Source organism: Lupinus angustifolius, chromosome LG01, assembly GCF_001865875.1.
Source record: "Lupinus angustifolius cultivar Tanjil chromosome LG01, LupAngTanjil_v1.0, whole genome shotgun sequence".
NCBI classification, from domain to species: Eukaryota; Viridiplantae; Streptophyta; class Magnoliopsida; order Fabales; family Fabaceae; genus Lupinus; species Lupinus angustifolius.
In genome coordinates, this window is record NC_032009.1 from 913,677 (window position 1) to 1,053,609 (window position 139,933).

The window sequence follows — 139,933 nt, forward strand, 5'->3', positions numbered from 1 at the left end:
CCCATAATTTTTTTATCCACATATTTCGAATCAATCAAATTTTACAAAATAATATTAAAATATTAATTTTTAGGTTTATAACTTTTATTTTTAAATAAATAAAGTTCATACAACAAATGAAATATAACTCAATTCACCATTTCTACTTTAACCATAGAGTAGAAGTAGCTACTAACTAGAGAGTAGGAAAAAGCAGTAAGAAGGTGACAGCAATTAACGTTTACAACTTTATTATATTCCATCAATCTTCTACTTTCCTCTCTCTATCTTATGTTATATTTTTTGTCCTCATTTCTTTACTCCATTTTTCATCTCTTCTCTCTCAATCTTTCTATCTACCTGTGTTCCATTTTCCATCTGCCACATTCCCTAACATGGCTGCTTTTCCTCTTTCACTCCTTCTTTTGGCCTTAATAACACCCTATACAAGTGTGCTTTTCTTCAAACTCTTTTACTTTAATGTCTTTTATGTTTAAACATGGTGTGAGATCTTCCTTTTTTCTTTTTTATGCTTCATTAATGCATACCCTTTTTCTTTTTAAACACACCAAATCTTCTAAGATAACATGATGATATGTTTATGCTAGCTATAAGGAATATGGATATATTGTGTTATGTAGTAACCACACATTAGTAATAGTCTAATACTATGTTTAAAAAGGCTTTGTTTTTTCTCTTAAAAGTTGAAACACTTCAAAACCCTTGTTCTATTTTTCATAAACTTGGCTTTGTTATTTGTTGTGAAAGGTGGATCTTGGTGTGTTTGCAAGGATGGGAGTGACACAACACTGCAGAAGACGTTGGATTATGCTTGTGGAGCAGGTGCTGATTGCAACCCTCTTCATCAAAATGGACCTTGTTTCCAACCCAATACTGTGAAGTCTCATTGCAGCTATGCAGTGAATAGTTATTACCAAAAAAAGGGTCAAGCTCCTTTGTCTTGTGACTTTGCTGGAACAGCCACTGTTACTGCATCTGACCCTAGTAAATAAATCTTTTACCCTTTCTTTCTCACACTTTTTAACATATATTTCTCTCACAATATTAGCCATCATGCTTGTGTTAATCCCTTCATTTATTATTCATGTTGAGCAGGCTCTTCTGGTTGTGCATACCCTTCAAGTGCCAGGTATGTAGTCAATTAATCTCTCCATGTTCTTAGTTTTTGGTGCCTGATTTTGCTTAGTTTAATGTGTACTTTTTCTTTCTTTTTTTTACTGTAAATTTTAAAATGGTTGCTTTTATATATATATATATGGAAAACAGGATAATGACCTTATAAAGCAAAAAAAATTGTATTTTATAAATAAATTCACCCCATAAGCTAATTTGGCTTTCTGTACCCAAAAAAGCTAACTTGGCTCTCTACACTTTTATTTTACATTATTCTATGATTCTTTAATCAGAGGGCTATTAAATATATACAATTTTCTATAAATATTTAAGAATTTTTTTTTGGCTGCAGAGATTAAACGTGCTTATAGTATTTATTTGTCTGTACTATTTGTTAGGCCATTGAAATGTGGTCCAATGCAATGAACCACCTTTCTTTCATTTCATTTGAACAATATTGTAACTTCATAGTGATGTTTAAATAGCCGTTGGAATTAGATAAGGAGCTTTAATTTGATGAAAGATAGTGCAATAATTGGTATTCAATGCCTTTAGTAAAGTTTGAAATCTCTTCCAAATACAAAAAAATAGAGATTTGGAAAAGACAAATTTGTCCCAATTGAACCTAGTCATGCATGCACTTATTGTATAGTCAAAAAGTGTGGACAGCATCGTTTTGAGGACTGTGGGAATCTTAAACAGTACCATCCCTCGTGAGTCAGTAATTTTCAATTTTTATCTTTCACCATAAATTACTAACAAAATGTTCTATTAGTGTAAGGTTTCTTTCCACCCTTATGATCAAATCATTTATTCATCGATAATAGTTGAACCAAACTTCGAAAGAGACTAGTTCATAGCTATATAGATAAATAGACACTTGCTTTGAGATCTGGGCCTACATCTTTTGAAAAGTGAAGATTTTCTTGATGCTTGTGTATGACCAATCTTGGCTACTCTTCACTTTCTGTAATTTCTCTAATTTATCTCTTGTTTGTACTGTGTAACCCATGATATTTTACAAAACCAATTAACTTTTCTCTCATACATGGTTGGTGGTGTGTCATATAACAAAAGATTAAAAATAATCGACTAATTTTGAATCCTAGTACATACTTCCATTATCAATATGGAAGTACTACATCAGTGTAGTTTATTTATATAGGCATTAATATTGATGTCTAAACTTTATAATAGATCAATCTTCATTATAGTGTCATAGTAGATGATGGTATAGCATGTTTTTGCATGCCATAATGTTTCAGTTTCAATCATGTTGAGAGAGCTTTTTACATGAAATGAGTAATGGTTCCTTTTCATAATCAGCACTGCAGGCACTAGCACAACTCCAGTATCAACTACACCAACCATGGGAACCAAACCAACCACTGGAACCCCATCAACAACTACTGGCTCTACCACCACCATTGGAACCACCCCATATGGTGCTACCCCTGGTGTATTAGGAGGCATTGGAACTGGCATGGGTCCTTCAGGATCAGGCATGAACACTGATGAAAGTGATGGTGGAGTTACACTTGTTCACACTAGTTTCCTCTCTCTATTTTCTATTGCTATCTTTTCTGGCTTCATCATGGTTTGGTGGGGTTGAAAATATAATGTGGCCATGATTGTGACTTGTATGTATTATGGAAAAAATGTTGTAATGTTGTCACATTGCATAAGAAGATGCATGTGAGTGTTATTTTCTAGGTGTTGAACCTGAGATGTTAGTTTCCTTTTCTTTTTAACTATTTTTCTCCACCCTATGCCTCCTCTTGGGTAAAAAAAAAAAGGGCTTTTGATTCATTCCATGTAGTTCTTATGATGTTGCTATGGGACTCTTCTCTTTTTTGTTCTTTTCTTTAGATTAAATGATTTGATAAAAAAAATGGCTTCAGTAGTGCCAAAAACATATTAAAGAATATATATATGAGGTTGAAGTAGTAGTGCCAAAAATATATTAAAGAATCTTGGCTAGCTTATCAGACTCCACTTATATTATCAACGGGTGTTGGGTTCAAGTAGTATATGTTTGATTCCTTTTAAGCAAGGTCTCGGGTTTAAGTCTTGTTAATGAAAAAAATATCCACTAGAAGAGTTAACCTTGCATATTGGTGGATGTTTCCGGTTCAGACATGATTGCTTCCAATGAGATAATGTTGTTACAAATGTCTGTATCTAAATAACAATTATACCACTTATGGTGATTTTATTTAGATTTGTCCTAATTTATTTACCTTGTTAACAATGTAAACGACATAAACAGCAGAAAAAAACAGTGTTCGTGCAGGGAATCACATGGTAGCACGAAGAGCCATATGTTATAGGAAGAATCTGTCTTTGGAGTGTGTGTGGCTGTCGTGGATTCACAGTTTATGTCTTTTTTAACAGCATCCCGTCATTTTCAACAAAGCTTCATTATATAAAAAGGTACAAATGTTTAAGATTGGAAAATCCATGGAGTTCAGAACTTCACATGTTACACTATTTTGATTTTGTTTGTTTTTAATTCCATAAATAATTTCAATGCGTTTCCAATAATATTATAAGATATGATTGTAGTAAATTTTATGCGACAGAATCATTGATGCTTGTTCTGCTGAATGGGCTGGTTTACAACACATGTTTTTGTCTGTTTGCTTCTCTTGTATTCCCCCACATGGGGGGTGCTAATTCAATTGTACCTTTTCCTCTTTGCAATTTCAATCACATTGTCCAATCTTCCCTATCGGTAAGTTCTTTTTCTTGCATGAAATTAAGATTGGTTCAGATAAGTTAAAAGTCACACTTCTTCTCTAATGGTAGATTTCTAACCAATGAGTTTTAAAAAATTAGATTTCAAATGCTTTTTATTACCAAAATTTAGTATTTACTGCAGCAGTACCAGTGTCGCAATGCATCTATATTTTGAAGGGGATATTAAAGTCAAATATTTACTACATATTTTTTCATTTCTCATTTTTTTTACTAAAACTCATTTTTCACTCAATCTGAAACTCGTAATATACTTACTTTTCTCTCTCAAAGAACATACCATTGCTGCTTCCTTAATGGAATGATGTCCATTTCACATGCCAGTATTTGTTATATCTTAATTCAAATAAAGAAACAAAAATATTCTTTCTTGGGTAGATGGAATTGATCAGAATGTTCAACATGGAATAGGTTATTTCCGCAAATGGAAATCCCTTTATCCATTTCTTTCTCAAGTGCGATATAAATTACAACATAATTTATGCCGAAAGCTAAAATGAAATTCATTGGAACTACAGTAAAAATTAAAGAATGAACCAATAATTGAAGCTGGTCAATATCTTGAATTGTAAAAATACTCGAGGGGATTGTATACGTTTGAATCTAATAATCTTTATCGTCTTTTTATTGTGGCATGCCCAGTTTCTCCAAGATGCATATGTAATTTATTCCTGTGAATCAAACCAAACGCAGTTATATAACATTCTATAATGATAACAAAATATATATTTTTTATAATAACTTGATAACAGAATATTTAACAAGAGAACAACTTAAACTATGATGATAAACAACAGTGACAAAAATTACCTTGACTCAAACTCCTCTCCACATGCGTCACAACTATTGCCAAGATTCTTTGAAGTTGTCATATTTAAGAAACAAAAACAGACATCAGAAACCATCATAATACAGAGTAAAAAGATAACAGGGTAAGACTTAGCTAGAATACATAATCATTGTTATCTTGCTACAGCTACATAGAAACTGCTAAAGTATCTGTAAATAAGAACTTCATTCACTGCTACACAAGCTCAATAAACTATTAAAACAATAGAAAGTATATAACACAGCAGTTACAGGCTAATAGCTAAATATCTCATGATTTCTTACCTTTCCTTTTCTTCCTTTGGATGAACTTTTAGCTTTGGTTTTTGTATCCTTAGCATTTCCTTTTTTATCAGCTAGTTCACTTGACACCTTCTTATGTTTACCTACAGGCTCATTTCCTTTACTATTACCCTCATTTTCGCCATAATGTTGTGAAGTAGACTCCTCTGCATAGGAATTATCATTTCCCTTATTGTCCATATTCCCATGATCCCCATTGGCAGGTGCATTAGATTCTTCCCAGTTTTTCCTACCCCTCTCTTTTTTGGATCCTCGTTTCTTTCTTGTGCCCTTTCGGTTGTCATATTCCATCACGAAAACCTCATCATTCTCATTTTCAATGTGGGTTGTATCTACCGAAGCCTCGGGTTCCTGAGTTGAAGCACTGGGTTTTCGGCTGTTGTGCCCAGCCACCATTGCTTCAAGAACATCAATTTCCTCATCTCCATCCAAATCTACCGACACACCAGCCTCCTCCCCTTCCTTTGAATCAAAAAGTCCACCACTGCCATCATCATCAAGCTCAACTCCATTTCTAGTCTTCTCCTCTGCAACATTGAGACCATCTCTAACTCTCCCCTCCAAATCATCAACCCCATAATCATCATCATCCCCCGACCGAACATCATTCGCCCCAATCCCATTCACCTCACTTTCCAATCCCTCTACTTCTACCTCCACTTCTAAATCTTCTTCAACCTGCTCTTCTATGTCATCATCAAGTGAATCCCTAAACTCGGCAACCTTCTCCTTATGCTTCTTAGACTGCTCATGATTCTTCCATTGCTTCTCACTCTTAAACTTCTTCCCACACAGCACACAATAAAATTCCTTCTCTTCCTTCTTCTCCTCCTCCTCCTCTTCTAACTCCTCAACCCAATCATCCACCTCATCCTCATTCACCTTCGCCCAATCCGGCTCCTCATACTTCATGGCCCTCTCCTTCTTCTCCTTCTCCAACCTCCTCTTCATCTCCCTCTCCTCCTCCTTTTTCTTCTCCATCTCCGCATTCTTCTTCACCTTCATATCGATCACCCTCTTATCCCTCTTCTTCACAAAATCAGCCAACTTCCTCACAGTATCATTATACTCCTTCCTCGCCTTCCTCCTCGCCTTATTATTTTCCTCCTCCATACGGCGCCTTGTTCTCCTGTCCGGACCAGCCATAACATCATACTCATCAACCCAACAGAAATCCATAACCGTCGCAAAACCAATCCAATAACTATAAAACGCTGTAACCTGAGCATACGGACTCTCCAAATTCCCCATAACCGGAGCCTGTCGAACCGAATCAACACCAATCCCCATCTTCTTCGCGAAATTGATCTCATTAGCGTGAATTTTATCAAACACATCAGAATAAACCTTATAAAAACCCTTACCGGAATCGGAGTAACCGTTATAGACGGTGTTAGAGAAAAATGAGAATAGGTCAGGGACAACGGAGCTACCAACGGAGTCAGTGTCAGAAAATAGGATCTGAGAACGGTGAGAGTCATACCAAGCACGTTCCTTAGGATCAGAGAGAACCTCGTAGGCATGCTGAAGCTCCTGAAACTGAGCGGTGGCTTCGGATTGGGAGATACCGGATTGGACGAGCTTGTCAGGGTGGCGCTGAAGGGCGAGGCGGCGGTAGGCTGATCGGATTTCGTCGGGGGAGGAGTCACGGGAGACGGCGAGGACCTCGTAGTGGCACCGCTTCGTAGACGCCGCCATTGATGGTTTTGCGGTGAAGAGATTAGGGTTCGGGTTTTGTTGTGTTGATCCTTCGACCGAACCTCTTGTTCCGTTTACTTACTCAAATATTAATAACTCCAAAACATAATACACTGTTGTAGATCAAAGAAAAATAGAGGATTAAAAAAGATTGTAGATTTAAATGCTCCTCCTTCACAACCACAATAGATTATTTTTTAGATTAAATTTCAATTATTTTTATTTATAAGTCAAATATGATTTTTTGGTTTCTAATAGATATATCGTACCAGAGGCAATTCTGTCAAAGTCTAGAATATCCATATCTATATGGGATAAATTTCTTAGTGGATATTTTTTCATTCACAATACTCGAACCCGAAATATTGCTTAAAGAAAATCAAACATATATCACTTAAACCATCCATTAATAATCAAATATGATTAAAATTGAATAATAAATAATTCAATAACACCATAAAAAATTGTTATATTATTAGTTCATTCATTTTTTTTTACAATATACAGTGAACCTGTCATTAAAAAAAGGTAAATTTTGATCCACAAATACTTAAAAATGTATTTTTAATATATAAATAGTTTAATGATTTTTGTAATACCCAAAATTGAGTGTAAAATAAATATTTGACACTTTTAAAAAATATTGGTAGTTGGAGACCCTTTTTAGTGAAAATTTCATATGAACTCCATAAAATCTTAAAATTATTGTACTACCTTTAAATAAATAATAAATAATTATTTGATTTTTATAGAATGGCAAAAGATATTTAGAATGCAAGAAGAAATTAATAAGTGAACTTTTAAAAATGAATTTCCCTCTATAAAAAGATCAATAAGTAATCTTTAATTCACTTAAAATCCATTTCAAATTTTATTTAAATACAAAAATGAAATTTGGGTTGATTATAAGTTATCATGGGGTCAATGATTACCATTAAATCCTTTTCTATTAATGTAAAAAACAAAATTTTCAGAAACTAAATTGTCCTAAAAAAACTATTTAGGAACTATGCAAGAATCAAATTATCCAAGAGCAAAATCTTCAAAGGCTTTGTATAATTTCATTTTTTTTCAAAAAATGAATTGAGTGGATTATTTTTCTCAATGACCATATTGAATGATTCCTATCAAAAATAATAATTTGAATGGAAAACGTGTAGAACACAGTTACAGCATAGAAATAGACATAATATGAAACCATCACAAAAATAAAGTAAAGTTTAAAAATTACAGAATATGACAAGATATGGTACAATATATTAAACATGTATAATAAACTTAAATTAAGATCACCAATATTAAACTAAACAGAGAAAATAAATTTCAATAATTAACGAGTAATTATAAACATGATAAAATCATTTATCTCATTATTGCAACATTTTCATCTATATTGATGTACAAAAGGTGCATGAAAGTAAAAAAATTGTATAAGTATCCAAAACTGAACATAGTGAGTTCTTCCTGCATATACCATTACTTGAACAAGTTGCTCTCTAAAGATCTATTGTTCAAAATTGTGTCATAAACCAGATTTTTGACCAATGAAAACATGACATGTCAATTAACAGAATTAAATATTCAATATTTTTTTCATTTTTGCTTCAATATCATTAGCCCGGGACATGGTTTAGGATATAGTTTATGACAACATATCATTTTTCCTCCATTTTGATAAGGATTTGGTACACCAAACAAACATGTTTAGTAATTTTCTTTATGGAAAGAAAATCTAGTTGTGGTTGTGGTGGAAAATTTGGTGCACAACTTCATCAATTCTCTTGCTAAATTAGATGGTCCACAATAGAAAACCCCTGTAAGAGAAAATCCACATTCCTTAATCAGGATTCAAGGAAAAGCAATTTAACTTCTTATTTTCATACACATATATAGAATCTTAAACTTAGCATGTAACATAAATTTGCCTACATTTCAATTATTAATATAAGATACAAAGTTGAGAAATGTATTTACAAGGAATAATTTTCTCACCAATCTTGGCTCCTCCATGCTTGCGAGCCAATCTAGAAAATATATTGAACCAGTTTGGTCGAGCAAAATGCGTGTGTATCTGAAAAATTTGTGGCAAAAATAACATCATTGTTTAAATTTCTGAAGTTGTTATGCTTAAAGCTTATAAGATGGACTTAAAGCTTAAAGCTTTTTAGCTATTTCTATATGTTTGCTATATATATTTAAGGTAAAGATGAACTTACTGGAGTCCTGGAAACTATGTCAATGCCATTCTTGGCATGATGCAAGGACTGAATGACACTTAACAAAGCGGAACGCACATCTCCCTCCGGATATACACTTGTCAGAAAATTGTGCATCTCCACGACCGACTTAAAGATTACCAGAAAACTAGAATGGTTAGACCATGCTTGAAAATCTTAATTAGTTTGTATAATAATATTGTCATATTGTAGCTAGAGAAAATGCAATTATGCATACCTGTTTTTCAGCTGAATTTGATATTTCCTTCATTGCATCTCTAAACCAATCAAAGGAGTTTTGATCTCTTGTAATCCAATAGAGATATGCTTTTGATGGACCCTTTGTTAAGCTGCATTCTCTGAGACCACTCTATTTCAAATGCCCAATTATGGTGTTTGTTTAATGCAAAAGGAACATAGTAATAGAAAATCTATAGCACTATAAAGAACAAATCTTACATTATCTCTTTGTGCTATTTGGGCACCTTTAGCTACATCCTTGAGGATGCTAATGAAAGGTGTTGCTCCTATGCCAAGGCCAACTAGTACTAGAATGTCATACTTTACATGGTCTTGAGCTGCAGAACCATAAGGGCCATCTATGTACAGTTTCGGACACTCTTGCAATCCGGATAACACGGCCTGCAGATCCAAGAACAATTTTGAGACTAAGCTTTCGAATAACATAACTCCACGTTAAACATTGCGATGGTTACCTCTTGGAAAAGAGAATATATATGGTAGCTCCAGTCTCCAAGTGTTCTAATATGCACACTGAGGTAGTCATCTTGTGGCCCTGAAGTCAAGGAAAATGGATGCCTGAAAATTTAGACGAAAGAGGCGCAAATAGAATATCAATCTTGATTGACCACATTGGAGTCATAATAATTGCAATAATGGACTTGATTAATGTAAAATGATTTGGTAGAATGTTGAGCCTATGATGAAAAGGTCATATAATATAAATACAAGTACCATTGAAAGGGCGAAAGTTGGGGGCACTGAAGAAATATATACATGCCACTCCGGTAATTAAAACCTTCTGGTTTTTGCATTTTGAGGTGCAAAACTTTTCCTGAATAGAGACTTGCCTGCATGGAAGTATCAAAAGAGGGTAAGCAAGAAAATGGTAACTTTCAGATTTTTGGCTTTATCATACAAAAATATACATGCCACAGAATTCATGAACAGTTGAATATAAAAATGTTGATCGAATACCTTCAAAATATCAACTTCATAAGATCCTGATCTTACGGCTCGAAATATCCTTTCTCCTGTGTACAATAAAACTGGAAAAATAATGTACATCCATGTCTGCACATAGAAAGATTAGTGAAATCAAAATTTGTTTGGTAATTCGTTTAAATTACAGATCATTAGTAACTTCTAGTACAATTTAGGCCTTCAAACTAAAAAATTAAAATGCAGAAACAATGTTATGAATACTGCATCTTATCAAACTGGTTGAGGTACAATACTAATATTGATGTTGAAAAATTAATAAAGGCTTACCGATTTCTCTAACCAATTTTTGGTGAGGAACAAGAAGACAGAGTGGAAAATGAGCAAAGCATAGACAAGGACAAACAAGTGGTGGGAATACCAAAAGGTATCATAACCAGTGACCCTTCGCAAGGACACAGGCAACACTGGCGAGCCACGCCTTGGCCACTTTGATGCTAGTGAAAATGCAATGCCCATTAACACCACCATTACTATCCCACTCCCCACCTCTGGCGTCAACAAAATTTCCACATATGTTGGTTGGTGATACCCGAAATCAGCCGCAATTGTTTGCCTAAAAATTGATCTATCGGACTCACTGATTCTTGGGAAATCACATGCAAGGTGAGTCCCACCATGCAATATCACACCCACCACTATTCCTCCTGCAATAACCTACACATCCCAAAAACAACAAAATTGGTGCAACTATGATCTCATTTTTCGCAGTTTACTTACAAAATATAACATGATCCTCAAATTCTAATTATGTTAGCAAGTACCTTATGAAAGTTAATGCTGTCATTGAAGGGTATGAGATAGCCTATGGAACGGTGGTTGCGGAGCCAGGTTATAGTATTTCTACAAACAGGAAGAAGAATGAGAGCCATGTTGAGTTTTAAGGTTTCGGCTGCACCTTTAGCTGTAGGAAGACAATAACCCATTACTTCAAACCCTGATCTATTCTTGTACTGAACAAATTTCCATGTAAATAATCCAATGCATGCAACCACCCAAAGTAGCACAATCCAACAACGTCTCCAATAGTTTCTAAACATCACTTCAGCCTTTGACATTGGTTCTTCTTCTACTACTTCACAAAACTCGTTGTTGTGAACATTATTTTTGCCTAATGCTGCTGATACTTGTTTTGTTGGTGATAAGAGTGTCTTTGATGATAGGGTTGCTTTCATAAGTGACTCCATTTGAGATATCTACAATGCATGAGTGAATATTTTCATTATTTAGAATATGGTAGAGGATTGGATCATTTTGTATGACAACTAAGGGTTCGTTTGCGATTTGAGTTTTGGAGGGGAAAGATAGACTTAGAGCCACGAAATACACTTGTGAGATGACTGTGATGCCTTCTCTTTCCCCTCCAAAACTCAACTCGTAAACACAGCCTAAGTGTTTGAGGCTAAAATTGGTACCTCAATGTAGCCATTGTTTTTTATGTCCACAGATTTCATTATTAAAGCTGTATAGTCCTCTACTTCTTCATGAGTCAAGGATAGTTTATTGGTAGAAGCAGTTAATAAAATTGTCTGCAATAAAGGCCAAAATGAAAAATAGTTAACATAAATCCAATGTACATGGACATGCTGAAAAACTATTTACAATGAAGATTTATATTCACCAACTACAATTAATTATTGTAGCACATTCTACAGTGTCTGCAGAAGAGCCAAAATCAACAATATGAACATGCAGAACATGACAATAAGTATCAGAAAAATTAAACAGCTTCTTATCTAGTAAATATTAACCTGCTTTATATCTGTCTCGGTAATTTTTCCATCCATGTTTCTGTTACACCTATATAGTAAAAAGCAAAGGATAAATTACAAACAGATTTCAGAATTGTGAATAGGAGAGTTCAGTAGTGGATTTTTACATGTCAAAGAAAATTCTCATTCTTGAGTTAAAAGAATCATCTTTGATTCTAAACCAAAAATATTGGAGCTCAGGTTTTGTGATATCCAATTTCCAATTCCTGCATCTTCTTAGTGTCCTTAACAATTCATTGGCAAACTCTGGTGATGATTGCATCCCTATACAAAAAAAAATGCATAAAGTTTAAGACTTCAAATAAAATGTCTGCCAAATAATTAACTACATTATCAACTTTTCAAGAGCAGGTGGAAAAGTTGATAATGTAGAACTAGACCCACTACAAGAAAATTAAAAATGAGAAAGTCTTATATAAATATTAAACATTTGAATGAAATTAAGTATGAAAAAGAATCAGAAATGATACAACTTGTCCTATATCATTATAGCAACATATATGATATGCTAAGAACATGGCTAAGGTGGCTAAAGGCTATGAAATGCATTATTGTTATCCTGTTTTGTTAGCTGACTAGTGATAGAAGATATAAACAGAACATCCACCGACAACAAAAAGACACCAAAAAAGGTTTTGAAGAATCCTATGAATTATTATTGTTATCATGAAACATAGTGATAATGATATTACATATAAATATATATATATATATATATATATATATATATAGAACTTGTTGACTTTACTATTATTACCAATGCAGAAGTCAAATTCAGACCATTTTATAACCGGTTCAGTATGGTTCCCGGTCCAAGCCAATTGGTCGAACCGGTTCTCCACATCTTTCCACTCCATTATGCTGCCACCACCAATGTCATTCATGAATCCCATGCATTGGATTGAGTCATTTTCTGTTACCTCAGCTTGTTCTGCTTCATGAGAAACCTTAGACCCGGTTTGAACTGGATTGGATGAAAGACGAATGCTTTCAGCATACCAAGAAGATGAAGAGGAAGATAAGGAAGATGATGATGAAGAAGAAGAAGAAGAAGAAGGTGTTGAATTGAATAGAGCAATGAGAGAATGATCATGAGCTTTTTGGGACTTTAGGTGTCTACCCATTGTTGGGTTATGAAGGTTTGATCAAGTTGTATTGGAAAGTGAAGATTTTTGTTACAATCACATTCTAAATAGAAGACTATAGTATTTGGAACATAGAGTAGTTGAGTGAGGAAAATGAGAAAAAGACATGTATTATGAGTTAATGAAAAGAACAATAGTATAGTGTTTATTACATCATGTGTGTTGGGTTTGGTAGAGAAATGTGGACTAGGACATTGAAATCAAGTAATGGAGGTTTTGTTGGAATATATTGATTAGAAGATGATGGAGATTAAGTAAGAGCAGGTGAAGTGGTGAAGGTTGAAAAAATATACAAATGTAAAGGTTGTGATATATACAATGAAAAGAGAACATGTACAGTATCTTTCATTGCATTTATTTACCTAACTACTAGATCAAGAACTCATGGTTTTACAAAGAGGGCTTAAGATAGATCATTAATGTGTGAAGAAACAACAAAGTGTTTGTGGTTTGGAAGTGTTCCAATTTGATCGGATCACATATCGTAAACAGTGTCTTATATTTATGTGAAATCAATTATATATTGAAATATGAATGAAAGAAAAGTTTTAGAACCAAAAAGTAATATTTTGATTGACTTAGGATAAGGAATACAACAGGACATGTCGGTTACAATTACAACTTTTTACATTACTTTTTGAACACTTTCTACATTTCTTTGGGTCCATTAGGGGGCTACCCAAGAATGTTAACAAGGTACTCTCCACCGAATGCCAAAAGTGAAATTTAGATACGCACAAAAAAGAAAACTTTTATGTTTTATCTATCCGGTTGAAATTTGATCTCTTTTTCATATTCATTATTAATGTTAGTTTTTTTAAATTATTGTTTTCCAAAACAAAATTATGGGTCGGCCCAAACAACAATCATTCTCCAATAGGTAAGGATGAGCTATTAAAACATTAGGCCCAAATACAATTGACCCAACTCAAATCATTTAATGCATGATAATGAAAAGGTTGGACATTATGATAACTCAGCTATGTGCAAATAAATATTGGGAAAAAGATATACACCGACAGTGTAAAGGTTTTTTATATTGTCACTATATTATTCATCATTGATTTTTAGTTATCATTGACTTTTAAATAAAAGTATTACAAATAAATGGTGGATGATGCATTGACTATATAAATCTTTACACTGTCAGTACACATATTTTACCCTCGTAAATATTTAATGGTACATATAATGATACTGTCACAACAGATATATATCCTTCTACTTCATGAAGATAATTATTCACTTCATATATCCATCATCCTCATTTTGCCTTAACAACGTTAGAGATAAAGTTATTTTTTTTAACAAAATGATGTTATATTTTTCTGATTTTTACCTAGACAAATTAGTTCATGCTTGACTCTCATTAGCACAATCAACTAAAATTTGAAAAACCTATAATTATAAATGATTTTAAAACTCATAATTTAAATTTTATAAATTATTTTTCTCAACTTGTTAAATCATAATTTATAATTTAAAATATTTATTAGTTTGTTTTTTATTAAATAAGCTTCTTGATATGAATGCAGGGGAATAATTTTTACCATTTTATTTCATTCAATAATTCCTAACAAATTCTATAACATTTTAACAAAAACTTAATATTAAATATTAATCTTAAATAAATGTGATGATGAGGATGATTAGGACATGCTCTAGTCTCCTTGTGAACCTTTCTTTTGTGTCAAAATATCTGACCTTTTCAAGTTCCCAAGGCAATAATCAAACAACAATACTTATAGATAAAAATAAACTTGTAACTTTTTTAAGCAAATAAATATTTAATCATGATAAAAATTAAAAAAATTCCTAAACTAGGTCAAAATCAAACTTTAAAATTAAAAAAAAAAAAAAGCTTTTCATTAAACACGCATGACCCATCCAATATTTATAGTCAGCAACACCAAAAAAATATTAAGGAAAACAAAATGACTTTCACTTTATAGTTTATTCACCAACAAAATATTGATATAGTGATATAAGACTTACTAAATTCTCAAAGTTAAAGGTGTTCGATTTATGGGAGGACAATCACATTCTAAAAAAGATTAGTTTTTTGGAGATAATCTTGTCAAAGCCGGAAACATTCACAGGTATGTGAGGCTAACTCACGTGACGCGAGTATTTTATATCTTCACAAGACTCGAACCCGAAACCTTACTTAAAAAAAATTAATTATGTATCACTTGAACCAACACTCATCGGTTGAAATTAAAAAGCTAAGTGGATACCCTTACCAATTTTTTTTTTATAGTTTCTCTCATAAATTTTAATAAGAATCTTATTATTTCTTTATTTATTTATTTAATATTTTTGGCCTGGGAGTGAAAATATTGTGGAGACAGAGAGAGATAAGGGTTTTTGTGTTGCAGCAGTTGCATTGTTTGTTTGCACCAAAACACAACTTCGATCATCATTCATGCTTTCTTCTCTTCCCACCTTCATCATCTTTTCTTTCTCTCAATAAAGTTCGTTTTTTTCTTCTTTTTCTCCATTGCCCCAATATTTTCATATTCGCACCAACCACCAAATCGAAGCGAAACCCATTTTTATGAATTCTTGCACTCACCAAATCTAGTTTTTACTTTTTTCTTCTTCTTTGGATTATCTGCTTTCAATTTGCATTCTCTTCATTTTGTATTCCCTTTTCATTATTTATTATTATTGGATTCTCCGTCTTTGTCTTAGTTAGTCAATTATTCCCTTTTCATTATTTGCATTCTCTTTCATTCTCCATGTTATAGCTAAGACTTGGGTTTAGTTAGTGAATCATTTTTTAGCTCATTCCTAAATGAACCATTTTTTTCTAGATTGATGGAAAGTTTTTACCTTTTGGTTCTGATAGTAAAAAGAAAGAGGATATTTTGTTTTATTGGCTTTGGGTAGTGGCTCCTTATTGTGTGGTGTGTATGAGAGAGAGATAAGTAAAGAGGGTTAGCTGCAATGGATTTGTGGGTTGTTGCAGCTGCTGTTGGAGCTGGCTACTTGACTAAATATTGGAAAAGGATTTCAAAGATTAGTGGTAGCTCTTCTCATTTGTATTCAGAGGATTCCAATATTGAGAATCCGGACTCCCCGAGGCATCCCTTTCGCCGCAGAGATAAGTTTACGAAAGACGTTGTTTCTTCGGATAGAAGGGCTGCTGATGTGAACTCATGTTTCAGGATTTGCAATGAGAGTGATGTCCTTTGTGTATCGAAATTACCAGTATCGTTCTCTGCAAATGAGAACTTCAATGATATTGAAGATGGAACTCAGCAAAGCTCTAATGTTAGTGCTAATTGTGCCTTCCAGCTTCCTGAATCAGTTGCAGGGGAGATCGGTTCTATCCATAATCCCCCCGGAAATAAAAACTCTCTCAGGAGTAAACATTTGTATGGGAATATAAGTAGACCTTTAAATTCTTTAGAGAGTTGCCTAATGGCTCAGCTATGCACAGAACATGCCAAAATGGAAGAGTATGTCTTTAGTCCTTATCCATCATCATCATCATCAGTGGCTACACGGTCATTTCTTGTAACTGATGGAAACCGAATAATCAGCAGGGAGAATGATGATGCTTCTTTCAGCGCATTAGCCGCAAGTGAAGAATACAAGTTGCATGCAAAAGCCAGTCAATTGAAAGACGGGAATGTATTATATGGGGCTCCTTCTTTACCAAAAATTGGGTCTTTTGATGATTTCAGGAGGGAGTATAATCAAAGCCATGGGCAAAGTAGGAGATTAATCTCTTCAAACGACATGTCCGAACACTTGCTTGCTCAGCGTGGTACGGCTCTTGATTTTAAAAATACTTTTAGCCTTTGTTGTATTGCAAATTTTTGTTTCATGGACTTCCTTTCATGCCTGCTTTTAGAAGAATTCTTTTCTTTTGTATTGGGATTGGTTGACTTGTTTACTGCCTGTGTTACACCAACACGGGTACATCATAAGTTAGCATTAGCAGAGGATGCGAGAGGCTTAGGATGAGAGGTTGAGACCCAAAACTGACTGAAATATGAAGATGAGAGAGTAATTATGTGACTCATATTTAGTATTATGACGGGACTAAGAAGAAAATGGGAAAATTCTACCTTTCGGCCCAAAATGACAGAGTTTTGAATCAATTTACATCAAATGAGTACCCATGCCGTAACCATTACGTAGCAGATATGGGTACCTCACCTTTTTTGAAGTGCCCATGCAACGTAGTTTACTGCTTTCCTCTTGCGGAAAATTATCTATCTTCGCTTTCCTCTGTATTATTTGGTTAGTTAAAGTTTCTTCCTGTATTGCTTATGCATAAGGAACACAAGTTGTAAAGGACTCTTGTTTCATTTTCATGCCCAAGTGTATATTCTATACAACTCATTTGTTCCTGAGAATGAGATTCACATATTATCAGTTATTTGAAAACCAAATGGTATAGACTCGTTACTGACAATTAGACTCATGTATAATCAGTTATTTGAAAATCAATTGGGTTTCGGAGTGGTCTAGCTCTATGTATACTCTAACGATGTTATAGAATCTTAGTTTTTCTTTCCAATGATCAAATTTTAACTATTATTTATATCTTGTACAATTGGCCAATTTAATTTTTTGGGCCAGATGATTAAAGAAATTGCTTCTGGTCCTAAAATGGCATTTTCAGTATTAATTGGAAAAGTGTTTATTATCTGCTCTTAACATGTTGACTACAGCTAACTTTAAAACCCAAACAAATCATCTGTATCAGTAACCACAAATATTGATCTTCTGATAAAATCGGTTGATAATTCATATCCTGGCTCTGGTACTTGATTTCTTATGCAGTGTGTTTTGCTTTGATAACTGCTTTTCTTGACATGTTCGTAATCCTCAGATGCAACATTTATCTTCAGTCTCGGATTTTCTTTTGGCATAATAACTTGCATCATGGCAAATAAAAGAGAAATGGACAAGTTAAGGGAGTTATTGAAGCATAATGAAAACTTGGTTCAAGATTTACAAGAGGAACTTGAAATGAAAGATTCAATGACAGTGAAGGAGTTACATGGTGAAAATTATGGTTCCCAGGATACGTGTGATCATTCCTTTTGTGATAAGGAGCTAAATGGATTCTCCCCTGAAAAGCACACGGATAACTCTCCAGTAATTGATGGTAAAAAATCATATAATCAGAAGGAAGAAGAAAGTTCAGAATCTATGAGCAAAATAGAAGCTGAGCTTGAAGCTGAACTTGAGAGATTGGGGCTGAACATGAATGAGTCTAGCCTGGATAGAAAACTGTCTGAGCTAGTGGAGGTAAACATAAATGAGTATCTTTTCTATGAAATAAATCGTTTTTTATCTTTGAATTTCTAAGCAATGACATGATCTTATAGGCTCATTTAGCTTATCATATATGAAGATCCTAATTAAGTTCCGTGCATGTTAAAGGTGAGAGTAACAAAGAATGTAGTGAAAATACCTCTTTCTGATTTATGTCTTAAAAGAGAAATTATGCTACTCAATTCCTCCATATTTTCACCTTTGAAAAGTATAACCCACATCCATATCATGAAAGGCAAATGCCTCATAATGACTATTTGGAATAGCGGTAATGTGAAAGTGCTCTTTGGGGGATCATGATTTTCTTTCTGACCTTGACAATAATATCTGGTGTCATGGATTGGATTATATGATAAACTTAAAGCCTACTCTGATTTTGCAACAAGTCTCGAAAGAAAAGTGAAATTCAGACAAAATGATTGCTTCATTAACTTTAGTTTATTATAGAAATTATTTCTTGGCTAGCTAGATACCTTCTCTGAATTCTTTAGAAATCACATATAGCTCAAATTTGTAGGTGTAGTTCACTTCTCAAGTTTTTGTCCTTTTTCTCTATTTTCTTTGCCTTGATTTTATGAGTTTGCCTATTTGTTTTTCTCCATGCGTTTTGTATTCAAGTTAACAGTGCTTAAAATAGGCCCACAAGTGTAATGTTGCAAAAAATTCTTGCAGTTTGACCTGGACTTCGTAGCAGATTTTACCGAAGGTGAGTTGCGAACAGACAAGATCATTGGGGAAGATATTGTCCAATCAAAATCAAATGAGGATGCTAATGAAACTACAGATCTCCCTGTAAACTATGCAGTTTCACCTCGTGAACTAAGTTTGCGCTTGCACGAAGTTATCCAATCCAGACTTGAGAAACGCGTGGAGGAGCTTGAGTTTGCCCTCCAAAATAGCCAGAGGAAATTACGGTCTATGGAATTAAAGCACGAGAATTGTTCCCAAATGCATTTCCCAAGTGGTGGACAAGCATCATCTTTTACTAAAGGAAATATATCGACTTCTGATAACTGTGATCCCATGACCGAACCCCTAGTTATCAATTTATCAGGTGAAGCTCTAGGTGCATACAATGAAGCTTATGAAGAATTAATGAAGACAGATGACTCAGATGAAAACTCACCATCAGGTATCCATGATCCTGACCAAAAACTAGGTTCACAATCAAATAGCTGGCTTCAACATGGAGTAGATTATTCCAGAATTCACCCCATGGCCAATGGAGATAGACTGTCAAGGGAACTCTCTTCTATCGAGGCACCGATGTCGGAAGGGCAAAGCTCTAATGTTAATGAATTAAATGATGGCAGTGGAGATGAAAATTGTGACTATGATTATGATTATGAGTTGGAAAGGCAATTGATAATGCAAATTGTTGAAAGGACCAAGAAAGATTCTCCTGTTTTGCAAAGTGCAAGAAAGATATTGTATTCTATGTATGAAGATGAACATTGATACCAAATATGTTAAGTGTAAGAGTAGAATAGATTCTTTTGTTGTACAACAAGAGTGTAATGCTTACTATCATAGCAAAGCTACATTGTTCTTGACATAGAATTTTGCATGCCAGCGATACTGTTAACTACTGGACATGGATATATGAGTGAAATAGTATTATAATTTTGAGCTATACTGTTTACATGTTTATGGCTTTAAACTACAGTTAACTTCCCCTCTTTTCTTCTTCATGCAAAAGTCCAAGTTTAAATTTGAACATTTAAACTATCTAACAGGTGATGTTACTTTAGAATGAACCGTGGAATGCTATCATAATATGGGAAAACAGTAAGGGCCGACAATGAATCAACCAAAACATGACCCAGACACAAAAAAACTGAATAGTTTGTAAACTTTAACTTGATCAAATTCGAGCTAAAAGAATGTCAAATTCGAGCTGAACAAATCCTTATCAAACTAAACTCTAGTTCTATTTAGTTCAACTCGTTTCCAAATTCTAACCCTCACACCAATGGTGCCTTCAATCATTTACCATGGATTCTATAATAAGGGGAACATCACTACAATCAAGATAATGATAAACTTCAGGCGACACTAGTAGAATAAAAAAATGAATCTTGCATAACTAAATCACTTACAATGTCTTATTTTTTGGAAAACGTTATTTTTTATAACTAAAACTTGTTTGTATAACAGCTTAAATTATAACAGAAGCCTTTATTTTAGAGAAAAAACAAGCAGTTTTCACATCTAGCAATATGTAAAGTTATTTTTTTCAGATTATAATCATAAATAATTTATCAAATTATACCAAATACACGCTTAAATAAAGGGCTCATCTTAAAATATCATCAGTCTTAGATTATTGTTGCAACAATAATTGTAAAGATCTCAATTTGGGTCAAATACTAAATCACCAGAAAAGCAACAAAATGAAATGACCTACTCTTGAGATGGGAAGAATGACGCTAAGGATGTGGACTAACATTACTTTCTTCCCAACCAACATACTTGAAATGCTTTGAAGTCCAGAGAGGAGTAGAGAGAAGAACTAGTGCAATAAAAAACTAAAAACTATATATGCTTCCATCAAGCCCTTTTGGCAAAATCATCCGCATCATCCCTGTAATTTCCTCCACTTGAGTCTCCAAAACCTCCCAAATCCTCACCCACATTGCTGCTTTCCTTGCTATCGAACTGGCCAGTGCTACCGTCAAATCCACCAGCAAAGTTGCTGCCACTGGCATAACCATTGTTGCCCCCGAAACCAGGAGAGCTTTCATTTCCTCCAACACCACCGGCAACACCAAAACTCCCACTGTTATCACCATAGCCTCCAACTCCACTGTAACCCCCACCAGCACTTGGGGTACCAAAACTGTCGGGAGCAGCACTTGGAGTTCCAAAACTGTCGGGAGCAGCACCAGGAGCTCCAAAAGTATCGGGAGCGGCACCAGGAGCTCCAAAACTGTCGGGAGCAGCACCAGGAGCTCCAAAACTGTCAGGAGCAGAGTAGTTATTGCCAGAGTCGCCGCTGCCATAATTGCTACCGGATCCATAGCTGCTTCCACCATATCCACCACCACCGTAACCTCCAGCAGAATTGCCACCATAGCCACCAGCACCACCATAACCACCACCACCTGAACCGTACTGAGAGTTGCCATAACCACCTCCATATCCAGCTCCACCACCATATGGTGCGTTGCCATAAGAACCGCCAAAGCCACCGCCGCCGCCGCCACGAGTCCTATCATTAGCATAATTTACCCTGACTTGGCGACCATGAAGATCCTGAAAAGTTTACACAGATAAATAATTGAATACTAATAAGAAAGCTAATAACTTCTAAATGACAGACATAACTCGATACCACGAAAATCTTATAATATGATATGCATATAGAGTGAAGGTACACCAAAGCAGACAGGGTGATAGTCTCCAATTGGTTTTTAATGATTAACTAAATTACAGGTCTGGCCTTTCAATTTAAAATAGCAAGCAATTATTTTTTTATTTCTTTTTGTAGACCCACTCTTTATGGTGAAAATGGTAAGAACCAATAAGATGGTGGGTGAGGATACAGTGTAATGATAGAAGAACATAATAGTGACAGCAAATGCAGCAGTCCCGACAGACATCACCCAAAATTTAGATATGCTAAAATAAGGCTGATAGGCACAAACAAATGATTTTTCAAACTGACAAATAAAGCAAAAAACACTGACATGGCAGCCAAGTAAACAAAACTTGCATTGTATATACAGAATGCATATTCCAAAACAAATCAACAAAACCAATTCTATTCACAAAATAATAATAATACGAAGCACAACAAGTATGTGTTACCTGTCCATCCAAAGCCTGAATGGCACTTGATGCTTCCTCAACTGAACTGTAAGTGATGAAGCCAAATCCTCTGGATCTACCACTTTCACGATCCATAATTATCCTTGCTACAGATAGCATATATTAAAGATCAAGTGTTAGTGAGACAGAGCTCAAGACAAATCATGATAAGAGGATATCAACACAATTTCATTGGTTCCCACAACAAAGAAAAAACTATTGACAAAAGCCAAAAAACAGAAAGAAGGCAGAGAGTAACTATTTACCATCAACAACTTCACCATATTTTGAAAAGGCTTCCCTGAAACTTTGCTCGTCGGTATTAAATGAAATGCCTGTGACAGACAAAATATAGTCACATATGTATAAATCATGATTATTAGTTAAATAAAGAAGAAACAAATAAACAACAATGTGAATGCAATTTATAAGTTAGTTTAAACACACCTCCAACAAAAAGCTTTGAGCTAGGAGCAGATGTCATGCACCGAATAGCCTGAAAAAAAGACGGGGATGAACGGATCTCTGAACTAATCCTTTGGTTTGCTGAAGCTGCATGCCTAAGTATATTCCCAAGTTTACCAAAGAAAGCCATTGCTGTAGACTGAAATAGAGCATAAACTAAACATCATTATACTAAAAAACGGTACAGATACACAAAGTTTTAACATTTAATCAGTGAAACATGTTGAGAAGACAGCTTCAACGATAATAAGAATGAATTATATAAACACAAAACTATTTATCTCAGCTTGGTACCGACATAAAGATCATAATCACTTCCTTGTTTTTGTTCCAAAGAAGATCATAAATTCCAAAGGCAGCTACTTTTTTCCAATTCCATCACCCAATAATAAATATTCAAGAATTAATTTGATACAGCTTATGAATAACTCAAATTTCAAACTTATCAACTAAAAATTAGTGAAAGAGAAAGGTCTTATAATGAACAGCTAAATCAAAATGATCAATTGGAAACGGAAAAAAAGGAATCATTAGTGATAAAATTGCTGATATATGCATGAAAATAAGAAAATCAAAAGGAAAAGAGAAAGAGGAAGATTGAAAAGTGGGCGAGTACCTGAGATTGTTGTCGTCTATTGCTGCTTCTTAAACCCTAAAGAAGATATTTTTATAATTTCTGGAATGGCCGAATAGGGTTTATGTAGATTTAAGAGGGCCACTTCCATCACATATCACTAACCCTACATTTCGATTCGGGGAATTACAGCCGTCCGATTAACACTTTGTTTCTTTTAAAAATCTAACCTAATTGTAATATATTACATGGTAAAGTATAAATATATACGGTTAATATATTATCGATCATTTTCTTTTGTAAAAAACTAACAATGATAAAACTAATAGAATATTAGTACATGTATTTTTTTTTCTCTTTTATTAAAACTATAAAGTTAAAGTATAGTATTCTAGCAGATAATAAAATTAATTTGTGTCACGAATATCACGTTATTTTTCTTAGTGTATAAAAGAGTTTATATATTCATTTTTATGAGGAAATATCATTATTTGTTATACTATATATTCATTTAGTATTTATTTCTAAGTAAATAAATTATGAATTTCAATATTATTGAAATTATTTTTATATAGAAATATATGTGTCTATATCATTATTATTTAGTATTTTTATAAATATATATATATATATATATTAATATATGTATCTATAATTCTATATCATTATTATTTATTATTAAAGAGCAAGTAATTAGATGACATAATTTTATTAACCAATAAATTAAGATCAAGACTTTTTATGTGAAAAGCTATTCATACTTGTAAATGAAAATATATATGTTGTCTCATAAAATATATCATTTTGTGTGTCACACTTGTGATTAAGAGTGGAAACAAATTACGGGTCTATAAAATGCTTACGAGTTTAAATGTTTCTCACACGACATTAAGGTCTATGACACGTTATTTAATGCACTTCAGACATGTTATTTAATGCACATTTGACATGGCATTTAATGTGTCGTTGACTAGTCATCAATGTCAGACCACAGACCACTTGTCACGTCTCTTGAATGTCCTACCTGCCCCTCGGCAAATCGACAATAATAGATCCGCAAGTAAAATAAGGACGACCAGAGTACGTCTCTTGTACCCGTTAGATGTTTATCAACGACCAGATGTCATCTCAGCACTTCCTAAGATCTATAAATAGAATATATCATACAATGAGTATAATTAATTTTCATTCTCTCATTTATTGTTATACTTATTGCTATAACTTCCATATTATTTACTCTCATTCTCTCTCTAAAATACTCTTATTTCCTTCCTTCCCCGACAGGCCCATATGATCATCCGACCAAGTCACGTGTTTTCTTACACTCTACCCGACATACTTTTCCGCCCATCCCTCTTCAGCTTCCAACCATCCATCCTCAACTCTTGATCATCCACTCTTAACATTACCTTTTGTTTTTAATTTATTTATTTATGTTACAACGTTGGATTGGTTTGAGATAGAATGAGATCTTAGTGATATAAAGATTTGATTATTATTATATTCATACTTAATTTCACTTGACATATATATAAATATAAGAAGTGAATGAGGTGAGAAGAGTTCTTACTATGATAAAATAGAAGAGTTAATAGGAATCATTGAATTTTATTTAAACAATCAACGTTAAAATAAATGATCATGTGATCAATAACTAAATTTTAATCTTAACTATCTATGCGTGATTATAAGCCTAGATTTATTGTTCTCGCATTTTTTATATTACAGGTGTTAATTGAGTAACTCCATATATATATATATAAGGGATTTGCTTACACCCAATTTAGTTAAACTAGTTAGAATCAATCTGAGTTATGTGGTGGAGTTGACATGCTTATCATGTGTTTGATAAAATGTTTGGGAGATATGCACCTGCTTCAGTGAACGCGGATAAATGTCTCCTTTCTACGACACTTCAAAAAAGCTGTTGAATGTAATCTTATGTACTACTACCCTCACGCTCGCATAGAAAGCTTCCCAAAAGCGCTCTTAAATGACAATTTTAAACATTGTTGTTTTGTTATTCTGGCGTAGTGTTATTACTAATCATGTTGGACCAGACTGCGACCGATATTCTCCAACCACCGGGGAGTTCCATTGTTACCGGGTATGAGAAGAGTGGAGAAACACAAGTGAGACATCACGTCTCGAACCAAAACCTTAAGAGAATAGTTTTTCCTACTTATAAACTTTTTCACTCATTTTCGCATATTCAAGGTAAAACTTCACACTTGAATAAACTTAACAAATGCATTGTTATCATTATATATATATATATATATATTTTGGACATTCTTTATATGTGAGTATCCATTGGTGTTGTGTTGTCCATATAACTTAGGCAACCTTGTTTATTTCACGCGTGATCCTAAATTGTATAATTGGCAACTATACCTGTCCTTAACACAATATGTCAAGTTTGTTACTTTGGTTGGAAAAGAAATAGGAGAGAATGAAATGCCTAAACTTGTGCAACACCTTATGTTTTATTTGAACATTTTGTTGCACCAATTCATCATTTTTCTTGTCTGTCATGTTCTTCAATTTAACTTTCTCCCTATTTTGTTGATACCCTTTCATCTTTCTTAGTCTGTAGAGGCATTGAGACTGCTGATTTCTTGGCCATATCTCAGGCTTAGATGATTTCAGCAGGAGGTCCTAGTCGGCAGTCTCTTTTCATCTTTTCCTCATATTGGCTTTTTCTGTAAGCACTTTTTTCTAAATTATTTCTTTCAGAATCTATTTTCTTTTTCTGATTTTACTTTCTGCATGAAAAAATGTTATTACATGTGACTTTTCGTGTATTATTATGTGACACTTACCTCTTCATTAATGGAAATGAATGAGTTTCTCTTTCCTTATGGATGTTTTTAGATCAAATGTAGCATTGAATCTCTATGTTGTGTAGATCAGATTAAGAGATGATTAAATATCTTGCAACATTTTTGTTCAAAGAAAATGAAAATCTAGTAATTTTGTTCATCTCTTGTATAACATTTAATTTGAAAGTTAGTGAAACTATTAAGAATATTTCAATATCTATGGTTTTTTGGTAGAACACTGACATAACATAATGAGAAAATGTTTGGTTGTTATTATATATATAAGCACATTTTGCATTCAAAAGAACATGGTTGATAAGATGATATTTTAAGATGAGTTTTACAAGAGGTTGTTGTTTCACAGCTTACAGAATTTGGCATTGGAATATTTGGACCTTGAATCACTCAATCTTGTTGGGTGATGGAAAGTGCACGTGAGAATAGTTCTAGTGGTGATTTGAGAACTAGTCCTGATGCCACAAATTTAGGTGAATTTCAACAAACATCTCCATTGACAGAACAAGCACATGGAAGCACAAATATTAACCATTTGGGCAATAACACAACTCCTCCATTATCATTATCATCACCCCAAAACCCCTTCTTAGATTCACCTAATGATCATGCATATCAACCATCACCAGGAAATCCATTCCAAGATCAAACAAGTACAAACAACAAGGCCAATAATGTTGCTGCAGAATTCAGTGATGATGATATCCCAATCAGTTCTAGTGGATCAAACTTTGAACCTAACACAAACAAAGGACCAGAAATACAAAACCCTCCCATGCAAGTAATGGAGCGTCAAGGGGATTCTAGTACCAACCCATCATACACTTTTCCATCACATGTCTTTGCTAGAAACAACACAAATAATGCACTAGTGGAATGGAGCACTGCATCTAATGAATCATTGTTCAGCATTTACATGGGAAATATGAGCTTCTCAAATGAAATACCTAACTTCAGTGGTGGCAATAATAAATCTACTGAGTTAGATAAGCCATATGAAATGCCTATGCCTGATCAACCACCTAACGTAGAAACTTCACCAAGTCCTCAACCACCTAATGCAGCAACTTCACAAAGTCCTCAACCACCAACAGCACCAGTAATAACAACACCAGTGAATAAGTTTAATGATATAAGCCAAAGAACTGCTGAAATGCACGTAGAATGTTCCAAAGCAAAAGCAACTGAAGCAAAAGCTGCTGAGACAATGAGAGAGGTTATAATGGAAACTAGCAAAACCAATGAGGATGTTGGTAAAGGAGGTGATGATAAAAACTCTAATGCTCGTCGTCAATCAGATGGGAGCACCCAATCCTTTGCTTTTCAATCGTAAGCTTTGAACTTATGTGACCACTTTTTCACATGTATAAATGCATGTTTGTGCTTGTTTAACATCATAATTTATTATGGGTCTATGTTAGTAGTCCTAAGGAAAATAACAAACTAAATGTGTTATTAAGCCATGAGGCTCTACCACATAATAGACTAGTTTTACGAGTTAGATTCTCCTCATGTGCTTAGGTCCTAATAATTGGTGTCTTTCATTGAGAGTTATGTCATGAAAATGACTAACTACATGCTGAATAAGGTATATTACTGAATAATAGTAGACGTGTGAAACCGCCAAAAAAGAAAGGGCTACCATCGGGTTAGTGTCGATGGAGTGAAAGTCGTCGTGGACGTCGGCTCTCAAAGAGGGCAGCAATCTAGGAGTCTCACACCGGGTAAAATAACAAACTCAATGTGGTACTAAAGTCATGAGACTCTACCACCTAATAGATTAGTCTTTTGGGCTAGATTCTCCTCGTAATACTTAAGTCGTAACACTCTATATCAATATTTACATGACTAATCAACTAAAATTAGTATTTTTTATCACTTTGTTAATGGAGGACAATGATTTATGGAAAAGAAAAACTTTTGTCTGACCTTTTTCATATACCATCTTTACATATGCTTTATAATCATTGTTGAAAAGTTTTTTGTTTTAGAAACAAGAATTAGTATACATGAATGGTTATACAAAAGATGAAAAAGGGATATGAAAAAAATGTGAGAATATGATTATGAATTGATAGAAAGAATGGTAAGCAAATAGTTGAACTGATTTGATATTACTTTGAAATGTCATAAAAGTGTTTCATCAAAGGGTGAAGAGAAGCAAAAGCAACAGAAGCAATCATCAGAGCGAAAAGAAACAGCAAATGCAGTTGATGAGCCTTCAAAGTCAAACACAAACCCTCCTTCTAAAGGGTGGCTATCTTGTTTTCCTTGTTGTAGTTGACCATCATTGAATCATAGTGTCTTATGCTTTTTGCAAAAAACCATTTTCTATTTGTAAAATAGATATAGCCACTTAGTTTTAATTCTTCATTTTTATTTTATTTTATTGTCTATGTTTATGGCTCTATGTTGTACAATATATAGTTGGGAAATCAAGCACAATTTTCTCATTAACTTTGTATAAATGGTCTTTAGTTTAATTGTTTATTGACGTGAAGATTAATGCAATAATATTTCATGCTTTGTGTTTGTGACATGAAGGTCATGTCGTGGAAACAATCATTTTAGTTGATTATTAGAATAACTAAGAAAATTATCTCTATTAATAAAAAGACAAGTACATGTTTTTCTTTTTATTTGTAATAGTTGAAACTAGTTTTAGAAGTAATTTACTTGAAAAAAATCCCGTCACAAATAAAGAAACAAGATAACTCTTTTTCTTTTCCTCCTTTCCAAAAAAATGCATATAAGTTAACAATTTTTATCTGTGTGATTGTCCAGTAAAAGGAATTGAAAAAAAGGAATACAAAAAGAATATTAAAGATTTGTGTATACCTATATTGAAATGAAAAAATGGAAGAAACAAAGAAATGAGAATATTAATATTTTCTTTGTTACTAATCAAATGTATTCTCTCACCTTTTTAGATAATGAACTAATTATTTTCAGGATATGTGACTAATAGGGGCCATTGATGTGGGAGTACAACATCTTATATCTCATGTAAAGTGTATTACTTGTATCATATTAGTTAAAAAAATTATATTTAAGTCAACTTTTCTAATAAGTATTTTCTTACTATCATAACAAGTAATACACGACATTGCATATTTTGAGATAAAAGATGTGTCCGAGTCAATGTTGTGAGAACTAGACTTGGGAGAGTTGGACCGCTTTGAATCGGGAAAACTCTGGTCCGACCGTGTTAAACGCGGTTAAACCTGGGAAGTAACCCAGACAATTACTTAAAAATAAAAAAAATTAATACTGCTCTAATATTTTGTTTTACTACGGTTAAAAAAAGGCGAAAACGTATTACTTCAATATAGTTATACATAATTATTAATCATATTTATATATAACTATATATTTATAGATAAAAATTATTAATTACATACGGAATCATTCAATCAAACCGAACGACTTAACCGTTTAAACCTAATACACAATTTCTTCTGATTTGACGTCCGACTCTAGTTTTTCGACATTGGTCGGAGTGATAAGAGAAAACCTAGTTCCACAAATCAATATTATGGAATAATAATATTTGAGAAGCCGCCAACATAACATTTGAAACCACATTTCCCGCCACAACACTCACTCTACAAAAACACTCTCTCTCTCTATCCCTTTCTTCTTCATTCTTCATTCTTCATTCTCCACTATTCAATGGCCAAATCAGTGATCCCAAATGCTATTTCTCTTCTTCTTGCTAACCCTTCACCCGATTCTTCTTCACTTATCCCAGACATTGTTCTTCAAGTCCTTGATCTCAAACCTACTGGCAACAGATTCATGTAAGTTTTTTATTTCATTCTCTTTCGGTTTCTACCATTGTATTATTATCATTATTGCTAGATCTGTAACTTTCACTGTTATTTTTGTAAAAGGTTTAATGCTAATGATGGGAATTTGAAGATGAAGGCGATTCTTCCTTCCAATCTGAACCCTGAGGTACACTCTGGGAATATTCAGAATCTAGGTCTTATTCGCATCATTGATTACACTGTTAATGACATTCCAAACAAACCTGAGAAGTAAGCCCTAATTTTGTTTCTATTACTCCATAAAATTGTACTTAACTCATTTTTTCTGTGATTGCTATCAAGTTATAATCTTTGATTTGTTTTTATGTTGCAGATATCTTATTGTAACCAAATGTGAACCAGTTTCCCCTGCGCTTGAAGCGGAGATAAAGAATGAGGTCAAAACTGCTGGTTCTGCTTCTTCTGCTACTGGCATTATTTTGAAGCCAAAACAAGAAATGGTGGCAAAATCTGCTGCTCAGATTGTTCATGAACAGCATCAAAAGTGAGTCTACTCTTCTGTTATTGTTCCTATTCTGTTTTTTGTGTTGGAGTTTTAGGTTGTTATTGGGTTTTCTGTTTATATGGCTATATTGTTGGTTTTGTTGCTTTATTTATTTATTTAATTTTTGTGTGGTTTCAGTGTGACTCGTACTGAACGTAAGGCCATGTCGCGGAGGGTGAATCCTCTTGTATCATTGAATCCCTATCAGGGTAATTGGACTATCAAGGTTAGTGTTACAAGCAAAGGGAACATGCATACATATAAGAATGCTAGAGGAGAAGGTTGTGTCTTCAATGTGGAGTTGACTGATGAAGATGTAAGAAACACTTACACTCTACTTTGAATAATATACTGTATCCATATAATTTATTGAAGATTATATAGTGGTTTATTACTTTTTCCAGGGTACTCAGATTCAAGCAAAAATGTTTAATGAGGCTGCAAGGAAATTTTATGACAAGTTTGTTCTAGGAAAAGTTTACTACATTTCAAAGGGAACTTTAAAAGTTGCTAATAAACAGTTTAAAACTGTCCAAAATGATTATGAAATGACACTGAATGATTACTCTGAGGTGGAAGAGGTTGCTGAAGAAGCGGGTTTTGTTCCTGCAACAAAGTTCAGTTTTGTTCAGATTGATCAGTTGGGTCCTTATGTCAATAAGAATGAACTTGTTGGTGAGTGTTGTTTGAAGATGTGTTGTTATATCTCTTTTTTATTCTCTTGCTATAATGTCTGTTATGAATTTCAGATATTGTTGGAGTTGTTCAGAATGTGTCCTCAACAATGAGCATTAGAAGGAAGAGTAACAATGAGACTGTTCCAAAGCGTGATATTACTATTGCCGATGACACGTGAGTGTTTGCTATTTTTCTATACAATCGTTACTGTTTTGTTCATTATCATAGTGAAACTTTAAAGAATTTATTCTTATTGCAGAAAGAAGACTGTTGTTTTGTCATTGTGGAATGATCTTGCTACTAATATAGGGCAAGAGTTGCTTGACATTGCTGATCAATCTCCAGTGGTTGTTATCAAATCCCTCAAGGTTGGGGACTTCCATGGTATGCCAAGACATAAACTTTTGCATGAATGGGACAGTGTAAGAGGATTGTATTTTTATCATTTTTGAATCTTTTATATTTCAGGTGTCTCATTGTCGACTGTAAGCAGAAGTGCAGTTCTGATAAATCCAGACATACCTGAAGCGAAGAAACTCAGATGCTGGTATACCAATGATCATAAATCTATTTGCCCTATTGTTATTGTAGTTTTGTGATTATAATTTAACATGCTTCTTTGTTCACCAGGTATGATTCTGAAGGCAAGGAAGCTGCAATGGCTTCCATAGGGGTTGGATCAAGTCCTGCAACCACGTACGGAAACAGATCAGTGTACTCTGACCGTGTTTTGCTTTCTCACATAACTTCAAACCCATCCTTGGGGGATGACAAGGTATTTGTTGTTGAATAGTATATTTTCTGATCTAATTGCAGATTCTAGTTTTAGATTTTCATTTTATTTAATATAGCTTAATTTGTTATTGTTAGATAAGAATGTTAAATGAAACTATTTCTCAATTTTTGCAAATTTCAATGGACCATGTCATCTGAGTTCTCCATGTCTAATAGTAATGACTCTAACATATAGTTTGTTGTGTTGCTTTGGGCAGCCTGCATTTTTCAGCATTAGAGGATATATAAGCTTTATCAAGTCTGACCAGGCAATGTGGTACCGTGCATGTAAAACTTGCAACAAGAAAGTTACTGAAAGCATTGGTGCTGGGTACTGGTGTGAGGCTTGCCAAAAAAATGATGATCAATGCAATTTAAGGTAATGAAAGTTGCAAGTATCAATTTCATTGTGAAGGTTTCCTAGACCTATGGTGTGTTTAAAATATTCGGTCTGTCCCTTTCAGGTATATTATGATTGTAAAAGTTTCTGATGCAAGTGGAGAGGCTTTTCTCTCAATCTTTAATGAGGAGGCTGAGAAAATTATTGGATGCTCTGCTGATGAGCTTGACAACCTTAAATCACAGGTGAGATTAGTTACCGTTTCTTAATTCATGGAACAATTGAGTGGTAGTCTTATCTGATGCTAATATTGAACTTCTTTTGTTAATTTCAGGATGGAGAAGATAGTCCTTATCAACTGAAATTGAAACAAGCTATTTGGGTTCCACATCTTTTCCGAGTTAGTGTTACTCAGAATGAGTATAACAATGAGAAGCGGCAAAGGATTACAGCTCGATCAGTTGTTCCTGTTGACTTCGCTACTGAGTCAAGACTCCTCCTGGAAGATATATCAAAGATGGGAGTTTCTCAATAAGATGATCATGCTGTTGGTTAATGTTACTGGTTGTAATTATGGATTCCTTTGGTGGTTTATACTATAAATTGTTGCTGACTTGAAACATCTCTGGAAACTTCCAAGTTGTACTTTAATATAATACTGCATCTACTTTTTACTACTTTGTTGATTATCCATTATAGTATTACCTTGGTTCATTCGAAATTTGCTTCATTCTGAGTATGAGACTGAACTGAATAGTAGCTCATGCTTGCACTACGTGGTAGACAGATTTCTTGGTATATATATATATGCTTGCACTAAGGGGTGAAGATTACTTTTTTTCTTTTCTGTCAGCGTCTAAAATTCCCACATAAAATAAGTTACTCATTACATACTACAATAATTAATTATCTTATGGTATTTGAACACATTTTTCATGCCATTCTCCTTTTTAATTCTACAGTAGTTAGCTAATGGAATTGGGTTAATGGTGAAGAGTTTGGGCAAATTTGTATGAAGTTTAAGTTTTATTGTTATCATTGTATATATAAAAAATACAAATCCAATTCTATTTTGGACACTCTTTTGGTTCTGTAGAATATTAAAGGGTTGGACAAGGACGCCATGGATGGGGGTTGTTGAGTATTGAAACTCATGTTTAATCTGCCTGGAATATATAATGGTTGGGGAGAGGCAATTAAATCTGCAATAACATTAATTTAAAACTTCTTAGGTAACATATTATGCATATATTCATTTCAAGTAATCACATTCCTCAAGACAAATTCATCTCATTTGATGAGATTGCTAGCATTTGATCCTTGCACTTAGGAAACAAGAAAGTGTTGTTTTCATATTATTAGCATGTTAAGCATTGATGAGACCAAAAGTCAATCAATCTAAGCAATTGTGATATGTTTATGTTATCCACCAAACAATTTTACTAGACCTTTGGCATACAAAATGAGCTAATCCAAATACTACACATTACAACCACATTGTCCCTTCTCAACTTCTCATTACCCTTAATAAGAGGCAACCAAGGAAGCAATTTTATGCAATAGCTTGGATGCAGTCTTGTCATCACTATTGTTGCGACGGTTAGACGAGGTCCATTCCTGATATTTATGAAGGCTGCCTGTGAAGTCTGTAAACAGGCCATCAACTTTTATCTTCTTGACCCAATAATCATACTCTTGATATGGATCTTGATTAAAGTTGAAGCACAAATATTTGTTCTCATTCCGATAGGTATACGGATGCACCTGCATCATTATCAACAATTCATATTGTCATGTATTTAGCACCAAATCAATTCAATGGACTGCAAATTAAATAGAGCAGATGTCAACCAGATTCTCATTACACACATACGACAAAGAAAATGGCGACTTTCCGTACGATTTTCTGAACATTGTCGATGAAGTCATATGAAAGTAAACATGCTTCAAGCAAGAAATATACCTGCAGGTTATGAGCATGTGCCCTTTTAACAATATCAGAAGGAGTTTGCAAATAATTGTTTATCACAGGTACCACTGTTTCCTTCCAAGGTCCAATTCCCACAACATAATGCTTTATGTAGTCAAAGTAGCTATCGGATGTAATTTCCCAATATGACTGCACGTCATCATTTGAGTACTACTTTGTTAGGCTTTGGAATAGACAACTTCACTTACAATTTGACAACAGCATTGTAGAAAATAAAATGCAGATAGTATTACTTTATAAAAAAATAAGGCAGTACATAAAATCTGGGATAACACCAAGGGACAAATAAGGTACAGTCATGTAGGAATGGATGATTTACTTCGGCAGGGCCTTTACCATTTTCAACATTTTATTCAATAAGAATGCTGGCTAACAGGAAAAATCGGTGAAAATGGAAAGGTGAATTTTTTTTAAGAATAACTTATCACAATGAAAGCCATTCCTACATGACTTACAGAGAAGTTCAAAGGAAGCTCAATAATCACAATGAAACTTCAGGGAGGCTATACCGGGGGTTACATTACACACCTGGTTTGTGTCTTGAGTTGGAACAGTAATATCGTCGATTAACAATATCTTGGGCAAGTCTGTTTGGTTTGATGTATACACAAGTGAAGTTGGAGCAAATGACTGAATAAATACAGGTTGTTTCAACCAATCTTTTGACAAGTATGAACCCTTGTATCCATGTTTCTTAAGTGTTTCCACAAACTTGTCCTCAAATCGTTTACCATCTGCCCATTTCACCTGTTGATTGATTCAACTTTATGAATAATTGAATATATGCAGGCACAGCCTCTAAAATGAATTGGCTAAAGATATTAGAACTTAAGAGAAAGTATCAAGCATGAAATTGTAAGATTTTGCAACAAAACTTGCACCCTTCTAGAGTTCTGACAGTTTAATCTCACCTATTATAATAATCGTTAATTCAGTAGCCTTAATTCAAAGTAAAGAGGAGCCTTTATTCATTGATTCTACATGATATAACCATCACTAACCAGCATCTACTAGTTCTGCCTTCTAGGATAACTTAATTTTTTTTCCGTTTGATTTTAACCATTTGTTAGATTCCAGGGAGAAAATACTCACATGCTGATTGATTAGTACAGGGTTCTTTATCTCTGGGTATATTCCAACAACTCTAGGTGCTTCCAATGCAATGGAAATGAACTCTTCGAAAGTGATGATTTGAAATTTTCCTGAAAGAGATTGGAAGTATTAGGTTATAGACATATGTTTAGCAACTTTTGCATGTTCCAAAGTAAATGTAGTTTCATGAAAATAATCACGAGAAAAACGAGTCGTCAGCAGAATGAGCAGATAGCTCCCTCCGAGAAAACTACACATAATAGAATAGGAAGATATAAATTGTAAGGACAGACTAACCATTATACCCTTGATCCCGAAAGCTAAATCTCTGCTTCACCCTCAATGACTTTAGTTCCTTTAAAGTGAAATCAACTGCATATGTACAAATACGTATAACAATTTTAGAAAATTAGAATCTTTCAAAACAAATGAGTATTAGTATTTTAGCAAATTATAATTTGGAACATAAGCAAACTTCAGAGATACACATCCCTTAAAACAATGAAAATTTAGATGCATACCATACCTATGAGTTTATGTAAAAAGTAGTAAACAGCTGCAACGAGATTAATCTCCTAAAAATATTTATGAAGGGAATTTACAAGGAAGCTGAACAAAGAATAGCAACATTACCAGTAAAAAAGCCAGTGACATTTTCTCCTTGGACTTCATATGTTCTTTTACGGTTTGCAAATTCTTCGTAATTTGCAACATCGGTAGTATCATCAAGGGTAACATCATGGAAACATATAAGCACACCATCTTTTGAAGATAGGATATCAGTTTCAATGAAGTCCGCACCTTCTTCAATAGCTCTCTGCAAGAGAGATTCATTTTTAGACAAGTATAAACCAAAGATGAATATGATGCTCATTATGTTATATGCATCATACCTAATACCAGTTTGTGCATAAATAATTGTAACATATTGCATTTGCTAACATTTACCGAAGCTTCGAAAAATCTAATCCCGAAAACGATTTAAAAAAACATTGAGCTAGTGTATGCATGACCAAATGATATACATTTGATACTATTTTTTGTGTGTGTTATAATCTTGGCCAATTTTCAAATAAGGTATAAAGTAATGAGAAAAGGAATGCAATTTTGCCAGAAGAGTTATGGTCCTATTCACCAGGTATGCAGGAGCAGTTTCTTCAGGCAACTCTCCGTTAGAACCCCGATGTGCAATGTTATACGGGCGAAACGTTTGTAGTGGCTTCCTACTTTCGTGATGCTCATGTCGATGAAGTGGATACAAAGGGCTTGCAGTGCAGCCAATAATGAGCAACATAAATACCAGAGGGGCAAAACCTGTTCAGATTATAATTATCAAACCAAGTTAAGAAACAATATGAACAATAATCATATCCAAACAAACATGAGAAAAATACATCACAAACAAGTGAAAGTTAAAAAAACCAAATCAATCAGTAGGGATATTATGGGAAATCAAAGATCAACTCAAATTAGTGATACTAAATAATAATTGTAGCATGACATTTGAAACAAAAAAAACCTTGTCATAAGTTCCTGTTCAAGATCATGACTATTGTTCATATCATTGGAAGACACATTCCAAAATTAATGACACTATAAGTTTAAGATGGTTGAAACACAAATAAGGTAAAAATCCTCAGAAGATGAACAGTAACAAAAAGGGTAAAAATCTGAATGCATGCTAAAAATATTGAAATACAAAAAATAACAAATAAATATAAAAAAAGTTTGAAGGGAAAACAAAGAAGCATATATTATGAAAAGTGAAAAAGAAAGAAAAATCTTACTGTTTGAGGAAGCCATGGAAACAGAGATTGCTCTGTCTCCAATTATGATTGTAAAGTACAGTTTTTGAAAAGCAATATCTTATTTCTAGATATAAATAAATAATGGGCATGTTTTAAATAGTGTATTGGGTCAAAGAATATACCCCGTATTATTTTCTGATGCCGTTGACTTAAGAAGAAGAGTCTTCACTCTTCAACTAAATACCAAATAGACACGACCCTCTTATAGAAATCAAATATCTGGTGGCACTATTATTCATTAATTATCCACTTCATATGATATTTAAAGAAAAACGGTTTTTGTAAACAACACATTTATTTTAAGAGAGAGTTGTATGTGGAACAGTAGGGGGCATAAAACATATAGCAAATTACTATATTTTTATGTTCTGTTTAAGGAAATACTAAACCTTAATTAATGATCTAAAAGTTGATCCCAATCTTATTTTTATATAGTAAATACATATTTTAATCGCATATGTTTTTCAACTTTACCAGTTTGGTCTCTCAAAAATTAAAAAAACTCAAAATAATTTACTAAAATTTTAAACATGGGTTAAATATGTTATAGTTATTATATAAATATACTTTAACATTAATAGAATGAATATAAAACATTATACGTATTAAAATGAATAAATAAAAATGAATATACTTTTAACAAAATGAATATAAAATATTATAAATATATATCTCTCTTTGTATATTTATGATGATTTTTATTGAGTTAATGAGTAATATAAATTTGAATTTATTAACTATGTTACTAAACTTTAACCCTAAGTACGAGCTTATCGTTAAGTTATGCTAAATGATACAAAATTACCGAGCATTTATCTCATTAAGTGAAAATGATTAAATGAATCAAACTACATGAATCTCTTGCCAATAAAGATAATTAAAAGAAGAAAAATGTATAGATTAGGATAGAGAGAACGTGAAAATTGCAAAGTCATTTTAATAAATACATTGTTGAATTAGACAAATTTTGAATACATACTGCTAAGCATTACCCTGTTTTATATTTATTATTACAAGTTTTTGTTTTCGTTTTAGTAGTCTAGTTTACTTGCAAAAAATGGGTTTAATTAAAAAAACTATTTCAAAGTTTTACCTTACATTAATGTTTGAGTAGTGCCAGGGATGAAGATGCTGATGTTTATAGATACCAAGTTTGTGAAGAAAAAAAATTGGATGTACTAAATAGTATAGATAGAAAATAAAATGAATGTATTACAAAATAAGAGAAGACTAACTTCGTTCATTGTATAGTGGTTGAAGGCTTGTAGCTATATTTTCCACTTAAAACAAAAACTTCCCCCAAAACAAGTAAAAGATGAGATTTGAGACTAAGTTAAAACAACACAAGAGTGCAAATAGAGTTATTTCATATCCAAAACATTTAGTACACAGAAATGTGCACAAAGGCTCAAGCCTTTAAAATCAATATAACCAAAGAGGAAAAACATTCTCATCGTTTCATCAAAAGAAGCCTGAAACTAATAAAGGTCACTTCAGACTACCAAAATAGAACCTACACATTACTGTTTAAGCAGATAATAGCATCTCATTACAGAGTATATGCCACTTCTTATTTGTATCCTCAAATTGCCATGAGGTCACCATAGTTTCGCATAAGAACTATGGATCCTGCAAACAATCCCAGAGCGCGCAGCAATTTCTGCAATGGAAAACAGAGAGAAAGAATCAAAATTCATTCTAAACTAAGTCAAGCTCTACTAATATAAACATGAAATAAGCGGAAGAAGTGGCTTTGATGTTTTAGTAAAAAGTGCTAAGAGCATCTCCAGCAGAAAATAAAATTTTCGTTCTTATTTGGGTTTCACACATTATTTTATAATTTATTACAATTCTCCATGAAATAAGAATCACATATACTTCTTTTCTCATAATGACAAACATCATTCATTCTTATTTGTATTGTTCTTATTTCAGAGCAAAAATCAGAAAATAAGAATGACACAGAGTAATAATGTTTTTATTTCATTAAGAACAACCTTAACAACAACCAATGTGGTTGCTCTAAATAACCCATTGCTTCTATCTTATTCCTGCTTTAACTCTCTGTAACAGTTGTTCTTATAAACTAGGCTCATGAGTCAGGAGTGAACATTATTTTCCATGATCTATTTACTACTCCTGAATGAACCATTTCTTGTGTTTTTAAGTATGCAACATCAATACTTCAAATTTCAAAACAATCACTGTATCAGTACCAAATACTTCGTTACTTTTAATTACTTCATCTATACCTAATCTAGTGAGACTAAGATTTGATTGTTGTTGCTGCATATCGTACAATTATATGTTAATTTTTTTGTGATATCACTATATCCATATATATTTCCGTGCACCTAGGTTTTCAACTGTCTATGTTGTAAATTGGACAATAATCACTAATCACAGAAATTGGACTGAGGGTTTCATCGGAAAACAGGAAAGCAAGTATTGCAATTTGTTCTGATAACATAACAATGAAAGGAAAGGAACGGATCTAGAACAAATAAAGATAAAGAAGTGATAACAGGAAAAAGAAAAGGAGTGAAATGAATAGAAGAGAGAGAGGGAGAGATTACAGAATTGAAGGCCCACTTCTCATCGTCATGGATTTGAGAGTTGATGAAGTCTTTCACGTACTGAATGGAAACCACAGAGTCGGCCATTGATGAAAGAAAGGAACACAGAAATCACAGAAATTTGAGTTTGATGTTAGGTTTAGGGTTTTGATCTTTCAATGCTTTTTATTTTGTTGTCTCACACGTGCACACGTACCAAATACAATTACCACCATTTTTTATTTTATAAATTCATTTTTTCTTGTGGAATATTTATTTTCATATTATAAATTACTCGGAAGATGTAGAGAAAATAATTGTTGGAGAGATAATTCATAATTACATATCCTAAAACAAAGATGGATTTCTTACTCATAAAATGATAAGATACTCTTAATCATTAGAAAAAAACCACAAATTTAGAAGATACCTTGCTTTATATCACAAACAAATGTAAGATAATAATAAAACGTTGATTTAGTGGAGTAATATCTTATTCAATAAATTTGATTCTTGAAGTGGCACTTACTGAATAGGACAACCATAAATTACGAAAAAGATTAATTCTTATAAAAAAAGGTGAGATGATATATTTGTAGTATAAAAAATAGAAGACCAATAAGTGTTGGTTCAAGTGGTACAAGCTTAATTTCCCTTAAGCAATGTCTCGAGTTCGAGTCTTGTAGATAAAAAAATATTCGCTAGAAAAGTTAGTCTCATATACCTGTAGATATTCACAGCTCGGAAGGATTGCCTCTAATGTGCGATGATACATCTGAGAAGCAAAAAAAAAAAAATAGAAGAGTACATATGATGTTTTCATTAATTTGGGAAAAATTGAAAACTAACATTTCATGGGGTCCTAAAGGCTTTGTTTTGGTGGGCTTGGACTGAGGCCCAATTAGTGGAGAATATGTAGGGTGGATCACGAGAACAAAAAGGAATCAGATTCAATTTCATTTCATCAATCTTCATTCACCAACCACCACCGAATCAATGGCGAAATCCCTGTTGCAGAACCTGCGGCGTTTCTTCAAGAAGCCATGGGAAATCACCGGTCCCTGCGCCGACCCTGAATACAAGTTGGCTTCCTTCCCCGCCACCGAGTTCCGTCCCTTCTGCCCCGCTACTCCTAAGGTTAAACCTGTTATTCCCTCTTCCGATCCTGAAACTGTATTCGATATCAAGTACTATTCTCGCGATCAACGTCGTAATCGCCCTCCAATTCGCCGCACTATTCTTACCAAAGCTGACGTGGAGAAATCCAGGAAGGAGAAAACGTTCTCTGTCTCTGATTTCCCACCGGTTTATCTCAACACCATCATCGAAGAGGATTTGAATACTAATGGTGGTGGATACCAGAAATAATTTAAAGGTTGTTTCCATTATCCTCTACAATTTCAGTTTTTATTTTATTATTCTCTGTGCTTCATCAGAAATTAGGGTTTTTGTGGTTCAAAGTATATTGTTGTGATGCACATTAGGTCAGGAAATTATATGAGGGTTGGATCGTTTTGGGACTTGGAATATTGGGATATTTAATGGTTAATCTACATAGTTAATTGAAACCATGATTAGGATGATGATCAACTTTGTTTGCATTTAAGAAAATTAAGTGGGTTGGAGGATGAAATGGGGTGGATTGAGAGAATAGTGTGTCAATGTTAGATGGAGAGACTTGATCTTGGATCATATCCGTGAAATTTGTCATAGCATAGTAAATATTCAGCTTTATACATTTTTATGCATCCCAATTACGGGGGAGCATTCAGGTCACCTTCTGATAGCTCATAGCAGGGTAATTTCTACTACCATAGAATTATGGTTCAGAAAAGCTGTTACTTGGAAGAAAATAAAATTGCATAAGGAGAGCCATACAGACGAAAATATCATTGAACAAAATTACCAATCCAACTACGCCCATGTAACTCTCTTCTGGTCCTCGTAGCAGCTCCGCCCACTGCCCATTGATGGTATTTTAAGGGAGAGGAGGACGACTGTGCAGTACAAAGTTGCTTGCAATGAATTTTATCTACAAAGTGCATAAGAGCATTAATTTTATGATTGCAAGAGGTCTTGTATTTTACAGTTTTGCTCCTCTCCCTTGAATGTAGTCTGCCGATAGTAAGACATCTTAGCAGACCCACTTCCTCCTATCTTGGAGCTTAGCCTTCTTGAACTCCTTCAGCAAATTCCTCCACATATCGGGCACATAGTTAGAGATCAATCAAACCCTTTCTCCCTCGTCGTTGCAGAATTCTGATCCAACAAGTGATTGTACGATATGGAAGTGTTGAAGAGAATGCCTGTCTTGTGACGAGGTGAAAATAGAGTGGGTGTTTCGTCTTGCACCAATGTTTTAAGTGTTTTGTTTGGGCTTTGAGTTCGAGCTCTGGGTCCTCAACCCCATTGCTATTACAAAGAATGATGTGATGGTGGATAGTGTTTGTTGGGATGTTTTTGTTGGCGAAGACAACGTCCATGATCATGTCTCGGATGGTGTGGGGTTTTCTTCCTTGTAGAAATAAGTGGGACATGGTTTTTCTGATAAATAATGTTGTATTGTTGTTGTGTTACTTGTCAGGAAAAGAGTGTGAAGGTGTGTGTGTGATGATGAAAGGATAAGGAGAGCGTGATTAGTAAACTTTTGTGTTTGTTTGTGGGGAAAGGGGGGTCAGGTGGACTTGTATCTCACTAACGTGCCATCTCACTTTCTCTTCATTACTCTTGTAATTTTTTATCCGTATAGTAAGATTTTGTGTTTGTTTGTGGAGAAAAGGGGCTGAGGTGGACTTGTATCTCACTAAATGTGTCTGGCTGTCTTCTCACTTTCTCTTCATCGCATGTAATTTTTTTATCCAAATATTAAGGTTTTGTGTTTGTTCGTGGACAAATGGGGTGATATGGACTTTTATATAGAAAAACTTGCAAGTATTCCATTTCCATGCGTTGCGCAAATATGTTGATATTTAGAAACAAAATATAAAAGCATTTTTTTGATGTGTGTCCAATGATAATTTTAGCCACCCTGAGAAGGCAAGTTTTCATGGAAAAACCACCTATATCACTTTTCAAAATTATAAATGCACCACTTCCCAATGAAAAAAGATATCGATTTCATGGGTCACAATGGAGTAAGCCAATTTGTTTACTTTTCAAAATATTATGTTTTGATTCCTAGACGAAGAGGGAGGCCAAGAAAAACCATAGATGAAACAATTAAGAAAAATTTAGATATCAATGCTTTGTAATGACCATGATTTATGATAGAGCATTGACTCCATTCGATCCATGTAGCTGATCTCACCTAGTGGGTTAAAGACTTAGTTGTTATTGTTGTTGATGATTTGATGGTCATGTTGGAAGATTTTTGAGGGAGTACTCAGGTTACATCCCAAGTAGCTTTTCCGAACACAAAGGGACACTGGTTGCCATTCTGATTTAATATATGTTTTTGTTGCAGCTGATGAGTTTCTGCTTTAATATGGTGTCATTCATATGGTATTATATTCTTTAGTGTGAATAAAAATGTAGCTCTCCTTACAGAACTGCTAGATTGATATTACTACTGTGCATTAATAGTTGTCACGTATCATATCTTCATGAAGATACACCTCCTTCCTACGTGTGTTTCAACCTATTTTACAGATGTTATATAACTGTTTGTATCTAGCATCATGTATGCTTTCATGTTAGGATACATTTTTAATTTATGGAGCTGATTTGCATAGTGGATTAGCTATCCAGAAGACCAAAATAGATCTGGAATACTTTTTTTATTTTTTGGTTTTTGTGTTTATCTTGTATGCTCAGCATTCTCCTTGGCTACATTTCGATGTTCAATTACGTCTGTTACCTGTTTCAGAGTTACAGAATTGCTTATGTTAAGTAGTCTATTCACTTGTTTGGGTTCAAGACTATCCTTGACTGCTTGTCTTTCCATGTCACAGGTTTGTGCTACCTTGGGATAACATTATTGGTCCACTCAACTTTCAGTTTCTGTTCCTTTCAAGGGAAGAAAATGAGTAGTCTTAGCAGAGACCTGTAATGACCCACTATTTTTAATAGGGTGTATGCATTTTATATCAATAAAGAATTGCTGGGTTGCAGTTCTCAACTATTTTGTTTACTTCTTTGTGAATGTTGGATTTTAAACAGTTAATTGATTCAATGACTTGATAAAGGACTAGTAACCCCTGAAACTCCCTGTTGTTTTTCCTACCAGTGAAGCTTTTCTGTGTGATTTCATAAAGGGCGAGTACCTCCTAAAGTTCATATTTTTTGAGCTGGGTTGGCTCACTTTGACAACTGTAATTCATTGATTTTTGTTATCCTCTTCATTTTTTAAAGTTTCCTAATTGAACAAGCATTTTCGAATTACACTCTAGTGGTTGACTCCTTAAAGTAATGTAACATAAAGTATGGTTAAAAGTAGTAATACTGATGGTAAATGGCAGTATTACTGGTCTGGTAGTTAGTTTTAGAGAGGTGATTTCAAAATGATTTAATTATAACTTTTAAATATAAGTGTGAAACTTCTAACATCCCTAAATTGTTTTTTCCACACAGAAAAGTTTTAGAAACATTTTTTTGGTAATTAATTAATCTCTACCAAACACCAAAGTTGGGGCAGAAAAGGATCGAGGTAGCATTATTGCTGTTCTTGTTGGTCTCACCTGATCAGCTATCTCCAAACATGTCCTAAATCAATCATAATAAAGCAAAAATAGACAATTTTTTATAATGTTTAAATTTTTTAATTGATGTGACATGTTGTACTTGGTTTGGGACAGACCTTGGAACATGCTTGAGGACATCAGATCCTTGTCCGATCTTACCATCACTCCCAATCATCTCTTATTCCCCTTCTTTTACAAGCCTACTTATTTTCTTCTATCAATTGGAAGCGTCTCCAAGCAAACTGAAGTGTTGTTCTAGGAGAAACATGCCCCTGGTCATGGCAATATGGATTTATCATTAGTGTAGACTTAGCTTAGCAACTACTAAAGTGGTTTAGTTAATGAATGGTTTCATGCTTAACAGGTTAATGACACATTTATTTAGAATGCAACAAGGACACCAATGTTGTCTCTGTCAAAAGAAACAGCAAAGCATCACAGTCACTCAAAATAATATCATACGGTCTATGCCAGCTGATGTTAATTCTGTCATGTCTCTATCCACCCTTAATTGTTCACTCACGACCACTTCCAGCTACATGTGAATGAATGATATAGCTACCTAGTAACAATACACGCATTAAACCATTACCCTCTTTTCTATTTCTGCATATATCATGATATTAAACTTTTTAGGTATGATTTTGAGGTGGTCCATGTACATAATATACTATAGTAGAGTTCTTATTGTGAATTTATGCTAATGTTATTCTAGTTGTTTTTCTTTTAAAACAATCCAACATATATAGTGGCGTTTCAAATCGAAAGGAACGTGTCGCATATAAGATTGTTATTCTTAGTTTAAGACGGTAGAGAAAAAAAAAAGGTGGAGCCTATCATATAAACTTTGCTTATTCTTTTTCCAATTTCATGCCACTTTATAGGACCACATCCATTATTGTTCTCTCTGTCCTTTTTATATGATTTTTTTCCTATGGAGTATGTAATTCTTCTTTCTATGTGTGGAGTCCTATTATTATATAATAAAATTAAAAATTAATACCATACTTTTATATTTTTATATCCTTCATTCCAACCATGATATGTTTTTCATTGTTTAAGAACAAGTTAAGGTAGGATGTCGCTTTTATGGTGTATATTGCATGTTGTCCAAAAAACATAATTCATGTGTGTGTGAGTGTGATACCTCACTACCTTGGATGCTTACATTTGAAGTTTGGCAAACTTTATTATTATGGAAATTAAATGAATGTGCCATTTCATACATTTATAATTTCTCCAATTCACTCATACAATTGCTATTATTGCGATTTTGGGAGCTAGTATGCACAATAATATCACAATCGCAATTACGATCTTATTTTTCCACAATTTTCTAGAATTACAATTATGATTTCAACCGCAGTTTAAAACACCCTTTTATTCTTACCCGAAACTCCGTTTAACATTTTCCTTTTATTTATTGTGGATTGGCTACAACCTTAGTTTGTCCAAACACATAAAATACTGAGCTGGTGAGGCTATAAGATCCATTCCTTAAATATGAAATGGTATAGGTAGCATCAAAATTTGAGCTTTTCATAAGCTACATTCACTCTTAGTTAATTCGATCGCAATTAATCAATGATGTTGTTATTGGTATTCTCTATCATCATCCCCTATATGAAACAGGACCGCATAGCAGAAGGAACGGTTTCCCTTATTCTTAGTCACTTTCAATCACATGGACCCATGCATAGAGGTTGGCAAACACACGCGGTCACTGCTAGAGTGAATAGTTAAGAGAAGAGTTACCCTTCCATTTATTGATTCTGTGTCGTTTATTCAAAACTGCTTCAATTATAACATATATATTACTGCAACAATGGATCTCCTACTTCTTAGTCACTTTCATTTACAGGTACACACTATATAGAGGAGTGAATAGTACTCAAGAAAAGAGGGTGTCCTGTAACAGTTTTTCTGTAGTTCATTGATTTTGTGGTTTAGTAAACTGGTTGAATGTATTTTTTAATATGACTGTTAGTAAAGTCCATGTTAATATATTTAGATGAGTGAGATTCATTTACTCCGGAAGTAAGTTTTTTAAAGTTATTCTGCATCTTAGCCATCAATTCTACGGAAATATTATGTTTTAAATCTACTCATTAATTCAAACGATTAGATTTCTTTAGAATTGTTGACTAAGATGTGTAATAGTTTTTGAAGAGTAGAGGTCAACCTCATGCTCAAAATCTTAACTTTTGTTAAGACTTCTTCAAGCAGACTCATCTTTATATCTAAATGTCCTAAAAAATGCAATATACTTATATTTATAATTGATTTAATTTTCCATTTCTTGACCAACATTCCTATCTGAGTTTTTTGTCCAATAAGATTATACAAAATTTGCTTTTTTTTTCTCAGGCAAATATTAATATATTATTGTAAATTACACTCGAACTTACAACCTCGTTTACTCTATTCCTTAAATCTTTGTCCATATCATATATTATTGTTTCTATATAGTTATTAGGATGACAAACATATTTTTCTTAGCTCTAATAAGTAATAATACATGTTAGCTTGCATTGATCTATTTGACTTTTCTTGTATATGTTGGCATCATGTGTCACTCCTCTGTCTAGGGTTTGCTGCTATTGCTTTTGCAGGTTCGCAGCACAGTGCAATAACTACCTTGGCAGTAGATATATACAAATCATAAAATCATAACTACATGAAATTCAAGAGAATTTATAGCCACTTTCAATGATCTCATATCATGTCTTTCATCATTATAGTGATATATACATGATACCTAAATGTATTTATTTTGTCATGCAACCTTCCATCACCTGCGTGTACATATTATTTTACATATATATATATATATATATATATATATATATATATAGAATCTCTACCCCAATCGACAATGAGAATTTGTCAATCACAGAAAACTACTCAAATTACATATCTGTCCATCACTCTGAACAAACATTTATTAACTGACATGGGTTCTAACATGTTGAAAAATAGCTGAGAACTTTCAGTGGTGATGGTGATAGTATATATATTCATTCATTAGGGAGTTAATTATCACTAGTACTCACTTGACAGAGTTGATGGTGATTACACATTTTCAGTAGCATGAGAAACTAAGAAATGCATATATATAGTGAAAGGAAAAATCACCTTCCAGCAGAAACATTTAAAGCACGAATTGATTTATATATATATATATATATATATCATTTTTAATTATCAAATTGTCAAACTATACACACAGATATAGCTTTGGAAAGTTCTTATGAAAGTAAAGACAATTAAGCTATATATAGTTTTAGGATTATTGTGGAGCTTAAACCAACATAGATCATTACATCAAGTGTGCTAAGTGAAGAACTATGAGGCAAAACCTTATTCCTTTGGTTTATAATGAGTCCTTTCACTTATAGAAAATCAGATCCTCTCCTTTTTCCCGTGTTGAGCCAATCTTAATTACCTTTAATATGAAAAGTTCAAATCATTGAGTATTATATGAAAATTTGAAAGTGCATTTCGTCTCTAATCAAAACACTAATATCTGGGTCGTTTATGTATAGCTATCCAAGATGCAATTTACATATAAATTACTTCATATTGATTGTTATAAAAGTAGGACTCATAAGGAGATATGTATACTAAGAATTTTGAGTGAACTCTTAACAATTTAATCCTTGAAGAGCAGAACCTAAGGGACACTAATCTGTCATATGGTCCATTAACGTTTTTTCATTGATTAAATTTGTCTATCTCTCATCAACTAATTTGTACCCTAAACATCTCTCAAATGGATTAAATTAAAGTAGTTTCAAAAGTATGAGAGGACTACATATATGATAGTCCTAAAGCACTTTTGCTTCCATAAAGATGTTTATGGACATTCTTGATAGTTCAAATTGTAAGAGTTTGAAACATGCAAGGATTGATAATTTGGTACCTACTAATGTTCTTCATCCCAAATTTTATTTTTCTCTTCCCACACCCCTAACTTACGGCTTCATCTAAGAACACCACTAAGGTCCCTTTCTTACATGATATAACTAACTCATCATTAAATTGGTACTTGGGGGAATGGGTATGTAATTAAGTAACTAATAAAATTTAATTAGATATGGTTTTTATGAATCCAGGGAGAAGAACTATGTGTGGTTTAATTTTGGGGTAAATTATTATGTCATCATCGATCATAACGTTAAATTCACCACTTTTTCTGCAATAGTTTTGCAGACAGAAAGATAATGTGCTGGGACACATAAAACAAGGAACCCTTAAACAGCAGACAATGGGACATCAAATTCATCATCATCTGTTTCTATAAACAAAATAAATAAATAAATTTCCAATCACCTTTTTTTTGCTGGGTTTACTGAATTGAAATTTAGGGTTTCTGAGCCTTATTAACATTTTTTTTCCAAAAGCAAAAAAATAAGTTATTTAAGAGATAAATATTACTTGATAATAGTCCTCTCAAGTAGATATATAAGACCTCTAACAATCCACTTTTCTTTATTAATTTTGTGCTTAAAAATCACCATAGAACACTAATCTTCTGTATTTGGGTTAACGCTCTTGTACTACTTTAATACATTCTTTTGTTTAGCAAAAAAAGCCAATCCCTAACCTTTGTTGCAGAAATGATTTTAGATCTTTGTATCATTTGTATTTCTGACTTGTTAATATATCCAGGACTCCAGGTAAAGCCTTCCTTTGTTGCAGAAATGATTTTTCACCTTAATTACAGTTATTGTTAATTTTTTATACATATATATGGGGTTAGGGTTTCAAGTTAGAAAAGTATATAAAGTAGGCTCATCTTTTGATCAGTACACAACTGCAGTTGCAGTGTCCACATGATCCAACTTGTAAATTATTTCGGTGAAGATTCCTTATTTTTTCTAGATAATATTGCTTGGTTTTGAAGGGAAAAAAGCTGCAGCATCTTACTCTTTCTCTCTCTTCCACACAACATTTCAACGTTTCTGTGGTACAGAGAAAGTTTACCTATCTGTATACTCTGTTTAAGTGCCAACTAACATGGTTAATTTTAGTAAGTAGTTAAAAAATCTAGAGCAGTGAGGAGAAGATTCATCAGTTTTTTCTTGTTACAACATGGGATATAACAATATATGACTGAAGAGCTTTAGGGTTCTTCTTTCTTTTACTTCACAACTTTTATATTTGTTATTTCAAAAGCATGTAATGATAAGGTCACAACCTATCTATTTACGAAAGTAAGTCTGTATATATTTATCATTCCTAACTCTCACGAGTTAGGCGGGAGACTTATAAAATATACGATAATTTAAAAAAGGAAGAGAGAACTAACAAGAGAAATTTTGGAACCTCTTTTCTTTTCTAAAAAAGAAAGTTAGTCCAGATTTGATATACAAAATTATTTTTCCTTCTTCATAATGTAATTAGGAAACAGTTAGAGAATATGTATTCCAAATTACTCTAAGTTGCTTTGTAATCACTTTAACAGTAAGGCCAACACAAGTTCATAGCATTGAAAATTAAGGAAACTTAAATAGTTAGTAGAAGTAGAACAAAGTCTCTATTCTTCTAGTGTACACATTAACTAATTAATTATCAACTTAATGAAACAAGATGCACAATTAAATGACTAAAAAAATGAAATTGATAGAGAATGAAAGTATATAGAGTCTAATTTGTACCATGCAAATCTCACTGCTATATCTGCCTGTGGTCCTTCAAGCTATAAGTTGAGTGGATGATTTTAAGAACATAAATAATTGGTCCCTCATCTATATACCACAGCTAGCTATGTATCTATATAATCGACTCTAATTACATACAGGATAACTTTTTAAAAGCTGAGTGATTGTTATAACTTATCTTGTTCCTTCCACAATATCCTTTTTTTATGCTGTTAAACTTTCTAAAACTGGTTGCAAATATTTCTAAGACTACATTATATATATATTTAGGTTTCAATATCTGATCTTGATTTTATATTATACATGGGGGATTTCCTTTCATTTTGTTCCGTGCAGTGAGAACTTTCTGATAATGGTATCTGTTTTGCTTAAAAAAGACTAATCCCTTCCCTTTTCTTATGGAATCACACATATTTAAAAAGTATCATACCATTATATTTAAAAATAGAAATATCATGTCTTTCTTTTATTTTTTGATATTATGGGTATTCTTTTTTTTCTCTTTCTATCTTTCTCCATTTAGGTTGTAAGTTTGTCCTTAATTTGAATATTAAATTCTCATATTCACAAGAAAGTGATATATATCATTTTTAAACCGATTATTAATAAATAAAGTATCACCTTGTGACATATATCAATTTCTTGTGAATAGGAAAATTTAGTAAAATGATATATCATTTTTCTTAAATTTGTAATTGAATCTAGCTTGTGGCCTATAAAAAACATGAAAAAAAATGTTTTATGACATCATTTTTTTTGTTTGCATTCTTTTCTACACCTATTTTAAAATGCTTGATAAGTAAATTTACTTTGAAAATAACAATGCTACATATAATCAATTATTACAATTTTTGTCACACTCCCAAATCCCAATAGTAAACTCATCTAACTAAGCTGCATTACATAAAATAAGAATACCTAGATGAATCTCTGGGAAATATACCCTCTTACTCTCTACCCTGAAAATTTAAATAAAAAAAATTTACATATAAAAAAACAGTAAATAAAAATAGGTAATAAGTAGTTGCAATTTTTCCACATGTCACTTTAGAAGCATGGGACATGGTCACAGGTGATGTTTTTATTTTTACATGCAACATAAATTACATATATGGTGCTGTAAATCCTAACCTTGCTTTACCAAAGTGTTAAAGTTGAGGTCATTTGCTCAATTAAATGACATTGAAGTGCTCATTTTGGAAAGAATATAGGGCTTTCTCTACTTCTCTGCTTCATCCTCCATTTCTTCTTTCTTGCCCAAGCTCAAAAGGTTAGAACACTGTTTTGGCACCTATACTTTTCTCTCATGTAAGTTTGATCTCACTACTATAGCTACTAACATACATAAGCAGCTTTATATTCTCATGCTTCTGTTGTTTTCAGTGAAATTCTAATTTTATGCACAATTTCCTTCTAAGGTTCATGCTTTTGCCTTTGATTTGTCTCATAACTATCAATTTAGTGAACAGAATTGTCCTTGCCCTAATTTTGTAGCAATATACTTCAGTTTATCATATAGATTTGGAAAAGAAACTGATTTCAGTGCAGAACTTCCACTACTAATATACTATCTCTTTGTGACCCTAGCTTTTTAAGTCTCTAGCTAATTCAAGAATCTGTTCCTTGTGTCTACAAAAAAGCTAAAAATGGAAACGATTCTTAGTCATGTGTGCTACAAGTTTAGTATAATTTTGTTGTAAGTATTAAACCAATTGTTTTTTGTAATAATGGTAGAATTGTTTTTCTATTTTGGTACCAACATATATAACTTCTCTGAATTGCAGTACTACATCAGAAAAGCTTTTAGTGGATGATGTCAAGAAGAAGATGATGATTGAAAATTCAAGTAAAGGTTATGAAGCCAAGAGAGAGGGTGATACTACTAATAATGAGAAGTTGTCAATGGCACCATCTACTACTTCAACCTCTTCAAGACAATGGGCAGCATTCAGAAATCCAAGAATAGTGAGAGTGTCGCGTGCTTTGGGAGGAAAAGATAGGCATAGCAAGGTTTGCACCATAAGGGGGTTGAGGGACAGAAGGATTAGGCTTTCTGTGCCAACAGCAATTCAGTTATATGATCTTCAAGACAGGCTTGGTCTCAGCCAACCTAGCAAAGTCATTGATTGGTTGATTGAAGCCTCAAAACTTGATATTGATAAGCTTCCTCCACTTCAAATCCCTCATGGTTTCCCTCAATTTCATCATCAACAAACCCTATTGCCTTATCAACATCATGAATCAACTCCCTATCATCATCATCATCACTTTTCTCTTGGAGGCTTCTATGATGCTAATCTTTCAACAATCATGAAAGATGGTGGAAATCATCAAAATCTCTTGCCAAAGTCAAGGTTGAATTGGGATTTAGATTCAGAACATTCAAGAATGAAGGGCAAGGAAGCTGAAAGTGTAATGTCCAATATCTCACAAAAAGGAAAGTGGATCAAAACTGGTAGTGAACAAGAAAACCAAGATGGAATTGATGGTTATAATAGACAGAAAGTTTTCCCTGGTTTATTAAACAACGCAATGGCATATGACTCATACCATTCCGAGCCTTCAAGTTTATCTTTGTCCCAATTTGGAGGCCACGGATCATTGTTTCCTTCCCATGTAGATCCTCATCAAAACAGTGGCAGTGGCAGTGTGCAATTTTCATCTTCTAATGTGGCTGTGCCATCAGGTTCTCAATTACTTTTTTCTCCATCTTCAGCTACACCATCACTTTTCACTCCCTATGCTCCATTTATGGCCAACTCATCAGTGGACAATGATCCAAGACAATTCAACCATGTTCAGATCTTGAGCTCATCAAGTAATAATTCACAAGTCATGCAGCCTCATCCTCTCATTCAGTCTTTTCATTCACTCAGTTCACCTCTCAGACGCCTTCCGTTACCATTCAATTCCAAGCTTCTAGACTCAGACAACAACAACAATCGTAGCCAACCAAATAAGGGAAGTGGTTCTCCTTCTTGAAGGTCCTCATCCTCATACAAAGAATGTGATAAACATATATTGCTTAATGGATGTTTCGTGAGTATTCTTCACCGCATTAGTTTATAAGAAAGACTTCATAAAGCAATGAATAACCTGCATTTATATTTTCACACAGTCAGACTCTCAGTCTCAACGTGAAGGTGAATGAATATCTTTGTAAGTATGGCACTGCTATACATATGGAATATTTGTTTTGTGTTTGAATCATCCTTATGGTTGTAGACAAAACATTGTGGACATAGGTTAGAATAAATCAATATGAGATAGTGTTCATATGTTTCTCTACATATTACTCGAGAAGACCTAATAAGGTTTTGGAAAGTTAGATACACACAACCTTATGCTCAAAATGTAACAGACTATTTCCAGGTTATATGTTTCTCTACATATGCGTAATTTAATTGCGTGTAATAAAATAATATTGAGTGGTTTGATCTTTCTTTCTGAATTTTTTTTTTGGCTTTTTTTATTGTAGATATGAAAAAACTAAGTATATTATTATTTTTAGTTGGCTTTGTTACTATATAATATATACATATTTCACAACCTCCATACTAAGCTAAAATTTCATGTGATCAATGTAGATAGTTAATTCTGATTAATGAACATAATGTAGTTTGAAAGGAATACCATTTATCACATACAAAGTTGGATGTACATACAATGTAGCTAAATAACAGATGTAAGATGAACATATATTGTTGAAATGCATGATTAGTATGTACATCCTCCTTTTTCGGGGTGTATGAACATATATTTTGGGGTGTAGTTACACCTTTAGCATAAAAAAAATATACATCCTCCTTTTTTTTGCTAAGCAAATGAAATGTTTAGATAAGTGTAAAAGACTAAATCACAATTATGGCCACATCGATCATATTTTCTCAATTCCTATAAACACAGTAAAACACTGTACCATTATGATAAATGCAATTGGGATGGAAACCACAATTCAAAATTATGATTGCATTTCCGCACAACACATTTTGCTAAAATTGTTACTGCAAACTCAGATCCTCACATAGATGGTATATGTGAAGTTTTTGTTGATGTTAGTTTTGAATTAGAGGCGTTAAAAATTATGAATCAAAGTTGACTATAGCCTTTCATGCTAACGTTGCGGATTCAGATAATATATTATATGATTGATATCTGAATGCAGATAGATGCTGATGGGTAATGTATGTCTGTAAATTAATTTACATGTTTGTATTAGTTGCATAGAAATTAATGCACTGAGAAATAGGTTCATGCATGCTACTATCGATGCATGCTGAACAAAACAGACTCAGTTAGCTAGAGTTAAAGATAATGAACAAACTACTGAGTAATGCAAGTTGCAAGTTGCTAGTTAAATGCAATCCCCGACCTATAATACTAGACAAAACAAACATATGAAGTTATGAACTGATCTTATAAAGAATTATTTAGGAAAATGCTACAATCCAAAGATCTTTGATATGTTTTATCCTTTTTCTGCATTGTTCAGTATAGAATAGGCAATAGGTTGAATCTATATTCACCTTTGTAACTTTGAAATATATTGATTGGTGAAGGGTATAACAAGTAGATGGAAGTATCCTGAGGACAAAGTAGTGGAAAAAAGTGAGAGAAATGTGGTTTCGAATGTTAAGTTCTTTCTGACCACGAAAATGAAGCAACATAAAATCACAAGCAGAGAGACTGAATTTGTAAACAGTTTCTGTTGGCTTCAGCAGACAAATAATTTCACAAGATCCAAGACAATAAATTAAAGGAGCTGCTACAACTTGGGTTTTTAAAGGTGAATTCAAAGAAAAAGACCTAAAGTAGTTTTATTTGCAGGTGGTCCACATTCTATATAAGGTCTAAAGACTAAGAAAGAAAATATATAAGAAAACAATATTCAATACATGACAGTTAATAGATACCATTTTACATTTTTTTACAGTGGTTAGAACTGGAGTTTGGTGTGCTATGTTATTACTTTGATGACTTATTAAGACATAAGTTATCTCAGTCTCAGAAGTTCAGATCAGTAATTAAGGGTTTGACTAATTTGTATATATATATCCCAGTATATGATGCAAATGTAAAATAATTGCCCCTTATACCACTACTTACAAGTACAATAAACCTTTATCCTCTTACTCTCATGCATCATATAAACTTTCTATGTACTGTTTTATAAATAGTATATGCGGAGATAGACACAGCAAAACTCTTATATATACTATTTAGTTGAAATATTAATTAATTATCAGTGATCCTAATCCAATCAAATATCAATATGCATGAGGTTATATATGTGAGAATGGAAATGAACTTATCCTATTGGACTTTCCAATACTAGAATATGAGAAGTAGATATTTTTATACATTTTTTATTTATTTAATTAAAAAATTTTGGACCCTTAAATTTTTTTAGTATCACTACCATATGTCATAATCCGGATCCAATATTATACTCTCCAAGTACTACATATGAATCTAGTCCAAGAGAATGATACAAGTAGATATATATAAGACAATATTTTATAAATGAACATAATTTGTAATAAAAAATTAATATAACTTGAATCCATCTATGAAAATTAATAAGGTTAAGAGTTGATTGTTGGTAATATCTAGAGTACATATTACAATTATGATAAACTCTTGCATATCAATAGCTAGCACAATATAGTACCAATCCATTTCAATAAAGGCATATCAATTAATCTATATATGCACTTGTTGGTGAATAAATATAATATACATTATTGCGAATATGAATTATGGGGAAGAGGTTTAATGAAAAGAGTAAGTTGCATGAACTTTGTAGGCGTGGTGAAGAGTACGTTTTTGGCTATAAACCAAATTTATGGAACTTGTGTGGTCCAACAACATATCGTTTGGAAAAGGGACCACTTTTCAATTTTGAAGCATCCTCTTTTTTACTGCAGATTAAAAAAACAAGAGAGAATAGAATAGAGGTAAAAAGGAAACATAAAATATAATGCTGTAGCCCCCGGCGAGGATCGAACTCGCGACCTTTCGCTTACGAAGCGAACGCACTACCACTATGCTACGGAGGCAACAACTGTTGTCTCTATGAATTCGATACTTCTTAATATATTTTCATCTAAATTTAATAAGAACATTTTATAAACGAAGATATGGAGTAAATTTAAAACCCTTACTTGATAGTAATGGTCCTCTCCCTTAAATTATTTACAAACATTTTCCCCCAATTTAATTCAAAATTTCGCAAGGATTTTCGAAAAATGTATTTCCATACCCCATTAAAAGTAAATTTTTAATGTTTGACTTGTCTCCTAGTTGGGAGGAAGGAATGATTGAACAATAACAAAGGTTGAAGTGACACTAAACCAAGAAACATGCTTGTTTTTATCATTAACGAAACATATATTACTTTACTCAATAAAACTTGAGGAATTTGTTAAAACTTATGAAGGTGTGACTTATAAAGTAAATATAGCCATTTCTAATATTTATGCAGATGTGAGCTTTCTTTCTTTAGAATGATGTGGATTAGTATAAGGAAACTTTCATTGTATATCATTTTCATATCCTAAGGAGTGTTTGATTTGTTGAGAAATGAGGAACAATGCATAACAAACAAAATTGTTTTTTTCAATGCACTAAAATTGTCTTTCCATCCACTCAACCAAACAATCCCTCATTTTCGCGTAGACATCAACTGTCCCAAGATAATGTATCACTCTATATGTTATTGTTTTTGATTGGTCAAAAAATTGATTAATTATTAAAATTTAAATTTAAATATATTTTTTCAACCAATCACAATCAGTGACAGAGAGAGTGACACACATTATGGGATAGCAGACGTGCTCCCCTCAATTTGTGTCACATAGCCTATGTAATGAACGGGAGCACATCTGTTGTCCCACAGTTTTGTGTCACTCAATGTGCCATGAGTTTATAATTGGTCAAAAAAATAATTAATAATTAAATTTTAACTTAAATATTTTATTTTTACCAATCATAAGCTTATGACACATGGAGTAGCACAAACCGTGGGCAGCATATGTGTACCCCTAATGAACTCTACATGATATAACAATGTTTTATGAGAGAGGAGGTGAGATAGCAGCAACAAAGATCTCTGCTAACTGGCAAAATAATAAATCTTGACAAGAATATAAGAAAACAAGCCTCATATAAATAACTCCAGGGGCTATGTAATTTAATAGATAAAGTATAACAAAAACTTGTGTGCTAAAAGTAAATGATGAAAAAAATGAAATTAAATAGATGAGTCACTGGTTTCAGACTAAGCACTAGTTCTATAACCTACACCTAAATGTAATCATGGTTTTGTTTAATAAAATTCAGATCAAAGGGTGTCAACATGTAGATATAGTTGTATATCCCACCAGTCAACAATGTTAGTCAATATCCCCAGTTATATGCATCTCTTTGATCAACTTGAGAAAAGGAATGTACAAACCCCAAGCAGGCAGGATCTTCGTTACCATTTGCCGATGTATTGTCGAATTCAAGTCCATTTTGCAGGTTCACTGTTTTCTTCTGTCCTTGCAGTTGCGCAATCCATCATCACACCTATCAGTTCATTGGAAAAAGAATCTTATGTTGGAGAACCAATGTCAACTTTACAAATAAGAAACAAGAAATAAGCTTGAAACTCAAATAGAAAATTTTCTGTAGTAGATTTTTTCAGTTCCTTCAAAATCACTTCCCCTCCTAATGTAACTATCTACTTTTAATATTAACTGTTCTAAGGCCTTAGTTCAAAAAGAATGTATCAGATAAATCTTTGTTGAATTTCACAATGGCGAATACCTTAAATTCATGTTCAGCTTCTAGTCTACACATAACAGCATGTCGACTGCATGGATGAGGTACCATTGCTAGTCCAACTAGGCTAGTGGTTTTGTTTTTTGTCTGGTGGGTGGTGAGGAACGGGGTGGATTCGTCATTTTGTTCGATTTTATGAACGAAGGTTTATTGCTTCATTCAGTTCAGCTGTAAATAATCAGAGCCAGAAAATTGTTTTTGTCACCTACCTGATTTGGATTTTGGAACCGGATACCCGCTACCAGCAAGACACACAGATAAACAGGCATTCAAGCTAGAAAGGGTATTCAATGGAAAAACATTAAAAAGACTATATCTGTGAATCCAAAGAATCTTAATACCAGTTCCATATTTTCATACCTTGATTTGATAGACAAGTAGCACTCTCAGTTGTGACAGGATTAAAAAATTCAGTGTTGCAGTTTGGTGCATCATTTCTATTGTCATGCCTTGGAACTTCAGGCTTCGAAATTGACACTTTTGTCTGATCATTTGTGTTGACATCACCTGTGGAACTTGCCACATCATTTGCACCATCATGATTCAAGTTTCCACCCAAGGATTTAGGAGTTTCATATTTTCCACCATCAATTTGATTCAAAAAAGCAACTTCTGGTTCTCTGTCAACAGAAACCTGCAGGATAGTCATGTATATATGAATAAAAAACTGTACATAAGAGCAGCACAACATTCCTAGGGATACACATTATTAGCTTGGCATCTATGATTCAGGAACATTATAAAAAATGACTGGGACTACCTCAAACTTGTCCACCATATCTTCTTTAATTAGGCAAAAATTCAACTAATCTCAAGTTTTACATATTCTAACTTGCAGCAGTTCCAGATATGTTATAGACAAGAAAATATCTAAAATTTAAAAAAAGTAATAACATTAAAACCAACATCCTTTCAATAACTAGTGCGACGAAATCATTCTGTCAATCAATACTACAAAAAATCCGTTGATTGATCTGTGCCAGGTCATCTAGGAAAATAATTTAGGATCACACTACATAGCCCTGCCTCTAGAACTCTATACAACCTTATGAATGACAGAAGCATCAGCAGTTGTTGGGTTACTGGACAGAAGAGAAGCAACAGCTTCAATACGGTGGTGCTCATGAGATTCTGAACTGTCTCCATGAACTGCATGTCTATTTTTTATTTCATCCACTTTAGGAGTCTTTGACATGTTGGTGTGTGCACCATTTGGGATTATACTGCCAATTTCAGCAGTCCTTTTCCTGTATTGAGAGTCAAGCATAAGTTAAAACAAACTTATATAGAAATGGGTGCTTAATGATAGTAACACATCGAAAAGTGAAAAAAAAGGAGGGGGAGACATACCTGGTGGAAGTATGAGCAGATGGGGGCAGAGAGCTCGGCTTGTTTAAAAACAGAATTCCTCTAAGATGCTTTCCATCGATAACAGTTTCAATGGCATATCCCTCAGAGATGTTTTTAGTCACCTTGGCTTCAAACATTTTCTTTCCAGGAGGAGGCAGCGGTTGATTTACTGGGATATTTAATCCACCTGCATTTATAACACGGGATATTTAACAGTCCCGGGGTTGTGATTTGAAATGCAAATAATCAAAATATTTTCAACTCTATATATCCTGCCAGCTTATAAATAATCGAGATCATGATTTTCGGGGAGACCACAATTTTTATTTTATCTATGATTAATGTATACTCATTGATAGAACTAGTCAACTAGTTCAACACTATAGTAACTTAAGTAATTGAATATCACCACGAGTTCAAGTGTCCCCAACTAAGAACACTAATTCTTCCAGCCTTAAATTTAATTAGCCAAATGGCCCAGATCTTTAAACATAAGACCTGATACTTTTGCAATTACGTGAATCCAATATACCAAGGTTGATAGGCTGAAAGCCTAAAACCATAAAGCTTCAATGACAAACATGAGTTTTAGGATACCTATGAATCAAAATCTTCATATATAAAGGCAGATTCTTACTTGGTTGGCTACAGTTCAGCACTGTCATGAGTGGTCTCATATCAGCGCTCACTCCATATCTCACCAGAACATCATTTTGAACAGGACTCAGATTCTGCTCTTGACATTTCAGCTTCAGCTGCTTCCTCAAAGACAACTTCTCTGGCCTCTGTCCACTCTCTCTAGCCATCCCTAAAAGTAAAAAATATAGCACGATCTGTTACACAATAAATAATCAAGAGAAAAACCAGAACCTAAAGGTACTAAACAAAATTTTAAAAATTATAAGACACTTTGCTAAACCTGTATATAGGTAATACATGTCATCAAGGGCCTCAAGACTTTTATTACAACCACCGATGAACACAAGAGCACCACCTTTAATAGGGTCTACACAGTCACCAGCTACAGAAAATCTAGCACAAGGACTGTTGGTTGTAGTTGTAACATTTGTCCAAACACCAGTATCTACACCCAATAAAAAATAAAAGAAGCTCAATATTATTGATAAACATAAAATGCCACCACTTCAAGAACAGAACAGTAATTAATCTATTGAATGAACTATATGTCTTTCCAACAAATGGGAAGTAACCAGAAGTATAAACATAGTCACTAAGACAAGATTTTTGAAACAAATGGAGCACGTTACCCTATTCTAAAAGCTAAAATGACAAACTTTAAACTCTAATCATCTATAATTCTATATATGATCAGATATCTTCTCAAGAAATGTATAAGTATTCCATGCTAACGAAATCTGTGGAAAATAAGGTTGTTAAAGACATCGGCACATCCACCTTTGCCCAGTGAAGGGCGAAATCACTTATGAAGAAGGCAAGAAGTTTAACGAAAATGTTGGAGCAGTTACAATAATGACAAGGTTCTGCTTTTCTTAAACAGTTAAACCAACAGGAACTTGAATGGAAAATGGTGAATGAGATATATTCAACATACCAATATCAAGCATGTAAAGGTCATTATATAAATTTTGGGCATCTGTAAATCCACCAAAAACAAACAAGTTCTTTCCAAAAGAAACTGTAGAATGACCAGCTCGAGGTGGCAACAATTGGCCCGATGTAGTCAGCTCCCTCCAAATTAGTGTATCTAATATTTACAGAAATTCCAAAGAAAAGTATTATACTCAGATAAATGTCATTGGCCCCTGTACTATGCATTATGAATTGTATATTTAAAGTAAATGTGACAATTGCTTAAAAAATAAGGATAAAACAGATTAATACCAGTATCAAGGATATGAACGTCAGATAAATAATAATCATGTCCATCTTCACCCCCTATCACAATAATTTTGTTTTTCCAAGAGGAGCAACTATGGCTATCACGAGGAGATGGTGGAGTGCCTGATGTTGTAGCACACTTCCAAACAAATGTCTCTACAAGTGAAAAGGAATGATCAGCATATTCCACATTTTATATCTTAACCAAAAGCAACAGACATATTTTCAATACAAATGTAAACGTAAGACGGAAACAAATAGAAAACCAATTAAACTGTACAAAAGCTCAATATTTAAGAACTCTAAACCTAGCACCACTTCGGACAGTAACCAAATAGGATCTCTATTGTTTCATTTAAAATTGAAATTACATTGAGCATCTACAAGCACACTATACAAAGTCAGTAACCGGCATTACAAAAATGGAAAATAACCTGTATTCAATATGTAAAGATCATTGTAGTAGACCTCATTATCATTATCTGCGGATTTTCCACAACCACCAAAGATGTATAGCCGTTTACCAACAACAGCTGCACTATGACCTTCACGTGCCTCTGGCCCATCTCCTCTTATGCTTGGAGAAATCCATGTATGTGAAGCTAAAAATGATTTAATATCAATTAGTCAAATGGTAAAGAGATAAAAAGCATGTAATTAGGCATAGCCACATAAAATTCTAATTTCTTTTCACTTAAGCAGCAGTTTTCCGTGTCACCATCCAATAAAAATGCAGGACAAGAATTGGACAGGTTGTACATAAATCATTCAACTTCAGCTAAAAATAATACAATTTGGCTTTTGGAAGCAACATAGGTGCAGAAATTAGGCCACTAAACTAGCATGGTATAGATATCAGAATTATGACTCACAAGTGTCTAGTATGTGCAAATCCTTCAGCAGATTAACCCCATCTGTACCCCCAAACACAAATAGATTATCACCAATGGCTGTGCAGGTATGGCTGTCCCTAGGAGTAGGCAGGGAGCCTTTGATCGCGGGTTCGGTCCAAGTCTGATTGACTGCAAATCAGCAATGAGGAATGAGAAAATAAAGAGTGCCCAAATTAACTTGCCAGAGTACTACTAGAATAAATGTGTAAAATATATCAGAAATAATAAATATGCAAAAAATTAATGATCAAGTACGTAATATAAATAAAGAAATTCCATCTACAACATCAAGAACAAAAAAACAAAATTTTCAGTTCCACATCCCTTTCATTCAAACATATAACAAAAATGAAAAGAAACTATTGGGCCCAAAAGAGAGTTGGTTTTCTGTCAATAAAGCAGGAACCAACCTACTATACACACATACAGTACAATTCAGGTATCTAGTAAGAGTCCGTATGGAAGTTTTGTTTTGGAGGGAAAGGCTTCAGAGCCATCTCACAAGTATATTTAATGGCTGTGACTCGCAAATGGACCCCAAGGATACATATTCTTTATTTTCAATACAGTCCGTAGTATGAATACTCTAATATATATGTATATATAATAGATTAGAATGTTAATAAGTTATATGGTAATACATAATAAAAGTGCATAAAATATAAAAACACACAAATTTATGCATATAACATAAAAGAAGCTTAAGTTTTGAAGATGAAATACTAATCATGTAATTCATAAATTCAACATTGTGAGATGTTGATGAAAAAATAATAGAGAAGGAGAAGAGTTAACTAACGAGTATCAAAGACGTGAACTTGATTGGTCTGAGAGTTATGTTTTCCATAACCTCCAAAGAGATACACAAACCTTCCACCTTTAACGGCGTTACATGTGTGGCCCCACCTTTTCCCTGGCCCCTTTTCATCTTCACTCTCCATCTTCATCTCTAACTTTTCCCACCTCATTCTCGATTATTATAATCAATCGATAGATTAAAGAAAGAATCTTTAGAACAAAATGGTGGTGGGTATGAGAGTGAGATTCAAATCAGAGAGATGAAACAGCAAAAATTAGGAAGAAAGTGTCAATATCATAGCGCGAGAGAGAGAGAGAGAGAGAGAAAAACGATTTTGTGAGAGAGGCTAGGCCAGTAATTATTTAAAGTAAAATTAAATTAATAAAAATTTCTAAACTAGTTTGATTGTTACACGTGGGATATTTATAGTGCTCTGATCTTATCAAACCAAATCCAATGTCATGGATTTTTTATTGAATTTGCTCCTAGAAATCGAATATCCAACCTTATGAATATAATAAGGCCTTACATCACTAGATTAAGCCTTATAAAAACATATATTATAAAAAAACCATTAAACAATGATTTTTTTAATTCCTTCCTTGACAAGACAGGTATATGATAAAAATAAAAAACTTATCCTTAAATATAAAACAAAAAAAAATAGTAATTTTGCATTTTGAAAATAATGTTTTTTTAAATAATGTATGACATATCAGATAATTATTAGATTAAGTTTTTCAATATTAATTTACTTATTCCTCAAATTGTTTTTATAATACTTCATGGTCGTGGTGGATTGTTTTCCCGATAATGTGAAATTTTGTGATGTTAAATAAAACTACTTGATTACCTTAATAATGCTATTATTATGGTTTTGATATTATATATTAATATAATTATAAATACAATTAATTTGATTACCTTAATAATGCACTCATCTTAGTTTGACTCATTATATTATTAATTATTCTATTAATTTAAGTCTTTATAGAATAATATCATTATGTAATCAATCAGTTAAGCCATTTAATGTCATCTCAAAACAGTGAGCATTGGAGATGAAACACTTAAAAAAAGGAAGAAAAATAACTGATATGGAATACTTTAGTAAAATCTAATATATATATATATATATATATATATATATATTTAGTTGGGGCAACTCTTTCCTAATTTGGCTATTTTTGTCTTATTAAGGAAATAATTTAAATAAATAAAAAAATGCTCTTCTTTTAATTTTTACTCTATTCAACTAACCCTAATTTCTAAGTATAAAGTATAAGATTAAACATTATAAGAAGAAACCATATAAAACAATAAGAATAAAAGGAAAAGCTTGTCCCAGTTAACAAATATAAAATAATTGAGTAAATTAAACTCACCCCCTTTCAATTTTAAGGATATGACACTTAACACCATTTTTCTTTAAAAAATAACACTCCATCCCTGAAACTAATTGTATTTACTAACTATTATGTCAACTTCACATGCCTTAACAAAGAGAAATTTTTCTTTATCATTTTCAGTGTTATAAGATCAACTTTTGAACCTCTAGAGAAATTTCACTTCAAATTAGAGTCTAACTTTACATTAAAGATTTTGAGTTGTATGTCGATCTATTTAAATATTGATACTTTAGATTGAATGGTTTCAAAGAATGTGTAGAGACTTATTGATTAACCAACACATTACTAAGACCAATCACCACTCATGACACATATTTATGACACATATTGTTGGTCATATATAACAACAACATCACTAAGAGACATAAACATAATCACGATACTCAATATTCTAGGAACTCAATCAAAATTCTGTTGCTGCATAAAATTCTAATTTAACACAGGTTTAGAAAAATTCATATCATCTGTTGGGCATTTTAAAATAGAATATGGTCAATTAATATCCAATATATAAACACCCATCAATGCTTTTTCCTTCTATAAAATATAACGTAAGGTTAACATTACCATATATCATTTAAACCAAAAAGGTAAAACAGGAAAATTTTGTGACCAAATATATGTTTGAGACAAATGCCACTGTTAGCAATTCAAATTTAAGCCAAAAAACTTCACAACCATACCTAACATTATCAACTGCATGAAATGAAATAGGATTTAGAACCTTCCTTTCCGAACTCTTGCCCAAGCTATAGCTGCAACTGCAGCACCCCCCATATGTGTAGCTCCTGATATACGATTATCTCCCTATAATTTCAAAATTAACATTATTTTTAATATCAAACCATGGAATAAATATAGTGAAGTGGAGTTCATAAGATAATCATCATATATATAGAATGCTTGGTAGGAGTTTAAAGGGGAGGGATAACAAATTATAATGCATCATAGTATTTATACTATATATCTATTATTATACACACCTAAATTCATTGCCAGTTATCACCATTTTTTCATTCCTACCAAACATACACATATTACATACACAGGAAAGTTCCCAGCATTATTTTAGTTTGAGGTTTTTTTTAAGAGGTCTAAGACATCATGATGCTAAGAAGATGGTGTCTACAGAAATTTCATACTATAGGACAGATTTACTGGATGGTGTAAGTTCGAAAAATGCTATGAATAATATCTGTAAGCACAATAAGTAAGCCTTCAGAGAGTCCAACATACCTCTAATATCAACAGCATATCTTTCCCGATCAAATAGATGCCCTTAATTAACAATAATTGATAAGGCGGGAGGAAACGATGTGTTAGTATCGACATTATCAACTTCATAGTTTTGACATAGCATAAGGTTGAGAAGAGCTTACCAGCAAGATAGCAGGAACTGGTATAATAAAGTTAAAGTAAAGGGTTGCTTTTGGGAAGAGGAATATATCAAGCAACATAATTGCATTAACTGCTGCACTTGCCCCCTATACATTGACAAGTTCAAGTAAAATTGATATCAGGCAGTCACTTTAACCAATGTCGCAAGTGACACAAGCATATATCGATTACCATACAAAATAACATGATGATCTAACTATACTTACAGAAATATTTGTAACTTGAGAGAAGATGATAGCAAAGATAGAATAGAATCTGGAAGTTTGCAACTAGGACAATTTAATAGAATCTAATGGCCAGCATATAATTGATTAATGGTGGTAGACAATGACAACTCTTTCCTACTAGGTGGGTTCAACTATATTAAATTAAACGGAAACATTGTTCTATCAAAAAACCAAGTCCTCGGGTAGCCAATATTTCCTAATGGAACCTAGAGTTTTACTTCAACTTCCTCTCCCTCAGATTGTGGGGCTATCCACCAGTTGATCAATTCTTCCAATGAAAGCTTCTATTGGTCTTCTCAAATGTTTATGTCATCTTAGGCGTGACTACCAACTGTTCCTAAATAGTTGTCACTCCTACTTTCTATCTAATAAGTCCATTATTGATCTTCTCTCTTGTATGTTAGTCACTCATCCAACACAACATTCTCATATCTATCACGTTTATCTTGTGCTTGTTTTATCACTTTACTACCAAACATTCAGAACTATAAAGCATCACTGATCTTATGCCTATGCGGAACGTTTTTCTTTTAGATTCATGGATACCTTTAAATGATTTCTAAACAGAAAGATCTGTAAAGGAATCAACACAAAATAAAAGCAGATATAATTCCATCAAAATGCTTGGCTCGTGAAAAACAATTGAAAAGCCATCAACAAGAACATATGTTATCAGAAATTAGGGTCTCGCTACTTGAAGAAGGGGAGCCCATTATTATAGAATAGCGACAAAACTTACCAATGCTAATTCCTTTGACCTCCATCTCAGCTGCAAACAAAATGCAGATAATGTTAAAAATTCACTAAAAAGGTTGATAAGAACTTTCCACATCTGGTAAACTATTTCAACCACGAGAATAAAAATATACTTTTGATAGTATGTTAAAGAAATTTGTCACTAGTCACCTTAGACGTAAATATACTTATCATTGCATACTAATCTATATCCAAATGATCCTTTTTTGGTCCATCTTTAAGAAAGTTCATTCATAAATCTTACTTTTGAATCAAGTGTACAAAATTATAAGTTTTAAAAGTTGAAGGTATATCAGAATGAAAGTGAAATCTAGAAATTCATATTTCAAAAGGTTGTGATTGAAGAATTCACATGTTAATTAGTGGTTTTTCTATTTTCAGGGGCAGGGATTAAATCAAGATTTATTCATTTTCTTTTACCTAGAAAATTAGAAATGAAAAGAAAAATTTGTTATTTAATTGCTCAATAGATATTGTACTAATTTTTAGTCATCATTGTACCTTTGATGTTTGAGCCTTATAGGCTTGATGTGCCAAGTAAAAAACAGCACCACCAACTGCCCCAGCAAAATACAGCTTCAGCAAAAAATCAGTTCCAAAACTTCTTCCGATCTGTCCAAAGACCCAATGGAAAAAGTTAAGTGTAATGGAAGTTAATGGAACTTGTAACTCATTTAAGAAAAGAAGTAAGAATGAAAGAAATCTATCAATTAAGTGATGGTATCATTTAAGTGTGCCAAAAAGAAAAGATGAACGGAAAAGACATTAGATTAACTAAAAAATGTTTAAACAGCATCAGAAATCCCAAACACAAGATTTCTAAGGGATGGCCAATGACAACGATATCTTTCTTCTTTTGGTAAACTCACATCTTCAAATCTTATGCAGCAAAAGTCTTTTAAGATATAGTACCTTGTTAAACTAAAAATTCAATAGTTATCCTGTTTGTTATGGGTTTTACTTCCTTTTCCCTAGGATCTTTAGAAAAAGGAAACACCACTGACTCCGGTTCCTAAATTTCACATCTACCAAGAAATGGTAAACTGAATGAATCCTGACTTATTTAACACATTGAGTACATAAGTCTATATATTAAAAAACTACAAATAAAAAATGCAACATAAGCCACAAGAGAACAAGATGAAGTGGATTTGCATCAAGTTTAAAGCTAGAAGTTTCAACAAAAAGAGGACTACCTATAGCTATAGGTGTGTTCTGTGATAATTAGATTTGCATTCAGTATATTGGAGGTATTAATCATTTCACAATTGACATAAACAAAATTTTAAGAGACAGAAAATCTGGGAAGTCCCAACATCCACCCAAATGCATAACCCCAATAGTTTGGCATAGCTAAGAAGTTTAAATTATGACATGTTTCATCTCAAAACTATTGCCCTTCACAGAATTTAAGTATCTGAATTTCATAACCAAATGACATATAATTCATTGTTTTTCATTAATGTCAACATACCAACCCAAAACAACACATTAGAAAGTCACATAAGGGAAAGGAGGAAAACTTTAAGAAAGATACAAGAGAGAAATAATGACCAAAAGTATAATTTTAGAGCATGCTATCGTACATTCGTTCCAAAGAAGTAGAGTCCAATCATGTTGGAAATTATATGCCCGGTCTCTACGTGACTGAATGCATTGGTTATCACGGTGTGCAAACGTCCACTTTCTATATTGTCCAAAGAGATCTGTCCACATAAAATAATTGAATTAATAGTCAAGACTCAATATGAAGTTGAATCCATGCAGAAAATAGCATTGACACAATACACTTCTCAATTCCACCCTTCAACTTCTGGTAAGTACCACGCCAGCGATCATTATTATTTTGACTAAATATATACTAATACATATTTATCAGGTATGGATTTGGTCTCAATGTTTCACGATATCTTCAAAAAATAAACTTCAACTTGAAATGTGATATTATGGTTAGTAGGAATCATTTGAAGCTTCAAAACTCCTGTATTGTCTCTCTACAATAAATAAAAATAAAGACAGGGGTAATATATCATGCTGCATGACACTAACACTATCTCATTATGAAGAATTTCCTAAGAAATGTTTGATGCACCCACAACACAGGTGGGACTTGGGAGTGTCACACAAAGCAATGGTCTAGCAAATAATATCTACAAGTGGCATCATCAAATTGATCAAAGATTATAAATCAGGAGTCGGGACAATCACGGTGAAGTTATTTATCATAAAGTTTTCATCTGCTATCCTCCATAATAAAAAAACAGCAACATTAGCTCCAATCAAGCCCAAGACCACTTCATTAGGTGTTAGCCTGTGGATCCATGATCTCCTGCAAACAAGTAAAAATATATTAGAGATTACCATATCAAATGTAAACACTAAACATTCTAAACATGTGTGCTACAGATCATGGCTTTTCTGCATAGTATTACCAACAGGAAGCCTTTTATTTGTATGCTTCTTTTGATGGAAAGGCGCATTTATTAAACAAAGGTCACACATATCAGTTCCTCGCATTTATCAGAAACAGGAAGTTTTCTCTAGTAAGTTATCAAATTTGTTATAAGTGAGTGAAACTCTCTATAGATGGCAAAACTACGAACCTTTTTCTTAATGAGTAGCAAACTAAATTTCGACCCTCCAACTATAGAACCCTCCTTGAACTAAATTTTAAGTTCTCCCCTATCAGACTATTACCAGGAAATAAAATCACAAGGCTTGTCCAAACACCATTGTCGGAGGAAATTCAGAACAAAATTGCAACAATTCTCGGTTCAATCAAAGGAAGCAATGTCGAAAACCACCAATGTAATAACTAGTCGAATCAAAGTTCCAAAACAAAACAGATATTTTTAAGGTGATCAAAATGACATTTTGGGTTGACAAGGCAAAAATCAAGACAGGTGATATTCACTAAAGTTCACCCCCAAACAAAATATATAGATCAGAATGAAAAACATCATAAACCCTAATTAAACCTCAATGAGATATGGGATAATAAAATTGACGAGTGAAAGCAAAGACCATTATGATTATTATCTCATTTCATAATCGTAATCCAAACCAATGCTTTAGACAGTAAGAGAAAAAATTAGAAGCAAAAAGAAAATGAAAAATTGTTAATTTAATTTAACCACCAGTAACCAAAACAAAACAGGTTGGGGTAGAAAATTACCAACTGCGTTGGTAAAAATTAGAAATTTGGTTGAAATCAAAGCTCTGACGTCGAAAATAAAGTGTGGGTAGGTTGGAGGTGCAGTGAAAGAGAGTTTTGAGGCGCGTAATGAGTGGAATTGTGGTGGAAATAGAGTTATGGGAATGAAAAGGATGAAGTGGGTGAGTGAAGAATGAGTTATTGGGTTTTGGGAGAGAGGTGAAGACACGGTGTGTGAAAGTGTGAGTGTGACTATTGAAGATGGTTCGGTGAGAAATGAAGTGATTTTGTGTATGTGAGAGTGAGACCAGTTTGTGAACAAAGCTCTTCTGCATTTTGTTTTGCCAACTGCTCTCTCATTCATACCATGGCTATGCCACCCTTATATACTTCAAAGTTCAAAAAATGCTTTCAACCTTGTCAAGTTCGGACTGGTTAGAAAAATAGTTAATAATTAAATTTTAATTTAAATATATTTTCTCGATCAATCATAAGATCATGACACATGGAATGGTACAAACTGTGGGGTCCATCAACTTCACACCTTAGCCATTAATTATAAAGAAATCCAACAATTTGAATTAGTTTTCTTACTATCTATCAATAAGATGCCAAATAAGTTTTTGGGTAAAAACTATATTATTTAATGATGTTTTTAATTTATTTGCCATATTTTATTCTCATAAAACAATTTTTGCATGATGTTAAATTAGGTATTATGTGATAGTAATGTTTTTGAAGTTGAGTATAATTTTTTTAACTAATATTAGATATTATTACAATTTTTTTAGAATTTTTCTAAGGTAAATCTAAAAATTATTAAAATAATTTTATATGATAATATATAGTTACTCCTATAACATTACAGTAATTAAAAAACAACTTATTAAATAATTAACCTTTTTAAATAGGTCACTTTTTTATGCAAATATATAATATGACATGAAATACACCATTATCTAAATTGATGTTGAACTTGCAGATAATCTCATAATAATGTTTATAGTGTTGATTTTGATGCAGTTTTTTTTTGTATCCCACAGGTATTCTCGTCGTACCGGAGGTAATTGAATGCAAAACTATTGCTCCAAGAGCTTAAAAACAGAATAAAACAAACACAAGAAAATTGATTTTTATTTCGTACTAGATTGGTCATTAATGACCAGTATCCACAATTTCTTGCTATAAACTTAATGTTGTAACTTGCTAGTTGCAACTATGGTAATGAGTGTCTTCCAAGGAACTTGTGCCTCAAACTAAAAGTACCATTTGCGGTAGGAAGATTAGTGTGTCACAAGCAACTTGACAAAGTGTTATTCATAATCAGATTGATTCAGATTTTGCTGTTTGTAGTTGTCTTCTGACTAATGCAGTATAGACACCATCCTTGCTCAGAAGCTCATCATGAGTGCCCTTTTCAACTACTTGTCCATCTGAAACAACCGCAACAGTATCGGCAGTTTTAACTGTTGATAACCGATGAGCAATAACTAGAACTGTCCTTCCCTTCATAAGAGAATCCATGGCATCCTGCACCATATTCATCGCATGTTAGCTTATATTTTGTACAGAAGTTTAAAGATAAGATTAAAAGGAAGCTCATATGTGTATGGAACTGGAATAAGAAACAACCGAAATAATAAGTTAACTTGCCTGTACTAGGTATTCACTTTCAGCATCTAAGGCGCTGGTGGCTTCATCGAGAAGGAGAATTTTGGGGTCCATAAGCAGAGCTCTAGCAATTGCTATTCTCTGTTTCTGCCCTCCTGAAAGCCTTACCCCGCGCTCTCCAACAAAAGTCTGGTATTTCTCTGGGAATTTTGATATAAATTCATGTGCATTGGCCATTTTCTGCATTCAAATCCATACCAATAATGAGCGAAAGAGAGTTAGGAGAGACGTGTCTCATTGCTGAAAGAAGACATTAAATACCGCTGCATTTTCTATATCAACAGTGTTAACTTTGCCATCAAATCCGTAAGCTATGTTCTCCTCTATGGAACAGTTGAAGAGTGTAGGCTCCTGACTCACTATGCTTATCTGTAAATACAAGAGCAAACTGCACTAAATCTAAGTTTTCAATATCACAAAAGAAATTAGATTGGATAGTTCCATTTCTTTTGTTAACATGGCATATTCAAACTGTAGTTCAGCAAACTCATTTCTCAAACAAAATTTTACATTTTGAAGTACTAAGCCATATTACATGGCAGTTAGACTAAGCCTCAGTGACAACATGATAAGAAAAAGGCATTTAATAAAAAGTTTTTCGCCTTGACTTCGTTGGGACTATTCAGGATTCCCTCCCATACCCAAAATACTGCAAAATAAACAGGTTTCTAAAACTAAAAAAACATGACACCACGACAACACTAAATTGGAGTGTTCACACTTAAATGTACTTTTGATATTAATCTGCCTATATGTTGTAAATATGTTTTGCCAGGAAGTGGAACATCTGTTGCAGTGCCAACATATTAATTCATGGTCCCTGTGATCGGCAGTAGATAGTAATAGGCTAAGAAATACTTTTTTGGTAACTAATGTTAAGAACTACATATTGCAAAATTCAGGATAAAGATACCTTTATGTGTAAATGCTTGTGTGATATTTCAACCAGAGGAACCCCATTCACCAGAATATTTCCCTTGGTTGGGTCATAAAATCTTTCAATTAAGTTGGCTATGGTAGTCTGCACAAATAAGAAATTGGTTCATGTACATGACATTTTTCCTTTTACGTCACTGTGCTCTGTACATTTCTTGCGATGCTTCAATTACATCATGTTAATATGAACCGTGTGAAATGATGACCTGTGAAAATAAACACAGAAAAGGAAAATAACAAGAAGATCACAATGAGAGAAGATATGAACCATACCTTTCCGCCACCACTAGGACCAACAAGAGCAACCTTTGAGCCAGGCCGCAGTTTCATTGTAATGCCCTAAAGATGAACAATGCAGCATATTTTGTTAGAATAATTTAACCATTGAACTTGTACGACATATGTACCACCATAACAGAAAACTAGAGGGAAATTGCTACCTTGAGCACCATATGATTAGGGCGTGATGGATAGGAAAACCATACATCATCTAGTTCCACTTCCCCATCTTGATCACTACAGTAGTAGACATTGAGTGTCACTTTTCATTGTAAGAGATCAACTAAATTTATGTAAATATTACTTAAATTAATATTAAGTAATGGAAAGAGTGAAAGAGAAGCTTATGCTTTCACTTTCTATATTATAAAGTTTCACTTCACTGTAACACAAAAGATCACCTAAATTTTATGAAAACAGTTCTTAAGTTCACATTATATAATGGAAAGAGAATCTCATGCTTCCACCTTCTATATTATAAAGTTTCACTTCACTGTAACACTAAGAGACCACCCAAATTTTATGAAAATGGTTCTTAAGTTCTCATTATATAATGGAAAGAGAAGCTCACGCTTTCACCTTCTATATTATAAAGTTTCAGTTGACTGTAACACTAAGGACGGTGGGCTCAAAGCACCTATACATTTGCAAGATCTATTTCATGATAAGCAGTTTATCAGTTTACCACTTTGAGTGCAGAATTGGGACACTAGAAAGTCTAGTAACAAGAATTCAAAAGCTAATCTCCTTGATCTCACATCCTACACTAGGTGTATTCCAGGATAGTAAAATACTAAAATAGCTGTAGGTGTATGCCCCTAAGAGTTAGCTCAGTCGGAAGATTTGCGGGACATAAAGTATGAGCACCTACGTTCAAACCCCAACAGGTGCACAATCTCTCTCACCCTCTCCCCGTCAAACATTGCCTATAAAAAACTATAGGGAGGAGGGAAATCTGTAAATAGAACTTATACATGTGGGGAAATATAGGAAACTGACCCCAGAGGACACTTATTTCCAGACTTCGGCATAGATGAAATTCGATCCATAATTTGAAATACCCTTCTGCTAGCACCTGCAGCTTTCATAACTACCGTATACAATCCTGACAGACCAGATATAGAAGATCCCACTACAAGGCAAAGTAATTGAGTCAGCGATATGCGGGCCTGTACCCACCCCAAGAAAAAAAACAAAATAGAAAGAGGAACTTACCTGAGAGACTATAAAGAATGAAAGACGTAAGATCACCCGAGGTCATGGAACCTTTGATTGTCAAATTAGCTCCATATATAACAACTACAATAACTGAAAGTGTAGATGCTGCATTAAGGCCTCCAGAAAAGAGTCCAACGACTTTCTGTATCACCAAGCAGATAAGATTAAATGTTGCAAAGGAAAACAAACAAATTTACACACAAGCACATAGATCAAAATATAAATGACAAACTCACAGCTTGCTTAAGTCCAAGCTTAAGTGTCTCATCAACTTTCTCAGAGTAGCGCGATATTTCATAATCCTCTTGAGCGAAAGATCTTACTGTCCTTATAGCACCAAAAGATTCCTAAGCAATGCTGACAAAATTAGTATCAGTTTAAATATCTTTTAGTGTAATGTATGTTTAATGGGATACCTCAGCAATTGAAGAAGCTACTGCAGCTGCAGCTTGAGTTTTATGAGAAAGTTCACGTAGGAAACGACCAAATTTGCGAACAGCAACAGAAATAACAGGCACGACAGCCAAAGCCAACACTACAAAATGATGCAAAAGGAGAGAGAGCAAACCAAGTCAGGATAAACACAGACAACATGTCTAGTTCATGAAGTGAACCTTCAATCCTTGATAACTCACATGTTAACTCCCATGATGTTGCAAACATGAAGCTGAGACCAATAAGTGCTGTTGATAAGTTTCTGAGTGCCTCGGAAAGATTGGTAGTTGCAGCATTCTTAATGATCTGCGTATCTTCTGATAGCCTACTTAAAAGTTCCCCGGTACGAGTAACATCAAAGAAGGCTATTTCCTGAAAACTCGTAATTATTAAAAAAACAAGCTTTTATTGTGAGGCAAGGGTAAGTACAAGCTGCAATGTTGAAATTTCTACTCTCCAAGTGAACAACAGTAACACAAACAAAGAGAAACGATGCAAGAGACATTATGACAATAATGTTTTACCTGGTTTACAAGGTGACTGAACAAATTCTTTCTCAGTCGTGCAACAACCCTTTCACTAGCAGAAGAAAAAAGCCAAGCTCGAAGTGCTGAGCAAACAGAACTGAAAATCAGAGATTTCATGTGACAGATCAGAATTCATGACTATATGCAGATAAAACTATACGATCAATATTCAATTGGAAATTACTCAAGGTCTCAAGCAAGGGTCATACCCAACAATAACAATCAGAAATATCTCTAGAATTGTGCCCTTAACAGCATTTAAAGCTTTGTCTTTCTCTTCAGGTGTTCGAAGATCTCTTGAGACAATGTCAATTATCTTCCCACCAAATTTTTGCTGTAGCAGCAACATTTACATGGTCATTAGAAAGTAGCTTTGATTTGATATCTGGCAATGTTGGCAACAATTTTACATGCTATCATAATTTTGAGTGTGTGCACTTGTGTAAGTGTGTGAGAGAGAAAGAGAGGGAGATAGTAAACGATGCATACAACTAAGATACTTGTTGTGGCTGCAATCAACAGGGCCACTGTACCAATCACCAACTTTCCAGCCTCAGGCTTTGCCTGTAATTAATAATTAAGAAAAAAAGCAGGTTTAATGAGCACAAAAGTATGGCAGAAATGCAACCGAAGAAACACTGGCCACTTACAAGTGAAAACACTCGAAAAAATCCCACATTTGCCGCCTGATATGTATACACACAAAGTTAGCAATTGTGGATATAAATATGATGCTATGAGATATTATAGAGAGATTCCAATTATGTATAACAATGATTACCGGCACTGCATCACCGTGCTCAAGGTCTGAGACTTGACCTGCAGGGGCATCATCCCTCTTTCCCCCTTCCTACATAGATCAGAAAAATCAATGGAATACAAGGATAAATTCAGTTCCAACTCATGTAGTACTTTCAAATTACGCAATGGCAATTACGGCTGCAGTATTGCGGTTTTAGTAGTTTTCGAAACCGCGGGCACAATTAGGAATCTCCAAATTCACACCACTCCAACAATTGCAGCCACATTTTATGGTTCAATATAACCACTGCCGCAAATGAAAACCATTATGTCCAAAAAACAATTTTGCAGTATTAAATTTTCGAAAATGGATAACTATATAAAGAATCAGAGACTTCACTAAAATACTAACAGTGTTTCAGAGAGAACAACAATTATAGTTAGTTTGGTAGCCTTAAACAATAAACCATTCATAAGTTTCAAAAACTATGTTGTCTCATCAACCTCCAAAATCAAAATAAAAAAAAATAAAATATGATTGAGCAAAAGAATCAGGTAAATTATGAGCTGAAATTAATAAACATAAAAAAGTTGGAGAAAATTGTTCTTACAACACGCTCAGCTTCTAAGAGAGGAGCTTTTTCAGTTCTTGATTCCCTCATCTTTTTTTCTGATTATCCCACCAAATCAAACTTACCTATAACAATACTTTACTCCTTAAATACATAATTAAATAAGAGAAAACAGTGTGATGGAAAAAATAATGACCACAAAAATATAATATAATGGAAAAAAAATACAATAAATAGAACCACTAGACAAAAGTTTAATAAGATTGACTTAATGAGGTAAGGTTTTATGAATAAGTGTAAAATGCATATATTTACAGTGTAAACATTTATACACATGCACTTCATCATCCATCGTTCATTTGGATTATCCATCGTTCATTTGGATGATACAATAACAATGTATAAAATATACTGATCAATGCATATATCTTTTTCTCATCAAAAATACATTTACTAGACAAAAAATTTAAACTTTTCAGTTAGGGAGAAAGACCCAAAAAGTGGGTGTGGTCCAACTTCAACCAGAAAGACTGGGTGATTATTGGCCATTTATTTGGTAGAGGATAAATTTAATCATAAAATATATTTATTTTGTATTGTGACATTGTTAATATAAAAATTTATATATTTATTATTCATTTATATCATATATATTTAAATTTATTGATAGTTAAATATAAATGATAAATGATAGATAATGTAAAATTATAAAAACTCTTTATGTCTATATCATTTTATATAGAATGTATTAGTCCATGGAGAAAATGGTGTTTAATAATTTAAACGTTATTATCTTATGTCTCACCTGTTGAGTGTGAGAAAGTGACAACACGACCAAGAGGCTCACCATTAGTCAGGAAAAAATAGAATAATATATTTTTTGATATAAGATATAAGTTATCTCATTCGACCAATAAAATAACGATATCTCTAATTAATATTTTATATAAAAAAAATTAAAACAAAATAGTGCATATGTTATGTTTTTATTGGCTAAATGAGATAAGTTATTTTTTGATACGAATACATATTTTATTCTCTTATAAAAAAATAGACGGGTTAGGTGAATCATGTTTATGGAATTTGCTTAACAAGGAAAAAGGAGGTGTGATCTTAATAGGCTAAAACAAGCAATGAAATATATTAAGAAAATGAAGAAATAGATTATTTTATATATTAGTATGTGAAGATCTTGCTAGGGAAGTGTATACCTGGGGTTGAATCCCTTATTTTGTTCAATAATTATCTTATTTTTTATATAAACTGTTTTGTTATATTATAAGTTATCTTTTTGTTATGTTTAGGCATATACATCTGTTTTGAAAAACGCAAACGTCAGCAACTACGTCATTCACAATCTAAATGGATATGTTGTATATAGTATATACTTTTCTGTACTTAGTTTGGTCCGTGAATGTGGTCCCCACATTCCTTGGACACAAAGATTCCTATGTAGTTGCCTGGTTTAAAGGCCTAGAATGTTTGGGCCTGTTTGAGTATTTTTAACCTCGATCCATTTTTCATCATTCTTATAAGAGGATTGCGGTTAATCGATTAACAATATTGAAATATATTTTGTTATTTAGGTTAATTTTGTATTAACCTTTTGTTAGTGGGTTAGTTAATTTTGGTTAGGGTATTAGTTTTTCATTCCTTATATATAAAGAATTCATCGTGACTTTGTATTATAATTCATTCAATATTCAATATGATGAGAAGAGATATAATTCATCAATAAGCATATTGTTCATTCATTTCTTATCCTTCTTGTTTATTAAGAAGATTTATCCATGACTTATACATTTTAACAATATGATTAGGTATATTGATTTATGATAAGATATTTAAAGTTTATTATAAATAGATGAACATAATTTGGTAGATGATGATTGAATTTTTTTTGAAGCATAGTATCCAAAGTTTAAACCCATTTTTATAGGACAAAGTGTATATAATCGAAATTTATTTTGATCATCTCTATACCATAAGGCAAACCATTCTTTGAACCCTTAATGCAAAAAAATAAAACTATTAGTCTAGCTACTGATAAATGTTCATCAACCGTAGTGATTTATTACCTTATTCATAAATATATGTTCATTGACTTGCTTACACATGAAATCTATTTAAAGACCTTACCTTTAAAATAATGTTTGGATCATATTGTCAAACCAAACTTTAGAAAATGGTGTACCTTAGGCTAATAGGTTAGACAATGTTGGTGAAATTCGAACCGGATATTAAATTGGAAGAGTTTCGGTATAAGGTTTCTGGTTTAAACGGTTAAACCGTTCAGCCGAACCGGATAATTTTATATATAATTAATAGTTTTTATCAATAAATATATGCTTATATATAAATATAAAATTTTATATAATTAATAACTATGTATAATCATATTGAAATAACATCTCTCAAATTTTTATTGGACCGGAGTAAAACAAAAAGATTAGAGTATGTTACATTTTTAATTTTAAGTAAATCGTTCGGTTTACTTCTCGGGTTATATCCGTTCAACCGGGTTTAACACAGTCGGACTAAAATTTCGTAGTTTAAAGTGGTCCAACATTCATTCGGTTAATATTGTAAACCAAAACCTTTATCAAATTCAGTCAATGATCAAACCAATCAGACTGTCTAACACGGTTCGGTTTTCACAATTAAAATTAAATTTGATGTATCTTGTTTATTTAAATCATGTGGCATGCATGTGGCAAAACCTGAGAATGGATTTCGGCATTCTGGAAGGCCCAACCCCGATAGTTATGCCGCAACCATCAATGGTCACATGTAATTCCTAATATACATCGTTCTATTCATAAACCCAAATAGACTAAAATATTCCTCAACCTATGTTGTTATCTGTTTATTAACTTGTAAATATTTTTCTGTGAACAACATCTTAGAAAATAAGGGATGATTAATTTATGTTGAGAAGAGGTTATTTGAGTACATTTTATATTTATCAGCAAAAAAACTTAAGTAAAAGTTTTATTATTGGTTATTAAAAAACAATACAAATATATATATTGATTATATATAATTTTGATATTCACACCGCATAAATATGATACTTTTTTTAAATACATGATAATGATTGAAAGCAAACATCATTCTTAAGAAATTCAACCACCTTTTTTGATTTATTATTTGTAATATTCTAGAAGCTTTTTTTGTTTATCATACCTTTGACTGAAAAACTATTCTATCGAGGTCGCCTCTCATTGCAAATGTAATCATCATTGGAAAATAACATTGTTCTTTAATCTTCTATGGTATCCAATAATCTAGATTTTCCCAAACATTATACCAACATATTCTTGATAAAGTCTCACAAAAAAGTTAAACTAATTTTGGATTAGTTCAAAAAACTAATATTATTTATCAGTAGGGATAAACTAATTTTCGTCTAACTATTTTTATGCATTATCCATATGAATTAGTAACTCTGGGTATTCGAAGTATCGAAATAAAAGATCAATTCCATATAGTTATTATAAACATAAATGTATGTATCTCCAAATATGATGGGTTGGTTTCATCTCCATATAAGCTTTTTGTCGATGTTATTATAATGATACATAATCGCAAGTTTTTTCTCCTTTCCCTTACTTGTTCATGGATTCGGTGTGAAGTCCCTCAAGTTATTTGAATTGGAATGTATAAGGTTGTTGTGAATAAGATCACCACTTGTTCTCCTAACCCCTTCTTTATTTTTAATATAATATATTGCTGATAAAAAAAAAAAATAGCAAGATTTGTTATACTTTTTTTAACTAATTGAGAGAGTTTTCGAAGCAAAGTGGAAATGTGGTGTGTAATTGTGTACACTACATTATTAATTAATATATCATGATAATTATCGAATCTCGAAATCCACGAGTCAAAGATTTGCTACCATATGATTGTACTAATTCTGAGTTGCATGAAAATTCATGTGAATTAAGTTGTTATATCACATGTTTTTTATGATGGAAACGGTTCTCCCGGAAGATCAGAATTATTTTATACATCATTTTTTTAAATAAAGCAACATCCTCTATCTTAATTATTCTATATGATTAAGGATATGATTGTGATAAAGATATCTAATGAAATATATTTTATATAGCTACTTTATGGTTAACTTCATGAAGAAGACTTGGAATTGTTTTAACTTTTAATACATTACTTGCAGCTTCCTTTCTACATTTATGCAAAAGATGTCACATTTTGAAAAAGGGTCTATAACAACTTGTGAAGTTATTTTTATGACTGTTTAGAAGTTTTAATTCACTATTCCCTTTTACATGCATAATTGAGAATTTACGTGTCTTATGACAAAAATATTTTAAGATATCAATTAACCATAATACGTTATTTAATTTTTGGTAAGAGTTCTAATGAGAGAGAGAAAAGGGAGGGGCGGGATATGGTCAAGGGATAAGTTAAATAAACGAACTGAATACAATTCAACTCGTTAGGTTTATTTAATTTATGAATTAACTTTATCAAACTAAATAATAAAATGAATTTCGAACGAATACTGAATTAGTTCGATTCAATGTAACGTAAAATATTAGTAGTACTTGTAACATGAGATATTAATTGAAACTAACTTGACCGTAAATTATGTTGCCATGTGTTGCTCATATTGTTAAACTGCAATCATCACATGAAGTTGAAACCGTTATTCCTTGAAAGTTGAAACAAAACACCGGATTTTTTGCTAGTCAGAGACAGCTTTTTCATACGACTCATACATTTATTCTTTAGAGCAGTGAAAGTTCATGATACGTGTAAAAAAAATTGCGTGAACAAATCACTACAATTTTCAATAACTTAGATAACTTGAACGCTCGAGATATAGCTAATGATTATCATTTTTATTATGTTCATTAACATTTTCTTTCACTTGTCCCTTTCAATGATGAGAAATTAAAATTTAGTTATGGTTTACAGAGAAAAATGTAATAAATTCCTCATTATGCAAATTCTAATAAAATATGATGTTGATGAAACTAAAAAACATTTAAGAGTTACTTCCTATCAGATCTTGACGATTAATTTATCGAAGACAAACATTGGTTGTGTGAGAGATTCATGATTGTACAAATTCTAACAAAATATGATTCCATCAATTACATGTGTGAAGTGAATCTCATTAATGTGTTATGCAAAATTTTCCATAAAAGGCACATAGACATGCACAATACACAATTCTACACATATCAAAACCCTAATATCATATAGGTATTTAAGTATTGGGCCGAAAAGGAGTCGGGTAGAGTAGAATCCGAGCTCAACTCACCAATTGATAAGAATAAGTTTACTTTAAAACTTGACTCAAGTTTGATACAAAATATTTTTCTAACTCAAATCTAATTTAAATTTATGAACTATTAAATTCGACTTGTGAACTCGAATTAATTTAATTAAATAGGAGCTTATAAACTAGTTAGTTTAATTCATTAGCTTGACCAATTGTAAAATTAAATAGTTTCTATTTATATGATACATATAAATAGAAAGATTTTTTATTAACTAAACTATTTAACTCAAAAATGACATATTTTGCTTATTGTATATAGTTGGTTGAATGTGTGAGAATCACATTTGTAACATATTTAAATTGAAATCATTTAATTTTTACTTACTCAAAAGTAAGATATATGAAATAGAGTAGTAACACGCAAAGTTAATTTTTATTTATTGATTTCGTAGAAAGATTCTTCAATCTCGTCCGAAAGTGTTCTATAACTGTTACAAAGTACGTTGGTTATAAATAGTGGTCATGGTCTTGGTCTTCCACTTCAACTCAATTTCACGCTTTTCTCTCTTCTACACCTTCCAACCTTCTCCTTCTTCATCTTCTCATCACAACAACAATGTCTTCTGAACTTTGTTATCTCATTTTTCCTGCACTTTTGTGCTCTACCACACTCTCCTCTCATGTCTTCCTCGCTCTTCTTTTTCTCGCTGCAGTTTTCAGCTACTGGCTTGTTCCTGGTGGGTTAGCTTGGGCTCTAACCTCTAACAAACCCACCATTCCAGGACCTTCCGGTTTCCCGGTACTTGGTCTCGTTTTCGCTTTTACGGGGACCATGACTCATAGGGTTCTCGCTAAGCTTGCTCATGTTTTTAAGGCCAAGCCTTTAATGGCATTTTCCGTTGGCTTTACTCGCTTTATCATTTCCACAAACCCTGACACTGCGAAAGAGATTCTAAACAGTTCTGATTTTGCGGATAGACCTGTTAAAGAATCCGCCTATGAACTTCTCTTTCACCGTGCAATGGGGTTTGCTCCTTTCGGTGAGTACTGGAGGACTTTGAGGAGGATCTCCGCCACCCACCTTTTCTCTCCCCGTAGGATCGCCGCTTCCGGAGAGTTCCGTATGAGCATTGGGGGCAATATGGTAAACCAGATAAAGAGTTTAATGCAAAATAACGATGTTGTTGAGGTAAAGAAAGTTTTGCATTTTGGGTCGTTGAATAATGTTATGATGATGGTTTTTGGGAGGAGTTATGTGTTTGGTGAAGGTGGAGATGATGATGGGTGTGAAGTTGAGGAGTTGGTGAGAGAAGGTTACGATTTACTTGGTGTGTTTAACTGGAGTGACCATTTTCCTCTTCTGGGTTGGCTTGATCTGCAAGGTGTGAGGAAAAGGTGTAGGAATTTGGTGGCTAGAGTGAATGTTTTTGTTGGGAAAATTATATTGGAGCATAGAATGAAAAGGGTGATTTTTGAAGGTGGTGAAAACAAGACTGTGGATGAAGGCTCTTCTGATTTTGTGGAAGTTTTACTGGATTTGGAGAAAGAGAACAAGCTTCAACACTCCGACATGGTCGCTGTTCTTTGGGTGAGTTTTCTCTTTCTCCTTATTTTCATGAATTTTAGGTTAATTACTAAGGTACCTATAACGTGTCACAACTGTTTCCCAGGTTAATTACCTCACGACCAATGCATGTTGCATTGAATTCAGTTTTTGCTTGAAATGAGCTTAAACTCTTCAAACCACGTAATATAATTATTCTGAATTTCTGATTCAAGTTAGTTTTCCAAAATATTTATGAAAAGTTTACACGTCCATTTCTGCATAACCTTATATTATTCTTAACTTTCCAAAAAAAAGCTCAGTTATGTTTATTAATTTTCTTTAGATGGTTCATTTATATGGCAATTATATTCTCTTTTGTTTATAGAATATATAATTCTCCTATACTTCACATTCATCAATTTCATAGAACAAGAATATTTTAATTTCATGTTTAATAGTGATAAATTTGGGGCTTAACATAATATTTGTTGCAGGAGATGATCTTCAGGGGTACTGATACAGTAGCAATCCTTCTAGAATGGATTCTAGCAAGAATGGTTTTACACCCGGAAATCCAAGCCAAGGTTCATGCTGAAATTGACTCAGCTGTTGGCTTAACCCGCACTGTGACCGATGCTGACCTTCCCAACCTCCCATATCTTCGTGCTGTAGTGAAAGAAACACTAAGGTTACACCCACCAGGACCTCTTCTTTCATGGGCAAGGCTCTCAATCCAGGACACCCAAATTGGCCACCACTTCATTCCAGCTGGTACAACTGCCATGGTGAACATGTGGTCCATAACTCATGACCATGAAATTTGGTCTGATCCACAAGAGTTTAAGCCTGAGCGTTTTCTAGAAGAAGATGCACCTAATATTATGGGGTCTGATCTCAGGCTTGCACCTTTTGGAGCTGGAAGAAGGGTGTGTCCTGGAAAAGCTATGGGGTTGGCAACCGTTGAGCTTTGGCTTGCTATGTTATTACAGAACTTTGAATGGGTGCCTAGTGATGATGGTGGTGTGGATTTGTCTGAGTGCTTAAAACTTTCTCTTGAGATGAAATCCTCTTTGCTCTCCAAGGCTATTGCTAGGCCTGTTTGCATCATCCTTCAAGAATGAACATACTTGATTGCAACTCTTAACTGTATGACAATGTTTGCAAAGGTATCTCTATCAATGGGGATAGGGAGTAGAACTAGTACTCAAGTTTGGTTGGTTTACTTGTGTATCTTTTTATATATTTTAATTATGGTTGGACAAGATGTAATATGATCTAATAGTCTAAATATGTGAATTTTAAAAAAGTAGTTTAACTTTTAATTTTAATATATATTTTATGATGTTTATTCAAATTCTGCTTAGGTACATCAAATTTTAGTAGTACATATGTTATATGTTTTAGCCCTTGAGTTTTTAAAAATGCACTTCATTTTATCTCTTTTAACTGATAGAACTTCTTAATGAGTGTGGGATATAATATTATGTTTCAACCAATAACATAACTATGGAAAGTTTTTTATGGTCATTCAGGTAATTCAGCTTAATGATAAATTAAATCAAATCTTTAGTTGATTTTTTACGACTAAATACTGCCACGAGGAGAAAACAAGAATCATTGTTTAACTTTGCCATGGGGAACAATTTGTGATGGATGATTTAGATTTTTTCACAATCTTTAACACATGTTGTGAAGGAATCTAAAGTATGCAAAGGTTAATGTATATTTTGTGGTTTTGGACAGAATACTCCATTCTCTTTTAACATGTCAAATGCTAAAACATTATATTAATCTTTAAGTAACTGAGTAGAGGATGTTAGTTATCAGAGATCATGTCAATTTCATTTTGTAAGAATGCAATTTTAGCCTTTCGGCCTTTTTATTTGCATGAATGAGAATGGAAATGTAGGTTGTAGCAACCTAAAGGTAGATAGACAGTATTGGATTTGACAAATATACAAGTCACCTTTGATGTATATATGAAATGGATTCTATTAGATACTTATTATCTCTATCAAACGTTTAGTAGGGCATTGCTTCATTCTGCTATAATAGGCTTAGTTTTTGAATAACTGCTCTTTTATCATCCAGATTATTACTTACCAAATTACAAATTATTATTAAGTGCTCTTTGGTAAGTAATAATTTCCATCTCAGACTAATTTAAACTACCCCATTTTTTATATTTTTACCATGCAAGGTAAATAGTGACTTAACAAAAAGTGAATCCAAACTTTTACCATTACTCCCAGTCAATGAAGGGTTAAAAGGGGTGCAAACAAAAATGGGATGAGGGAATATTAGGGTTCAATTGTAAAAGACAAATATGGAAAAGAATGAGAAAGTTGGTCAGCATGCATGTACTACTGGAGTCATGAAATCCTTATATATGTTCATCATGGCTGCATCATTTGTTTTGCTTTTTGAAGGGTCAGGAATTGAGTGTTGGTGGGTGGAAATGCAAGAATATTGATTCCTTATCATAGGTTATGATTTATGAATATAATACCAAGTAGCATGATGATGATCATAAGAATTTCACCTTTTTCTCTGGTTTAATTGTGACCTTGCAGCACACACTTTAAAATGATTGAGGAATAAGAACCTTAACAATTTTATATATGGACCTATCTAACCTTTAGCAAGATCCAAGTCCTTCTTCACAATATATATATATACCTCAAAAACTGTGCTAGCAAAAGCTTTGCCACTTTCCCACCCATAAAGAATGATGCAAATATAGGATTTGAATATCCAAAAGATTTGAATATATTTCTTATTATTTCTATAGGCATCAAATGCAAGTTGCTTTAGAACTTCCTTTTTAGTTTTTGTTATTTTCTTTTGAGTGCACCTTTCTTTTCCTTTTTAACTTATTCTTTCTCCCTCTCACTCTCTCTATATTCCTTTCCTTCTTCTCAAGTCATGACCAATTACCATCCATCATCATGAACACATTCATATCAGTGTTCAACACCATAATGCTAAGAAAGAATCACAAATATATGACTCGTCATTTCTAAGGTAGCTATATATGTGGTTGTATGCACTATTATATTCCTTTAAAAGGATTGTTAATTTTAATTATGTTACTCTAAAAGTATATCAACCCTTATTATACTAATTACGTTTTGAATACATTTCATTCAATCTGATTATTTTAACTTTTTTTCATAATCACAAAATTTGAAGTCCTTATATTGTAGTTTTGCAAGTTGTTGGGTTTGTGATACTTTAATAAGAAGAAATATTACAATTGTATTTCTTAGGATGTGAAAAATCTCATAGGTAAGTGAATGTGAATTTTATTACAATTGTTTTTGTGTGTGTTTATTTGCTCTTATACCAAGACCTTATTCATTTCGAAGGTTAAAAGTTCAGTTTTCTATTTATAACCTTCATAAACAATAATATTAAACTCTAATTCATTATCACTATTCATATAGAAATTATCTATCATTCAATGTAAACCTTCAAAAATGTATTAAAAACAAATAGTATAAATAAAAACTTTGTAATAAGTATTATATATAAAACTATAAGTTTAAAATAAAAATCAGTGGATTGTGTATAATATTCTAATTACTGAATTGAATGAATTACAAATATTAAGAGAATATCTTTTTATATTGTAATACAACAATTATTAAAACAAAAAACAAAATTTGTTAAATTGATTAATACTTATAGAATCTCACTTGTTCTAATAGATTGTATGAGCATTTCTAATGATGATTAAGATATTCCATACATGTGGCACTCATATCCATCTAACATTGACCATTAGGAAGTTGTAAGTAGGTCTAGTGGTGAAAATGAAGAACGTAAAGAATGAAATGTAGGAGGTTGTGAGTTCGACTCCTATCATTAACAAAAAAATAAGTTTATAAAGTGATTTGATGGTGATGGTGAAAAAGGTTGAGGGTGAAGTCTCATCCACAACAAAAATACTAACATACTAAAAATTAACATTTGTCAATAAAAAAACAAATTACATTTTTTTATTAGAAATATGAAGAAAAACAATCACTAATTTCTCTATTAATGAAGAGGATCCTTGAATCGAATTAGGAGAAAGATTGTACATGAAGTATGAAGTATAGTTAAATGTAGCATTCGTATATATGCTCTAAATAGAAAATTACTGCTTAAATCCTTTGATCATTTTGTATCTAATTGTGATGCCTATCATCATTTGAAAATCAACAAAAGTAGTAATAAAAAACCTTGCGCCGCCTCCTCAACTATGAAGAGTGTAGGGTTCTGATGAAAGCCCTAGCTAGGTGAAGCATATGAACGAATCATCATCCTCCACCACCAAATAACACCCATCAAACAACCCAAAAAAGGTACCAATGGAGATCTTTTTTATGTTAATTAAACCTTAGTATTGAAGAGATTAAGAACCTAATTCTGAGTTCCCTTTAATTTGCATTGCATGCGTCTTAAAAGTATACATGTGGCTGATTTATTAATAATGTGTTACTATCATACTATACTGCATGCCCTATTGGATTCTTCTCCAACATATGCTTTAACACGTGAAAGAGGGGAAAAGTACTTCCTTCCTAATATGCTCCCTTATATTTAAGTAGTGTAGACAATAAACTGAACTAATTCGGTATTCGTTCGAAAATCAATTCGTTATTTAGCTCGATAAATTTGGTTCATAAACCAAATGAGCTGAACTTGAACTGAAAATTGAGTTTGTTAAATAAACGAACCAAACTTGAATTAGATATAATTTGACTTGGAGATGACTTGATAAATTTATACATATATTAATTTAAGGAGCAAGTGTCTGCCCACAAGTATCATTTAAGGAAAGAAAAAGGAAAAACTTATCTAGAAAAATGATGTTTTCACATTTTGAAAGGTATTGAATAGAATTTTCCAATATTAATTTTCTCCTTTTGTGTCCCATACACAATATTTTTATTCCACTTAATATTTTTAACCCTTAAGTTATATAATATAATCTTGTTAAGTTGATGTTTGATTATAATGTCATCAAGTATTATATTCATTTGAAGTCATAAGGTAATTTGATAATTATGGTGAAGAGTCTAAGAAACGAAATAAAGTGAATGAGATTGTGGATTCGAGTCTCACATACAACAAAATACTTGCCGATTTTTTTTTAATTCTCTCTTAACTCTGGAGCAAAGTTCCTCTCCAGTGACAAATACTTAAAATTGAATACAATAAATATTTGTTATTGGGAATAGTGGATGAGTCTACCTATAAAATTATTACTCTTATAACTTAGAGATGATTATTATGCTCTAAGTATAATGATAAGATTATTTTTATTATAACTTAAGAATCATATATTTATATATTCAAATCTTAGATAACTTATAATAAAATTGTTTATATCTATTTTCCCATACACCACCAATGACAGAACCTCGAGCCACCCTTTGTTAAAAAAAATAGCTATGGCTGTGAACAAAAAGCCAAGGCCTAAGAAAAGTAGCACAACCAGACAGCAGAAGAACCGGAAAAGGCATAGTACAAAATACAATATATATTTTATGTATTTTTAATTTTAACAAAGGACAAATAATTCATACTAACAAGAATTCTAACTCAATTTTAAACACATCTAAGATTTTTCAAACACACCATCAACTAAGATTAGACATGATGACATTAGTAATAAACAACAGTATTTACTTAAAGTAATTTATATAAGAGTCCTGCTAGTTAAAAATTAAAAAAAATGATAAATTCTTCTACAAATATTTATACACCATACAAATAATAAAAATATAGCATGCCACTGTACTGTGAAGTTGGTTTACAAATGACATTTTTTTTGTGGTGTATGAATATTGTGTATAAGAATATATTATTACTTTTTAAAATTTGGTGATGTAATGTATAGAAATCTTATAAAAATAGAAATTAATATGTTCCAAAAGGTGGACAAAGAAACACAACAAAATAAAAACATCTCTTATGCAAAACATTCCTTTAACATATTTGTGTCCCCATGTTCCATTCTTCCAATATTATCCCGAACAAATTTAATAGGCACGCCACATATGATGGAACCGGATACTCTGTCCTTATAAAGTTTCTGTATTATGTCCTGGACTAATTAGTATTTGTCAACAAGTCAAAAATAATACTATATTTTAATTTAATTAAAATAATATACTATATTGATGTATATAGATATAAGTGGAGTGAGACAGGAACGAGAACACCAAATTGGGACAGGTGATACCTTCCACGTACGATAACAGTTAACGGTAATAATGTCTCACACTCATCATCCAAAACCAAACAAGAGTCATCGAGTATTGTGCTTGATCCCATATATCCTACAGTGCAAAAATGTAAGGCTTTGATATCTGAGAACAACACTTTAATCATACACCTCAAAAGTCTAAAGAATTTAATTCCTCAGGGATTATATTTAGTTAACACCAAAATTAAAACTCTCAGTCCAACATGATCTTCTAATTTGTAATTGTCTTTTTCAAAAAATACAACATCTGACAATGTCTGGGTAGGGTATTATTGAAATTTAGTAACTCATACTTAATATGAGAAACACAGCCGGAAAGTATGAGACAAGATTTGAGACAACAAATTAGTTCGAAAATGAAAGGATAAATAGATTGCAGCTAGTTTTATCACACTTCTTCTTCTTCTGTGCAAGTCTCAGTTGAACTATAAATCAAAACTTGATCTTTCTGTCACGTGGTGTTGCAGATCTTAGTAGTTGAGTCCTAGCTACATTCTAAGAGACCAAGTCTCTGCACTAAGAAATGGTAATGGAGTATCTGTGGTTATCATTCACTGTATCTGTTGTTCCTCGTGGTAACAACTTATTAGCAACTTTACTCATGCTACTACTTTCTTGCACCACATTCATTTCTACAGGTGCTGCCTCTCTTTCATGCTCTCATATATATAAAGTTTAGTTCTTTTGTTACATTTTCATACTTTACTCTTAGTGGGGTTCTACTACCCATTTTCCATTTTTCTTAAAATCTGTCTCTTTCAGTAATGTTGTCAAATTTTGGCTCTTTTCAAAGGACATTGGTTTTTTAATGATAAAGTAGAGAGGTGCATGAGTAAATAGTTTAAGTAGTTTTTTGGACTACTAATGCTGAAGCTGATGCTGATATTTGCCATATTATTTGTTTTCTAGAATGCTTGCCATGTTTTTATTTTATTTTTTCTTTGTCTAGTAGTCATTTTTTTAAAAAGAACTATAGACAGAAACCCAGTTACACTCTTTGTAAATATGATAACTAACTGAGTTGAATTAATATTCTTTTAGTGGTGATATATTGTTGTGACATAAATAAAATATTTCTTCAGCATCAAAGGCACCAAACTGTTTCTTTATCTAACTATAAGGAAATGTGACTTTAGGCAAAAATCATGGATACAAAATAACTTTTAAGAAAAAATTGCTTCTCTAATCTCCACTTCAATTGAAAAGCAATTGAGTGAGATATATAGAGGTTTTGATTTGTAAAAAAGTTTGCTTTAATTTAAGTCTTCAATTTTTGGTGGTTGTTTATGTACAGAGGCCTATGATCCACTTGATCCAACTGCAAATTTAACAATCAAATGGGATATCATAAGCTGGACTGGTGATGGCTATCTTGTAAGTGATCATTACTTTCTTAATGTGTCTATGTTACAAGAAAAACATTATATTATCAATTATGACCTCAAACCTGAAAATGATTATGGAATCACAAAGAAGTAAGAACCATATAGTAAGACTAGAATTCTATTTAGCTTGATGGATTTCTCAGTTGTAGAAGCAGCCATGTTTGAAGGTTGTCTCATTGGTTAACTTTAAACAGTTTCTCTTTCTATGGACCTTTGCTTCAATAAGGCACTGTCCTTATTTAACTTCCTAAACAATTTTACTTGGCTAGCTAAGAACACTGCTATGGAATATGGATGCTCTAATATATGTTATTACATGTAACTTGTAGGTTAAGATTCTATGGACTGTGACAATGAATAACTTAGTATGCCTAAAGATTAAACCAACCTTTCCATTACCTTAAAATGCAAAAAAAATCAGCTTTCAGCTTTCATATTTCCCTATTTCATCAACATATTGAATGCTTCTTGCTTGTGTTGAACAGGCTGTAGTAACAATGTACAACTTTCAACAATATCGCCATATTCAGGCTCCGGGATGGACATTAGGGTGGACATGGGCTAAAAGGGAAGTTATTTGGAACATGATGGGAGGCCAAACCACAGAGCAAGGTGATTGTTCAACATACAAAGGGAACATTCCACATTGTTGTAAGAAGGACCCAACAGTAGTTGATTTACTGCCAGGAACTCCTTACAACCAGCATGTTGCAAATTGTTGCAGAGGGGGTGTCTTAAATGCATGGGCTCAGGACCCAGACACTGCAGTAAGCTCATTTCAACTAACTGTTGGTTCAGCAGGAACAACTAACAAAACAGTTAAACTTCCAAAAAATTTCACCCTCAAAGTACCAGGGCCTGGTTATACTTGTGGCCCTGCAAAGATTGTGAGACCAACTAAATTTATTGCCAGTGACAAGAGGAGAATCACTCAGGCTTTCAGTGAGTTATTTGCAAAATGCATTAACTTGGAATTTGTCATATTTGTTTGTCTTTCTAAAACCAACATTTAGATATAAGATATGCATACTAGCCTTTATTATACAGATTAGGTGACTTGCAAGTTTTCCATATTCAGTGCTTGCACATTTCATTCCTATTTTTCTTGGTAGCAATATTGGCTGCCCCTCCCAACAAGTCAGTCCTCCCAAGAAACACTCGTTGGGAGGGGCAGCCACGAACCTCGAAAGTGATTAGTTCCTTACAAATAAAATATTGGCTCTGTTGTTGAGATGGAATTATTCTTTCATCAACCAAATTATAAGTTGTGATGTAACTACAAATAATTATTTATGCTTTGTGCATTATGCATTGTTTCAGAAAGATCCTGAGGAATGAAAACCAAGTTTTAGATTCTGATTAGCTTAACTCAAACATTTTGTGGCAGTGACCTGGAATATCACCTGCACCTATTCTCAATTCCTGGCTCAAAAGACTCCAACTTGTTGCGTTTCACTCTCATCCTTCTATAATGATACAATAGTGCATTGCCCAACCTGCACCTGTGGCTGTCAAAACAAAGCTGCACCTGGCAGCTGTGTAGAGTAAGTCCTTAATTTATCTTTCTGTATATATCTGAAAATGTCTTAACATATTTTTTTCTCTTCTGAATGTGTGTTATAGTCCAGAATCTCCACATTTAGCTTCAGTTGTATCACCACCAGGCAAAGCTATAAATACACCTCTAGTCCAGTGTACAAGTCATATGTGTCCTATTAAAGTGCATTGGCATGTGAAGCTCCAATATAAAGATTACTGGAGGGTCAAGGTCACAATCACAAATTTCAATTACAGAATGAACTATACCCAATGGAACCTTGTTGTGCAGCACCCCAATTTTGATAATCTAACCCAGCTTTTCAGCTTTAATTACAAGTCACTAACTCCTTATGAGGGCTTAAGTAAGTTCTATATCCATAATCATAGTCAGGATGATCTTTTGAAGAAAATATTCCAATTCTTATGTAATTGTTTTGGGATTTGGTTTTAACAGATGACACTGGTATGCTGTGGGGAGTTAAGTTCTATAATGATTTTCTTTCTTCAGCTGGACCCTCTGGGAATGTGCAATCAGAGCTCTTATTCCGTAAGGACAAATCGACCTTTACGTTTGATAAGGGATGGGCTTTCCCACGAAGAATCTATTTCAATGGAGACAACTGCGTAATGCCACCTCCGGATGCTTACCCATGGCTGCCAAATGCAAGTTCAGAACTAGTTTTCTCTTTACTAAGCACATTCATTGGCACTTTAACTTCTTTGGTAATCTTATTGAATTAACCATAGACAATAATTTTTCGCGGGGACGTGAAGAGATCATCTACACTTTTGAAGTCATCTGCACAAGATTGTGAAAAGTTGAAACTGCATTTTCAGAATGCATAGGAGCTGCTACTGAAGTATTTGAAAGCAACACAGGTGCATAAATCCCATCCACAAGAAAAATGTTCTGTTATTTAGTAGGGTTTACATATGATCACATGCTAGTTACCTCAATTATGACATATTCCTTTTGTAGAATATAAAACTGATTTCTGCGCGTTGTAATGAAGAACTCGAGCAAAAAATCTAGTTAGTAAAACTTTTGGGTTCCTTCTATTGTCATTTCTCAATCAGCTATACTAACTATGGCAATGTCAAAGCATATGGCTATAATGTTTTCTGTCATATGTCAAAGCACTACAAAAATGACAGTGAAGACAAGATTTTATTCTAAGTCCTTGAATTTATCTGCGAAGGACTTTATCAGCTATTAGCTGCAACCTTCTATATGGAAGTAGTGCTTGAATCCAAAAGGAAACCAATGTGGAATGTGTTAGGTTATATCATATATATTAATATATATTGTTTTGAACTAAGTTGCTGCATTAATACCTCACAAGTTGGGCTCTTGGAGACAAGAAATTGTAAACTAGTACATGTCACATTTCACCACCCTTTATAGGAAAATCGAATACGAAAAACATTGCAATTGCAACCGTAATTCCTAGAAGCTACATTTGTTGGGAGGGATAGTCACTCTTCACAAAAGATATCATTTCCTTACTCATGGGGTAAGGTAGCCTTGATAGTACCAATTTGTTTTTTACTAGTGTTGCAAGAAATCAAACACACTTCACCCTTATAATTTATAAGTAGGAATACTTAACAGTGTACTACTTAGGCTATCTTCCTAAATTGACAATTGAATATCTTGATGAAAGCGCATATGCACTCACTTTGCTTCAAATATTGATATACATTTATTCATATCTTGAGGTGGGTTGTTATGGAATCAATAGGAGTTTGGGACTATTTGAAGCTTCACGTTTCTTTCATTGAATAAATGCTGTTTGAATTTTGTTACAGACAGCATCTCAACCCGACAAATTTATTGGACTTCCACTCCCTAGGTTCTTCAATTTGCGTTTAAGGTTGTATGGTAGTTATAGCATGATAAAAGCAAGATATGACATGGTCAAAATAAGAGCAAGATAAGATATGATCATACGATCAGAATAAGAGCAAGATAAGATATGATCATGCTCGACAATGTTTGATATACAATTGATATAATGATGACATTAATGTGGTAATGACAACGATGTTCAAGTGCAAGGATTCGAACGAAAATACTATCATATCGTTCATTTTTAATCCAAATGATACACTAGGTGAAGATAATAGAATAGGTTACCAGGTTAGTCTTACCCTGTCCTACTAGTTTACCTAGATTGTAATATCATAGGGCAACCTTATGCTGAGCACTTATATCAAGTTTCTTTCTAAAAAATAAAAAAAGAATCATTTTTATCCCCATGGACAATTATAGCATTACTACAATACCTATGCAAATTAACATTCCATTATATAAAAAAGTAAAAATAAAAACAAGTTAAAAAGCATCATCAGTAATAGTAAATAATTGTGCTGGTTAAAGTACTTATGCCCTGAATAGCAAATTTTGATACATCACAGGCTCTTGTTTATTACATGCAGATAGATGCATACATTAAGAACGAGAGGGACTATTGTGTCCCCATCTAATAAATATCATTGATAAAGCCCAACTTGTTTAGTTGGTAACTGACATAAACCAAACTACTTTAAATAGTTAGCAGTAATGAGAAATGGCACCATCTTAAGTTTCTTTGCTTCCTTGTGCCATAATTGTGTCTATGTCACATGCCCCACAACTTGTTTCCTGCATCACATGGGAAAAATGAGATCTTTTTATTTAATCCTTGGAACTGAGATATCTCATTGAGTGAATCTTGTATAGTCATATAGCTATGTTGGCAATCAGAATCATATATTAGTCATTAAATTAAATAATAATTTAAAGAGCTAATCAATCCCTTAATACAATTTCATTTTGATTATGCCTACCTAGACACAAGTTTCAATTGATGTATCATGTCTGTATATTAAGGTATGTTTAAGATCTACAATACATTTAAGAAAATATTTCATTTACTATTGGTGGTTCTCATAATTGGATTAGTCATTGATAAAGACCCTTAAATGACAGCCATAGAGATTTCATTTTCCCATTTTTCTTCAAAGCAAGACACATGATGTCAAAGTAGGGAATAATGTGTAGTGCTAATCACAAGTTTACCTGCAACTAAATGCTAAAGTAGATCTCTCCAAACCACCTTAAGTAATCCGGAGAGTGCAAAAAGAATCATTTTCTTGCTTCACCTGCAAGGATTGCCTGTGGTGCTCAACACGCTGAAGCTGCGACGACAGTTGTAGCAAGTCAATGGTTGTGCCATCTTCACAAGAAAGACGGTCTTTCACATTCAGAAAATCTGAACCTTGGAAAATCTCATCGGCCATTTCAAAGTTTACAATATCAGCATCATTGTCTGGTATCAGCACAGGATTAATATGATTTCCATCCACAGGATTCATTTCTGATGGAAACCTATCTGACACCTGGCTTGAAGACGTCAGTGAGCTTATTCCGACCTTCTCAGAGACCTGACTAATGTTGTAGTGATGACTATGGCTGTTTGGAAAAACCAAAGAGTGAGACAAGGGAATTTCAGATGATTGGCTTGATGAGTTCTGGGATTGAGATGACAGAAGAGAGAGAGCACAAGAGTCTGAAATTCCTGATAGTCCTTGAACAGTTGATGTTGTATCAAAAACATTGAAGTCCTCACTTCTTAAGGAACTATCCTGGTAGTATACTGATTTTGACCGAGAATTTTGGGCCCCAAGGACAGGTGGATATTGGATATTGTTGTCACAGAAGACGCTTGTAGTGGATGTAGCACCATTTTCATGAAGAAAAGGAAACTGTTTTTGGTTATACGAAGGAAATAGGGATCTTGACTGAGAATATCCATTGGAGCTAGGTAGAGAAGAAAGATGCCTAAAACCTGTCCCATGTTCTGCTTTATTAGGTCTCCAGAAGCCACTCATTTCATATTTCTCAGAAGGCATGACCCGACTAGGGAGCATATCTGGGCAGATATAAGATGCTGATGTTAGCATGGTCCCCTGGAATCTGCTATCTGCAAGAACCACAGGGTCTTCATAAAGTTCAAATCAAACAATTATAGTGATATCAGATGAGTGCAGAGGAGAAAACTTGTGCCCTGGAATCACTCATTATGCAAATCATAGACCATATTTCAATCAACAACTAATAGAAGTTAATGAAGTGGTTCAATAATCAATTAAGAACCTAAACCTACAAGTTTAAGTCGCATTGCTAAGCATAATGTCTAGTGACTAGTACATCAGTTTCTGAATATTGAAAACAACTTGGAAATTCTATAACGCACTTTAGAAGTTTCAAGTACGTGATGGAAACTCACACTGGTTCATCTTTCCCCCATCAACCAGTGACAGAATTTGGGTTGAAGCCCCAACATATTATGCTAAAAGCCTAAAACATTAAGGTTAATGCTAAAAATAAAAACTGGGGATTCAAGTTCTTTACTAAAAATTAGAGTCTTAGTTGTTAGTATACAGGCGTAAGGTAATGATTAATCATAAGGAGATACCTTAATTCCTACAGGGAGGAATTCTTTCAGTCATACATGTATGGTGACTGAAAATCGTTTCCCCTCAGATTAAATCAAATATGGTTCACATCCACAACAGAACCATAGAATCCAAATCACAATTGGCAGGAACAGCACAGAACAAGCTCAAGTGGAAGAATTTTATTTTTGGGTACACAAAGTTAATATTGTAAAACAAAGAGGAAAAATAGAATTACACTTCATGTGTTGCAGAAGTATATCCATTGAGTGAATCAGCATTTGAGAATCAGCAAATGTCTTTAATTTTAACCTTTTGTGGGTGAAAGCAGGATATCTTTTAGCAAATTACCTCTGAGAAATGCATACAGTATTTAGAGGGTCAAAATTGAAACTTGAATAAACAATTGAACAAAAATATTTAACACGTTTTTTAACGAGCCATTGAGATTGTAAGGTTATATTAAAGGAAGCCTTTGAAAAGGGCACCAGTTTTTTAAAGGGATGCTTCTATATTGTGTGTAGACAATCAACACTGTTTGCAGTCAATCACATGAAATGCAATCAGTGAAAAATGAACAGAAGCAAATGCATGTGCTCAAATGAAGGATGGGAATTTAAACTAGAAGTTTGAGGAGAGAGGAAAGCTATATCATGATCTAATTTCAGAATATGTATTATTACCACCACATGGCTGAAGCAACCTCCCAGCCTTTCCAGAATGAATACCCATTTGTGGTTTTCTTCGACGCTCATTATGGCCTGCAAGGCGTTTACGACAGCTGCGCTTACCATCATCAAATTCTGCCAGCAAGTGAAACCTGGATAATAAGCTAAACATTAAGCCAAGCTATATATCATAAAAATACAGCTTCTTATTTCAAGCTTGTTCATTTCAGAACATCTGAAGTATAAAATTAGCAAAGCAAAAATTATAATGACAATTACCATAATCATATAGATTGGTTAGAAAAACAATGAAATTAAAAGCAAATAAAGCTTTTAAAAGCCATATAGCATAAAATTAAAAGCAAATTATAATGGCAATTTAAAGGATTTGAAAGATGAAAGCATGGAAAATTGACCAACCTACTACATTGCTGACAAAACCTTTGCTCAATGCCATTCACTATAACTATAGCAGTCTTAGAGTGAACCTCACAAACTCTATGCCTCTTGTGGTAATCCTTACAGGAACTGAGATCCTTGTTACAGCCATAGACTTGGCAGTACGCGGTCTGCGAGCGCAATCCCGAAGCCCTTACTCGCTTGGAGGGCGTCGATGACTCCGAAGATGACATAATTGGTGCACCTTTGGAAAATGCTGCATCAATTGCTTCCCCATGATCAATAAATCGTCCCAGCTTCAAATCAATGAACGAATCGCTACCATTAGAGTTTGGAAGCCTGAAATTGCAGTCCCCTCTTGCAGAAAATGGATTTGGGGTAGCAGCCATAACAGTAGTAGTACCAGTGATTCTAGAACCATGTCCACCATCCAGATCATCATATAAGTTCTTCCCCAACATTTCAGGATACCCCAAATCCTCAAAACCTTGATTATCAATGTTTTGATGACCTAAGGCTAACAAATCATTAGAAAAGCTACATGGGGTTTTCAGTTCCCATCCCAAGATTGAACTTTTACTCCTACCAAAGGTAGTAGGTGGAGAGAGAGTGTCATTTGAGCCATACCCCTTTTCTTCAGAAACATAACTCCAAGATTCCATTACATGCAATTCAACAAAAACACAGTTCAAAACAAAGTGGAAGCCAAACAATTCCACTTTAATTGAGTCAGGAATGAGTGATTAAAATAGATTTGGGGCTGAAAAATAAAAAGAGAAGTGAGGAAATAATAGGTAATGAAAATGGTAAATGTGAAGAGTGTTATGTCAGGTTAAGCAGTGGATGGAAAAAGAAGACATATTTGTATAGTGAAAGAAAGAGAAAGGAAAAGGGAGGGTTGATAGAAATTGGAAGAGGCTCTCTCTCAATTTTTATATTACTCTGTGTAATCATCGACTCTCATTAATAAATAAAAAATTTATTTAAGTTAAAAATATGATTATCAAACATTTTTCTTCAATCATGACTTCTAGTATATGAAATGATACAAACTATGACTTTATAAATTTTGAGAGAGAAAATGTAAAGGGAGAGCTTTTTACTCATTTCCCACTATGGTTGAGTAAGTGCAGCTAACTCACTTTTGCAATCAATATCCTCACTCCATTGCTACAACACACCAATTTCAAACTATCAAAATTATCAATGTGGTAAATATTGTGTATCTCACATGTATAATTTGGAAGACTTCTTATGGTATCTTATGTAGTGAGAAAAAAAATCTATTAACCGTATAAGAGTTTTTTATATTGTCACTGTATTATTTATCATTCATATCTAATTATCTTATCATTGACTTTCTTTTAAACAAAAATAATATAAAATGAATAATGGATGATATAATGATTATATATAAATCTTTACACTATCAGTGTATACATATTATACTCTTTTGTATTATCCTTTTTCAATTGTGAAACTATATGTGAATAAACATTATTGTTTTAAAATTTTGTATACAATCAATATATCTATTATTTATATTCTTTATTTTTTTGCTCTGATCCTTATTCATCATGTGATATATTCATCATGTAAACAACTTTATACCAAGAGTAAATAGATATTAAATTCCATAATTAAAATTTAAAATATTTAATAAAGTATTGATTTTATTAAGAAAAATTGGCCTAGATAAAAATGGTTTGGTTGATATTTGAAAATGATATAAATTAATCTCGCCATGAATTTGAAAATCTATAAATATCATTATTGATGCACCTTATGTAAGTTTTTGTTCACTAAAAATGAGTAAAATATTGTCTTTTACCGATAATTAACCAGTAAATATTAGTAAGAAATAAAGTATGATCAGTTTATAAGTATCATCCATCCTAATTATATTCTGTGTATGTTGTACAAATTATAATTTTTTCTCATCTTTTATACCAAAATATGCACTACTTCAAGTATTCTCTTATTATGAATTGTTATTATAAAATATGTTGAGGTCCGCATTGAAATTAATATGTTGGGATCTAATAGACAGGACCCACCCTTCTGATCTTTCCCCTTTTTGTTACACTCCCTTCTATGCCGTGTCTACACTCCCTTTTTTTATGATGATGGAGATCCATATTTTAGTCGGTGTCTTACTTCATGTCCTAAGTCAATTATAATGTTTCATTTTATTACTTTTTGCTTTTAAAATTTTTATTTTATCTACATATTAATATATGATTGATTTAGAATAGAGAATGAGATATCAATAGAAACATGTGATACCCATTTTTTTAAGTAGAGTACCATCAATTAGGGGCAATGGGTGTAACCGGCACTCCACTTTGTTTTCTTCCTTACTATCTTTAATAAAGCAAAGAGAATTATCACAAATCCTCCCTTACATCATTCACAATGATAATTTGTTAAACAAAATGCCAAGGATTTGCTTATAAAGAATGTTAGGCTCATAAGAATAATACCCATTATTAAAAATATGATGTAATATCAAAAAATTTCAATGTTAGGCCACCAATTTCCTTGTTATTTTAAAAAATAACAAGACTAATTTCACTAGCCGATAAAATTTAAGGGGTAATCAGGAGGAAAAAATAATTCATAATACCTAATTACAAAATGCATAAATTTTAAGGGGATTTTATGCACTTTTCTATTCTTATAACATTTGACTACTCAAATTTGATGGTGGATAACAAACATGCTATGAAGAACCTATTGCACTCTTGATCATTTTTGTTGCGGCATCATAAATATATGATGTATTACCTATTAGATTCGGTTAGGAATATTAAGAATAATAAAACTTTCATTCTAATTATTTAATGTAGCTATATACTCGATATTAAAAATCAATATCACCCTATCCTAGTCCCCCTTCTTCGGTGGGATCCCCTTGAAGAAATAAAAAAATCCTTATATAGTATCTTGAAAAATACTAATGTTTTTGCTTGTTAGATTGTAATTCAAAAGTTAGTTAGTAGTTATATGTGTACTTATTATATAAAGCAAGGTGCACTTAACTAACAAAACAGTTTTTCCAGAAATAGAAAGTTTGTTATATACTCATTCATTTTGCTCATCTTTTGCATTCATTCTTTTTGAAATTCTTCTTTGTTCTTCTTTACTCTCATGTTCTAACAAATTGGTATCAAGAGCTAGGATTGATCCTTCTTCTCTACCGAATTCTTCTTCTACTCAATTCTGCAAATTCTTCAATAATGGGGCAAACTGGGTTTCCAGCAAATCTGCCAATACTCGATGGAAAGAACTGGAATAGATGGAGAATCCAAATGACAGCAATCATGGGATTCCAAGATGTAAGTGAAATTGTGGAAGAAGGACTCCCAGAGCTGACAGAAGCTTCAACTGAAGCACAAAAGACAGTATACAAAGAGTGCAAAAAGAAAGACTGCAAGGCTATGTTCTTGCTACATCAATGTGTTGATGAAGCACACTTTGAGAAGATATCAGAAGCAAAGTCGACAAAGGAAGCATGACAAATTCTTGAGAAGAGCAATGAAGGAGTTGAACAATTGAAGAAGGTAAGGCTTCAAACCATGAGAAGGCAATATGAGCTCATGCAAATGAACTCGGGTGAAAGAATTGCAGAATTCTTCAATAGAGTAATTAGCCATACAAATGCAATGAAAGCAAGTGGTGAGAAGATCACAGATCAGACTATAGTTGAGAAGATATTGAGAACCCTCAACCCCAGATTTGATCATATTGTTGTTGCAATTGAGGAGTCTAAGAAGATGGAGGAACTACAGATAGGGGATCTTCAAGGATCACTTGAAGCTCATGAACAAAGATTGATAGAAAGATCAATGGAGAAGCCAATTGAACAAGCTTTACAGGCTTACACCTCAAGAAGAGGAGGATTTGGTAACAAGGGAGGTCAAAGGAGAAGAAGCAGAGGAAAAGAACCAAGAAAAGGAAATTTCAAGAATTCTCAATATACTGACCAAGAAAGAACAGAGTCTGATCAAGGAGAACAATCATCAAGAAGAGGAGAATATCAAAGGTGGCAAGGAAATAAGAGAAGGGTGGACAGGAAGAAGCTGGAATGCTTCAACTGTGGTAAAATTGGACATTTCAGCAGTGAATGTCAATCAACTCCAAGTCATGGAAGGAACCCTGGCAAGTCTCAAAATGAAGCTCACTTGGCCAAGAAAGAGAGCACTGAAAGTCTAGATGATGAACCAGTACTACCGATGATGACTACAGATAGTGAGTCAAGCAATGATGATAGATGGTACATTGACTCAGGCTGCTCAAATCACATGACTGGAAATAGGAATTGGTTGGTCAATTTTGATGACAGCAGGAAGAGCAATGTGAGATTTGCAGATAGTAGATTCATTCAAGCAGAAGGGACAGGAGATGTCTTGATCAGTAGGAATGATGGGAGGAATGTACTGATAGTTGATGTTCTCTATGTTCCCAACATGAAGAGTAATCTATTGAGCTTGGGACAATTGGTGGAAAAGGGGTTCTCAATGAAAATGCACCAAGGAATTCTAGAAATCTTTGATGCTGAACACAGGAAAGTCCTAAGGGTACCTCTAGCACAAAACAGGACCTTCCAAGTGAGTCTAAAAGCATTCGAAACACATTGCCTATCAGCTACATCTCAAACAGAAGAATCATGGTTATGGCACCTCAGGCTTGGTCACTTGAACTTCAGAGATTTGAGCACACTAAGAAACAAAGACATGGTCAAGGGACTACCTCAAATTCATGCTCCTAACAAGGTATGTGCAAGTTGTCAAATAAGCAAGCAACCCAGGTCCTCATTTAGTGCATACACCCCCTCAAGAGCAAATGAATTATTACATGTTGTATACACTGATGTGTGTGGTCCTTTTGACACACCCTCATTAGGGGGAAGTAGATATTTTGTAACATTTGTGGATGAGTTAAGCAGGAAATTGTGGCTGTATCTCATAAAGGCAAAGAGTGATGTATTCTCTGTGTTCAAGATGTTCAAGAACTTGGTAGAAAAACAATCTGGAAAATGCATAAAGATTCTGAGAAGTGATGGTGGAGGAGAATTCACATCAAGTGAATTTGATGATTTCTGCAAGGAACAAGGGATTGTGCATGAGGTAACAGCTCCCTACACACCTCAACACAATGGCATAGCAGAAAGGAGAAACAGAACTATCTTGAATATGATCAGAAGCATGCTAAGAGGAAAGGAACTGCCACATGAATATTGGGGTGAGGCAGCATCAACAGCAGCTTATATCTTAAACAGGTGCCCAACCAAAAGACTTGTTGGCCAAGTACCTGAAGAAGCTTGGTCTGGAGTAAGGCCCTTTGTGAAACATCTGAGAATTTTTGGATCTCTTTGCTACAAACACATTCCAGATCAAAGGAGGAAGAAGCTTGACAACAAAGTTGAATCTATGATTCTGTTGGGATATAACTCTATAGGATCATACAAACTATACAATACTGATACAAAACAAGTCATGTTTAGTAGGAATGTGCATTTTGATGAGTCAAGCTCATGGAAAGGTCTAAAGGAAAACCCAAATTCTCTAACTAGAGTGCATCTAGACTGGGATCATGATGAATCAGTGATAGATGAAAGAGCTCAGGAAACAACTCAATCACACCAACAAGAAAGATCTAGGCCAACAAGATTGAGGAACCCACCTATGTGGCTATCTGATTATGTTTTGAGCACTGATGACATAGTAAATCTAGAAGGAGAAATGGTTCAACACTTAGCATTGTTTACTGATGCTGAACCTATCAGTTTTGAAGAGGCAATGTCAAACAAAATCTGGCAAGCAGCAATGATGGAAGAAATCAAGTCAATAGAAAAGAATGACACTTGGGAATTGGTGGAGTTGCCAACGGAAAAGAAACCAATCTCTGTCAAATGGATCTTCAAAGTAAAATTGAAGCCTGATGGGACAATAGCTAAGCATAAAGCTAGATTAGTTGCATGAGGATTTATGCAGAAGGAAGGACTTGATTACTCTGAAGTATTTGCACTAGTGGCTAGATTGGAGACAATAAGGCTAATAATAGCTCTGGCCAGTTGGAACAAATGGAGTTTGTGGCAACTAGATGTGAAATCAGCCATCTTAAATGGTCCCTTGGAAGAAGTAGTGTACATCACACAACCTCCAGGATTCATTACTAAAGGAAGTGAGCACAAAGTGTTCAAATTGAAGAAGGCACTCTATGGATTGAAGCAAGCACCTAGAGCATGGAACAAGAGGATTGACAAGTTTTTGTTCAACTCAGGTTTTCATAAGTGTGAAGTGGAATATGGTGTCTACACCAAATCAACAAATCAGAACAGAGATGTCCTGCTTATTTGTCTCTATGTTGATGATCTCCTCATCACTGGAAGCTGCTCGAAGGGAATTGAAGAATTGAAGGCAAGCTTGAAAGGAGAGTTTGAAATGACAGATCTAGGAAGACTCTCATACTTCCTTGGTCTAGAATTTCTTCACACAAAACAGGGCCTGGTTATGCATCAGAAGAAGTATTTACTTGAAGTGTTGAGCAAATTCAATATGATGAATTTCAATTCAACTGAAACTCCAGCAGAAACAAATCTCAAGCTAGGAAAGTGTGAAGAAGAAGAAGACACAAATGCCACTGCATTCAGACAGATAGTAGGCAGTCTTAGATACATTTGTCACACACGACCTGAAATCTCCTTCAGTGTAGGACTAGCAAGCGGATTTATGAGCAAGCCAAAGAACTCTCATGTACTTGCAGCCAAGAGAATTCTCAGATACTTAAAGGGAACTATTGATTTTGGCATTGTTTTTCCTCATCAAACAGAATCTATCAAACCTCAGTTAAGAGCTTATTCAGATTCTGATTGGTGTGGTGATATTCTAGACAGGAAAAGCACAATGGGCTATGTTTTCTTTCTGGCAGGAGCTCCAATCTCGTGGTGCTCCAAGAAGCAAAAGGTAGTGGCATTGTCAACATGTGAGGCAGAATATATTGCAGCTTGTGCAGCAGCATGCCAAGCCTCATGGCTCTCTGCAGTATTGGATCAGTTAGGTGCTCATAATGGAGAAGGGGTTGAGCTAAATGTTGACAGCAAGTCAGCTATAGATTTGGCAAGGAATCCAGTTTCACATGGAAAGAGCAAGCATATAGAAACTAAATACCATTATCTAAGGCAACAAGTGGCAGAAGGGAAGATCAAGTTGTTACATTGCAAAACCGAAATGCAAGTGGCTGACATTCTAACTAAAGCTATGAAGATTGAAAGATTCAAAGAGATGAGAAGAATGATGAGAGTTTGTAGCTTTGTAGAAGCTAATTTGGTGAACTAAGAGAATTTGTGTATGTTGTAATAGTTTAGCTAAAGGGAGTGTAAAGTAGTTTTGAATCAAGGGGGGTGTTAGATTGTAATTCAAAAGTTAGTTAGTAGTTATATGTGTACTTACTATATAAAGCAAGGTGCACTTAACTAACAAAACAGTTTTTCCAGAAATAGAAAGTTTGTTATACACTCATTCATTTTGCTCATCTTTTGCATTCATTCTTTCTGAAATTCTTCTTTGTTCTTCTTTACTCTCATGTTCTAACATTGCTTACAAAGAGAATTAAAAAATATTAATAAAAAAGAGCTTTATTAACCGTTGCTCTATATGGACAATAGTTAATCAACCAAAGTTGGAGGATCAATCTTAAAAAAACCTAAATATAAACTCTTCATCATATAATGAATACTCAATTTTTTAAGATCAACTTTATACTTTTAAATTCTTTAAACATTAGCAAAACCTATAAAAAAAATCTACTACATTCTTAATTTGCAAAAGTAATTAACATGAAACTAAACATAATATAACATATATCATCTTTGCTCTTTAATACATTGGTAGCATGACCAATAATTGGAGACAATAGCTATAGGTAGCATACAAAGTGCAACAAATCCATTTTGATAAAATGACAACATCCATATGGCAAAAGAAGATTATGGAGGAAAGAGAACCTAAATGGCTAAATGAGACTTTTTACAGACACGTGGAACATTATCATTTAACAATACGGAACGAGATCTTCTCATGTTTCTAATCAATCAACATTCTTCAAATAATATATAAATATTAATTTGTGTTTTTGAGTTTTTTTAATTAAATGACAATTTTTCATTAGACCCAGATAAGAATGAAGACAAATGATTTGTGTTGAAGTATCTACGTGGTTTAATATGAATCAAAACTATAGTGGGTCATGGTGAGAGGGAACTAACTGCACTAACTATGGAATTACTCGATGATGAGAGCATGAAAGCTCTGTCGTAACTAAAATTCATGGTCATTCCAATTCGATGCCTTCAGGCTTCAGTGTAGAAAGCGCACAGTTTTTTTATCCAACCACTCATTTATTTGTGGTCCCAGATTTTGATGCATATAAGTGTCGTTTTCCCCTATACAAGTCAATTACGGTCTCCGACATTTTTTTATCATTGCATTTTGTGTTTTCAATATAGTTTTATTTTCATGTTGTGAATGTGTGAAATCGGTCTAAGATAAACCAAGCCAAAATAACCCAATTTTGCATTTGTTCTCTATTTTTTCTCTCTCATGGAGATGATACTAGTAAAAAGGCAAATGAAGATTCATATTACAAATGAGTTTGTGTTGCAAACTTAATTTTACACCAGAAATAAATATACTTACATGTCAGATCCATAAGACGTTGAAGAAAGAGACTGAATATAATTAGTTTTAATTATAGATTAATGGATATCCTTGACTACATTGAAAAAGATATAGGGAGTGTTCAAATATTAGAAGTATCATTTTTTAGGTAGACTAAGAAAAAGAGCACAAGGGATTTGGATCATATGTTCATATTTAATGTCTCCTAACTCTATCAAGTACTAAGTCCCTTAAGAATTTTAAAAGTACTATTTGTATATAGGGTAGTTGTACAAAGTATATGTAATAGGTATATTTGTCCCATTAAATTCGTCTTGTATACATGATATTGTTCAAAATTTATATCCAATTCGAAGTTTTAATTTTGAACTCATATACTATTCGATATTTATATATTATCGCCCCATGGCTTTTAAAATAATTACTATGAAAATAAAATATTTTTAACAACATAACATGACTATTAATATAGAATGAAAAGATGGGCTTTAGTGTAAGAGTTTGAATCTCCAAATTCATAATCCATACCCCATAATATAATCAACAAATAACGTACCATTTTTAAATCTTTAATTATTAAGAACTTGATTTTATCAAAATTATGTTTTTTAGATCAAATATGATAGAAAGCATATGTCAAATTAGAACATGTTGAGAAGCACTTAATGCATAGCTAAAGCAATTTTTAAATATATCGATTGCTTTAATATCATTTTTTTTCTGTTTAACAAGTGCTACTAGTAAAATCTTAAAACATGAATTAATTAATGATCCATCTCTAACATGAAAACATTTCCTTAATTGCATGGTTATGTGAACGTAAAGGAAGGGATGGTTGTTGGCCCCATCGGTTTGGTGCACTGGTTGGACCATTATTATACATAGTTACTCCATGCACGTATTTTCATTTTAAGTTTGTTTCCTAAAAAAATTATCATGTAATATTTAATCAGAAAAAATTATATGCACTTGTATGAGTTCTGAATAATGGATGATATACTAAGTATATATAAAACATTGACAGTACATATATATTACACTTATAGATATCTATATGTTTCCAAATAATAATTAAAGAGTTTAATAATTATGCATTACACAGATAAAATTTCTGTATGGTTATTATCTGTATTTGTGTACATTATTTAAGAATGGATGATTAATAATTGATATATTGACTTATACAGTTAGTTCATATATTATATTTTCTATTAATGTTTTTAGTAAATGATTAAATATGTATATATTGACAGTATAAATATTTTTTTACACTGTTAATAAATTATTTATCATTAGTTCTCAAATAAAAATAATCAATATAGATAATGTATTGACAGTATAAATTTTTGTACATTATGTAGATTTTAATCTGTTTAGTCAAAGTATAATAATTGTGGACACAATTTATGTTGAAGTTGTATGAATGTATGTTACTGGTGAAAGTGAAATAGTTTGGACACATTATTATTATTATTTATTGAAGTTAGAAAGTGGTTGTTCTAAGAGAGACTTGTCATTGGATCCTTCACTGTCCTGTTAGTGGTCCTTCAACACTGATCCATGCTTGTGTGGTTCATGTGTTGAATACATTATCACAGGTCATATGTCAAATATCAGTTAAATTATTAATGCATTTAACGTGTTTCAATTGCCACAGGCCTTGTATTTCAGATTGCTTAAAGCTTTTATCAACACCAATTTATCACACCTCACAAAAATAATACTACCCACCAAAGAAGATAACGTAACTCATTTTTCATTAGAGAGGATTTACAGTATTAAAAAAACACTTTGGTATTTAAAATAAGGAGTATTTTATTTCTACATATCATTTTGGTTAGCACTTCAGAAATTTTATTTATTCTCTGTTCTCAGATTCTGTTGTATACATGTTAAACCAAACAACATTACATTTTTATGAATGTATTTTCCTAATTTGCGTTACATATTGTTTTAAACATTCCTGAAGTACACGTTTCTTGGATTTTCTAGCTTGAAGTGTTTGATGGTGGTGTTTACGACCAAATTTGTTGAATGTTCAATAAGGTATGAGAAGAGTGAAGAGTCACAAATAAGATACCATGTTAAACCAAAATCTTAAAGTATTATTGTCTCGAGTCTTTTCCACTTATAAACTCTTTTACTCATCGCTGCATATTCAATATGAAACTTCACATTTAAATAAACTCTACACAATCGTACATAGAAACTTCCTTTAGAAGCAATGATAAGCTAGAAATGTCACTGTTTTAAAGAAGCAATGTCACTGTTTTAAAGAAGTTCAATTTGGATTTGATAGTTTGGAGTATGAAAATGGTTATTGTGAATGTGATTTCTTTTATATTGTCAATTTCTTGTCTGCCCAAGTCAATAAGTCACTCATCTAATGCATTCATATCCAAATAATTAATTTTCATGTCACCACTTTGCTGGCCAATTTAAAGAATTTATGATTGGATCCAATCATTAGGAATTTCAGCTCAAGGATATGGAATTTCCTATCTTTTAGGAAGCTATGATATTATTCCACATGATTGAAATTTTATTCACCTCTCTCAAATTAGTAATGATATATATCACTAGCTACAATTAACTCATGTAACATATGCTCAATTATCTCATTTGCTCACTATTTCCTTGGTGCTACTACCCTTGTAATTTTCTTTTCTTTGGGCTTAGATATCCTTCATTATAAAAATAACACAACAAATGATGAAAACCACAAAGTAGCACCAAGAGCCCAAATAAAAAAAATGAATAAATAGAGTAATTTTCTTTTAATTGCTATGTTGCCATGTTTGCCTTTTGCTAAAGGATCCTTTAACTAGTAATGGCGAATTTCAGTGGAGTTGTTAATAGCCAAGTAGAGCAATATCCAACTTAATTATAAATTGGTTAAAATTGTTGCACAAGCTTAGGCTTCCACATAAAGTAATGTTTCATGATGATGTAGCCTTGTGAAAAACACTAGTCATCATTTTTGTCATCAAATTATAAAAATTTCACAAATCTTGGAGGATTTCCTTAAACTAGAGAAAATGTACTCTTTGTTGAGGATATGTTACATTAATGAGCCAAACAAGCATTTCATTATTTGTAATGTGTGTCGTAAAGTGTGTCCTTAACCATTGTCTTTCCCTTCTAAAACAAATGATAACTTTAGAGTCAAATTGCCACTTTAGTAGGCAAATATCATCAGTAATGTGTCATTTATAAGTTTAATCGAAATATTACAATTTAAAATAATTAAGAATAAATATCATAGCTTAAAAGTAATTAGAGCTATGAGACATTTAGGCTTTTTTGTTATGTAATATTTCTTTTATTTTCTTTTATTTTTATCATGTATTAAATAACACAAACGTTCAAGGATTTGTTTACTAACTAGTGGTTAGTTTAAATGCTACATGCTTAATTCTTGAATTAATATTTCAAGTTCAAGGATTCTATTAGGGAAAAAAGTCCTTATTAGGAGAGATAATCACACCAAATTTTGCATGGAGAATATTTATTGGCCCAAAGAAAATTTTCTAGAACATTTTACTTTGTCCTTCGCTGAAGGCGATATCCACTATTCCTTCACATGATACACCAAGAAGTTGAAGATGGGTTGATTAGGCATAAATAGTATGACCTTCTCACAAAAAACCTATTGCCTTGGCAAGTTGGTGATAATTCTATGCCAAAATTGAGTGCACCTAGTGCCGTGGTGGTTTAAATTTGTTCCTCATATAAAATAATTGAGACTAAGAAAAGCAACATTAGTGTAATATTAGTGATAATTAAAAATGAACGATAGATAATAAATTAATAGAGGATAATAATATATTATCAGTATTAGTGCATACATTTTTTCTAAAAAAAATATTCATTTTGAATCTCTTAGTTATATATGTTGAACATATAGTTTGATGTTGTTCAATTTAAGCAATGATCACATTCAAACCTGAAGATGGTAATAAAATAGAGAAGCTCATATAGCCACGAGACCTAGATCGATAATGAAATAAATTAAAGCCGTAAATATCTAAGTCATAAGTTGGACAGTGATACTGATGATAAAAAAAGCACATAAGCATTATATTTCTTTCTTATTGGTTGGAGATTCTGCCTTATTAGTTGCAAGGGGACCCCGATTTTGAAGGTGGTAGATGATTGAACTACATCATTTGTCCCAAAAATTCTATCTTTCCCTGTCTCTATTCAATTAAAATATACTAAGTAATATAATCATTTATCTATAATTTTTCTATTTAATTGAATGATGTATTTTAATTGGTCTGATACACTAATTATAATACAAATGAGGACAAAGGATCTCCACTAATGGACGATGATGGATCTAGTACACATACAAATATCCAATAATTGGGTTGTCAATTTATATTAATTTAATTTTGAAAGCTCTTCTTACTTCCTTGCAAAATATTCACCACCCCAAATTTACAAGACCAATAATTTCTAAAATATATATAAGAAATTTTATTGAAAACAGTATATTTTTTGTACTAAGGATTATCCAAATCAAACATAGATATAACGGGAATTTTATTTTGGATAAAAAAACAAAAAAGTGAAAACAAAGGACGAGGAATCTGATCTAGTAGCACCAATTAAACCTTTGGTTATAATATGGTTTGCTATGTCCAGTGGCGCTGTACTTTGTGTCTAGACTCAGCCGTACGATACAGTTTGCTGTGTGTGCCTATAAGGTATTGGAATCTGCCCATTTAAAAGTCGACACGTCGCATTTTACTGTGACTTGTTCTTTCAGCATCTCATTCATTGGAGTAGAAATTATGTATAGAATTGGAGAGTCAAATACTCATATTGATATTTATAGATACTAAATTTATTTTAATAGTTCAGATTTTTAACTACTTTTAAATTAAATGGTTTTAAAACTTTTAAAATTTTCTAATCTTCACATTTTAGTTCTAGAGCGTTTCAGAGAGGATACCATTTCCATTTAGTTATTACTGTTTCTCACAAAGCCATTCAACCATGAGATAAGCCTTCATTTATATGGGAACTCCATTTATATTACTTTTTTGAATAATTAGTTTAATACATATGAATGATAAATGAATTGTTAATCGTGTAAAAAGAACTTACACGATCGATCAGTATATATATTAAATACACTTGGGATAAACATTTGTTTCTAAAAGGTTACCCCAAATTAGAGCATTTTGAAGAGAAAAACGTTATAAAAATATACTGATATGTCCATGGAGTTTTAGGTTATCATTAATCTTACTCAAGATAGATCAACTTAATTATGAAAGAAAATGATATCAAATAATCTAAACAAAATATGTAAACTAAACCAATCTAAAACTTACACATACTCACTCTCCATATAAAATCATTGAGAGTAAGAATCTATGCTATCATTCAAGTTTTAATTGATCTAATCTACACAACTAAATAGAAAAAATCTACAGTAGTATTTCTCATCTATTCAAAAAATTTAACCAATTATGCCATTTCCACAGTTTAAGTAAGAATAATACCCTAGCTAGACTAAATTTTCAGGTGTTTTAGCTGGTTGAGTATCAGACTTTCATGTATTTGCCCAATATGATAGATGATTCAGTACTGGCTAAGGCCTTTTCTTTGCTACTTATTTTGGCGAACCTAGTTAGCCAGTATGGTATATGGCACTGCACAAAATAAGAATCATTTTTGGGTTCTAAGATGAGGTACAAAACCACCTTTGAGAAAGTGAGAAGCTATATATGTCAAATTATAAGTTTTTGTTTCCTTTTTTTCATTTATCTGATTAAACATATTTTTGTGGCTATACATATATACATACAGTACAGAGTTGAAAACTAAACATAACCTCATAAGGTAAACCTTTTTTCCAGGGTTTCCACTTTTATTTCATTTTGTGGCACTATTGTTTTATCCGTTTTGGTACCCTAAGCAAAGAGGGCATTTAAGAAACCATTCTCATCACTAAACCAATATTGGAAAGAGAGGTCCAGAGAGAGTGTGAGGGTGTGTTGTCTATATTATTTTAAAGAGAGAGAAATAAAAAAAGATGGGAAGAGGGAGAGTTGAACTGAAGAGGATAGAGAACAAAATCAACAGGCAAGTCACATTTGCTAAGAGAAGAAATGGGTTACTCAAGAAGGCTTATGAGCTCTCAGTCCTCTGTGATGCCGAGGTTGCACTCATCATCTTCTCCAACCGTGGCAAGCTCTATGAGTTCAGCAGCACCTCCTGGTATATATAATTAAATTAACCTGCCATCTTTTCTATATAATTGCTTTTATTGTGTGTCTCGTTTTTGTATATATATATATATATGTGTGTGTGTGTGTGTGTGTGTGCATAAGTGGAAGCTCATGTATGCAATAGCATGTTTTTAGTGCAAGATCTATGCTTTTTCTCACCCTAGCTAGCTCTATATGATGATTGATACACATAGAGTACATATTGCTATTACATACATATGAATTTTTAGCAGCTTACATAATAAGCAAATATATATAAAAAAAAATCATTTTTGTGGCCAGAATTGTGTGGCAAGTGTTAACTTCTGGTATCAGTCCTCTCAAAATTTCGCCTCAGTTTACAAATTTGCTTAACTTGAGAGTTGGGTGATTTCTGTTGGTGAAGACAACCCAGGAATTAGAACACAACCATATGATATTTTTGGAGGAAAAAAATCCCTTTCATCTGATTAGATATAGAAGATTAATTAACAACAACCAGGGTTTACTGTTATGATTTGGTGTCAGGGATGGGATGTTTGATGTGCAAAAACCTGCTTTACTTCACGTTGTAATTTAAGGATGATGGCTATCAGAGAGAGAAAAGAGAGAAGGGTTGTCCTTTACCTTTTATTTTAATAAGGCTGCAAATAACACCAATCCTTAAAACTGTTGTGGAATACCTGGTTTGATCTGAAACAAACAAAACATTGTTCTCACCTTTTGCAGACACAAATATATTCGTCTTTCAGTACTGCTTAATAACTTATAATAATACTAATTAGAGCAAATAGCAAATCATCAAATAAAATCTCTTACATGTAACTTAAACGATCTTGACCTCATGATCAGATTCTGGCTTATCCATTGACCAATTTCTTCTTTCCGTTTCCTGTTTTCCTGAATCAAGGGCTTTGTGTAAACAACATTCCTTATCCATTTTCTTTAAAAAAAATCGGTTCTTGTTTATTTTCTTTTAATACAAATGTCTCTAAAAAGGAAAGCTTTGGTGCTCATTTTAAGGTTTTGTTTGTTAGAAACTCCTATCTCTTTGGGTATTGTATTAGAATGTCTTTTTAATTTTCTAATATGTGACAAAATATATTGGATTTGAGGCTATATAACTTCGGTTAATGACCTCATATAGCCTTTTTCACTCGGCTTGTGAATAAAGTTGTTCAGTGCTTTCAGTACACTTTATATTATCATAGTACAGTCATAACTATTAGGTCAACAAAAGTTACTAGCATCTTAAGATTGACCATTGGATTATCAGGGTCTCCAAAAATGTAAACTAAGAAAGGTTAGAAGATGATAAAGGTTAAGCTAGTAGTTCAAATGTCTAATCAATTACTATTTGGTTGGTTGTATAGGCTGAGAAATTTCAATGCATAAACTTGTTGATTTCCATTTTGTTTTTCTAAGAAGAGAAAGAGATAGACACAAAGATTATCCTAAGGATTTCATAAATGTGGTCAAAATGACTGACACAGCTTATACAAAATGTAATGCTATCATCAAATGATACTACATAAAGTAATGATATTTAATTAATAAAACTTACAAAATGTCGAAATGCTACATTAAGTGTAAGGCTATATAATTTGAAGAAAAAACTGCTTATACACTGAGTTTGTTTTTACAGGGAAATAGTAACAAACCCTCAATTCAATAAAGTAAATAGTGATCTTCAACTTAATTTTGCAAATAAATGATCTCATATATTTTGATTAGGTTTTAATTTGTTTTATATGTCACAGCATGATGAAAACACTGGATAAGTACCAGAAGTACAGTTACAGTGCATCGGAGACTAGTCCATCAATCACTGACACTCAGGTAATTCTTCAGTTATTATGAGAAACAATTTTGTAACTTGCAAAGTTTCTCACATACATTACAAATGCTTCCTTAAGTCTGGTAATAACATATTTAATCTGATGCTCAAGACCGAATTTGTTACTACCTACTTAGTAATATCACTGTAAGCTCTAATAACAAATGTTTCACACTTGGCAGACGAAATATCAAGAATATGTGAGACTAAAAGCAAAGGTAGAAGTGCTCCAACACTCACAAAGGTAATTAAATTAAGATAATAGATAGATCAATATTATACTGTATCCACAAATTTGGCTGATATACATGGAATTGGATCCCATACCAATAAGACACACTTATCTTATAAGTCATTATAACAACCGACTTTTAATTGTTTCGTACCGATCATATAAAAAATAGATAAAATGAAATGACTTACTTTTTAACAAAATATTGATATAATATAAATGTATATTTAATTTTGTTGGTGTGTAGTTTAATCAAAATCGACGATAAATTCTCTATACTGTTATAACACGATCCGAATCAATTTGAGGACCATATTTTTTAGTTTTAAATGGTTTAATTTTGAGTTTAAATCCTGTTTAACGTTTTTAAGTTTCATAAGCGTCTTGTGACAATGATCTAAAATGCTGTAGGAACCTACTCGGCGAAGATCTTGCCCAAATGAACACAACTGAGCTTGAGCAGCTTGAGAATCAACTAGAAACAGCACTGAGGAATATTAGGTCAACAAAGGTGATGACATTAGTTGACATTGTTAAATTGTGATTGTGTCAATTGAGGCAATTACAATTGTGTATATTGTGGTCATGACGATGCATTATGAATGTCGTAAGAATTTAATATGTATACACTGACAGTGTAAATGATTTTTATACTGTCAGCAAATCTCTCCCGTTCATTTGTTAGTTACTATTGACTTTCAAATAAAAATATTACAAATCAATGGTGGATGATGGACTGATAGTGTAAAAACCTTTACACTGTCAGCGCGTAGATTTTAAACTCATGTTGTAATATCTTGGATAGGTTTAACTTCTATTTTTACACTTTTCAGACTCAATTCATGCTTGACCAGCTTGATGATCTTTACAACCGAGTAAGTTCTTCTTGTTCTTTTTATCTTTTGTTTACCAATAGTAGACTCCAGCATCGTCCTACTCTTTAACGTAACTTTCACTTTAACTGATTCTATGCAGGAAACAGTGCTTGTTGAAACTAATAATGCGTTAAGGAGTAAGGTAATAGTTCATTATTTCAACCTAAATGATGTTCTTCGATTCAAACTGTATATTATTATGTAATTTGTGGTTTTGTTTTCTTTCTTTTTTATAGACAAAATTTTCTTATTTTCTTTTGACTAGTATACTACTGTACATTTTTCTCTTTATTTGTGTAGATTAGATCAATTAACACTTGAATGATAGCATAGATTCTTACTCTAACAGTGATGAAGAGTGATTATGTGTAAGTTGTAGATTGGTTTAGTTTACATATTTTGTTTTTTATTCTCTGGATGTCATTTTCTTTCGTAATTAATTGATCAATGTAAGTGTAAGAGATATATAAGTTTAATAACAACCTAAAACTTCATGTAACTTTTTCATTTTTTACTTCTTATAACTTTTTCTCTTCAGAATCCTCTAATTTCGGGTAAGTTCATGCTAGTGTTAGAAATAGATGTTTATCTCAACTCTTGTCCTTTCATCTGATTTTTTATACGAATGGTAAGAATTGAAAGTCATATCATAAGTATATTTTATGATTTATAATTATTTTTCTTCCATGGATACTACTTTAAAATCTAACTCGCAAATATAGATCATTACGCCTAGGAACTAGTAAGCCAGCTGTTATATTCTACAATCTCTCATCATAACTAATACGCTTCTGATCAAAATTCTGTATATATGTTGAAACAGTTGGAAGAAACTAATAACTCAAAAGTTCCAGCGACACTATCATTGGAAGCAGGAGGACCAAACATCCATTATACCCACTTTCCTCCTCATTCAGAAGGCCTTTTCCACCCTTCAGGAGTTAACTCCAACTTGCAAATTGGGTAAAGTTTTTTTCTTCATAGAATCCTTTGAATATAAACTCATCAATTTTTCTCATTTTATTTTCTTCATTGTACTTTTTCTTTTCCATCAAAATCTAGTGCTCTAGCAACATAGTATATGTTTTATTCTTACAGATACAGCCCAACGGGTAGTGATGATGACGTAAATGTTGATGCTTCATCCTTAAATATGCATGGATTCGTCTCTGGGTGGATGCTTTGATGACATTGATTTAACATCCAATCAACACAACATATACTAATTATGTGTGTTGAATAAATCTTTGGTTTATTTTGTAATGCACATTATTTATCAATGTTTAAATGAATAAAAGTTGCTAGTAGTTTTGTCATTATAGAAATATTTGAACGTAGAATGTTATACAACTATATGGAAGCTGACACCTGTAAGGCTTTTATGAATGAAAAAAGTACTATCACTATGCTTTGATATAATATAGTTCAAAGTCTATGATCACCATGTGCCAAAACAGAAAAAGAATCCATCCATGGTTACTTTTTTCTTATCATCAATATGCTTTTTTTTCCCAATTTTCTTGTTAGTGAGAGCAACAAAAGTAATAATATTTTTGCACTCAGGCTTTTTCCTGAACATCCCTTTTTAGTTAATATTTTTTTATTTATTTGAAAATATTAGATAGGTGATTAGATTTTAAGTTTAAAGTCTGGTGTATGAAAAATATAAGATAAATATTTCATCACTCTAAGATAGAGTTCCGATGATATCTTATCACCCCATGAATCAAAAAGATGATAAACTTTTGTATTTAAAAAATGAATAAAAATTATTATTATTTTGTATTACTAAAAATGATAAAGAAGTAATCTCCTTCTAATATGTAATTGACTTAGTATCCTTCTAACAATGGACCATTTCCTTTACTTATTTTGATAACACTATAACTAATTAATGCATATGATGATATTCGTGCCAAAATAATAATATTTGAAACTTCTTTGTCACTAAAAGAATTATAATTATAAATATATTTATTTATTATGATAACCATTATTCAAGAAAATATTTTTTATAAAATGTTAATAAGTGTAACATCTATATATTGTTAATGTAAAAATTTACACAGTTATTATATCATTCATCACTCATTTGTATTACTTTTTCAAAAAGCTAAGAATCATTAAAAATGAGTTGTAAATAATAGAATGATAATATACAAAACCTTACGAAATATGTGTATATATATTTTTTCTTAATGTTAGTTTCTTTTGGAGAGATAAGGTATTCTTTAAGGAACAATTAGAAAAAGGAATTTGATTCTCTTTTTATGAAGAGAGGGAAACCAGATATTAAGGAATTCGACCAGTCATTTGTAACATGTATATGCTAGTCTTCTTTAAGCCTGTCCTTTTTATAGCCCAAGAAGTTGTGGACAAAATTGGGCTCACCATTGAATTTTGCTCAAACACCTGCCACTTAATGAGGGACGGTTAATAAGATTAAGTGCAAAAATCAATCCCTTCGTCTCTCTAATGGATTCCTTTAAATATATATATATATATATATATATATATATATATAATCAATAGTGTAAGTGTTTTTTACATTATTAACAAATTATTCATCATTCATATATTAATTATCATTAACTTTCAAACAAAATTAATAATAGATGATGTGCTGACAATATAAAAAACTTTACAACATTAATGATAGATAGATTTTAAATTGTTCCTGTTTTGGCTGTAACAATTAGTCAAAAATCAAAATGATTCATAGTTGTCGGTATTTATCCAACTTTATGTCCCAAAAGGTTCGAGTCAAAAAAAACAAACATTATCGCGTAGCTAATCAAACTCCTTTCGGTAAACAAGGATATGTTATCCACAAAGAGCTATTCAAACTTTTTATCTCTATCACATCCCACCTAAAACGTCATTCCATATACTTATGCTATTCTTCTAACTCAAAGTTACAATACTCCTTCAACAAATTTCAGATATTTAGATTTAATTACTTATTCAATTAAATGCATTAACATCAAACAAGGATTTTTATCCTCAACTTCGCCTTAGGATTGCTTAGATGGAGAGTGAGGAACATAGATTCTTTGTCCCAACAGGATCATGTCTTTATGTTCTTGTCCAATAAAGTATCACCAAATAATATAAAAATGTTTCACTTTAGATCCCAAAATGAACGTATAATAGTATAAAGTAGTTTGGTTAGTCTTGTTAAGTTATTTCCCTTCGTTAAAAAAATTGCCTATATTACAAAGAGGCATGGATGGATTTGCGTAGCAATATAATTATTAAAATAATTCTTAGACACTCTTGCTATTTAATTAATAAATATTACTTCTCTAAAATAAATTTTACTTTCAATTTATTTACTATTCTATTGTAACTTCTGTAAAATTATCGGAGTTGTAATTTTTTGGAGAACTCGTGCCTCCCTTACACAACTTCACTTTCAATCTTTCTCTCTTGAGCAACATGTGGATGAAGAGCACAAGAACTATAAAATTGTAGCTAGAAAATACGCCAATATTGAAATCAAGTAATCGTGGGAAAATGATACATGAAAAGAATGTTAAACTCGTGGTTAAGGGACACAATTTTTACATATTATATGAGCAAATTTGGAGCCTCTTGATTTAGCTCCAAACAATGAAAGAAAAAGAATTAATTATGGTTAATTTTTTTAATAGAGGAATAGTTTAAGACAATGATATAAAAACTGTACCGTACCGGTCCGTTGAACCAGAAAACCGGTGAATCGGACCCCTAACCGGTACGGTACAATGTTGAACCAGTCAAATATCAAAACCGGTCAAAAACTGGTGAAATGTTGGAAGTATGTGCCTTGAAGTGTTGAAGAATGGTTGGAAAGATGGCTCATTTTGTAATGAGTTTTTAAGTTTTTTTTATAAAAAAAATATGTGTATAAACCGGCCGACTTAGTCAAATACCGACTGGTTCGCCAGTTTTTGACCGGTTTTGATACTTGGCTGGTTCAACATATGTATCGTACCAGTTAGGGGTCCGGTTCACTAGTTTTCCGATCGAACCGACCGATACGATACAGTTTTTACATCATTGTATTATAGTGTAGATACACAAACATGATAGATTGAGTTGCCTTGAAATTTGTGTTAATAATATTTTAATTAATTAATTTTAAAATAAATATATTTTTATACATCACTAGAAGTATTTAATTTTAAGATAAATGTGAATATTTGTATGTTAATTTTGTATCGTTTTAATTGTGGATATTTGTGTCATTTTGTCTCATCACATATTTTCTTTCCTCTCTTTTTTTCATACCAAACAACTAAAAAATCATTTTACTTTTCACTATTATTTTATTCCTTAAGTTTTCTTTCCAAACCAAATATAGAGTAAGTGATTGTACTGACAAGGAACAAAATCATAATAACATCTTGAATGGTAGTGAGTGTCACACTAATACAGAAAGAAAAAAAAAGCAAGCGGAAACAAATATTATTTAAGATAAATACATAATAGTATGCAACAGTGAACAATTACCAAGGAAACAGATTCCTTGAATTGTGGCAAGAACCAAGATCATAAATTTTAGAATATGTTTCTAATTTGAATTAATATATTATTTTGAAATTGGATGCTCTTTATCTATTTAATTATTAAGTTTTATTTAGTTTTTTACTGATTTTCTTGTACTAGATGTAATTTTATTTGAGCTGAGAACATTTATATGTATATAGGGCTAACTCTTTTTATATATATTTTTTCTATCCACAAGACTCGAACTTAAAACCTTACATAAAGGGATCAAACATGTATCACTTGAACTAACATTCATTGTTAATTATTATTAACTTTTATGGTTCTTCATAAAAAAATTAAGTCAAAATTGGTTAATTATATTTATAGAATGGACCGCGAGAGTAACTTGGTCGTGGTTGATTAATTATTATTTTCACATGCAACTGTACCCTTTTTGGGTCTTTGTGCATAAATCTTGAGCCTTTCCCTTTTGATTTGTCTATGCAAATACCCAATTCGGCCAATCAAACATTAGTGGACATAAAACGATGAGACACTGAGACCTATCTATTTTCTTTTCAGGGTGCTATAGTATTCATGATGTATCGATGCATGCATGAAGGCTTTGTATCTTCAATGTTTCTAAACAAACAGTTATTTGCACGGATGCACACTTTCTCCATAAAGTTTATTAAATAAGTTCAAATTTGAAGGGTTCAGATTCATAACTTATAGTAACATCATCATCACATTTTTCACACTCCTAACACTAAAATGTCTAACAATTGTGCTACTTTTTGTCTTTAACATATTGCAACAGTCACAAGTGGGTCATCAGTGATGAGTTGGGTGTTTTACTTTGTTTTCCTGTAACAAAAGTTTATTAATTTTCCATCACCAACTGTGTTCAGTGTAGTTTATGCATTCATAGCCAAGGAACTACATCAAAAAAGAGTAATATATATGTACTCTAATACTCTTAATTATAAATTTATACAAAGTTGTTATATCAGCTAATATTTATTTAAATTATTTTTTTAATAGTTAATAATAATTAAATATGAATAATTAATAATGTAATTATAATATATAAAACTTATATGCTGTTGATGCATATATTTTTAGGTCCAAACACAAATAGTAGAAGGATTTGGATTTGGTACTGTTTAATATTTTTTTGTAAGTATTGCTATAAAAAAAAATTCATCTGTGTAAACATTTCATTCATTATTTGACAGGTGGATGTTTTTTCTCAAATTCTTTGGCCAATAGTATCCATTTATTTTTTGGTACAATTTTTTTGGGTATATTAATAGCATCCTTTATGTTAATACTGAAGTCTCCTATTATGTTTAATAAAGTGAGGGATGATAAATTTATAATAACTTACCTTTTAAATTTATGAAAACTGAGTTTCAAATCCTGGCATATTGTTTGGGGTTTATACACTAATCAGACTAAAATCACATATTTGTTTTGAAATTATAAATGCCATTTGATACAGTTCAATTTGTTTCCCCAGTATAAACTTTTTATTTACTTATTAAATCCCCATCTCAAACTTGTCATGATGAAAGTAAACCTGTATAGTAACTCCTTTCCAATTTTTTTGGTACATTTTTTTGGTTACATAACATTACCTACAGGTATCCCCACCTAACCACTGAAGAATATAATATTTTTTGACATCTCATTCTTCAATTAAATATTCGATATTGTGTATAAGAAACTCAATTATTTACTAGCAATTGAATTTAATAAAAAATTAATTACACAAGTTCTTTTCAAAATGAATTAAATCCATATAAGCTACCTTAGCAATTTTTTATAAGTCATATTTAGACGACAAAGAATAATTAATTCATATACAAAACATGACCAGGTGAGAATAAATAAAGAAGCCAATATACAAAGGATAGGCCAACACTTTTTTCTTTTTCAGCATTGATGATGTTTCCATTTTAATGAAGAAGATAGAATTCTGCTTTTATTTTTAAATGTTAAAAAATGTTGGCCATTGTGCTATGCACAGTTGATGAAAAGCTCCAAGTCACTAAAACAGTGGAACACATTGACAACCATGTCTTCACTTTTTTGTGTAAGTTGTTGATTGCTTTAACTTTATCAATTCTGATGTGTGAGCCTTTGCCTCTTTTGCAAAGACAACATTTTTCTGTATTTATAGCCAAAGGGTCCGGCCGCCAACCTCTATTCCCAAAATAATATCCTCTTAATAAATCTTTCGACTAATCCTTTTATCTACAAGAAAAGTGATATATATCATTTGTAAATCAATCATTAATAAATAAATTATTATTTTATGATATATTTATTTTTTGTGGGTAGAAAGATTAGTAAAAAAAATTATATGAAGATATATTATTTTCCATCTCATATAAAGAGAGAAAAAGAGACTCAAATTCAATGATTTTTATACTTCAAAATAAATTAGTATATTGGTAGCTATCAGCTTGAAAACATGCTTAATGCGTGCATATATATATATATATGATAAATATTTTGCTAAAGATAATTAAAGAACCTTAAAACGTAAATTTATATTAAAAAATACATACTAAATAAATATGGTTACGTGTGTCCTTGAAATTTTTTAATTATGAATATTTTAATTTATTCTTAAATAGTTTTTTTAATAAATCATCAAATCTATATAGGTTCCCAACCAGAAATGAACCTATATTGTTGGTCATGTAGCAAACAAAAGTGAAGAGATGAAATATGTTATGTGGAAGGTATGATCTTATTCATCAATAAGACACACGATTTATACACCATGGAAAAGAAAACTGATGCAGAAAAATAAATTTCTACATGAATACATAATGAGTCACATAAGTGCTCTAACATTGTAGGTGTATTTCTAACTGTCATATTGACTCTTTATTTCTTAATGAATACTCATTATTGCCTAACGAATAGAAACATAATAGATTCTGAGTCATATTAATCAACACTCCCCCTTGACTCTGGAGCTGTAAACTTCAAGCATTTGTCATAGGCTTATTCTCGGAACCGTCAAGATTGAACTTGGTTACTAAGTTCATTTGACTCTTATACCCTTCTTGTGTTTAGGCATCTCTATCAACTTCCATGTCTCGTTTTTTTCAATGATCATGAGCTTCTCCTTCGTTGCATCTACCAATTTCTGGTCACTTCCAGTTTCTTCATATTTTGTAACATCTAATGGTATACTCATAGGTGCTCCAATATTTGTGTGTATCAGTTGCAGCTTCTGTGTAGCATTTCATATAATTTTTGCGGAAAAAAAACATTGTATGTTTCTCATATCGGCAGACAATGCGTGAAAGAGACTATGTTTCTATTTAATCTTTAATCATGACTTTTTGTGTTCAAACAAAATCTTATAGCCTTTCTCCATCAATTGAGGAACACTTAACAAATTTTCATTAATTTGAGGAACATATAAAACATCATGAATTAATTTCAAATATGTGAAACTTTTAATTGCAATTATTGCTTTGCTTTTTGTTGCAATATATGTCTCATTTCCAATTCTCACTTTGGAAATAGCAGTTTTGTCAAGCTCTCTGAAGAGCTCACGATCATAAGTCATGTGGTTTGTACAACCATGATCAATGAACCAACTTTCTGTAGAACTGTTGGTGTCAAAACATGATACTGCGAATAGTTCCTCTTCTTGTGGTTGATCATCAACAATATTAACTTCTCCTTGTTGTTGTTGTGGTTGTTGTTGAGACTTGCTAATTTTTTCCATGTGCCCTAAATGACCATACTTATAACATCTTACATCATGCCTCCACCAACATCTGTTTTGTGGATGATTAGTTTTTTGCAGTATGAGCAAGGTGTAAAGACTTCATTATTGCTAATTTTGTTATTGTACTTGTTGTTTGTAGAACCTGCATGTTTGTAGTTATTACTTTGCCTCTTTTTGTTGTCTTTCCAACATTGTTATCTCGTAGTTTGGTTTGGAAAACACTGTTCATAGATGATTCTTGTCTCATAAGTCTCATTTGTTATTGTATCTGTAATGCATTCAACACTTTTGCCAAGGTGATGCTTGACATGTCCTTAGACATTTCCAGATATGAAATTGCATATTTATATATGTCAGGAAGTGTAACTAGAATCTTTTGAACTATTTTAGAATTAGAAAATTTAGTATCAAGAAGTCTTACATTGTTGGCAGTGGCTAGACGTTTATTAGAGTACTCCTTGATTGTTTATGAATATCTCATCCTTTGCATTTCGAATTTTTGGATCAAATTCATCACTTGCATCCATTTGACCCTTTCATCTCCATCATATTCTTGCTTCAAAAAATTTCAGATTTCACAGACTATTTTCAGTATTATTATTCTGTTAAAAATGGTGAGTGAAATTACTGCATATAGCTCTTGCTTTGGACTTTCTTTACTTCATCTTCTTCTCATTTTTAATTTGTGCAACCGTTGAATTGTGCAGAAGAGTTGGAATGACATAGTCTTGTTCAATGGCATCCCATAGATCATTATCGTCCAGGAAAGCTTTCATTCTAACAGTCCATACATGTTAATTCTTTTCTTTTCAGTAAACACTGGAGGTGAAAATACAGTAGACACTACTTCTGAATTCATTTTGACAATTTTAGGCAATAGAATGTAATAGAGAAAGTGTTTTGGTTGTGTTTGGTTTATGTTTTTCTCATAGATCCCTTAAAATATAGCTCTAGATACCAATTTGTTTGTTATGTAGCAAACAAAAATGCAGAGAGGAAATATATTATGTAGAAAGCATGATCTTATCCATCAACAAGACACATGATTTACACACCATGGAAAAGAAAACTCATGCAGAAAAATAAATTTCTACATGAATAGCATAAGTCACATAAGTGCTCTAACATTGTATGTGAAATATTCGTAATTGTCATATTAACTTTTTATTTCCTAATAAATACTCCTTATTGTCTAATGAATAGAAACATAATAGATTCTGAGTCATATTGAAATAGGAAGAAACTTTGATTACATAACTGGAAAATTTAATTTTTTCTGCAGGTATTAAAGTGGATGTAATGGATCACTGGAGGTGGAAATATGATTTGTACTCTTCATAAACTATAAACTATGAAGTCAGCATACAAAGTTTCCCTTCAACAAGCTGGTCCTGATGCAGATACAAAACTTCTTCATTTATATTGAAATCAATGGTTCCTCTCAAGTTGTATTTTTTTTTGTAATTTCCGATGTATAAAATAAAGTGCAAGATATAAGTTTGAGAATGTTTGAGAAGTCTGATTAAACTTATAAGAATAATGAGTCTTAAAATGTGATATGCAGCCTAATTTTTGTGGTACTGTATTTGTCCACTAATTTATTTGTGGATGTTCCCAATTATAACCCCAATCTAACAATCAGCCCTTTTGTTTAGAGTTGTCTCACCCTTTATTGAAATCGGTAGAAAAATAATATTGAGTTAATAAGTATATTTGTCTTTATGTATATTTGATTAGGTTGTGTGTTGAAGATTGATGATTTAACGTTTGATCGTGAATATATGTGTCACGGGAAACATTTTGTTACTCTAAGCTGGAAAAATGTAAGTTAGAAAATACTCCATTTATTTTATATTTGTTTTATTCTAAGGATATTGTTATGTTAATATTTCATAGATCATTTTTATTTTAAGCAATTTAATGATCATTATATCTTTCCAGAAATAATTTGTCAACTTATTTAATTCTAGTACTAAATCTATTATTTTGACAACTAGTTTGTATTATATATATATATATATATTATTTTATTAATATGGTGTTCCAGTATAAATAAATTAGAGTCTCATTAACTTGCCTCTTCAATATTGGAGAGGAGTCTAACTCCTCAATGTTAATAACTTCTGGGGTCCATCTCGCCACCATAATATTACATTTTCAAACAAAAAATTTCTAAAAAATGTTACTTAATTAGATATTAAAAATATATTGATGTCAAGAAAGTTATCGACATAGATTATAACAATTAAGTATTTTTTTTAATTAGATTCCTTCCTAATTTTAAAATGAAACTACCTTTTTAATATCATCTTATTTTCCAAAATACCAATTATCTCATGCAGTGGCGATTCTAGGATCTAGAGGCAGAGTGTGCAACATAAGTTAAAATTAAAATAATAAATATCATCAATTAAAAAAAATGAAAATAATGATGTCAAAATTACAAAATTTAAATATATTTAATCAAATAAAATTTATAGTTCATAGCTAATATTTTTATGTGATTTTACATTTTGAAATTGTTGAAATATATTTATTTCGTTGTCAATGTTGTTGAACATTTCTAATAAATTATAAGTCACTATATAGTTATTCATTCATGCATCTTCCATTCGATTACACAATATATCTTTTACAATTTTCATAGTTGGAAAAAATCTTTTTAAAATTGTATTGTTAACTTCAAAAGAAGATAAACTAATGAGAAACAATGTGTCTTCCACCTCTAATCAACTTATCTTAAGATTATTTATTCATTTCGAAGAAGCAAATTCCACAGTATTATATATATATCAATGATATACGTCTCAAGTTGATTATCAAACATCATAAAATCAGTTCAACAAAAAATCATGTGGATAAAACTTTACAAATTTAATCAGTTTTGTCATATTAAAACTAGAGAAGAAATCAGCTAGACTCAAACAAGACATACAAAGAAACAACTGAGTATTTGTCTTGGATATTCGATTATGAAGTTCCTCGAGTTACATATCTATAATATTATAAAATAATTTAATATAATAATGGTTATTTGTTTTTCACGAAGCATGTCATGTCATTTACAAAAGAATAATTTTTGGGCTTGTAGAATTTTAAGTAAGAGTGTAATATATATACAATGCTTAAATATTTATAGTCACTAGATAATCTATCATTTATTTGAATTATTTTAATTTTAAGAGTAAATGATGATTAAATATGGATAATGGATAATGCAATAACAATGTATAGAACTCTTACACTCTCAATATATGTATTTTTTCTCTATAAATATAATAAAAAATTTCCCCAAAAAGTTCCACGATGTACATTTGCACACTCTCAACACCACGTAACATCGTCACTGATCTCATGAATTACACATGTGTTTTTAAATTTCGGAAATAAATTATGTTTAATCTTAAATTAAAAGCATAGATGATACACAAATCTTTAAATTTTCTAAAAAGTTAGCTAGAAATGAGTGTGAAACAAGTCAATCATTCTATGAATTGAGAGCATCTTAAGATAATTTACATGGATTAAAATAATGATTGAATGTATATTGATTACGAGTGTTAAATAATATATTTTAATTAAACTATTCATAAGAACTCATACTTACTATTATCACACTATTTAATACAATGAAAACAGAATTACATCTTAATGTTTTAAAATTTTAAATAATATGAAAAAGCTTAAAATGATAAGAAGGTGATAATTTAAAATCAACTTGGAGTACATAGATGCACTGCTAGATGCAAGAAAAATACATTTAGTTAGATTTAAACTAGAAATCAAATCGATGATAATAATGTGATTATATTTGACATTTGTAGATAGGCTTTACTTCTTTCAGAGTAAGGAGAGAGCATTTATGGTGTGATGGCTTCTGTTTTTTATGGCAAATACGAAATAGCCCCCTTCTCCTCACACATATATCTTCTGCAGCAACTAGATTAGCAAAAAGTTGAGCCCTACCATAACTAATATGCTGGATATTATCTACTGTATTTATCTATGTCGACGGGTAATACATGTACCTCAAAAGAATAAAGAAGGAAAAAAAAATATATATGTTATCAATAGTATAAAACTTTTTTACATTATCATTACATCATTCACTTTTTATTATTATTTATTCTTAAATAAAAATAATAAAAATAAATAGTAAATGATGCATTGACTATGTATAAATCATCTATATGATTGTACTATTTATATAAGTATTGTAAAAACATCTTCGAGCCAAAAAAAAATATTATAAAAATATCTTTACTCATTTCCCCCAATTATTTCCTTACAATTGGAACTTTGTTATCAAAATAGCTCAATGACGTATATGAGCATGACCTGATTTAGGGATTAACAATACACAAATTGGAAAAATAGAGAACTATATATCATATAAATATCTTTTTATAACAGAATAAGAAATAAAAAGTTACATTGGTCATAACAGATTAAACATGATAAAGATAAAAAAAATGGTGTGTCAATGGGATACACCTCTTCTACAAAAAAAAAAACCCTTAACAAAAAAAAAGAAAAAACCAAGCAAAGCTAGTCAAATTAAGAATAAATCTAATAGCAACTCTCCAAACTTTATACAAAGTTAGAAATTCATTCTAAATAAGACATGTTAATAGGTTTATATCTTTCTTTGATTCATATCTAAGACTTGAACTTACTATTATCTACTAGATTCTCCATACAAACCTTCTTGTTCTCGAAAGACTACAACATTTTTGAAATTTTAAAGAGATGAAATTTCAACCATCCAAATCAGATAATAAACTAATGTTAATATCCTACATTTGCATTTAATCGGGGGATATTGTTGCACTAGGTAGGCCTTATCAATAGAAGGTAAGACTACTTCATGGTTGAATCACGGATATATGATTTGCCAAGTTCGATAAGAAAAGTAATAAGTCATATATGATTTCTTATCCATCTTTACACTAGACATACAAAAGATCATTGTTTTTTTTTTGATCGGCAAAAGAAAATAATTTATTAAGAGAGGAAATAATTACAGGAGAGAAAGAAGCTGAAAAAAGAAAAAACTAAAAGACATTACAACATCAGACAAAAAATGGGGTTTGTTATCCAGTCCACAAAAGAGAACTGATCTTTACCCCTCTTCCCATTGATCCAAAGCCAAGAAGTAACCCTAGCAGCCTCAAAAATTTTCTCGACAGAGGGATGCACTGAATTAAATATAAAATCATTCCTAGACCTCCAGATGGCCCAAATAGTAGCGAGCCACAAGATATTCCAATAATTCAAACAACGCCTGTGAGGAACCATGCACATGTGATTAGTGAAATGATGGGTGGGCTGAAGAGGAAGAGCTATGTGAATATTCAACCAATTATACAGAAGCTGCCAAACTGAATAAGTGAAGTTACAAGAGGAGAAAAGATGTTGAGAAGTTTCAGCTTGGTCGTTGCAAAATGGACATAAAGTTCCCGCTCCAGGAGCAATAGCGACTCCCCTCTTGAGAAGAGCATCAACAGTGGGGATCCGGTCCTGGAAAAGTCTCCACACGAAAGCTTTAACTTTTAAGGGAGCTTTTGACTTCCAGAGCATACAAATGTGGTTAATATCACTAGACGGAGGTTGATGATGATGACGAAAGAGAAGATCATAAGCAGATTTCACGGAGTAAAGTTTGGATTTGTCGTGGCGCCACTCCCAGGAATCAAGAACATTTTCACGGACAACAGCATTTTGAATTACCTGCAAAAAAGTTTCAGTTAGATCAGTTTCCCAAATAAAAAGATTACGTCTCCAAGAAATGTTCCAAACCCAATTTCCGTCAACCCAACTTCCTAACTCACTAATGATCATTGTTGTTAATATTAACACCTCTTCTAGCTAAGAATTCCTTACAAGGAAGTCTATCTAGCACGACCCTTCATGCAAAGCATCCGAGTTTTCAAAGGTATCAAACACCCAAAACAAATATCACATCATCTAAACTACATAACTAAAAAAGATGAGAAAAACAAAATTACAGTTAAATAGCAACATTTTCTTACCCATTTTCCTACCAGCATAATACTTTTAGAGCCTACACTAGCAAATAGCAATGTGGTATAAAGCGAGTAGAGTTTGAAATTGGGTGCGATAAATATTTATGTGATACTATAATGAGGAGCCTTATGGGTATGGCGGCTATGAGTAATGATACCCTAAACTAATCGTTATTTAAATAATTATTTGATGTTTTTAGTTTTCAATAAAACTTTATTATCTTTTAAAAGGCAATGGACAAATAGTTGAACATGTTAGGTGACAATTAAAAATAAAATAATTATATTTTCCTCATAAAATTTACCTAGGTGTGATTTTAATCTTTATACTTTTCTCCAATTCTAGTCCTCAAAAGTTTGTTTTATTTTTCATAATAATATTTGATACTATAAGTTATTACATCAACATGCATAAAATTGAATTAGTTAATTAATAATACAATAACAATTAACAACAATCTAATAAACCTGAAGCTATCGCTTACGAAAGGGGAAGAGTGCTAACTCGAAATAGTGGGGCCCGTACAATAACGACAGTATCTTTGGCCAATGATAACTCGACAAGCATTTTGACGAAACCACCCTGGTTTTACAAAACCACCTTTTTCTGTACTAAGCGGTTTCTGGTACTTTCGCTTTTGGTCCCCGAATATTATAAAACTGTCCAATGATATTTTCCCTTTTGTAATTAAAAATGCAAGAGAAGTAGTAAATTGTGCATTATTCAAAGCCTTGACTCTAATACACATAGTACTTGCTCCTCTTTCCTCTGTTTCACATCTTCATTATCTTTCTCTATTTGTTTTGCATCGCCATCTATTAATATCAACACCATACAAATAAATATAAATAGAATAGAATTCCATTCCATTCCATACATACTTGTAGAGGGTTTAGAAGGAAAACAAACCAAAGAGAAAAAAGTGTAAGTTTATATGTTATTTTATGTTGGTGATTTTGAAGTGTTAGTTAATCAGAAATAGTGAAAGAGATATGGGGAGAGGAAGAGTGCAGTTGAAGAGGATTGAGAACAAGATCAATAGGCAAGTAACTTTCTCAAAGAGAAGATCTGGGTTACTGAAGAAAGCACATGAGATCTCTGTGCTTTGTGATGCAGAAGTGGCTCTTATAGTCTTCTCCACAAAAGGCAAGCTTTTTGAGTACTCCAGCGACCCCTGGTACGTATATATATAATATATATATATATATATATATATATGCTATACCCTACCTATATACCTACAATAGCCTCATAATCTGATCTTCTCTTTAGTGTAAATCCATGTCTCTTTCTACTCGTGTTTATTTCAATAATTCTCTTCTTTCCTCTATTCTCCACTTCCACTTTTTTTGTTTTCCTCAAATCTTAATTATTTTTAATTTCTAATATCCTAGTTAATTATTCTGTTTTTACTACACATGCTAATATATATGTGTCTGTGTGTCTTCTCTATGATCTTATGCTGCCATTTAATTTTTCTCTTGTATACTTCTGCCTTACCCCAAATATTCAATTTTGTATCTTTCTGGTTTTTGTTTTTGTTTTTATAAGCCTCGTATCTTTCTTGTTATATATGCGTTATTTATTGCTAGAGTATTTTTCACTTTTACTATATATGTCGTTAATAACTTAATATTATGTTTAACATCAGTGTCGTCCGTGTTTTATGTAATGTATGAATTATCAACCTCTCATTGCAAACTTGAAAAGGTTGTGAACATGCAGTAGCAAGCTTTTACATCAAACTTCACCTCTTTGTGAAGAGAAAAGGGTTTTGGGGTTGGGAAATAGTGCATGTGCTAAAGTTAATTATTGTGTGCGGTAACTGCATCTTCATATATCTGACATACATAACCATGGACAGTCCTAAGTAAAGGGCATAAATGTGACACTGCAGAGTAAATAGAACATAACCCTCAATAGTCTATATCTATAGTCTATACATTGTTTTACAGTAGGGTAGGACAAGCTTTCTACAATTCCTACGTTGGTGCTTGCCATCATCTTATAAACAACTTACTCATAATTTAACCTGCTTCAGATAGTTTACCTTTTATATATGTCCCATGATAACTTTGCTAAAATGTTGGCTGGGATTGCATAGAAAATAATAATAACTCATTAATATTTAATTTTTAATAATATGCAGTAGAAAAAACCTTGTATCTGGTGGAACTTGGTTGCTTTAAACTAGAGTATATAAAAAGCTGACCGACAACTGATGTAACATTTGTTTTATATGATTTTTTGGGTATAAATATATGATATTTTTCACTATGGCATGAGCTTTTCTTATTTAGTGAACAAAAATATCTAATACATTCATTTTTTTAAGGTATCAATACATGCATGAATTAACTTATTTTACTCTAAAAAACACTTATAATCATAACACTCTAAATAGCACATTGGCCTTATTTTGTTTGGTATAAATGAATAAATTAAAGCATACTCCTACTATTATATAAAGCGTAATAATATGAATAATTTAATATCTATAATTTGATTCTATTTGGTATTCCATTGAAGCATTTACTATAATTTGTAAGCTTTTATGCATAATTTAATTAAAACTTTAAGGAAACATTTTATATTAGTAGAATTTAAATTTTTATGGATAAGGAAAACAAGTGAAAGCTAATTTCATTACTCTTTTTATTTAATATTTAGAACATTGAGTAAAAAACATTTTAAAATCATCCACTAGGTGCATCCCTGACCATTTGTTAAGAAAAATAAAATATAAAATTTCAAATAAATTCGGAGACTATGTGAAATCCTCAATTTATATGACTTGTAAAATCCTAAATTTGGAGAGAATGTTTTAAATTCATTTAAAAAAGTGCCAAGGTTGGATTACTTTGTATCTTAGTGTGTATAGACTATAGCTTAGAGCCATAATTTATCATCAAATACTTTTATAATAAAATATATAAATACAAGCTATTTCCACTTTATTTGAACTAGGGTATTGAGAGGTACTTTGTGCTTATCAACCCACAATCCTATTTTATGGTATTAACTTTTCAATTTTTATACATTCATCTTTATTATTTTTGTATTTTATGTACTATATATTTTTTGTCTTTATAGTAATGTCGAATTTAAGGAGAAAAATATGATTAATGTATTATGATAATTATTTTAAATTTTATAATATTTTTTTTTGTAGATATTAAAATTTGTTATATAAAGATTGAATATGTAGTTTACGTTTAAATTTGGATTATATTGTGTGGTGTTTTTTATGTTTCTAATTTAACTTTTTACTTATTAATTTACGCTTAGCTTATTCTCTTTTTCTTCAATTTTGTTAAGATTTCATCTCGAAATCAATTGATGATAAGATGAATAGTCTAACATATATTTATACCACACCACAAACACTAGGGTAGGTGATTTGTGGCTTACTTCCTAACATACTCTTCCACTAAAGCCTACAAGATTAGATGAATGATTAACTTTGACTCACGATTAAGGGTCATCTTCTAACTATCACAACCGAAGAGATATTGAGTTTTGAATCTGATGATTTCAGGTTAAAGTTTCATTTCAAAATCATATCACACTAAGAGAAATAGTAAAAAATGTAAAGAAAAATGTGAATCCTACACATTCTGCAATAAAAACCAAAAATAAAGAAGATATCAATCTACTTTATTCAGCTTCAATCTTCATACGCTTTTCCGATGGTTCATTACTTCATTTCTTACTTGTGTGAATTTTGATGTATGACTTTGTGTTAATTTGATGCGCTGAAGGGCAAGTAAAAGTGAATGTGTGCGATTTTCTCATTTTGTTGAATGCAAAATGCTACCATATTTGGTTCAGCCTTTAGCCTGTAAATTATAGGGTCACTGTTATTTGTCATGATCACTTTCCCCATAACTTTGACAGAGATGTTCTCAAATCTCAATACTCTCTCTCTCTTTAATAATCTAATTTTCCTTTCAAAAAAGAAAAATAGCATAAGTAAAACTCAAAGGTTTACATAAAGTTGTTGAGAAGAAACATATACAGGAAACATTTCCATAATAATAATAATATCACTTGATGCTATATTTGCTTTGATATGCGATTCTTCTGCTTGTAGATTTCCATGTGATGCTATCATAATATTTTCTCATTCTTACTTTGTTTCATTCCTTATCCACAAAAAACAGTATGGAAAGAATTCTTGAACGATATGAGAGGTATTCATATACGGAGAGACAGGTTGATGCTAACAATGATCAAACATCAAATGTAAGTCTCCATTTCTTCTAGTGAGGGCATAAGATAAACTAGTGAGAGTTTGAATATTGATTTCATTATTTTTTGCATTCTTAGGAAAACTGGATTTTGGAACACGCAAAACTCAAAGCAAGAGTAGAAGTCCTACAGAGAAATCAAAGGTATAGGAGCAATACTTGTGTTGTTGTGTAATAAATAAAACAAAATATGCATTGGCTGAATTTGTGGGTATATTTTTGCAAGGAATTTCATGGGAGAAGATCTGGATAGCCTAAGTCTGAAAGAGCTTCAGAATTTGGAACAACAACTTGATTCTGCTCTCAAACACATAAGAACACGAAAGGTAAAACCATGCAAACCCATGCATAGTGATATACCGATGTTGTTTTGAAGTTTGAAATGGAATGTGATAGTAATTCTGAGTGTTTATCACGTGCAGAATCAACTCATGTATGAATCTATTTCTGGGCTTCAGAAAAAGGTTTGTCTTTCTTACCTGCATCTTGCACCTAAGTTTGGGCGCATTAATGATAGAGAATCATGTTTCCTTTTTTCTCTTTTCCCTAAAATAAATATGTCACTGTCTGAGTGGGTGCAAATCTGGCTAGATTGTTCTACTGCAGAAAAACTTCCCAAGTAATATATACCCAAAAAAGAAAAATATGGGTTTTCTGCAACTCCACAGTAAATTGACTAAAATGTAGTACTTTGAGAAATTTGCTAAAGAATCTGGGATGAACAATGTTAAATCTTTGTTCAAAGATATGAAGGGGCCCATAATTCAACAGTACAATGTGCACTATACTACTTACACCTCTATAAGGTTTTTTTTACTACTAAATGCACCTAAAAAATAAATCATATAGAGAATAAAAAAGAAAACTAAACTCCATATCAGAATCCTAAATAATTCCGCCACTTTTGAGTTAAGTTTGTTCCTTCAAAACTACAGAAAAGTAATAGCTAGACTCTAATTTAAAATTATGGCACTATCATGTTTTCGTAAATTCTTTTTTGATTGATTCATTAAGTTATTATCAACATGAATAGTAACTTTTTAAGCATGTTTCGGTTAGCACGTGCATATATACTTTCAATAATTTTATAACATCAATTTTCAGTATCAATATGTACATATTATTGTTTTTATTGACCAAGTGTTGTGAATCTGCTTCTGGTCATAAATCATCATGATTTAATTAGATGTTGGGTCTTATAAACTACTTGTCTTCTATATATTTATTGCAGGATAAGGCACTTCAGGAACAAAACAACATTCTCGCAAAGAAGGTGATAAAATGTTTATTTCCAACAGCTACCTCATGCATATTGTTTTTCTTTTATCAGCAACTATATTCATTAAGTAAGAAATAAAGAAATTAGGAGAACAAACAATACTTCTATCATATAAGTTCTAGATATTAATCAACTTTGAGACAATTGGATGGGTGCAAGACCCACTCCACATAAGAGAAATAGAAATTATGGAAACGAGTAATGAGAAGGTTTCAAGAGGGTAAAAAAATTAGATCCAACACTTCATCTAGGTGGAATCAAGAGTTTTTAAAAATAATTTTGTTCCTAATATGCCACATAGTCCAAATAGTGATAAACCAAATAGAGATCCACTATTGTTTCTTCTTGTTCCTCATATGTGACATGTTTAGATGAATTGAGATGTTGGTTTTAACATCATTATAGATAATTGAGTTAAAGATCAAAACACAGGAATAAAGCTTTTGCCAAACATTATCGGATTTCGAATAAGAAAAAACAAGTGGTTTGTCGATTTATCGAGTTTCCCACATAGAACACATCTCGGCGAGTGATGTGCTCCTAAGACTTCTCTTTGCATTAGATTCAATTTTGTTTGAACTCCATCCAAAGAAACTTTCCACACTAAACTTTTCAATTTTGGTGGGGCATTACTTGCCTATATTCTCTTGAAGAAGTCAATTTCCTAGTTTTTATCATTCTTATGTTTTATGTGGAATGCATTATGAGCCAAATGTTGACCTCTATTTTCATGGATTCAAATCCACCCATTATCACCATCTTGTTTAGGCAAAGAATCTTCAAGAATTTGTAATAGATCTTCTTGTTCTTTTTTCTCCCAAAGGAACAAACTCCTCTTCCAATTGAATTTCCAGCTCCATACATCATTTCTCCATTCCCTCATTGAGCTGACAGTTGTATCTTTATCCAAAGTCACGTGAAACAATCTTGCAAAAGAATTTTTCAGAAGTCCCACACCCCCAACCTATAATTTTGACAATAACTTAGTATTATTTCTAGAACCTAAACTCCTATGGATCCCCTCAGCCACCCACCCATGATTGACTCTGTTGGGGATGTTTGAAATATGTTATTATATGAAGTCCTACATTGCCTAAAATTAGAATAGAGTAGAATATCAATGTTATATATTGGACTCAAGTCCCTTGTTATAATGTGCACTAGATATAAACATCAAATAGAAACACCCCATGAGCAGGTGGGCCCATGGGTGTGCTAGGGTTTGTAATCCTAATTCTCTAATAATATCTTGGTAGCCGCTCAGCACTCCCGGGATGTAGGCACAATTGGCCGAACCCCGTTAACAAATTGTCTTGTTTTTTCTCTTCTATTTATTCTATGCACATTATTTGATTGCTTGTGGCCAACGCTGCGCAACGATCGCTTCTGCTGCACCAACAAACTCATTCCTTGATGTTGCTAAAAATGCCTAGATCTCTCCAACTTGACAAATTCTCGATTGGAATTAATTACAATAAATCTGCTTTTGTGAAAGTTTATTTTCAAATTGGATGCTAACTCAAAGCACAATGCTTTAAGAACCGTGACATTATGAACAGAATTCTTCCCAATAAACAAGGTATCATCCGCATATTGTAGGTGGGAGATAACAATATCTTCTTTTCCAACCTTATACCTGTGGAAGATGTTCTTCACTAGTGCTTCTCTAATGATACCACCAAGACCTTAAGTAACAATGAGAAAAGGAAATGGTGCTACCAGATTTCCTTGCCATAAGCATGTTGCCATTTGAAACTCTTGGGTTGGACTACCATTTACTAGGATAGTGATAGAGGTAGATTGTAAGCAGATTTTAATCCAACATCTCCATTTATGACAAAACCCCATCTTATCCATCGTGTAAAGAAGAAAACCCCAATTTATTCACTTATAAGCCTTTTCAAAATCCGAAATAGTCACATTTCTTCTTATTCTTAGCTTGGTCAATTACATCATTAGCAACTTCATTGTTGAGTTGTTTGGATTTCAATTAATCTAACTTCAGTTACATGACTACATGATTTGAGTGAAACTAGATAAAGGAGAAAGAGAAGGCTTTGGCCCAGCAGGAGCAACAGAGAGTGCAAAATGGTGTGGATGTGAGCTCTGTCCTCGTAAATCAACCATTGGAGTCCTTGAATGTTGGGTAAGTTTTCCTTTCTTTGGTGCATATATATATATATACCTCAAACGCTCCCAACTTTCTGTTTTCAGTGTGTAACTGAGCATCTGCATGAATTCATTTTTGCATATCATCTAGCTAAATAATTTGTACATATACAACTCTTATGAATGTGTGGACGAAACAGTGAATAGGTAGTGTAGAATCATATACTACACATTATCTCAATACACTATGACTATAACAAATCATACACTATGACTATAACACCAGTTAAACTCAATAATTGTCTCACACCACATTCTTTATCCACGTGCATGTTTATGCCTACTATATATAAAGTATGTATGTAGATGCAAGGAGGCGTGAGAAAAAGTGATATGAAAATATTGTAAGTCTAGTATATATGCTAAACGAAGGGAAAGAACAAATTCAAACCCAGTTAGTAATATGCAATTATGTATGAGACATGTGTAGCTAGGCATAGCTCATTTTTAACATGTACCTTACTTCAACTAAGTCACTTATGCAGAGGTGGGTCAGGAGATAATGAAGGAACTGCAACGCAAACTCGAACTACCCCTCTTCTTCCACCATGGATGCTTCGTCCTATAAATGAATAGAAGACTAGTACCCTACACTATACAAGTTTTCATGTTATATACCAAACCGGCTTTGGAAGCCTATATCATTAGTGAAAGTCATATTATGAGTGAAGACTATAAATGTACTATTATCTGTATGTAATTTGTATCTATTACTGCTTTTCAATGCTCATGGCTATATATATACACAGACCCTGTAATATAATATAAATTTACAGTATTATCATTCATAACTCAGTATTAATATTTTATGCTTTATTTTTCATTTACAAATTATGGGCATTTTAAAAGTTGTATAGTCCTTACATTATTTCTTTATTAATTAATTGTGAACCATATTCTCAGGCTGCTTATCTTAGTTATTTAAAATCTTCTAAGTAACTCACCAAATAAAATTCATATTACATAGCAGTTAAATGCTGGAGCAGAACTCTTCTAATTGATTTTGACACTTCTAGTTAAGTCGGATTTTTTTAAAATTATTGTGACCTACATATGAATGAAATATTTGATAAATGAATTGGTTTATATGAGAAGATTCTAGCTTGAAGTCTTGGACGCAGACTCTTGCTGAGTTCATTCAGCTTCTGCATAATTGGTTTAGGAGTTAGCATTCCAGCTTTTTGTTGTTTTGCTCTTATCATTAGGGTTTTGGTAGTCGATCATAATATTTCTTCTTTTTTGTATCAGTCTTTAGGTTTTTTACTCATTAAGTTTTTATATTTGATTTAGATATATTTTATGTTCAAATTATCCATTCTAAATTTCACTAAAATGGCTATTAAATCTTTTATATTTGGTTATGTTTATAAAAGGAAAATGATACATTATCCTACACCATAAAAAATAACATCTATCATAAAGTAATATTTTATTTATTTATCATTGATTTACGAATGGTTTATATCACTTTCTTGTAATATAAGAAGATTTATAAAATAATTTGATATGATGATATGTCATTTCTGTTTAGTAGAACCCAAACCATTAATATCAGTTAAAATTTTAAAAAATGCAACATGTGCACGACGTGATTAATGTCACGAGTTAAAATAGAGGCCAGTGTAGAGGTTTTCCAAGTTTAAGTTGGAGTATAAGACAGAGTATTGTGTCTTATAAATATGAACATTTACATTGTATTTAACGAGAATTTTGAAGTGAGACAAAAATATCCGAATTTATTAAGGGACCATAGTTCAAAACAAAATGTAAAGTACTATATTACAGTAAGTGTTTAAAATAAATGAGGGGACCCCTTAAGCTTTGGTAACATTATTAGGCGCAGCCATGCTTGCCTACTATTTATATTGCTACCAAATACCAACCTCACTTAATTTGACTATGATGTGTGAACAAGCAAAATAAGTAATTAAATTAACAATTAGCTTTTTAAGTTATGATGCATATTGCATAACAACTATTTGTACATTTTTCTTATGAAGCATTATATTTACTAAGTTTTATGTACACATTACTTTGCAAATGACATTTTTCCAATTTTTTTTATGAATACCTTAAATGTTGGAGCAACTATAAAAACTACATTTTATCAAACAAATATATACGCATAAAATTTCATCACACATTCATAAGTTTAAAAACATTAATTGTATTAGTAATTGTTCCTACCCGGCGAATCAAAGGTCATATGTTTGGTCGCCGAGGTGGGCCCACTTGTTGGGACCACCAAAGTTGACTCAAGGGACAACATGTTTTCCGTACTCCACCAACCTACCTGCCAGCACGACAGACGGGTTGCAGAACGAGTACCAAACCAACCACAGCCTAGAAGACAAGAATGACACAGTGTACGATCCTAACAGACCGTCTGACATGGGAAAAGCAACTCCCGACAACACCTTTGGTCAGCCACGCGTCGCACCACCAGCCAAGAACCCAATGTCAACTCTCCCTCCTATAAATAGGGATATCCACCAACAGGAAGTATCTTAATCTCAACTCCTTGACTCTCTAATATTATTCTTCCTATCACTCACTCTCTCTAGTTCATATACTGACTTGATCGTCGGAGAACCTTTTCAGGTACCTCCACCGGCGGGCCCAACTCTCTTGCTTCCTCC

General features: G+C 32.4%; 19 protein-coding genes, 1 long non-coding RNA gene and 1 other non-coding gene across 36 annotated transcripts; 10 read left to right on the plus strand and 11 right to left on the minus strand.

Annotated features, from left to right (window-relative positions):
• On the plus strand, nucleotides 320–2,922 carry LOC109344560 (PLASMODESMATA CALLOSE-BINDING PROTEIN 3-like). Of its 2 annotated transcripts, none has more exons than XM_019583326.1 (4): nucleotides 320–429; nucleotides 748–984; nucleotides 1,096–1,129; nucleotides 2,440–2,922. In XM_019583326.1, the coding sequence occupies exons 1-4, from the start codon at nucleotides 375–377 to the stop codon at nucleotides 2,723–2,725; spliced, it is 612 nt and encodes a 203-aa protein (XP_019438871.1). In that variant the 5' UTR covers nucleotides 320–374; the 3' UTR covers nucleotides 2,726–2,922. The 2 variants fall into 2 exon arrangements, with proteins under 2 accessions (XP_019438871.1, XP_019438876.1); XM_019583331.1 differs by having other exon boundaries at nucleotides 343–429; nucleotides 2,443–2,922.
• On the minus strand, nucleotides 4,222–6,812 carry LOC109344542 (DNAJ protein JJJ1 homolog). 2 transcript variants are annotated; one of them, XM_019583314.1, is made up of 4 exons: nucleotides 5,339–6,812; nucleotides 4,984–5,299; nucleotides 4,681–4,727; nucleotides 4,222–4,541 (listed from the first exon to the last, which is right to left on the minus strand). In XM_019583314.1, the coding sequence occupies exons 1-4, from the start codon at nucleotides 6,697–6,699 to the stop codon at nucleotides 4,484–4,486; spliced, it is 1,782 nt and encodes a 593-aa protein (XP_019438859.1). In that variant the 5' UTR covers nucleotides 6,700–6,812; the 3' UTR covers nucleotides 4,222–4,483. The 2 variants fall into 2 exon arrangements, with proteins under 2 accessions (XP_019438859.1, XP_019438854.1); XM_019583309.1 differs by having other exon boundaries at nucleotides 4,984–6,811.
• Nucleotides 8,302–13,314, minus strand: LOC109344526 (respiratory burst oxidase homolog protein A-like). Of its 5 annotated transcripts, none has more exons than XM_019583289.1 (14): nucleotides 12,687–13,312; nucleotides 12,037–12,193; nucleotides 11,909–11,957; nucleotides 11,573–11,686; nucleotides 10,922–11,353; nucleotides 10,428–10,814; nucleotides 10,134–10,229; nucleotides 9,891–10,006; nucleotides 9,632–9,734; nucleotides 9,375–9,557; nucleotides 9,154–9,285; nucleotides 8,916–9,044; nucleotides 8,674–8,770; nucleotides 8,302–8,513 (listed from the first exon to the last, which is right to left on the minus strand). In XM_019583289.1, the coding sequence occupies exons 1-14, from the start codon at nucleotides 13,051–13,053 to the stop codon at nucleotides 8,404–8,406; spliced, it is 2,472 nt and encodes an 823-aa protein (XP_019438834.1). In that variant the 5' UTR covers nucleotides 13,054–13,312; the 3' UTR covers nucleotides 8,302–8,403. The 5 variants fall into 5 exon arrangements, with proteins under 5 accessions (XP_019438834.1, XP_019438835.1, XP_019438840.1 ...); XM_019583290.1 differs by having other exon boundaries at nucleotides 8,692–8,770; nucleotides 12,687–13,309; XM_019583295.1 differs by lacking the exon at nucleotides 8,674–8,770.
• LOC109344573 lies at nucleotides 15,407–20,037 on the plus strand. 2 transcript variants are annotated; one of them, XM_019583343.1, is made up of 4 exons: nucleotides 15,407–16,675; nucleotides 16,724–16,849; nucleotides 17,924–18,345; nucleotides 19,045–20,037. In XM_019583343.1, exons 1-4 carry the CDS (start codon nucleotides 16,024–16,026, stop codon nucleotides 19,828–19,830), a joined length of 1,986 nt encoding a protein of 661 aa, XP_019438888.1. In that variant the 5' UTR covers nucleotides 15,407–16,023; the 3' UTR covers nucleotides 19,831–20,037. The 2 variants fall into 2 exon arrangements, with proteins under 2 accessions (XP_019438888.1, XP_019438886.1); XM_019583341.1 differs by having other exon boundaries at nucleotides 15,407–16,849.
• On the minus strand, nucleotides 20,654–23,388 carry LOC109344614 (glycine-rich RNA-binding protein 3, mitochondrial-like). 3 transcript variants are annotated; one of them, XM_019583385.1, is made up of 6 exons: nucleotides 23,264–23,388; nucleotides 22,630–22,786; nucleotides 22,449–22,517; nucleotides 22,183–22,289; nucleotides 21,295–21,627; nucleotides 20,654–21,263 (listed from the first exon to the last, which is right to left on the minus strand). In XM_019583385.1, exons 2-6 carry the CDS (start codon nucleotides 22,775–22,777, stop codon nucleotides 20,901–20,903), a joined length of 1,020 nt encoding a protein of 339 aa, XP_019438930.1. In that variant the 5' UTR covers nucleotides 22,778–22,786; nucleotides 23,264–23,388; the 3' UTR covers nucleotides 20,654–20,900. The 3 variants fall into 3 exon arrangements, with proteins under 3 accessions (XP_019438930.1, XP_019438919.1, XP_019438925.1); XM_019583374.1 differs by having other exon boundaries at nucleotides 20,654–21,627; XM_019583380.1 differs by having other exon boundaries at nucleotides 20,654–21,627; nucleotides 22,630–22,793; nucleotides 23,265–23,330.
• Nucleotides 25,726–28,512, plus strand: LOC109344601 (putative uncharacterized protein DDB_G0286901). Of its 2 annotated transcripts, none has more exons than XM_019583365.1 (3): nucleotides 25,726–25,925; nucleotides 26,408–27,387; nucleotides 28,195–28,512. In XM_019583365.1, the coding sequence occupies exons 2-3, from the start codon at nucleotides 26,465–26,467 to the stop codon at nucleotides 28,340–28,342; spliced, it is 1,071 nt and encodes a 356-aa protein (XP_019438910.1). In that variant the 5' UTR covers nucleotides 25,726–25,925; nucleotides 26,408–26,464; the 3' UTR covers nucleotides 28,343–28,512. The 2 variants fall into 2 exon arrangements, with proteins under 2 accessions (XP_019438910.1, XP_019438912.1); XM_019583367.1 differs by having other exon boundaries at nucleotides 26,415–27,387.
• LOC109344583 (replication protein A 70 kDa DNA-binding subunit B-like) lies at nucleotides 29,668–32,842 on the plus strand. Its single transcript, XM_019583348.1, has 12 exons — nucleotides 29,668–29,858; nucleotides 29,952–30,098; nucleotides 30,202–30,372; nucleotides 30,511–30,688; nucleotides 30,777–31,047; nucleotides 31,122–31,224; nucleotides 31,310–31,434; nucleotides 31,519–31,597; nucleotides 31,681–31,825; nucleotides 32,043–32,203; nucleotides 32,289–32,409; nucleotides 32,499–32,842. Exons 1-12 carry the CDS (start codon nucleotides 29,731–29,733, stop codon nucleotides 32,697–32,699), a joined length of 1,830 nt encoding a protein of 609 aa, XP_019438893.1. The 5' UTR covers nucleotides 29,668–29,730; the 3' UTR covers nucleotides 32,700–32,842.
• Nucleotides 33,491–37,152, minus strand: LOC109344588 (glycerophosphodiester phosphodiesterase GDPD6). Of its 3 annotated transcripts, none has more exons than XM_019583357.1 (9): nucleotides 37,034–37,152; nucleotides 36,382–36,560; nucleotides 35,880–36,063; nucleotides 35,544–35,618; nucleotides 35,247–35,356; nucleotides 34,683–34,901; nucleotides 34,128–34,283; nucleotides 33,680–33,928; nucleotides 33,491–33,648 (listed from the first exon to the last, which is right to left on the minus strand). In XM_019583357.1, the coding sequence occupies exons 1-8, from the start codon at nucleotides 37,047–37,049 to the stop codon at nucleotides 33,689–33,691; spliced, it is 1,179 nt and encodes a 392-aa protein (XP_019438902.1). In that variant the 5' UTR covers nucleotides 37,050–37,152; the 3' UTR covers nucleotides 33,491–33,648; nucleotides 33,680–33,688. The 3 variants fall into 3 exon arrangements, 2 of the variants coding, with proteins under 2 accessions (XP_019438902.1, XP_019438899.1); XR_002107333.1 differs by having other exon boundaries at nucleotides 33,495–33,535; nucleotides 33,579–33,928; XM_019583354.1 differs by having other exon boundaries at nucleotides 33,491–33,928.
• On the minus strand, nucleotides 38,379–39,826 carry LOC109344632. The gene is made up of 2 exons (XR_002107334.1): nucleotides 39,631–39,826; nucleotides 38,379–38,714 (listed from the first exon to the last, which is right to left on the minus strand). It is a non-coding gene; the product is annotated as an uncharacterized LOC109344632 (long non-coding RNA).
• Nucleotides 40,547–43,892, plus strand: LOC109344636. Its single transcript, XM_019583393.1, has 2 exons — nucleotides 40,547–40,984; nucleotides 43,560–43,892. The coding sequence occupies exon 1, from the start codon at nucleotides 40,606–40,608 to the stop codon at nucleotides 40,975–40,977; it is 372 nt and encodes a 123-aa protein (XP_019438938.1). The 5' UTR covers nucleotides 40,547–40,605; the 3' UTR covers nucleotides 40,978–40,984; nucleotides 43,560–43,892.
• Nucleotides 51,080–53,339, plus strand: LOC109344645 (transcription factor TCP5-like). 2 transcript variants are annotated; one of them, XM_019583400.1, is made up of 2 exons: nucleotides 51,080–51,259; nucleotides 51,736–53,339. In XM_019583400.1, the coding sequence occupies exon 2, from the start codon at nucleotides 51,779–51,781 to the stop codon at nucleotides 52,931–52,933; it is 1,155 nt and encodes a 384-aa protein (XP_019438945.1). In that variant the 5' UTR covers nucleotides 51,080–51,259; nucleotides 51,736–51,778; the 3' UTR covers nucleotides 52,934–53,339. The 2 variants fall into 2 exon arrangements, with proteins under 2 accessions (XP_019438945.1, XP_019438947.1); XM_019583402.1 differs by having other exon boundaries at nucleotides 51,080–51,221.
• On the minus strand, nucleotides 55,939–56,010 carry TRNAT-CGU. Its single transcript has one exon. It is a non-coding gene; the product is annotated as a tRNA-Thr (tRNA).
• Nucleotides 57,117–63,018, minus strand: LOC109344639 (kelch domain-containing protein 4-like). Its single transcript, XM_019583395.1, has 11 exons — nucleotides 62,678–63,018; nucleotides 61,858–62,007; nucleotides 61,420–61,587; nucleotides 60,989–61,141; nucleotides 60,699–60,851; nucleotides 60,045–60,209; nucleotides 59,763–59,933; nucleotides 59,126–59,312; nucleotides 58,821–59,022; nucleotides 58,136–58,409; nucleotides 57,117–57,520 (listed from the first exon to the last, which is right to left on the minus strand). Exons 1-11 carry the CDS (start codon nucleotides 62,844–62,846, stop codon nucleotides 57,456–57,458), a joined length of 1,857 nt encoding a protein of 618 aa, XP_019438940.1. The 5' UTR covers nucleotides 62,847–63,018; the 3' UTR covers nucleotides 57,117–57,455.
• Nucleotides 64,640–70,174, minus strand: LOC109346565 (RHOMBOID-like protein 12, mitochondrial). The gene is made up of 9 exons (XM_019586605.1): nucleotides 70,166–70,174; nucleotides 69,165–69,235; nucleotides 68,676–68,796; nucleotides 68,054–68,173; nucleotides 66,969–67,079; nucleotides 66,451–66,480; nucleotides 65,466–65,570; nucleotides 65,323–65,364; nucleotides 64,640–64,893 (listed from the first exon to the last, which is right to left on the minus strand). Exons 1-9 carry the CDS (start codon nucleotides 70,172–70,174, stop codon nucleotides 64,804–64,806), a joined length of 699 nt encoding a protein of 232 aa, XP_019442150.1. The 3' UTR covers nucleotides 64,640–64,803.
• Nucleotides 70,732–76,173, minus strand: LOC109344649 (ABC transporter B family member 25). The gene is made up of 17 exons (XM_019583405.1): nucleotides 76,040–76,173; nucleotides 75,469–75,537; nucleotides 75,338–75,373; nucleotides 75,177–75,251; nucleotides 74,897–75,021; nucleotides 74,685–74,784; nucleotides 74,361–74,532; nucleotides 74,142–74,260; nucleotides 73,962–74,072; nucleotides 73,723–73,867; nucleotides 73,507–73,639; nucleotides 72,669–72,744; nucleotides 72,502–72,567; nucleotides 72,206–72,313; nucleotides 71,554–71,661; nucleotides 71,275–71,472; nucleotides 70,732–71,151 (listed from the first exon to the last, which is right to left on the minus strand). Exons 1-17 carry the CDS (start codon nucleotides 76,088–76,090, stop codon nucleotides 70,945–70,947), a joined length of 1,899 nt encoding a protein of 632 aa, XP_019438950.1. The 5' UTR covers nucleotides 76,091–76,173; the 3' UTR covers nucleotides 70,732–70,944.
• On the plus strand, nucleotides 81,778–84,132 carry LOC109344653 (cytochrome P450 78A5-like). Its single transcript, XM_019583409.1, has 2 exons — nucleotides 81,778–82,839; nucleotides 83,292–84,132. The coding sequence occupies exons 1-2, from the start codon at nucleotides 81,868–81,870 to the stop codon at nucleotides 83,916–83,918; spliced, it is 1,599 nt and encodes a 532-aa protein (XP_019438954.1). The 5' UTR covers nucleotides 81,778–81,867; the 3' UTR covers nucleotides 83,919–84,132.
• Nucleotides 89,416–93,035, plus strand: LOC109344657 (protein COBRA-like). 2 transcript variants are annotated; one of them, XM_019583414.1, is made up of 6 exons: nucleotides 89,416–89,694; nucleotides 90,351–90,430; nucleotides 90,927–91,383; nucleotides 91,829–91,985; nucleotides 92,065–92,342; nucleotides 92,435–93,035. In XM_019583414.1, exons 1-6 carry the CDS (start codon nucleotides 89,580–89,582, stop codon nucleotides 92,719–92,721), a joined length of 1,374 nt encoding a protein of 457 aa, XP_019438959.1. In that variant the 5' UTR covers nucleotides 89,416–89,579; the 3' UTR covers nucleotides 92,722–93,035. The 2 variants fall into 2 exon arrangements, with proteins under 2 accessions (XP_019438959.1, XP_019438964.1); XM_019583419.1 differs by lacking the exon at nucleotides 89,416–89,694 and adding an exon at nucleotides 89,952–90,055 and having other exon boundaries at nucleotides 90,275–90,430; nucleotides 92,435–93,034.
• Nucleotides 94,314–98,247, minus strand: LOC109344670 (squamosa promoter-binding-like protein 6). The gene is made up of 4 exons (XM_019583427.1): nucleotides 97,509–98,247; nucleotides 97,104–97,240; nucleotides 95,042–95,945; nucleotides 94,314–94,624 (listed from the first exon to the last, which is right to left on the minus strand). Exons 1-3 carry the CDS (start codon nucleotides 98,147–98,149, stop codon nucleotides 95,080–95,082), a joined length of 1,644 nt encoding a protein of 547 aa, XP_019438972.1. The 5' UTR covers nucleotides 98,150–98,247; the 3' UTR covers nucleotides 94,314–94,624; nucleotides 95,042–95,079.
• On the plus strand, nucleotides 112,033–116,731 carry LOC109344681 (MADS-box protein CMB1-like). Its single transcript, XM_019583434.1, has 8 exons — nucleotides 112,033–112,402; nucleotides 114,153–114,231; nucleotides 114,412–114,473; nucleotides 114,873–114,972; nucleotides 115,295–115,336; nucleotides 115,437–115,478; nucleotides 116,160–116,299; nucleotides 116,435–116,731. Exons 1-8 carry the CDS (start codon nucleotides 112,218–112,220, stop codon nucleotides 116,520–116,522), a joined length of 738 nt encoding a protein of 245 aa, XP_019438979.1. The 5' UTR covers nucleotides 112,033–112,217; the 3' UTR covers nucleotides 116,523–116,731.
• LOC109348860 lies at nucleotides 128,634–130,163 on the minus strand. Its single transcript, XM_019589795.1, has 2 exons — nucleotides 130,101–130,163; nucleotides 128,634–129,299 (listed from the first exon to the last, which is right to left on the minus strand). The coding sequence occupies exons 1-2, from the start codon at nucleotides 130,161–130,163 to the stop codon at nucleotides 128,634–128,636; spliced, it is 729 nt and encodes a 242-aa protein (XP_019445340.1).
• Nucleotides 130,273–137,925, plus strand: LOC109344686 (truncated transcription factor CAULIFLOWER A). Of its 2 annotated transcripts, XM_019583439.1 has the most exons (8): nucleotides 130,275–130,773; nucleotides 133,760–133,841; nucleotides 133,926–133,990; nucleotides 134,073–134,172; nucleotides 134,269–134,310; nucleotides 135,078–135,119; nucleotides 137,162–137,271; nucleotides 137,780–137,925. In XM_019583439.1, the coding sequence occupies exons 1-8, from the start codon at nucleotides 130,589–130,591 to the stop codon at nucleotides 137,868–137,870; spliced, it is 717 nt and encodes a 238-aa protein (XP_019438984.1). In that variant the 5' UTR covers nucleotides 130,275–130,588; the 3' UTR covers nucleotides 137,871–137,925. The 2 variants fall into 2 exon arrangements, with proteins under 2 accessions (XP_019438988.1, XP_019438984.1); XM_019583443.1 differs by lacking the exons at nucleotides 137,162–137,271; nucleotides 137,780–137,925 and adding an exon at nucleotides 137,092–137,160 and having other exon boundaries at nucleotides 130,273–130,773; nucleotides 135,078–135,157.

Coding starts and splice junctions, on each gene's coding strand:
- LOC109344636 (XM_019583393.1), top strand. CDS start 40,606: ATGGCGAAATCCCTGTTGCAGAACCTGCGGCGTTTCTTCAAGAAGCCA.
- LOC109346565 (XM_019586605.1), bottom strand. Junction 67,080..68,053: donor TCTACTTCTTTGGAACGAAT/GTACGATAGCAT, acceptor GTCTTTGGACAG/ATCGGAAGAAGTTTTGGAAC. Junction 66,481..66,968: donor ATAAGGCTCAAACATCAAAG/GTACAATGATGA, acceptor TTTTGTTTGCAG/CTGAGATGGAGGTCAAAGGA.
- LOC109348860 (XM_019589795.1), bottom strand. CDS start 130,163: ATGCTTGTCGAGTTATCATTGGCCAAAGATACTGTCGTTATTGTACGG. Junction 129,300..130,100: donor TACGGGCCCCACTATTTCGA/GTTAGCACTCTT, acceptor ACTTTTTTGCAG/GTAATTCAAAATGCTGTTGT.
- LOC109344653 (XM_019583409.1), top strand. CDS start 81,868: ATGTCTTCTGAACTTTGTTATCTCATTTTTCCTGCACTTTTGTGCTCT. Junction 82,840..83,291: donor ACATGGTCGCTGTTCTTTGG/GTGAGTTTTCTC, acceptor TATTTGTTGCAG/GAGATGATCTTCAGGGGTAC.
- LOC109344614 (XM_019583374.1), bottom strand. CDS start 22,777: ATGGCTTTCTTTGGTAAACTTGGGAATATACTTAGGCATGCAGCTTCA. Junction 22,290..22,448: donor ATATGGTGAAGTTGTTGATG/GTAAATAGTTAC, acceptor TGCTATCTGTAG/CAAGGATAATTATGGATCGT. Junction 21,628..22,182: donor TTCAGGCTTTGGATGGACAG/GTAACACATACT, acceptor TAAACTTTTCAG/GATCTTCATGGTCGCCAAGT.
- LOC109344649 (XM_019583405.1), bottom strand. CDS start 76,090: ATGAGGGAATCAAGAACTGAAAAAGCTCCTCTCTTAGAAGCTGAGCGT. Junction 75,252..75,337: donor TTTTTCGAGTGTTTTCACTT/GTAAGTGGCCAG, acceptor TATTAATTACAG/GCAAAGCCTGAGGCTGGAAA. Junction 73,640..73,722: donor CATTCTTTATAGTCTCTCAG/GTAAGTTCCTCT, acceptor TTTGCCTTGTAG/TGGGATCTTCTATATCTGGT.
- LOC109344583 (XM_019583348.1), top strand. CDS start 29,731: ATGGCCAAATCAGTGATCCCAAATGCTATTTCTCTTCTTCTTGCTAAC. Junction 29,859..29,951: donor CCTACTGGCAACAGATTCAT/GTAAGTTTTTTA, acceptor TTTTTGTAAAAG/GTTTAATGCTAATGATGGGA. Junction 30,373..30,510: donor GTTCATGAACAGCATCAAAA/GTGAGTCTACTC, acceptor GTGTGGTTTCAG/TGTGACTCGTACTGAACGTA.
- LOC109344645 (XM_019583400.1), top strand. CDS start 51,779: ATGATGATTGAAAATTCAAGTAAAGGTTATGAAGCCAAGAGAGAGGGT.
- LOC109344686 (XM_019583439.1), top strand. CDS start 130,589: ATGGGGAGAGGAAGAGTGCAGTTGAAGAGGATTGAGAACAAGATCAAT. Junction 133,991..134,072: donor GTCCTACAGAGAAATCAAAG/GTATAGGAGCAA, acceptor TATTTTTGCAAG/GAATTTCATGGGAGAAGATC. Junction 135,120..137,161: donor ACAACATTCTCGCAAAGAAG/GTGATAAAATGT, acceptor GAGTGAAACTAG/ATAAAGGAGAAAGAGAAGGC.
- LOC109344573 (XM_019583341.1), top strand. CDS start 16,024: ATGGATTTGTGGGTTGTTGCAGCTGCTGTTGGAGCTGGCTACTTGACT. Junction 16,850..17,923: donor ACACTTGCTTGCTCAGCGTG/GTACGGCTCTTG, acceptor CGTAATCCTCAG/ATGCAACATTTATCTTCAGT. Junction 18,346..19,044: donor AACTGTCTGAGCTAGTGGAG/GTAAACATAAAT, acceptor AAATTCTTGCAG/TTTGACCTGGACTTCGTAGC.
- LOC109344681 (XM_019583434.1), top strand. CDS start 112,218: ATGGGAAGAGGGAGAGTTGAACTGAAGAGGATAGAGAACAAAATCAAC. Junction 114,232..114,411: donor CATCAATCACTGACACTCAG/GTAATTCTTCAG, acceptor CACACTTGGCAG/ACGAAATATCAAGAATATGT. Junction 116,300..116,434: donor AACTCCAACTTGCAAATTGG/GTAAAGTTTTTT, acceptor TTATTCTTACAG/ATACAGCCCAACGGGTAGTG.
- LOC109344526 (XM_019583289.1), bottom strand. CDS start 13,053: ATGGGTAGACACCTAAAGTCCCAAAAAGCTCATGATCATTCTCTCATT. Junction 11,958..12,036: donor ATGAGAATTTTCTTTGACAT/GTAAAAATCCAC, acceptor TTTACTATATAG/GTGTAACAGAAACATGGATG. Junction 10,815..10,921: donor ACAGCATTAACTTTCATAAG/GTACTTGCTAAC, acceptor TGGGATGTGTAG/GTTATTGCAGGAGGAATAGT.
- LOC109344542 (XM_019583309.1), bottom strand. CDS start 6,699: ATGGCGGCGTCTACGAAGCGGTGCCACTACGAGGTCCTCGCCGTCTCC. Junction 4,728..4,983: donor CCAAAGGAAGAAAAGGAAAG/GTAAGAAATCAT, acceptor ACAACTTCAAAG/AATCTTGGCAATAGTTGTGA. Junction 4,542..4,680: donor GGAGAGGAGTTTGAGTCAAG/GTAATTTTTGTC, acceptor TTTGATTCACAG/GAATAAATTACATATGCATC.
- LOC109344657 (XM_019583414.1), top strand. CDS start 89,580: ATGGTAATGGAGTATCTGTGGTTATCATTCACTGTATCTGTTGTTCCT. Junction 89,695..90,350: donor CACCACATTCATTTCTACAG/GTGCTGCCTCTC, acceptor GTTTATGTACAG/AGGCCTATGATCCACTTGAT. Junction 90,431..90,926: donor GGACTGGTGATGGCTATCTT/GTAAGTGATCAT, acceptor TGTGTTGAACAG/GCTGTAGTAACAATGTACAA.
- LOC109344588 (XM_019583357.1), bottom strand. Junction 35,619..35,879: donor TGTCACTGGCTTTTTTACTG/GTAATGTTGCTA, acceptor GTACATATGCAG/TTGATTTCACTTTAAAGGAA. Junction 33,929..34,127: donor CACATGCTCATAACCTGCAG/GTATATTTCTTG, acceptor ATAATGATGCAG/GTGCATCCGTATACCTATCG.
- LOC109344601 (XM_019583365.1), top strand. CDS start 26,465: ATGGAAAGTGCACGTGAGAATAGTTCTAGTGGTGATTTGAGAACTAGT. Junction 27,388..28,194: donor CAATCCTTTGCTTTTCAATC/GTAAGCTTTGAA, acceptor ATGTCATAAAAG/TGTTTCATCAAAGGGTGAAG.
- LOC109344560 (XM_019583326.1), top strand. CDS start 375: ATGGCTGCTTTTCCTCTTTCACTCCTTCTTTTGGCCTTAATAACACCC. Junction 430..747: donor CTTAATAACACCCTATACAA/GTGTGCTTTTCT, acceptor TTGTTGTGAAAG/GTGGATCTTGGTGTGTTTGC. Junction 985..1,095: donor TGTTACTGCATCTGACCCTA/GTAAATAAATCT, acceptor CATGTTGAGCAG/GCTCTTCTGGTTGTGCATAC.
- LOC109344639 (XM_019583395.1), bottom strand. CDS start 62,846: ATGAGGTGGGAAAAGTTAGAGATGAAGATGGAGAGTGAAGATGAAAAG. Junction 59,023..59,125: donor TCTGCTCATACTTCCACCAG/GTATGTCTCCCC, acceptor CTCTCAATACAG/GAAAAGGACTGCTGAAATTG. Junction 57,521..58,135: donor TACTTGTCTATCAAATCAAG/GTATGAAAATAT, acceptor ATGAACTGATAG/GTGTGATGATGGATTGCGCA.
- LOC109344670 (XM_019583427.1), bottom strand. CDS start 98,149: ATGGAATCTTGGAGTTATGTTTCTGAAGAAAAGGGGTATGGCTCAAAT. Junction 97,241..97,508: donor TTTTGTCAGCAATGTAGTAG/GTTGGTCAATTT, acceptor CTTATTATCCAG/GTTTCACTTGCTGGCAGAAT. Junction 95,946..97,103: donor GTTGCTTCAGCCATGTGGTG/GTAATAATACAT, acceptor TGGTTCTTGCAG/ATAGCAGATTCCAGGGGACC.